Below are 133,473 nucleotides of genomic sequence, written 5' to 3'. Positions count from 1 at the left end.
ATTTATTTCAGGCGTAAGTGGTTTCAACATTTTACCTAGTTAATTTCTTTTTTCGTCACTGCAGCCTTTCATCTATAACCATTAAAAAAACTACTTGAAATGTTGAATTTTTTTTTTTTTTTTTTTGAGATATCACTTTTGTTTCCCTAGCTTTGATTGTTATTCTTGTAGCGAAAATGCATTAAAACAAAGTAAAACTTGATATTTATTAAAATTTAGCTTACAATTTTCAAACTCTAAATAATTTCACGGAACTTTTGGAAGATTTCTGCAAAACCCAGTTTTAATCCCTGCTTTACGAGGTAAGAAAATAAAGTTTGAATCACACGATCGACTAAAACAAGACACTAACGAATGTCTCATAAACTAGTGACACAGTAATGTTGGAACCATTAACAAGACAGTAATGTTGGAACCTCTAACGGTAGAGCACTAGAACAGCCATCGACATGGGCTTCTTATATATCTTGTTGATTTTGCGAAATTTAAAGAATATAACGCTCCCTTTGACTGAGGATTACAATCGGCGTAAATTGTTCGTTAATCATAATAAACCTTTCAGTAGATAGTAGACTGTCTTGTTAAGTATTGAAGGTATTTAATTGAACTACTTTTCTCAATTTATTCTCGAACTCTAGTTGATGCGTCATTACTATCATTGAAATACGTGAATTATTAGAAAAGCATTCTGACTACCAATAATTTTTTTAGAAAAAAGTAATTGAGATTAAAATTATTTCTCAGCCACTGACTTTGACAACACAAGACAAGAATCGATATATATATATATCCTTCCCCGCAGACTAATTAAATAGCCAGTGGAGGGAGGAAGTAAAAGTAAATAAAGCCAAGCATCAATGGTTATTCACATGACATACCCTAAGATTTCCATGAGTTAAATGTAAAGAGATTTAACCATTTCGCTCGTTGCTTGGTCTTCGTTGCCCGGAGCGTTAAACGTCCCTTCCCTGTTAGATTATTTCTCATATTTTTAAAAGTTTCAAGTCATAAATTTATGTTTTCAAAAGTATTTTAACCCATACTTTATTAATTTTGCTAGTCTGATTTCCTCTCGTTGCTTGGTCATCGAAGCCGAATGCCCTTTTCATATTACTTCTCGTGTTTTTAAAAGTTTAATGCCATCATTTTATGTTTTAAAAGCTTAACGACCTACACATTATACATTTTTTTTTTAAGTTAAGGAAAATTAAACTAAGTATATTTCTAGTGCAATTTTTCATAAAAATATGAACAAACAGCATAAGACAATTATTTAACTGCTCGCCATTAAAGGCATCGGATCGAAAGTAGGCGTTACTTTATGTCCAACAAAAATTTTATTTCAAAAACTTTCTGTTTCAAACAATATTGTTGTTTATCAATATTCATAAATAAAGAGAAAAATAGAATGACTTTCAATTAAAATTTTAGTTATTATATTAAGGGTACTTTAAAATAGTTACTGACAAAACGATATTTTCTACCCTTTGTGTAATATTTAGATTACTGCTCTATTGAAAGACTTAGTAATAAAAAAGATATTTATTTTCGAAATAATTTGAAATAGTGTTGACATTTTTTGATTAAATGCAAAAAGAGTAATTATTTATACATTGTTTTCCTTAACAGTTCTCTGCTCTTTTCTACTTTGAAGCCCTACATAATTCACTTTTTTTCCCCGGCAAAACCCAAACTATAGAGATATTGGTTACTGTGAATGTTATAACCTATAAAAGACGATACTTAAAATATTTAATTTAGAAGAATGAAGATATTTTATCGTTTTATCATTAATAACCTTAAATTAGGTTTCGTTTCTGGTACATATAAATGAGTCAGAAATGATTAAAATTAGTCGCATTTTCCTTCGTGGTTTATATACAGGGTGTCTGAAAAGGTCAGATATCTTCAGAGATTCAAATTAGATTAGAAATTTAAAAATAAATGTGTTAAATATCAAAGGACACCTCCACTGCAAAACTAGGGTGAACCTTGAAAGTGTGGGCCACCACACTTTCAATTAATTGGTATTTTTGTCACACTTTGAATTAAATTGTAAAACTTGAAAAGTATGTAAAATTACACCCACTGTTTAAAATAGTCACTACAAGACTATTTTAAAACACTTGGCCACGAAAACACGAGTTGACTCGTGACCGGTCAGCAATGTGTTAGGAAAAACAATTTTAGTAAAATGCATTTTTCATACCTGCCATGCCAACTCTTCCGGATTTCCCGAAAGATTTTATTTTCATATTTAAAGTGGTAGCAATACTCAGGTTATTCCAGTTAACTTTTTGAATTATAATAATAATTATAAATGAGCTTGACCACCACTACATATAAATAATTACAATAAATATATAAAAGCATAATAATATTTGCGGTGAATTTCAACGGGATCAAAATATAAATGTATCTTTGAGCCAGATTGATTTTGTTTATACTTTTGCAACCACGCTGAAAATCCATTCTCGGAAAGAGTGAAAGTTGGCAGGTATGATTTTTTTGGCAGTTAAAGTGAGTACCTTCCCGAATAAGGTTATTTTATTTATTTCTGGTTTGAATGCAAAAAAGTAAGTCTAAGCTCAGTAAGTAAAAGTAAATCATGATCTAAGTTATCTTCTTCCCATGAAAAAAAAAATTCCTTCTTTATTTTCAGAAATGCACTTCAAAAAGAGTAATTTTTTTTTTTTGATAACATGCTACTTCCCTTCTTGAAGATATTGCATTGTATAAATTGGTACAATGCAGTAACTTCAACATGCAATATCTTACCTTCTTGCAAAAGGAAATGTAAAGGTATTGCATCTCCTTTTCTTTCAAAAACTAACTGTTCTGTCTTAGACGTTTCTGACGTTCAAAGAGGTAAAAGGCTTCATGATACGCAACGTGAGCTTAGCTGTTTCCGTTTGGATGTTTATGTTTGCATCATAAGTAAACTGATATCACTAATTCGCAACGAGACATTTTTTTCACTATGTCCACTTGAACCATGGTGGCTCAGGAAATAGGGCACTCACCTCCCCTTTGAGGTGACAAGGGTTCAAATACTTGATACGAATTCCACACCCGACTCGCATCCACCTCAGTGTCAACGTCAGTGTATCGTCAGTGGTAGGCGGGTCATGGGTTAGAGTCCTATAATCATCAAGATAATTGTGGGTAGTTTTAATCTCCATGTGAAGCAAATTCGGGGAAATTCCATCAAAAAGTCCTCCACAAAGGTAAATTTTTTTCAATTCACGATCGCAATGCTTGAATACGCCATCCGGGGAGAAGACCGGCTCCATGTCTTGACCCCTCCTCTACTCAGCTGTAGGAATGTACTATGAAATTTTCCCTTTCTTAATATTTTTTGAATTTAACTGTCAAAAATATATTTTTTTTTTACATTTTCACGATGCTTTCTTATAGAACTATGATGATTGTAGTTCCATACTAGCGATCGAAATGTGTTGCAGGTGGCGTAGAGTAGAACTCACTACCTATGGCAACACTTCGCATGCTTTCCCCCTTAGCGTGTAGAGAGCCCTAGGAGAAGGAAGTACATTAGTTTCTGCCTTAATTTTCAAATAGATTGAAATATTTTAAGTTAGGAAACTCATGTTTTTCTCATGTTTTTAAAGGTTTCAATTCATGTTTTCAAAAGAATTTTATCCCATAAATTATTAATAATTGTTTTCCTCGAGTTTCTTGGGCATTGAAGCCGTAAGCCCTTTTTATATTATTTTTCTTGTTTTTAAAAGTTTAATGTCATGAATTCATGTTTTTGAAAGCCTAACGACTCATACATTATAGATTTTTTTCTTGAAGTTAAGGTAAATTAACCCTTTCGCGCCGACTGTCACAAATACGTGACAGCATAAGACCGTATCAATCAGGGTAAAAATATAAAACTGGTAATCAAAGTATTTCTTTAGCAGTTTATTTGTGGGCGGAGTTATAATTGTTTGATTTATTTAATTCACCATTACTTTGTTCAAAATAAAACTATTTAGTTATACTTTGAATTAACATTGATTATATATATGTTTAAACTAACAATAATTAAAGTAAAAGCAAAGTAAGTCTGTCAAATCAGCAACGACTACATTTAAGTTACCGTTTTTTATTTAATTACAACTTGATTCTGATTTTGCACTAATGCTTTTCTGAATCACCCGTCCCCAAGGGGTTAAATTAAGTGTATGTCTAGTGAAATTTTGCTCAGAAATACAAACAAATAGCATAAGACAATAATCTAACTGTTCGCTATACATCGGATAGAAAGTAGGCGTTACTTTTTGTCAAACAACAACTGAAAGTAAACACTTCGCATGCTTTCCCCCTTAGCGTGTGGAGAGCCCTAGGAGAAGGAAGTACACTAGTTTCTGCCTTAATTTTCAAATAGATTGAAATATTTTAAGTTAGGAAACTATATGGAACTGAAAACTGCATTAAACATAGTTCTAAAAGAAAGCGACATGGAAATTTAAAAAAATATTTTTAACAATTAAGTACGAAAAATATTAACAGGGTTCCCAAGGTACTTGAAAGTCCTTGAGTTTTGTTTAAAAAAATCAGAGCTCTGAAGAGTCCTTGAATTCTGCCATAGGGTACTTGAAAAGTACTTGATTTTTTCGGAATTAAGATATCACTAATCTTTCTTATTAAAAAGCAGTAATAAAATAATAAATAAGTTGAAGCAAAAATTCTGATGTATGCAATTTTCAATGCTTGAAGTGAAAAGAGGTTAATGAAGATGCAAAATGTTTCTCTCCAGATTTTTCACTCCCGTCTATTGTTCATCTCATACATGTTTAGAAAGCTGAAATTTTTAGCAAATTTTGGTTTTAGTAGTCATAGTTTTCGAATTATATAGAGTGTTTCATCGATTTAGAAATATGTTCACTGCGTTTACTTCATTACTACCACAGGTTAATATTGTTATCCTATTTTTTCTTTAAAGGATCATTAATTATTTTTTCTTTTTTATCATTCATGAACAGGTTTTTACATTAAGTTTTTACTGCTAATAAATAAAAGTTAGTTCTCCAAATTTCTTGGATTAGGTATATACATCATGATTCACATAAAACTGATTCTTGATTTAAGGATCGGAATTTACATAAAATGTTCTACGAACTACGACTCAAATGAAAGCAATTATGAAATCACATATCTAATATTGCTTTAAAGTGATTTGCAAATTACTCATCAGAATTCGTTTTAAGGCGTTTTACAAATCACACATGATGATTCACATTCAAGTGATTTATCAATCACACATCATTATTTTAAGTTATTTCTGAATCATAAACCGTGATAAGTATTTAGGTAATTTCAGAATCATGCGTCACAATTCTCATTAGTAATTTACAAATCCCACATTGGGATTTGTAAAAATGATTTAATCACACATAGTTGTTCTAAATTAAACGTTTTTAGAATCTCAAATTGTCTTTTGCCACATAATGATCACTATTTACGTGAAATAATTAGCTAATCATACAGCAGAATTCACATTCAAGTGATTTATGCATCACACATTGTAATTTACGTCTTGTTAATTCCTGTGTTTTTTATCATTTGCTATTCATATTGTCTCGATTTAAGAAACATTCACGGCAACTCAATTTCAATACAAATCGCACATTGTGATAACGTGATTTACGCACTCTTCGAGACTTGCTTCATCTTTCTTTTAATTTTGATTTGTATATTGTTTATCTCGTCATGCTAACCGTGGGCGGTTTTCGTGGTTTGTCTCTGAATGTAATGCAAGTGCGGGTTAGTTCCATCAAAAAGTCCTCCGCGAAGGCATGTGTCTCGCAATACTTGATTCAGGAGTTCCTTTGTCTTTTGGATTGGGTTCAAAATTGCAACGCTACTGAGTTGAACATTTGTAGTTGTAAACTTAAAAAGTTGGGTCGGTTGTTCAACGATGGTTATAACACTATCTCAATTTAAGAAATTTATCAAATGTATAAAAGATTCTTAGTATCATATAAAAATGTAACTTTGTTGTTGCTATCTCAGAGTGACATTTGTAAAGAGTAGGAGTAATTCCTTATTCTACAATTTTAGCTGCTTAATTCGCTACCAATTGAATAAATTTTTGCATAAAAGCGCAGCAGTCTTAGGTTGTATTAAGCCCCGCATTTCCCGTGTTTTCCATTCTAAATATAAAGTAGGCGTTACTTTCTGCGCTGAAACTTATGGGGATAGAAATTAAACACACTCCGGGCTTGTAAATTGAACATTAAACACTTCTATTGCAATGAATGTTCCCAGTTTACGAAGTATTGAAATGAGAGATTATTAGTAGTTATATTGAATCCAACTTTAACAAAATGCCCACGTGGATATTTGATCTTGTAACTCGGTATTAGGCCAAAGGCTGTTGCCGATTCATCTGCTCATGGTGAAAATCGATAATCATTTGTACATTTGCATATTTAGACAAATGAAGTATTTACATTTAAAACTGTCTTTCAACAACAGACACAATATTTGGGCTAATGTTCAACTCCGTAGGCTTGTAATTTTAAACTCTATCCAGAAGAAAATGGAACTCCTGCACCAAATATTAGAAGAAATATGTTTTCGTGGAGAACTTTTTGGTGGAACTGACCCGCATTTGCCTTACATGGAGACGAAAACCTCCCACGGTTAGCCTGTCGGCTAGGGTACCCTAACCCATGATCCGTCTACCCCTGAGGATGTGTTACGTTAACACTGAGGTCGGTGCAAGAGAGGTGCGGAATTCGTATGGACCAGCCATCTCTGGGATTCGAAACCGGTTCACCTTCCTAGAAGGCTTAAATGAAGTATTGATAAATAAAGGCTTTTCCAACAAGGCTGGATAGCCTGGTTGGAAAAGCGTTAGATCCATGTTCAAGAGGTCGTGTATTCAATCCCGGGGTCCGAGACTCCCCGTGTAGTAAATGGTGACGGGTGCATGTTGAATCTGTCGGGTCATTAAGCTCTTCATATTCCCTTAACAAATCAATATCTCTGAGAGTTCTGAATTGGAGATTGACTGTTTTCTTGTACAGTCAAAACTACGATCTGTAGATGAATGAACGTATGAATGCGGACACATAGTAAACGGGTTATGAGGTATGTGTGGCTGAAGTGTTCTTGGCCATAGATAGCACCACGGAAAAACAAGAAGTGCACCCTCTGTATTGAAATTGCTTGGTTTCACCGAGCAGGCTTGCTGATATCGGTAAATGGCGTTCGAAAAAACAACAGATAAATAAAATAATAAAAATAAGCCGCTATGTTTTGTTTAAAATGGGCAATATTAAAATAATGTAAATAGAAATTAAATAAAAAACTGCAATCGATGTCCTTGCTTCACAAACTTCATTCGTAAATTGTGAGGGGGAAAATTGTTTAGTTTTTTTTCGAAATATAACCTTTGTTTCTCTAGCTTTAATTCCTAATTTTATACTTTCGTAACGAAATTGCATTAAAACAAAGTAAATCTTAAAACTTATTAAAATTTAGGTTACAATTTTCGAAAGCATAATAATTTCACGGAACATTTGGAAGACTTCTGCAAAATCTAGTTTAGAAATCCCTGTGCTACAAGGTAAGAAAATAAAAATTGAATCACATGATCGACTAAAACAAGCCACTAAAAAAATGTCTCATAAACTATTGACGTTGTCTCTAGTAAAACAAGACACTAATGTTAGAACCGCTAACTGTAGACCGCTATTGAACAACCATCGGCATTGACTTCATATATATCTTGTTGATTTTTCAAAATTTAAAAAATATATTGCTCCCTTTGACTGAGGATTACTATCGACGTAAGTTGTTCGTCTATCATAATAAAGCTTTGAGTAGATAGTAGACTGTCTTGCCAAGTATTGAAGGTATTCCATTTAACTACTTTTCTCAATTTACTCTTCAATTCTAGCCGATGCGGCACTACTTCCAATAAAATACTTGAATTAATAGAAAAAACATTTTGACTACCATTAATTTTTTTTTAAAAAAAGTAATGAATATTAAAATTATTTCTGTTACTCAAGGCAGCAGGGCAGCATTCTGGGACCGATATTATACATATTATACACTTATGATTTTCCTATAAACAAAGCCGATTATAACAGCATAACAGCCTATTACGCAGACGATACCGGTATTATTATTAAATCCAGAAACCCAAATCATGCTCTTCAAAAACTACAAGACCATATAGACGAAATAGAAGACTGGTGCTTAAAATGGAAAACTGCAGTAAATGCTGGAAAATCACAAATATTAATTATACAAAAAAGAAGAATTAAAATACTTCCACAACTTCAACCAAAAATGTTCAACATACCAATACCAATAGTTAAAAAAGCAAATTATCTTGGCCTTATAATCAATAGCAAACTCACCTGGAATGATCACATCAAAAGCACAATATTAATCCAAAATGCAGCAATAATAGCCATACAACCATTAATATATAATCAGAATATGTCACTTAAACTAAAGAAGCTACTATATACAGCAATGATCCGCCCAATACTTACCTATGCCTCACCTGCCTGGACAACGATACCTCAACATCTACTGAAGAAATTAAACCAATGCCAAAACAAGATCCTTAGAAAAATAACCTGTGCAAGATGGTTCATCCGGAATACCAATATACATGCAGACCTCAAAATACCAACTCTATCACAGCATATATACAAGCTAAACGCAGATTTTTTCGATAAAGCCATAGAATGTAAAACAGCAAATTTTAATGAAATCTTTAAATTTGAAAATTATATCAAAGATAAAAACTACAGACCAATAGCTGCACATTTCACCTCCGACGCCTCATATCATAACTATCAAAACAAATAATTTCATCAACCTTTCTGAAAATAACGTTTACTCATGCTGATACAATTCTGAACAACTCCAAAATCAAACAAACACAGTTTAGAGCAAGCTGCTCAATTTATTTTTGATTCCTTTTTAGTTATTCAAGCAAAGAGCTTGAAACATTCATAAAAGCAACTCCATTGCCTGCTTACCTCATTGCTCAACCAAAACTGTTCAAAAATTCCAGATGAATGGGATAGGGGCCGCTTCGCGGTCCGGGTGCCCAATAAAATCTAAAACTAGGACTAGTTACTCAAGGCATGGATGTTGTAATATATTATTAATCCTTCTCCGCAGACTTATGAAAGAGCCAATGGAGGAGGTAAAAGCGAATAAAGCCAAGCAACAATGGTGATAGCCACATACCTTTTGATATTGATGCCCGAGAATTGGAAATTGAATATATATAAGAATTAACGCATTTTTTCGTTGCTTGGTTGTCGATGCCCCGTTTAGATTATTTCTCATGTTTTTAAAGGTTTCAATTCATGTTTTCAAAAGAATTTTATCCCATAAATTATTAATAATTGTTTTCCTCGAGTTTCTTGGTCATTGAAGCCGTTAACATTCATTCAAAGTCTCGTTTGAGTACCAATCTCAGGGATGCCACAAGCTCCACTTTCTGCATTAATTTTAATACATTACTAGTAACGAATTATACATAGTAAAACTTGAAGAATAAGGATAAATACGCTTACTTTTTTAAAATGTCACAATGGTATAGCTGAAATAATAATAAATTTTATACAATATAACAATATTATCTGAATCAGAATTTTTCAATATTTACTCGCATGAAGGCTTAGTGTCTTTTCCCCCATGCTGAAACGCATGGAGGGATAAGAAAATATTTAAAATTTAACATCTCAGGAACTCTTTTTCTCAAAGTTTGTATTCTGTGATGTAAAGTTATATTCTCTAAATTGTTGCAAAAAAATGTTTACCTTACAAATTAAAACTTATTCGACTATTATTGAAAATAATAATAAAAAATAATAAATATTTAGCTTTACATATATAAATATCTTTGAACAAACGAGTTTTATAATTGCATGCAAAAATTTATATGCGAAATGAGAAATTAACATTAGCGGGTTCAAATTTTGGAGAGCTCTTCTGACCAAATTATTGGGACCTTATTTCCCATGTTGCGGTAACCCCCTGAATTACGGGGGTCAGAAATTTGAATCCGCGGAAAAAGGGATGAGTTTACTCAGAGAAGGTACATTTCTATGTCTGATTTCGTAACATTAAATATCGTCTGCACTTGTTAATTGGCATATTTGAGATCACAACCTCGAGCTGTCCTAGAACGTGAAAATACGATAATTATCCGAAATAGTCTTCCTTTCTTTTCTTTTCTTTTTCTTTTTTTATGCATTGAACACATTTAGACAAAAAAATAAGTAAATAAATAAATTGATAAATGAATTAATAAAGTTATGACCTAAAAATACCACTTTGAAAAGAATGTGTAGCTCTTCAATCGATTTTCGATCGAAAATCTCTGTATCAGTACCAGTATTAAGTAAGCTTAACTGCAAGACCAAGGTAAACTACTTACGTGTTAAATGCATCAAAAATTTATTCCTCTGCTGAGTTATCGTTATTGATATACTTTTCAAATTGATGAGAGCTGGTTTGGAGAAGAAAGTAGGCGTTACTTCTGATAGTATATGCAAGTATAAGATATAATAAAATTTCAACAGATATGACGTTCTAACAATTTTGTAAAACATGCTCCCTGATGCTCGCTTAATTCTTTTATTGATAATTCACTGTTAAATTAGTGAAATAGAGCATGAAAAGGTGTATTTATGAATTAACCATTACGAAAACTTTAAAAAACGAAAACTATTAAAAAATTGAAATTTCTTAACTTAATTTTACCAGTAAAATAAATAAACATTTATTTATATAAAAAATATTTACATTAGTTCTATTTCTGCAACTCCGACACAAGATTAGTAACGCTACGTGTCCTAGGGCTATAACGCAAAGCGTATGTTGCAAAATATTAAAGATTCGCACTGTTACCCGTTGATGCTTAATGTAGTCTATTGGAATCCTTGTAGCATGTTGTAAAGGGGCGAAATTATGAAAATGGTGTCATCAGATGAAACCGTATACGTTAAAGATTCGCCCAGTTCATAAATCGGCGGATTTTGACGTATATTACCAAAGTCATTCCTTGGTAATATTGCTGCTAAATTATTTTAAAAATTGTTTTTAACATTGTTAAATAGATTATAATATATTTGCAATTTTTAACATTGTTTAATTATAATTGCTTAAACATTACATGTAAAGGAAAACAATTTTACCAGTAATCATAATAAACTATATTTGTAATGTTTTGTATTTTTTCGTATTGTTTCGATGTTTGAAATAGGACACATTAATTTTAACGCTCGGGCACTCTACTCTGTAGTTATAGTGCCTGAGTTGCATGTGATAAAGGAACAAAATTATTAGAAAGAGAAAGGTGTCATCACATGAAACCGCATAAGAGTTAAAGATCCGCCCAGTTTATATATTGGTGGCTCAAAAGAATCGTTTTCTTACAAAAACTTATCAAGCATGGAGAGTCACTCTACGATAATACAATGTAAAGGTCAAATGTTTTTTATTTTATTTTAATTCTTGTATTTGAATATGTTATATTGTCACTCATAAAATACCCAATATTTTATTAATAAACAAACCAGGGATGCAAACTGCTTCTCTCTTTGCGAAGTTTTACGAAATTGACAGCACATTAAATAAAAATAATTTAAGAATCATAACGCCCACCCTTTAAGAGGGCAAAGCAGAGATTCCAACTGCTCCGGACACGCCAAAATAATTAAAATAACAATAAAGTAAATTTTGCAAATATCTGACTAAATTTGTTTGTTCTTTAAAAGACATAGCATGACATAAATTTTAAGAAGTGGTGAATTTTTTAGCCTGCGAATTATTTAGAAATAGTGGTGGATAAAAATCAACTAAATTGAATTTATTAGACCAAGAATCACAATTTATAAACTACCACTTTGAAATATATAATTCATGTCCGGAACAAGTTGGCATCTCTGGCAAAGTTGTATTTTATATGATGCTTTGCATTGTCAATATGATTTTTGTGGAAAAAAATACTTAAAAGTAAAAATACTAAACTAAGAATAACATTATTTTCGTTACTAAAAGAAAATACATTTTTACAAACGGGAGCAAGTTGATATCTTTGGGAATAGTAGATTAGTGTAAAAGATGGTGTTTCACTGTAAATGTATTAACTGTAAGTAATCAAAATGTTGTCAATTTAAATCACTCAACAGAGTTCATTATAAACAATTTTAATATTTTATTTTAATCATGATCCGAACATAGCAACAGCTGCTTGATGAATATATTTATACAATCCCAATTATCTTTTCATTGTTCACAATATTTTCCTTAGTGGAGAAATGAATAGAGAGTTTTTTATGCGATGTTCTAATATTTTTAAACCGTTTAAACACAAAAAAATTCAGATTTTTTTTTTCAATTATGTACCACTGGTTAAGTGCAGCCCTATGTCACATTCAATTCCTAACCAGGACTTTTTTTTTAAAAGTTCATTCGAGCGAACATTAAGTGTTACCATTTTTTGTAGTACGTAGGGTGGGTAAAGGAGAAGGTGATAATATATTTCAATTTAAGACACGATATTTTAACGTCATATGTTTTTAAATATTTAGCCAAAAAACTGAACAAAAAATAATTTCGATATACATTTGTATTTATACAAGCCTCACAAACGAAATATGCAATGTCAAATACTTACCAGTTCAAGTTCCCGAGTTTAATTATGCATGAGTGACTAGAAAAAGTCATTTGTAAATGAAAAAGAAAAAAAAACATATTCTGATAATTTTCCATATTTATTTAAATTTCAAGCACAAATCCTTTGTTGTTGTAATGAAAAGGAATTAGTTTCATCAAAAAGGCAATATTTGTAAAGATATTTAAGAAATCTCAATAGAAAAAGTATTTATTTTACATTATTTTCAAATACATTTTATTCTGAAAATTAATCCCTCTAAACATTCTTTTATGACTTAAACAGTATGCGTGAAAATTACACAGTCCCACTGTCTTTTTATCTGTATCACTTGGGTCAAGTTCAGAGCCCTACTTAGCCTAATTGTGGCCCGGGGCAAACACTTCTTTAGGGCCCCCTTCCTGCTTTACTACTTCAGTAATGAAGAACCGGACTTTATGGAGGTATTTAAAATTTTCACCTCATAATACATATATAACAAGAAAATTGACTAATACCTAAAATAACTATAAAGTGCTCCTTTCCCCTAATGGTCAGACGCTATATTGTTCTGTCCATTTTATTGTATTTTTGACAATTCTGTCCATTATGCCGAATGCAGTTCTCTGATTGTAAACTTTGCCATCTAGCTGCGAAAGATTCATGTCCTTGATGACATTAGGGAGGAAGTCAGAAAAAACGTTGCCTCAAAGCCGATCAGAAGCCGGTATTTTTGAAAACATATCGCATTTTGCGATTTGTAAAAATACAGAATTTCGATTGACCGAATTTGTCCATCTTAATTACAAAAATTCAGTCGAATTCCGCCTCTAGAGAGCCATGGATTTGCGAAATATAGATTAATGAAAAAACAAACATAAAACAGACATATTTTCATACCTGCCAACTTTCACTCTTTCCGATAATGGATTTTCAGAGTGGTTGTAAAACAATAAACGAAAAACAGTGTGACTCAAAAATATATTTATATTTTGATCCCGTTGAAAATCGTTTGCGCAAGGATTATTTTGCTTTGATACATATTTATTGTAATTATTTATATGTAGTGGTGGTCAAACTCATTTATAATTATCATTATAATTCAAAAAGTTTATTGGAATAACCTGAGTATTGCTACCACTTTAAATATGAAAATAAAATCTTCCGGAAAATCCGGAAGAGTTGGCAAGTATATAGTTTTCACTGTAGTGATATTTAGTTCTAAAAAATGTTTACTAAGGAAGGAAACGTAAAATTAACTTTCTATTTGATTTGCCCCTTTCCCTCTGATGTGGGGGCCAGGGGCAATCGCCTGTTTGCCCCTGCTTTAGTCAGGTTCTGGTCAAGTGCTTTGATTGTATCTGTTTGAAAAGTGTTTAGAAATTTACGCCTTTATATTTCGTTAAAATTAGGGGGGGGGGTGGAATTTAGTTAACACACCATTTGATATAAAATAACACTGGAGGAGAAAATGCTCTCGCACGAGTCACGAATTAGGTAGGATCAAATATTTGCATAAATGCAATAAATTTGTTCGCGAGTGTAATTATATTTACTTACCTGCCAACTTTTGCGCATTTGGCGTAAAATTTAATTTTTATATTTAAAGTGGTAGTAAATATATACTATTTTCTCTTTTAGGAACTAAATTTTTAAATGATTTTCATCACCACCAAGCATATATATTAATATGTGTTACTTTTATGGTAGGCAGCTTAAGCTTTTACAAATACAACGTATTTTTTTGCTTAAAATTGAAATTTTTAATCCATTTTAATACCACTGGGAAAAATCATAATGGAAGGGATTAAAAGTTGGCATGTATGTATTTATAAACATTAAAAGCATGAGAAAACAATTGTACCAGAAATTAAAACAAAAAATATTTTTTGAGTTTTCTGTTTCTTATATTTAATTTAGTAATTTGTTCGAGACGTAATTTAGCGCTCAGGCATCCTACTCTGTAGTTCCGACGACAGAGTAGAATTTGTAAGAAAGACTGTAGAGATCTGTCTGTATCTTCAATTTTTTTAGGTAGACGGCCATCATCGATCTCTGCTAGATCGCATATAGGTCTAAACAATCTGGAATCGCAAGTTAAGGTTTTAGGTTAAAAAATAAATTAAAAAACTTACGAAGTATTTAAATAAATGAAACAAGAGAAAATAGTTCCACCGCAAATTATTTACTGACATTCTTTGAAATTTAGTAAATATTAGTAGGCGTTATGTTTCATAGTATAATTATTGAGTATTCTAAAAGAGTCAGATCTACTTTTCTTTGTATGTTTACAATTTAGGTGAAATGGACCGAAATAAATAAAAACTCGTTGTGATCATGTCACAGATTTTTCAAGAAATTTTTTTTAGATAAGTTCTCGATGCTAAAGTTAAGCTGCTAAATTATAAGTGAAGTTGCTAAATTATTATATTAAAATTTTTAGATTACAATTTGGGGGCAATTTTGAAATTTGGCTCGAATTTTAAAAATTGCTGAACTAGATATGGTGGTGTGAATATTTAAAATGTCTATATCTTTATCGTATGATCTAATTTCGGTGTGATTATAAAGAAAAAAATTTGAAGACTAATGTTACTAAATTAAAAATGCTAAAGATATTTGTATACGTTTATAAAAAGCTTTATCAAATTTTTAGGAGGAATTTATTTGGTAAATTGCAAAAAAAAATTTATGTAAAGGGACAGCGTTTAATTCTCTAGTCCCCCCCCCCCTTCATAACGTTAAATATAATGCTCTTCAACATCGGAAATATCAAGAGGGTGTTCGTACTGTCTTTAAAAAATTGAAAATTTATTTTCGCAAGAATAATTCCAGATTTTTTTAAAGCACAAAAATGAAGTTTCTTGCCCTGATTTTTTTTCGCGTAATGTTAAATGTATAATTTTTTAACGTACAAAAATGAAGAAGATGTTTGTTCACTTTTGATAAGTAAAAAAAATATATAGAAACTTTTGGCAAAAATATTTAAATTTTTATATAACACAAAAGCAAAGTTTCTTGATCCTGATTATTTTTCACACAATACCTAATGTTATACTGTTCTGCATAAGAGAACTCTAAAGAGTATTTTTTACTCGTCATTTAAAAAACAAAAATGGTTTTTAGACCCGCAAGAAAATAAAAGCAAGGTGAAAAAACTAAGTTATGTAATCGCTTTCACATACAAATAAAAGTAGCTTGTTTTTTGTTTTTTTTCACCGACCTTTAACGGAAAATTTTCCAACTGCTTGTAAGTACTTGTACATTTCGGGGGGCACATTTTCAACACTGTAAATTAATTTGCGAAAAGTATTCAACCCTTTTCTGGCATCAAAAAAACTAGGAGGTTTAGCAATATCTTCTTCAGTTTCACTCAATTCTTCTGTGTCATTTACAACATCAAAAATATCCTTTAATGTAAAATGTAAGCACATCACAAGGTAACATTTCGTCGTTGAGCGATACATATTCTTTAAACGATGCATTGAAATTAAGTTTATATTGGAGCGACTTCCAATCATTATCAAAATTTTCATTTGTTTTTTTAATCTTCATCTGACATTTCACCTTCAGTTTCAAAGTCATACTCTTCAGTTCTATCTGCGTCGGAGAATTCAACTTTTTGAAAGCAATTAACAATTACAGATTGTGTCGTCATTGATTCCCAAGCCGATAAAATAAACTCAATCACTTCTAAAACGTGGACTTTTTTTTTTTTTAGCTCTTCAGCATTTTCAAGTCCTTGCAGCATCCGATTCGCAAGTCGCATTTTATAATGCTGTTCAAACATCTTGATTAGTGTTTGATCAGTCGGTTAAAAAACAGAAGTAGAATTAAGTGGTAAAAACTACATCCTGATGTTAATGCAATTATTATCTTTGGAATGAGCAGCACAGTTGTCTACGAAAATTATGATGCTTCGTTTTTCTTTCGGCATCTTACTTTTCTTTCGTTTTTTTTTTATTTTTTTAAATAGGCTTCAAAAATTGCAATTGTCATCCAGGATTTTTGATTACTGTCATAGTCACAAAGCATTTCGAAAGGATCGAGTTTTTTTTCTTTTTTTTTTTGATTTACCAATAACTAAAATCGGTAATTTTTCTGTACCATTCATACTGAAAACTGGGTGCACCGTTTCTGAGAGAATATAAAATAATTATTCTTCCCCTCTATGGCTCAGTTTCTTTTAGACGAAATAAGCGATTCACCATTACCTCTGAAGCATAGATTGCTATACGCTCTACGACTTTACATTCATTTAAAGTCTCATTTGTGTTGCAATCTCGGATTGTATTATTTTTAATAAATTACTAGTAACGAATAACTCCATAGTTAAACTTGGTGAATAAGGATAAATAAACGTGCTTTTTTAAAGTGACACAATGAGATAGCTGAAATGAAGTTGAACCTGATATATTTTCCGCTAAAAAATACTCATTTATAAAGCGTAACAAATTACTAGCTATTCTGTCATATTATAATAAGACGAAAAATAGTTTTAAAAAAAAGCCATTCATAATCTACCACTAATATTCTAATACTATTGTTTTATATGATATTTAATAAACTGCGAAAGTTATCCCCATGTATTCTTAGCATCGCGTAACGCGTCTTACAACTCTGAAATCACTTAATATATAATTGAAGTCTTTTTTTCGATTTAAGGCTGGGACACACCTGTCATGCAGCGTTCCGATCCGACTACGGTCATACGGCCGGACGACTGTATGAGAGGAGAATAGTCAACGGCCTTGAATGCAGCAAGCCACACCTGTCCGTCACGTGACCTGTTCTACTCCCACCCGTCTCCGATTCGTTGTCCGATCACGCTCAGACAGTGCAGACCATTCGTTTACTTGATGCGGGACGCTTGTCGTTAGCTGTTTTTGTATAGTTTTCTGTGTTCTATGGTTTTCTGACATCGCTTGGCGAAAAATGGCGGCTATAAAACCGGAGGAACTGATCGAAAGTGTAAGAAATTTTCCAGTTTTGTATGATCAAACTCAAGAACAGTATAGAAACTCTGACTACAAGGACATTATCTGGAAAAAAGTTGCGAAGGAATTGAATGTAGAAGGTAAGAACATTTATTATTATTATTATTATATTATTATTTATTATTATTATATTATTATTATCATTATTATTATTATATTATTATTTATTATATCATTTATTATTATTATATTATTAATAATTATACTAGATTATACAAATTTGAAAAAATGCATAGCTTGGAAAACAATAAACTTATAAACTTATGAGGGCCCGACGTTCTTGCCACTCCACACTACCCTCTTCAGAGTTGAAGAATTGTTTAAACTGCTCTCTTACATTAAATGCTTCACGATTTTCCCCTCCTCTGCGACGTGGAAAGTGCTGGAGGCGAGATTTCTCCACTGGAGTTATGTCAGCACCATGAGTTAGTTCAGGCACTTGGTNTACAACTCCAGCCAGTCGAGTTTCCATCGACCATAGACCTCTATCTGTAAAACGCAAAAGGAAGCTTGAAGTGAAACCTCAAGAGTCTCCATCATCTCAGCTAATGGCATACTTATTGGCTGAGAAAGAAGCTGAGAAGAAAAAAGAGTCACGTAAAAATGATGGACAGCACCCTGTTGATGCTTTTTTGGCTGGAATCGCTACAAGTCTGAAATCACTGCATCCAGTTCGTTTTCATTCAGCTAAAGGGAAGATCTTCAATATTGTCCAAGAGTACGAATTACAGCAGCTTCTTGAAAACCAACAAACTGAAATGATTCATACAAACAATGTTTCCTCTGAAACGTCTATTACAATGTCGGAAGAAGAGGGATTGTATGCACATTCAAATAGACCCGCACATTTCTCCAGAAGTATTCAACATACACCAACACATCCCGCTGACACTGAAGAAACTTACTGCACTAACGTAGATTTTTTACAGCTTTAACAACATATTTCATATTTGGACTGTGAAATTGTAATTAAATGATAATACATTTCTTTTGGTAATTTTCTTGTACATGTTATGCCTTTTTAAAATCGAACTAAAGATTTCAAATTTATCTGGAAATATAATTGTCATAAAACAAGGTTTAACTAATATATTCTGAACTTTTCTTAAACTATTTGAAAAAAATAATTTTGACAATTTATTTGACGTAGCAATTTGCATCATGGTTAGGAAAATTATGTTTTATAATCATACATATTATATATGTATATAGGCCTACATTTATAATAGTTATTTATTGTCTTTTTTTATTTGTTTCACAATATATATGTAGGTAGTTAAAATGCTTAATGAAGACTTATGAACAAAGTCTTGTTTCACAACTACAATGCATTATCTAATAAATTATGTCTGATGTTTTTTGACAAGAGACCACAGTGTAAATGAAATGGTATCTTACCTTACAAATACTGCCAAGCGGTGTCTAGGAGTAATCGCTTTTCTAAAATACGTGTTTTGCTTGGTTAAATGTTCTTTGAGTTTAAGTTCCAATTGATTGAAGGTGTGCATAGGCATTCTGAAGTAATGAAAAAATTTCGTCTCGTCGTCCAACAGATGAGGTAAAAGTGTGGTAAACTCCCCTTCTTCGTGTCTTCTTTTCCATGCATCATGTACCCAATATTCACGTTTCCCACTACTCTTTTCATTATTTCGATCTTCTTCGTCCAAACAAATAGCCACAATAGCTAAATCACGATTGTTAAAATGCTTCAACATTATTGCACAGTTCCACGGTTGTTTGCGATCTCGAGTTGAACTAACGTAAAATCGGAAAGAAGCAGGTTGTGAACATGAAACATGTGCTCATTCCTTTCCGATCCCGCACCGGTCACACTTTTTAAAGAAAGTCGGGTATGAGTCGGATCGGAACGCTGCATGACAGGTGTGTCCCAGCCTTTAGTCTGAGAATAAGACGGGTAGATTAAAATTAGTGAACAGCGTGACCAACAGCTACTGAAATTTAAATCAAATCATTTCTTGCCTAATACAGCCGTTTTACCGAAAACTGCTATTGCTATATCAATTTTCTTACGGGCGTAATAACTTTCTTAGCAAATGGGGTTTGGAGATATCCTTTTTATCGAAAGTTTTAAAAAAAGTTTCTTCTAAAGCATAAATTAAAGTATTAAGAAGAAGCAAATCTCTTGGAATTTTGATGCATTTTAAGAGGAAACTGTATATTTTCCTTACATCGTCATGTTAATACTGTTAAAATGTTCGCACTTAAATTAGAAAGTAGGCGTTACTTTATTACCAGTTGCTGCCACTCCTAAAATCTACAATTAAATTATTGAAAAACAAAATCACTATATTCCGTTCAAAATTTCAATGCCACATAGTTGAATATTAGTAGCCGCAGGCCCTAAAAGTCGGGTGGACTGTTAAACGGAAGTAAAGAAAAATGAGCCATGGTGACTCAGGGAATAGAGCGTTCGCCTTCCAAAAAGGAGAACCGCGTTCAAATCGCAGGGATGTCTAATCCATTCGAAATCCGTACCCGAATTTCTCCGACTACAGTGCTGACGTAAAAAATCCTCAGTGATAGTCGGATCATGGGTTAGAAACTCTGAACCATCGGGGTAATCATGGCAAGTTCTCGTCGCTTTTCTCCCTATGTAACGCAAGTGCGGGGAAGTTATATCAGCAAGTCCTCTACGAAGGCAAATTTCTCCCAATACTTGATCCAGAAGTTCAATTGTCTTCAAGATTGAGTTCAAACTTATAAGGCTACATAGTTGAATATTAACAGTTTTAAACTTAACAAATTGCGTCAACTGTTCAACAACGGTCATTCAAATAAATAGAAATGAATTGAGTTTCTATCACTTTTTAAATTTTTTGTCCTCTGTCGCATATCTGAGAGAATATAAAATAATTTTTCTTCCTCTCTAAGACTCATTTTCTTTTAGACGAATTAAACGATTCACCATTACCTCTGAAACATAGATTGCTATAAGCTCTATGAGTTTACATTCATTTAAAGTCTCGTTCCAGTTGCAATCTCAGAGATGCCCCATGCTCCGCTTTCTGCATTATTTTTAATAAATTGCTAATAACTAATTATACATAGTTAAACTTGGAGAATAAGGATAAATAAGCATACTTTTTTTAAAGTGACACAATGTGATAGCTGAAATAAAGTTGAATTTGATATATTTTCCGCTAAAAAATACTCATTTATAAAGCGTAACAAATTACTAGCTATTCTGTCATATTATAATGAAACGAAAAATATTTTTTAAAAAAAGCCATTCTTAATCTACCACTAATATTCTAATACTATTGTTTTTGCGTTATTTAATAAACTGCGATTGATATCCTCATGTATTCTTTTCTTAGCATGTAGTTATGATGCCTGAGTCTGAGTTGCATGTACATGATGTAGTAAAGGAGCGAATTTATGACAATCGCGTCATCAGATGTAACCGCATAATTTAAAGATCCGCCTAGTTAAATTACTAGCGGATTATGACTTATTGTTACTGAAGTCATTACTAAGTAATATTGCGGCTGATTTATATTAACTATTGTCTTTAACATTGGCCTTACTATTTAATTTGATATTGCTTCACAAGAACTGTTTTCCTACGACAAGCTTCTCAAGCAGGGAGTGGCACTGGATTTTAAATAACGATAATACAATGTAAAGATCAAATGTTTTTTATTTTAATTGTTATATTATATTGTCACTCATAAAATATCGAATATTTTCTCAATAAACAACCCAGTGATGCATACTGCTTCTCTTTTAGCCAATGTTTTAAGAAATTGGTATCACATTAAATAGAAATGATTTAAGAATAATTACGCCCACTCTTTAAAAGAGTAGCCACGAAATAAATACTGTAAAGTTGCATTTTTGATCTGATTTTTTGTAGAAAGAATACTCAAAATAAAAAATACTAAACTGAGAATAACATAAATTTCGTTATTACAAGAAAATACATTTTTACAAAATGGAGCAAGTCGACATCTCTGGGAATAGTAGATTAGTGTTAAAGTTAATGTATCAATGTTGTTGCTAATTCTCATCTGGTCTGACGGGGTCAGACCAGATCAATGAATCCGTTGATATAAAGAAAATCCGAAACCAGAATGGGAGAGGAATGAATGTCGTTCCAGTCCAGCCCTAAACAGTTCAAGATGTGCTCAGGTGATGCCTGGTTTTGCTGGCATTTAGGGCAAAGAGGAAAGATCTTTTGATGTGCAGAAAATGTGAGACTTTTCAAGTGTCCACTGGCCAGTCGGGATAAGCAGGTGATGTATCAATGTAAATGTATTAACTGTAAGCAATCAAAATGTTGTCGATTTAAATCATTCAACAGAGTTCATTGAAAACAATTTTATTTTAATCATGATCCGAACATAGCATCAGCTGCTTGTTTTTTTTCCTTGTAAATATGAACCACTTGTTAAGTGGAGCCCTATGTCTCATTGAATTCCAAGCCAGGACATTTTTTTAAATTCCTTCGTGTGAATACTAAGTTTCTTCATTTTTGTAGTAAGTAGGGAATGCAAGGAAGAAGGTGATAATATATTTCAATTTAAGACGCGATATTTTAACGTTATTTGTTTCTAAATATTAAGTCAAATAACTAAACAAAAAATTTTTTTGATATACATCTGTATTTTTCCGAACGAAATTAACATTCAATATACAAACCTCGCAAACGAAATATGCAAGGACAAGTACTTCCAAGTTCAAGTTCCCGAGTTTAATTATGTAGAAAAAAACATGAGTAACCAGAAAAAATCGTTTGTACCAGTAAATGAAAAAGAAAAAAATCCTATTCTGATAATTTTCTATATTTATTTAAATTCCAAGCACAAATCCTTTGTTGTTGTAATTAAAAGGACTTAGTTTCATCAAAAGGCAACATTTTGAAAGATATTTCAGTAACCTCAGAAGAAGAAGAATTTATTTTGTATTTATTTTTAAATATATTTTATTCTGAAAATTTATCCCTCTAAACATTCTTTTATGACGTGAACAGTGTGCGTGAAAATTACACATTTCTATTGTCTTTTTAGAAGTAAATTGCCATCAATCTGTAACACTTTTGCTTGGGTCGGCTGCTTTAATTGTCCCTGTTTGAAAAGGTTGAAAAACTTAAAAATTTATATTTCGCTAAAATTAGGAAAAAAAAATTTGTTTACACGCCGTTTGATACAAGATAACACTGGGGGACACAATCCCCTCACCCGAATTAGGTAAAATCAAAATTGTGCATAAATGCTATAAATTTGTTCCCGAGTGTAATTATTTGTATAAACATTACAAATATAAGAAAACAATTTTACTAGTAATTAAAGCAAAAAATATTTTTCGAGTCTTCTATTTCTCTGTTTCACAGCAGAGATGCCAACTGCTCCGGAGACGCCGAAATAATTAAAAAAAATGGTAAGCAACTTCAAAGAAAATTTTGCGAATATTTGACTATTTTTGCTTGCATTTTAAATGGTATAGCATGACATAAGTACTATAAAGTGTTGAATTATATAAGCCTACAAATTATTTGGAAATAGTGGTGGATAAAAATCCACTAAATTGAATTTATTGAACTAAGAAACACAATTTATAAACTACCACTTTAAAAAATATATTTGCTGTCCGGAGCAAGTTGGCATCTCTGTCAGTAATCAAGTTGTCTATATCTTAAAAATATAAGAAATAGAACTTGTAAGTGAACACAATTCTACCAGTAATTAAAATAAATCATATTTTATGAGTTTTCTGATTCTGAGAAGCTCTTATTCAAACAATTACAAACGGTATTATTTATATATATAGAGCTCGGGCATCCTACTCAGTAGTTATGATGAGATTTGTGTCATCAGATTTAACCGCATAAGGTAAAGATACGCCCAGTTAATATACTGGCGGAGTTAGACGTATTATTACCGAAGTCATTCATTGGTAAAATTGCGACTGAGTAACATTAACCTCTTGGGGACGGGTGATTCAGAAAAGCATTCGTACAAAATCAGAATCAAGTTCTAATTAAGTAAAAGACGGTAACTTAAATGTAGTCGTTTCTGATTTGACAGACTTACTTTGCTTTTACTTCAATTATTGTTTGTTTAGTCATATATATAATCAATGTTAATTCAAAGTATAACTAAATAGTTTTATTTTGAGCAAAGTAATGGTGAGTTAAATAAATCAAACAATTATAACTCCGCCCACAAATAAACTGCTAAAGAATTACTTTAATTACCAGTTTTATCTTTTTACCCTGGTTGATACGGTTTTATGCTGGCACGTATTTGTGACAGTCGGCGCGAAAGGGTTAACTATAGTCTTTAACATTCGCCTTACTTGATATTACTTCACAAGAGCTGTTTTCCTACAAAAATCTTATCAAGCATGGAGAGGTACTCGACGTTATAACGATAATACAATGTAATACGTAAAGGTCAAATGTTTTATTTATTTTAATTCCTGTATTTGAATATGTTATATTGTTACTCATAAAATATCCAATATTTTCTTAATAAACAAACCAGGGAGGCAAACTGCTTCTCTTTGAGCGAATGTTTTAAGAAATTGGTAGCACATTAAATAGAAATAATTTAAGAATAATTACGCCCACTCTTGAAAATAGTAGCCACGAAATAAATACTGTAAAGTTGCATTTTTGATCTGATTTTTTGTAGAAAGAATACTTAAAATAAAAAATACTAAACTAAGAAATACATACATTTCGTAATTACAAGAAAATCCATTTTTACAAAATGGAGCAAGTTGACATCTCTGGGAATAGTGTATTAGTGTAAAAGATAGTGTTTCAATGTAGTATTAACTGTAAAGGAATCAAAATGTTGTCAATTTAAATCATTCAACAGAGTTCAGTGAACACAATTTTAATATTTTACTTTAATCATGATCCAAACATAGCATCAGCTGCTTGATGAATATATTTATGCAATCCCAATTATCTTTTCATTGTTCACGGTATTTTCCTTAATCGAGAAATGAATAGAGTTTCTTATGCAATATCTAATATTTTTAAACCATTTAAGTACAAAAAAGGTCGATTATTTTTCTTGCTAATATGAACCACTTGTTAAGAGGAGTCCTATGTCACATTGAACTCCAAACCAGGACTTTTTTTTAAATTCATTCGTGTGAATACTAAGTGTCTTCATTTTTGTAGTACGTAGGGTATGTAAGGAAGAAGGTGATAATATATTTTAATTTAAGGAGCGATATTTTAACGTTATATGTTTCTAAATATTCAGTCAAATAATTAAACTAAAAATTATTTTGATATACATCTTTATTTTTTCGAACGAAATTAGCGTTCAATATACAAACCTCACAAACGAAATATGTAAGGCCAAGTAATTCCAAGATCAATTACTTCCGAGCATTATTATGTAGAAAGAAACATGAGTAACCAGAAAAAATCATTTGTACCAGTAAATGAAAAAGAAAAATAATCATATTCTGATAGATTTCTATACTTAAATTCCCAGCACAAATCCTTTGCTGTGTTAATTAAAAGGACTTAGTTTCATCAAGAGGCAACCTTTTGAAAGATATTTCAGTAATCAAAAAGAATAATTTATTTTATATATTTTTTTTAAATATATTTTATTCTGAAAACTTGTCCCTCTAAACATTCTTTTATGACGTTAACAACATGGGTGAAAATTACACAGTCCTACTGTCTTTTTAAAAATTGAATTGCCATCAATCTGTAACACTTACTTTTGCTTGAGTCAAGTGCTTTAATTGTTCCTGTTTGAAAGAGGTTCAGAAACTTAAAAATTTTTATTTCGTTAAAATTAGGAGAAAAAAATTAGTTTACACGCCGTTTGATACAAGATAACACTGGGGGACACAATCCCCACCCCTGAATTAGGTAAAATAATAATTGTGCATAAATGCTATAAATTTGTTCCCGAGTGTAATTATTTGTGTAAACATTACAAGTATAAGAAGACAATTTTACCAGTAATTAAAGCAAAAAATATTTTTCGAGTCTTGTATTGCTTCGTATTACAGTAATAAGTTGTCTATATTTTAAAGATATAAGAAATAGAATTTGTATGTGAACACAATTCTACCAGTAATTAAAATAAATCATATTTTATGAGTTTTCTGATTCTAAAGAGATCGTTTACTTCTCTCGTTATCAGTTTTTTAGCGCTCGGACATCCTACTCTGTAGTTACGATGACTGAGTTAATTAGTAGAAATGGATTAGCGATCTCTGCTTGATTAATTTTTACTCACTACTCCAATGTATTCGGAATAGCGTATGATAAGTTTCGCCCACTTAGGGGTCTTGATTGCAATACAGGGTTATTCGTAATTCCCTCCGGGCAGGAACTGGACTATCGCATTGATGTATGCCGTGTGACCAAGGGTTCGCACATAGAACTGTAAGTAAACACTTGAATAGTTTCGGAATAATTTCATATGTTTCTTTTTCTCATATACGTCTTCTTTTTTTTACTATATCGCTTCGAAACCCCGGAGGGAATTATGAATATCCCTGTATATTACCCGGAGGGAATTATGAATATCCCTGTATATTACTCTACGAAAACTGTTTTCTACAATAAAAAAAAATTTATTAAGTATTCATATAAATGAGAGAAAGGAAAAAATTCCTCCATAAATTATTTTCTGACGCTCTTTACATTTTGTTACTTATCAATTATATAATACTTATTCAATTCATTCTTTCTAGGCAGGTTTACTGAAAAGTAGTAATCATAAAAACGATTTATTGTTAATTTTATTAATTATCTAAAGCTGAAAGAGTAAAATTATTGTGGTGTTACTTCCACAGGACATATAAATAAAATCTACAGATGATTCTTCTATTTTACTTTAACATTACTTTTTAAAACAATTAAAGGTAAAGTTAATTTTCTTTGAAGATGGTAAGGTATTAGCTCCAGGTATTCGAGCAACGTGTTCTCTAAAATTTCATCACAAAAAGTGTTAAAATTTTACCATTACAAAAAACTATAATTTTGACCTATTTTCTATGAACACCAAAGCTGTAAATAATATTAATTTCAAATCAATAAAACCCAATTAGAAATATAAATTAACAATTTTATGTTTTTTAGTAAATTATAAAATATTTGTACAGCATTAATTTAAAAAAGTGATAAATCTCTAACAGCTTATCTTCCGTTTCTAATTACTATTACGTAAAGGAGGCTAAATATAATGACTCAAAACTGATTAAATTTTGGTAACAAAAGTCTGAAACAAACTAAAGAATAAGTTGTACTTATATTTTTTGTTAAGAAGTATTTTATAGGTTTTTTTCTTTCATTTGGCCGATTTTCAAAGGCTTCTCTACGTCCCTCATCTGAGAAAGAGAGAATTTTTTTCTTTTGGGGAAGAAAATGAAATCTTCGGGCAATTTTTTAAGAGTTATGTCGTTCTGGTGGAGGAAATAATCAACGTATAGTTTAAAATATTACGACGAATATTTCAAACACTAAAAGTAATTTTTTTTCTTTTGGTAGTAAAACATTTAACGTAACTAAATATAAGCACTTGATATTTTTTTAGCATTAACTCAATTCCCGTATACTCTTATTTTTCTTTGGGGGGGAGACAAGTTTACCTTAACTTTAACTCAAAATTTTTAACAATAAAAAAATTAGAATGAATTTTTTTATTTCGATGTACGCATAAAAATTTAAGTTGACATAGTGAAGCCTGGATTTTAGAATATGTTAAGTTATGACATATTCTATAGTTAGAGTATGTTGAGTGAGACTTTTTCTGCACTTAAATTAGCAGCTAAAAATATCTGACTTACAATTAACACCAAAAAAAAAAAAGTTTATGACAGTAATATAATGGTAGAATGGTCGAAATCACATTAATCTCGGTGCGCTGCCGCGAAGCGGCATTAACCGATTCATCTGTTGTAATAAATCGATGATGAGGAGGAATGCAGATGGGAGGAAGAGGGGGTGCTCAGCAGCAAAAAATCGAGAGGGGGTTCGTGTGACATGGACAATCAAGAAATGTTGAGCGGCATGGGGTATAATTAAATGACAATATAATCATAAACAATATAAAATAAGATAATCATGCAGATTATGATGATCGATATTATTAAGGAAGGTCTGGGTTAAATATAAAATATATATGTATATATATTTACAACGCACGATAAATCAACCCTACTTGAATAAAAGATAAAATAAAATTAAAATAGTTATATTCAATAGGAAAATAATCAATGAGAGAAAATTATGTTGTGAGCTCTGTTGCAGTGGTGACCCAGGCGTCCTGGTTGAATAACCACAAGTCTTAATCATACTATATATTCCTCGGGGACGACCCCTTGGGATACAGTAATACAAAGGTTCAGACATGCCAACTTTTAATCCCATCCATTATCATTTTTCCCAGTGGTATTAAAATGGAATTAAAACTTCAATTTTAAGCAAACAAATACGTTGTTTTTGAAAAAAATTAAGTTGACAACCATGATTCTGCGAATTTTCGATTTCTGCGAAAGAAGTGAACCGGTGACCTGCCAAATCGTGCTGCATCCGTCGGAACAACCAGTAAGCAGAAGGAGCAATACCGAACGAATACAGCAGGTGCGGTAAAATATTCCACATGAGCGTTTCCAAATAATTTTAGTGACATGAGGCCGACTGTTATGATGCAGAAGAAGAACTTTGTCGCATCTTTTGCTCGTATTCCGGCCGTTTTTCTCGTAATGCACGACTCAAACGTCGAAACCATTTCCTACATGATTTATCAGTTGTAGCATTGTCACCATAAACTTCTAGAAGCATTCGATCCGCTTCAGCTGAACAATTAACCTGTTCTGTCCCGAATTTATATATGGAAATTATACAAAAAGTGGTTTAATATATTATCGAAATTAATTGGTTTTTCCACTGTTAAGGCATTCAAAAAGTCTTTGATAAATCAAAAAGTACTTGTTCCTTATAATTCTTAGATCTAACCAGAAATAACTAAATCATTGTGGTATCTGAGAATCTTTTAATTCTCCCAGATAAATGAAAATGCTGAAAAAAGTTTCCCACCACAATGAAAAAAGGAACTGTCCTAAATATATGACGCTGGGCGTTAACTGGTTAAAGCAAAAATAAAAAACCTTCCGCAAATGCTGCTTAGTTATAACAAAATTTGACATATTCAGCAAAATAAAAAAAATAGGGTTTTTGTATGAAACTCAAAGCGATATAAGCTGAATATTATTGACAGATGTCACTATGAAACATTCATAACAGCCAGAGCCACCTTTTGAAAACGTACTGAACTAATTTGTACTTCCAATAAGTCGTATCAAAGTATACATATAACAGAATTCGGTATAAAATAAATGTGAGAAGGAAATGAGACAAGTCGCAATAAATACTAGTGTGACTTAAAGAAGACATGTTTCCCATGAGATTTTCAAATGATCAAAATTACCACAAATTTAAATTTCTAATAAAATCTGCAATCGGTTTCTCACTACAAGCTACAAACTTTATACGATTTACATATATAATCCGAAATAAAAATTTTTTAAATTTACTCGTATGAAGGCTTAGTGTCACCTTCGCCATTCAGCAACTTAGGCAAAGATAAGAAAATATTTAAAATTAAATTTCTCCAGATCTATTCAACCGATTTTACTCCAAGTTCGTATTTTGTCATGTGAAATTATATTCTTTAAAATGGTGCAAAAAATTGTGTACCTTAAAATTCAAACATTTTTCTGCTATTATTGAATGGAATAATAAAAAATAATAGGTATTTAACTTTAAATATATAAATATCCTTGAACAAAAGAATTTTATAATTGCATTCAAAAAATTTTCAATTCGCTTAAAATGTTCTCGGAATGTACGGAAATATGCATAATGTAAAACTAACATTAACGGGTTCAAACTTTTTAGCGCTCTCCTGACCAAACTATCGGGACCATATTTCCCAGGTTGCGATAGCACCTTGTATTGCAAAGGTCAGGAATCCGAATCCCTGGAATAAAGGATATGTTTATTCAGAGAAGGTACGTTTTTATGTTTGATTTCGTAACATGAAATATAGTCTGCACTTATTAATTAGCATATTTGAGATCACCCACTCGAGCTATCCTCGAACGTAAAGGTACGGGGTAGTTCTTTTTTTTTTAAATTTTTTTTTATTTGATGCACTGAACACTTTGACAAAGAAAAATTAAGTAAATAAATCGATAAATAAATGAACAAAGACTAATCTAAAAATACCCCTTTGAAAACTGTGTGTAGCTTTTCAATCAATTTCAGATCTGAAAAACTCTGTACCTCATTCATTCGAGACTCCGTGGAGTAAGGTTCTTTATAACCAAACTCTATCTACAATGTCTACTCAGAGATGCCGCAGCGAAAGGATGGTTTATCAATCCTGCCGTGAGCCCCCCATTGATCTGCAAACTCTAAAGACAAGAGTTTGAAATGATTCTCCAAAAAGAAGTCGATTCAACTCCAGACTTTTATTTTGACTGTTATATCAAAAATTTCAGAGACAGTGCCGAATTGAGTAAGCAGACTTCGATTATTGTACACGTTCCAAATAATACTAATTGCAGTAAAGTACATTGGAAGGCAACCTTTTTTGCTGAGGCTTTTCAAGAAATGAAAGATAAAAGGACTGCTGAAACCACTGAAGTTGATCTTGAATCATCTCCCAAGCCCACTGAAATAACTGCTCCTGAGAAGCTGGAACTCCAGATAGAAGAGGCTCCAGCCCTTGAAATCACACCCTAACAAAACAAAAAAGCACCGAGAGTAAAACTAAAAAGAAGAGAAAGCTCTCTACCTCAGCTTCTGAAGCCCGCCCGGTACTTGCAACACCGATACTTGACCAAAAAGCAACCATGAAAGAGAATTCCACTGCTGCTAAAACTGATACAATCACCAGAAACAGAAAGTTTCTCATTCGTGGACTACCAAATGACTTTGATTCCAAGGAAATCGCTCTAGAAACAGAGAAATTGAACATTGAGACCGTAAAAATCATTCGGTTCAAGAAAAAAGGGGAGGAGCCTATAAGCTCCTCCCATTTTTTCTAGTTGTTACAAAGACAACGAATCACCAGCTAGTATTCACCATCTCACACATCGAGCGATTCCCGGTCAAAGTGGAACATTTCCGCGACGGCCGGGGATCGCTTCAGTGCTTTAGATTCCACGACCACGCTCAGAGATTATGCTCGGCGCCGCCGGGATTCCCGAAGCATGCGAAGGACATTTCTCCTTCGAGTGTAAAAAGGACAAGAATTCACCTCCAAACTGTTGCAACTGCAACAAAGAACACACAGCCGATTTTTCTGGGTGCCACCCCAGAAGAAAATGCCATTAACATAGGAAAAATTCTTCTTCTGTGTCATCTTCACTCAGACTTGTTACCATCATCAAAGAGCTTCAGGAACTCTTAAGGAACGAAGAAGTCATCTCACTTCTAATTATCATCTTAAAGCGACTGTTTACTACCATTTCAGACCAACAAATTCTACTCCTCTCATCTCTCGGAGCTCCCCTCTGAAATCTACATACAACCCATAGAGACGAATGAGCTATTGCCATTAACTTGACTGATGCTCAGATCACGAACTCATATAGATATAGGTAAACTCTGTACCAGTATTAAGTAAGCTTAACTGCAAGACAAAAGTAAACTATACTTGTTAAATGCATCAAACATTTATTTCTCTGCTGAGCCATCACTGGGATGCCACAGGCGACTATTTTTGAAAAAAGTGGTAGAAACTCAATTTTCTTTTATTCATTTATTATCTATTTAATCATTCAATCGTATCAACCACTATGATTTACATTTCCTATTATTCATATACACACATTTTTGTATTTACTTTCAATAATAAACTGAAAGGATTAGCTGGAAAAAGTTGCTAATTTTAATTTCTTTTAATAAAATTTTGAAATTTATCAGTCAGCACTTTTTACAAAAATAGTCGCCTGTGGCATCCCAGCATCATTACTTACTCTTAAAATAAATTAGGGCTGGTTCGGAGATGAAAGTAGGCGTTACTTTTGATAGTATACATAAGTATAAGCTTAAATAAAATTTCAACAGATATGACGTTTTAACAATTTTGCAGAACATGCACCTGGAGCATATTTGTTTCTTTTATTGATAATTCATCTTTAAATTATTTAAATAGGGCATAAATAGATGTATTGCAGAATTAACTGTTACAAAAAAATATTTATTAGAAAATTAAAATTTCTTAACTTAAAACTACCAGTAAAATAAAAAAACATCTTTTAATGTCAAAAATTTTAATTTTCTGTGTAATTTACTTCTTTCATTTCATGCAAGCAATCTCAACACTACGTGCGCTAGGCTTTTGTGTAAAGCCTAACAGCGTATGTAGTCGTAGTGGATCAAAGTTAGAGTATCATTCTCCCCACACCACGTGACCTGCTGAAATTTGGATACTTTAGATTGCATTGAAATAATTCTTCAGCTTACTCAGTTTCAGTCTAGCATTTGCCTTCCTTTTATGGTGATACAAGATAAACTGAAACTGAGAATTTGTCGATCGGTTCAAAACTGATAAAAATCTCTCGGAAGAGAAGGATTCAGACATTCTGCTTCAGATTTTGGAGAAGAGGTAAATTAAATCATTGTCTTAGGTAAAAACAACTATTGTTATTGTATTGTGAAGTATCCTTGGTGGTCTCCAAGTAAGACACATAATAACTAAGGTATAAGTTTAATAAAACAACAAATATAACATAACAATAACATGCTTGCAGCACGTAACAAGGTTAGCGATGAACATCATCAACATTTATCTGGGGCCGTTAGCCGCCTTTTTCCCATTCGTCTTGAATTTTGATCTTTAGGGTGGTTCTTTCTGGTAATTGGAATGCAATTGAAGTAAAAGGAATTCAAATATTTTGAATTTTAGATAAAATTACGTCACTACAAAAATGAGCTGCAATCGCTCTGAGGTTTATGTCTTTTCTTAAGTTTTCAAAAGTAATAATTTCCTTGAATCCGGCGGTGTCACAATTAATGGTTTTTTCAAAAAATCTGATATTTAGCTTTGCAATATGATGATCTCAAAAAATCGATGTTGAGGTCGCGATGTATGTTTTTATTTCTGATAAACCATCTTGCTTTTGTTATTTTCCTGAGGATTTTGTTCTGGCATGTTTTGAGTTTTTTAAGGAGTGATGTGGAGATGTTGCACCAAGCTGGAGATGCATAAGTCAGGATGGGACGGATCATTGAGATGTAGAGTATTCGTTTAAGTCTAAGTTTCATTTTGGGGTTCTGAAGAAGGATTTGTAATCTGTGGCAGGCTGCTTGTGCTTTGTTGAATCTGTGGCAGACTGCTTGAGCTTTGTTGATAACTGTTTTGATGTGATCTTTCCAATTAAATTTACTGTTAATGACCAGACCAAGGTATTTTGCGCTTTTGACTATGGGAATAATTTCATTAAAGAGAACAATTTGATTTTTGGGAAGGATGGTTTTTCTTTTATGCTGAATGAGTAGTAGTTTTGATTTTTGTCCGTTTACTTTGAATTTCCAGTCTAGAAACCATGTTTCGATTTCTTTCAGTTTTCCTTGGAGTTTTTGTAGGGCAATGTTGGGGTTTTTTGACTTCACTACGATTCCAGTGTCATCTGCGAAAAGTGCTGTGATGCTGTTAAAGTCTTGTTTGTCGACAGGAAAGTCGTGAGTTTACCTCATATAGACATAGGTAAACTCTGTACCAGTATTAATTAAGCTTAACTGCAAGACCAAAGTAAACTACTTGTTAAATGCATCAAAAATTTGTTCCTCTGCTGAGCCATCATTACTTACTTTTAAGATAAATTAGGGCTGATACGGAGAAGAAAGTAGGCGTTACTTCTGATAGTATGCACAAGTATAAGCTTAAATAAAATTTCAACAGATATGATGTTTTAACAATTTTGCAGAACACGAACCTTGAGCATATTTGTTTCTTTTATTGATAATTCATCTTTAAATTATTTAAATGGGGCATAAATAGATGTATTGCAGAATTAAATTTTGCAAAAAAATATTTATTAGAAAATTAAAATTTCTTAACTTAAATGTACCAGTCAAATAAAAAAACATCTTTTAATCGGAAAATTTAATTTATTTTGAATAAGCATTTTGTAATTTCATTCTGCCAAACTCAACACTACGTGCGCTGGGCTTTTATGTAAAGCCTAAAAGTGTATGTAGTGGAAAAAAGTTAGAGAATAATTCTCCCTACCCTCGAATCCATTAGCGAACAGCGTGACCGACTGAAATTTGGGTAATTAGATTGCATTGAAATAATTCTTCTTGTTACTCAGTTTCAGTATCTAGCATTCGCTTCCCTCATTTTTTTTCCTTTTATGGTGATACAGGATAAACTAAAACTGAGAATTTGTCGATCGGTTCAACACTGATAAAAATCTCCCGAAAGAGAAGGAGTCAGACATTTTGCTTCAGATTTTGGAGAAGAGGTAAATTAAATCATTGTCTTAGGTAAAAACGACTATTCTTATATCAAGTTCCATACGGGTGTAATGACAAATGGGGTTTTGAAATATCCTTTTTATCATAAGTTTTTTAAAAAATAGTTTCATCTGAAGTATTTTAAAGAAGCAAATCTTTTTGGATTTTGTTAAATTGTAAGAAAATGAAATTTTATATTTTTCGTTTGCAGCGTTACATCGACGTAACAATACTGCTAAAATGTTAGCACTCTATATACATAGAAAGTAGGCGTTACTTAATTCCCAGTTGATGCCTCTGTTATTGTGTAAGAGGGTATTGTTCAACTTTTTCAAACTGCGGCCCGCCAGGTGATCAGTGACCGGAATTCTGGCCCGTGAGCTCTTTGCAGTTGGACAGCCCTGTCTTAAAACATCGTTATCTCTAGCCCCAATATATGTTGGTTGTCCTAAGTAGGTTTGATCTCTTAATTACTTCGCATAATCAAGTTCCTATGGTAATCGTTGCGATTTGATGCTGACCCAGCTTCATATCGATGATGGGCAAACAGCTTGTTTTTACTGGGAAGGAACATAATTCTTCTTGATAGTGTGGTGATTTATAGACCTACCCGCTTCAGATGGATGGGCACAAGCTTGTCGGGGATGTAAAAATGGTCAGCGTGCTAGCTCTCCGCATTCCAGAAAAAATCAAAATCAGGTAGAAAAGATCAGGGAAATAAAACGTTTCAACTTATTACTAGCAATCAAAAATATTTGTAAATCAAATATATGAGTAATAACTGCGAAATAAAAGATTTTCTAAAATTACGTGAAATTTCAGCCTATAAAATTTGCGATTAAATTATAAAATATTTGTTACCATTTTGTAAATATTTCTGAACTGTGAGTAACCTGGTGCGCTATGCTGACGATATAGACATCATAGCGGAGTTTTAACTCCATAACACCCTGGCCCACAATACGCTGTTACAGCAATACATTACTATAATTTTTACTTGATAGAGGCACATGCAACTATATTGGTAACAATACTGCTAATATGTGTCTGCCTGATTGATTTTTTCAGGGATGCTTTGTACTGTGAATTACTTGACAAATTTGTTTACAGAACAAAATGATGAATGAATAAGAAAAGGACTACACTGTAAATTCAAGCCGTATTGTTACAGGATATGAACTCTAGTGGGCAGAGTGAAGGATTGCCTCAGGCTATTAAAAATGAGAAATAATGTTGGAAATAACGGTTGATTAGATAGGAAATGATAAATAAATAAAAAGCCGTGATGGATCAGCGGATAGAGTGCTCGCAATCCAATGAGGTGAACCAGGTGGAAATCCCATTAATTGCAGGTCGATATAAATTCCTCATCTGGCTTGTCCTGATCACAGTTCTAACGTAAAATTTCCTCTGTGGTAGACCGATCATAGGTTAGAGAGACCCATTGACGCCAGGCTAACCATGGAGTTTTTGTGGATTTCCCCTCCATGTAACACAAATTTGGGTTAGTTCCATCAAAAGGAAATCCGCAACGGCAAATATCTCTCTATACTTGATCCAGGAGTTCCCTTGTCTTCTGGATTAGGTTCAAAATTACAATGCTACGTGGTTGAACATTAGTATCCGTAAACCCTAAAAGTCGGGTCAACTGTTCATCGAAAGTTATAAATAAAAATGAGAGGTGATGACTCCAGAAATAGAGTGGTTGCATTCCAAAGAGGTGAAGTGGCTCAAATCCCAGTGTTGCCTGATCCATCCGAAATCCGTACCCCATTTTCCATGTCCAAAGTGCTGATGTAAAAAATCCTCAGTGTTAGTCGGATCATGGGTTTAACTCCTTGCCATCGGGTTAACCGTGGCAGGCTTTCGTGGTTTTCCTCCCTATGTAACACAAATGCGGGGAAGTTATATCAACATGTCCTCTACGAAGGCGAATTTCTCCCAATACTTGATACAAGAGTTCAATTGTCTTCAAGATTGAGTTCAAAATTATAAGGCTACGGGATTGAACATTAACAGTTATAAACTTAATAAATTGGGTCTACTGTTCACAGACGGTTATGAAAATAAATAAAAATTAATTGAGTTTCTACCACTTTTTACATTTTTTGTTCTCTGTCACATCTCTGAGAGAAAATAAAATAATTATTCTTCCTAATTTTCTTCTAGACGAATTAAGCGTTTCACCATTACCTCAGAAGCATAGATTGCTATAAGCTAAGCTCCATGAGTTAACATTCATTTAAAGAGTCTCGTTTGAGTACCAATCTCAGGGATGCCACAAAACTCCACTTTCTGCATTACTTTTAATACATTAAGTAACGAATTATACATAGTTAAACTTGAAGAATAAGGATAAATTCACGTACTTTTTTAACTCTTTCGCACCGGACGGGACATGTGCTGTCCCAGTCCATGGGTGAAAGCCCTTATATAGCAAGACGGAAAAGAGAAAAACCTGGTACGTAAAACATTTCATTCCAGCATTTTTTTTCGAAAAAAATGAAATATCTGTAACTATCAAGATTTCTTTTATAATTCTGGCATATATATAAAACTGCTTCTTTTCCAAGATAAAGTATTTAATTTTGTCATGTATGTCTCTAAGTTTAACTTCAAGATGAATGGGAAAAGGGCCGTAAGGCCTCAGACGCCCAGTTCCACTACAACGAACGAACGAACGAACAAGATAAAGTAGATATTGTTGAAAAATTTAAAAAAAGAATAAGTAAACTCCTCCCCAAAACTAGCTATAACTGAAATGGTTTTACTACCAGCCTTTCATCTTTTCCGTCTCGCTTTCACCCCTGCTGATTTTTCGCCGTATTGAAAGGGTTAAAGTGTCACAATGAGATAGCTGAAATAATAATAAATTTTATACCATATAACAATATTATCTAAATCAGAATTTTTCAAAATTTACTCGTATAAAGGCTTAGTGTCTTTTGATATGGAATGAAAATATATGAATGATTTAAAATTTAATATCTCAGGAACTCTTTTTCTCAAAGTTTGTATTCTGTGATGTAAAATTATATTCTTTAAATTGTTGCAAAAATTTTTTTACCTTACAAATCAAAACTTATTCGACTATTATTGAATATAATAATAAAAAATAATAAATATTTAACTTTAAATATATCAATATCTTTGAACAAACGAATTTTACAATAACAATGCAAAAATTTATATGCAAAATGTGAAATTATCCCTTTTGAAGGCCGTGTTCAGTATACTTACCACCACGTTTTACCACTTTTAATTTAGGTTTCCATTTTTCAATAACTTCAGCTTTCTTGAAGTGAGTTTGAATAAAATTGGAAACCATTTGTCACTTTTAAAAAAACGTATAAAAGTTATAAAATACATAATTCCTTTTGAAGTTTGCACCATTTAAGGAATTTATTTTATAAATAAAGAAAAATAAAAGTCAGTAAGTTCCTAATAGATCATGTTAAATATATTTACCACCAAAAAAATGGCATTTTTATAAACTAAATGAGTTTTTTTTATATCAATTACTGTTCTTAAAACAATTTCAATTCCAAAAATACTTTAATTTACCTTTACTAGAAATAAACGGCCTGTTAAAGTGTTAACATTAGCGGGTTCAAATTTTGGAGAGATCTCCTGACCAAATTATTGGGACCTTATTTCCCATGTTGCGGTAACCCCCTGAATTATGTGAGTCAGAAATTTGAATCCGCGGAAAAAGGTGTGTGAAAGCAGAAAAAGTATATTTCTATGTCTGATTTCGTAACATGAAATATCGTCTGCACTTATTAATTGGCATATTTGAGATCACAACCTCAAGCTATCCTAGAACGTGAAAATACGATTTTCCAGAATAGTCTTCTTTCTTTCCTTATTTTTTTTTTTTTTTTTTTAGATGCATTGAACACATTCAGACAAAAAAATAAGTAAATAAATAAATTGATAAATAAATGAATAAAGTAATGACCTAAAAATACCACTTTGAAAAGAATGTGTAGCTTTTCAATCCATTTCAGATGTGAAATCTCTGCACCAGTAGCAGCATTAAGTAAGCTTAACTGCAAGACCAAGGTAAACTGCATCAAAAATTTGTTCCTCTGCTGAGTTATCATTATTGATATTCTTTTCAAATTGATGAGAGCTGATTTCGAGAAGAAAGTAGGCGTTACTTCTGATAGTATATACAAGTATAAGATATAATAAAATTTTAACAGATAACCATTTTGTAAAACATGCACCCTGATGCTCGCTTAATTCTTTTATTGATAATTCATTGTTAAATCAGTGAAATAGAGCATGAACAGGTGTATTTATGAATTAACCATTAAGAAAACTTAACTATTAAAAATTTGAAATTTCTTAACTTAATTCTACCAGTAAAATAAATAAACATTCATATATATGAAAAAATTATTTTCAACTGCACTTGACTTCTGTCTATACGACACCACAATAAAAACACTACGCTACGTGTGCTGGGCTAACGCAAAGCATATGTAGCAATAAATTAGAGAATCGCGCGCGTTGTAACCTGTTGATGCTATATGCATACCTGCCAATTTTACGCATTTGGCGTAAAATTTTATTCCTATCTTTAAAGTGGTAGTAAAATGTATGCTTTCTATAAATTCCTTCCATTTATAAACTTAATTTAAAATCTTTTTTGACCACCACTATTTTTAAAAAACTTAAGCATATATATTAATATAAAGTACTCTCGTCACTCTACGTTAATAACGGTAATACAATGTAATGGTCAAATGTTTTTTATTCTAATTCTTGTATTTGAATATGTTATATAGTCACCCAATATTTTATTAATAAACAAACCAGGGACGCAAACTGCTTCTCTTTTTGCGAATGTTTTACGAAATTGATAGCACATTAAATAAAAATAATTTAGGAATCATAACGCCCACCCTTTAAAAGGGCAAAGTTACATTTTATATGATGCTTTGCATTGTCAATATGATTTTTGTGGAAAAAAATACTTAAAAGTAAAAATACTAAACTAAGAATATAACATTATTTTCGTTACTAAAAGAAAATACATTTTTACAATCGGGAGCAAGTTGATATCTTTGGGTCACTGTAAATATCACTGTAAATGTATTAACTGTAAGTAATCAAAATGTTGTCAATTTAAATCATTCAACAGAGTTCATTATAAACAATTTTAATATTTTACTTTAAGCATGATCCGAACATAGCATCCACTGCTTGATAAATATATTTATACAATCCCAATTATCTTTTCATTGTTCACAATATTTTCCTTAATGGAGAAATGAATAGAGAGTTTCTTATGCGATATCTAATATTTTTAAACCATTTAAGAACAAAAAAATGCACATTTTTTTCAATTATGAACCACTTGTTGAATGCAGCCCTATGTCACATTCAATTCCAAACCAGAACTTTTTTTTCAAAGTTCATTCGAGCGAATGCTAAGTATTACCATTTTTTGTAGTACGTAGGGTGGGTAAAAAAGAAGGTGATAATATATTTCAGTTTAAGACACGATATTTTAACGTCATATGTTTTTAAATATTTAGCCAAAAAACTGAACAAAAAATAATTTCGATATACATTTGTATTTATACAAATATACAGACCTCACAAACGAAATATGCAAGGTCAAATACTTACGAGTTCAAGTTCCCGATTTTAAATATGTAGAAAGAATCATGAGTGACTAGAAAAAATCATTTGTGTCAGTAAATGAAAAAGAAGAAAAAAACATATTCTGATAATTTTCCATATTTATTTAAATTTCAAACACAAATCCTTTGTTGATGTAATTAAAAGGAATTAGTTTCATCAAAAGGCAATATTTGTAAAGATATTTAAGTAATCTCAATAGAAGAAGAATTTATTTTATATTATTTTCAAATATATTTTATTCTGAAAATTAATCCCTCTAAACATTCTTTTATGACGTGAACAGTATGCACGAAAATTACACAGTCCCACTGTCTTTTTATCTGTAACACTTGCTTTTGCTTGGGTCTAGTTCAGAGCCCTACTTAGCCTAATTGGGGCCGGGGCAAACACTTCTTTAGGGCCCCCTTCCTGCTTTACTACTTCAGTAATGAAAGACCGGACTTCATGGAGGTATTTAAAATTTTCACCTCATAATACATAGATAACAAGAAAATTAACTAATACCTAAAATAACTATAAAGTGTTCTTTTCCCCTAATGGTCAGACGCAATATCGTTCTGTCCATTTAATTGATTTTTTCACAATTCTATGTCCATTATGCCGAATGCAGTTTTCTGACTGTAAACTTTGTCATCTAGCTGCGAAATATTCATGTCCTTGCTGACATTAGGGAGGAATTCAGAAAAAATTTTGCATTTACGATGGCTCACTTAAGCCAGTCAGAAGCCGGTATTTTTGAAAGCATTTGCGATATGTAAAAATACAGGATTTTGATTGACCAAATTTGTCCACCTTAATTACAAAAATTCAGTCGAATTCCCCCTCTAGAGAGCCATGGATTTTCGAAATATAGATTAATGAAAAAACAAACATAAAACAGACATATTTTTCACTGTAGTGATATTTAGTTTTAAAAAATGTTTATTAAGGAAGGAAACGTAAAATTAACTTTCTATTTGATTTGCCCCCTCCCCTCTGATGTGGGGGCCAGGGGCAATCGCCTGTTTGCCACTGCTTTAGTCAGGCTCTGGTCAAGTGCTTTAATTGTATCTGTTTGAAAAATGTTTAGAAATTTACGCCTTTATATTTCGTTAAAATTAGGGGGTGGGGGGGAATTTAGTTAACACACCATTTGATGTAAAATAACACTGGAGGACAAAATCCTCTCACACGAAATAGGCAAGATCAAATATTTGCATATATGCAATAAATTTGTTCTCGAGTGTAATTATATTTATAAACATTAAAAGTATGAGAAAACAATTGTACCAGTAATTAAAACAAAATATATTTTTTGAGTTTTCTATTTCTTATGATTAATTATGTAATTTGTTCGAGCCGTAACTTAGCGCTCAGGCATTCTACTCTGTAGTTCCGATGACTGAGTAGAAATTGTAAGAAAGACGGTAGAGATCTGTCTGTATCTTCAATTTTTTTAGGTAGGCGGCCATCATTGATCTCTGCTAGATCGCATAAAGGTCTAAACAATCTGGAATCGCAAGTTAAGGTTTTAGGTTAAAAAATAAATTAAAAAAACTTTCGAAATATTTAAATAAATGAAACAAGAGAAAATAGTTCCACCGCAAATTATTTACTGACACTCTTTGAAATTTAGTAAATATTAGTAGGCGTTATGTTTCATAGTATAATTATTGAGTATTCTAAAAGAGTCAGAGCTACTTTTCTTTGTATGTTCACAATCTAGGTCAGGGATGGCGAACCAATGGCACGCGTGCCATTTATGCACGTGATACAATATTTTGGGCACGCCACCGATAAATTAAATTGAAATTCACAAAAAGTAAACAAAATAATAAACAATTATTAATAAAGAAATAAACAATTAATGCTAAAAAAACAATTAATAACCATGATAAACAAGCTAACAATAAATAACTAGCAAAAAAAATTTAACAGTCCTGCTTAAACTAACATCTTAATACCTAATATAAGTTATTTGTCATCTAATCCACAACAACAGAAGTCACACTGATGTTACTTTAAGTTGAATTATGCTTATAACTGAGACATTGCAAAAAAAAAATTTTTTTTCAATGTAAATTTAAAAAATATTTGAGTTCATAGTATTTAGTATTATTATTTTCCCAATAATCATGAAGTCAAAATTATTTGACGGCACGTTTATGACCTCATTAAACAATTTTCTAGAAAAAATGGCACGTTGGTGTATAAAGGTTCGCTACCCCTGATCTAGGTGAAATGGACCGAAATAAATAAAAACTCGTTGTGATCATGTGACAGATTTTTCAAGAAATTTTTTTTACATAAGTTCTAGATGAATAGTTGCTAAATTATTATATTAAAATTTTTAGATTACAATTTGGGGGCAATTTTGAAATTTGGCTCGAATTGTGAAAATTGCTGAACTAGATATGGTGGTGTGAATATTAAAAATGTCTATATCTTTATCGTATGATCTAATATTCCTAATTTTGGTGTGATTATAAAAAATAAAAAAAAGTGAAGACTAATGTTACTAAATTAAAAATGCTAAAGATGTATACGTTTATAAAAAGCTCCATCAAATTTTCAGGAGGAATTTATTTGGCAGTTGCACCCTAATTATTTTTCACACAATGCTTAAGGTTATACTGTTCATCATAAAAGTACTCTAAAAAGTATTTTTTACTCGTCATTTAAAAAACAAAAATGGTTTTTAGCCCTTCACGAAAATAAAAACTAGGAGAAAAAACTAAGTTACGTAATCGCTTTCAAATAAAAATAAAAGTAGTTTGTTTTTGTTTTTTTTCTGCTTGTAAGTACTTGAACATTTCGGGGGGGGGGGTACATTTTCAGCACTGTAAATGAATTTTCGAAAAGTATTCAACCCTTTTCTGGCATCAAAAAAAACTGGGAGGTTTAGCAATATCTTCTTCAGTTTCACTCAATTCTTCTGTGTCATTTACAGCATCAAAAATATCCTTTAATGTAAGCACATCACAAGGTAAAATTTCGTCGTCGAGCGATACATATTCTTTAACCGATGCATTGAAACTAAGTTTATATTGGAACGACTTCCAATCATTATCAAAATTTTCATTTGTTTTTTAATCTACATATGACATTTCACATTCACTTTCAGAGTCATACTCTTCAGTTCTATCTCCGTCAGAGAATCCAGCTTTGTGAAAGTAAGGTGAAGGTAAATAATGCGTGTTCTTTGTTACATATATCGGTAATACATGACATGATAAAAACGTTTAACAAAACAACATTTATTGATGATTCACAACAACACAACGAGAAACAACTGCTGGGAGTCCAGAACGAAAAGGACCGTTAAAGTAGATGTACTACCATCTCCATCGGAACTGTCAGAACAACAGCTGTTGAGAGTGGAAGTTATAGTTGGGCTTACTTACAAGGTGCATGCGCTCGCAGCGCCACCTCATTACATGTACTGGGATGAATCACTACAAAAACAATTAACAATTACAGATTGTGTCATTGATTCCCAAGCCGATAAAATAAACTCAATCGCTTCTAAAACGTGGACTTTTTTTTGACTTTTCAGCATTTTCAAGTCCTTGCAGCATCCGATTCGCAAGTCGCACTTTCTAATACTGTTTAAACACCTTGATTAGTGTTTGATCAGTCGGTTAAAGAACAGAAGTAGAATTAAGTGGTAAAAACTACATCCCGATTTTAGCGCAATTATTATCTTTGGAATGAGCAGCACAGTTGTCTACGAAAATTATGATGTTTCGTTTTTCCGCATCGTTTTTCCGTTTCCCATCCCTCGTTTCCGCATCTTACTTTTCTTTTCTTTTTTAAATAGGCTTCAAAAATTGCAATTGTCATCCAGGATTTTTGATTACTGTCATAATCACAAAGCATTTCAAAAGAATCGAGTTTTTTTCTTTTTGATTTACCAATAACTAAAATCGATAATTTTTCTGTACCATTCGTACTGAAAACTGGGTGCACCATCTCTGAGAGAATATAAAATAATTATTCTTCCCCTCTATGGCTCATTTTCTTTTAGACGAATTAAGCGATCTACCATTACCTCTGAAGCATAGATTGCTATACGCTCTATGACTTTACATTCATTTAAAGTCTCATTTGTGTTGCTATCTCGGATTTCATTATTTTTAATAAATTACTAGTAAAGAATAACTCCATAGTTAAACTTGGAGAATAAGGATAAATAAGCGTACTTTTTTTAAAGGGACACAATGAGATAGCTGAAATAAAGTTGAATCTGATATATTTTCCGCTAAAAAATACTTATTTATAAAGCGTAACAAATTACTAGCTATTCTGTCATATTATAATGAGACGAGACGAAAAATATTTTTTAAAAAAAAGCCATTCATAATCTACCACTAAATTGATAGAAATCTGACTTTCTGTGCCTTCTGTGCAAATGAAATTAAATAATACTATATCGCGATGCAAAACTGACGATATATCACGATACATAATTTCTAATATCGCCCAGTCCTAGTCATATTATAATGAGACGAGACGAAAAATATTTTTTAAAAAAAGCCATTCATAATCTACCACTAATATTCTAATACTACTGTTTTTATGATATTTAATAAATTGCGTTAGGTATCCTCATGTATTCTTAGCAACGCGTCCGTTACGCGTCTTACAACTCTGAAATCACTCAATATATATTTCAAGTCTTTTTTTCGATTTATTCTGAGAAAAAGACGAGTAGAATAAAATTAGTGACCAACAGCTACTGATATTTAAATCAAATAATTTCTTGCCTAATACAGCCGTTTCACCGAAAAACTGCTATTGCCATATCAATTTTCTTACGGGCGTAATAACTTTCTTAGCAAATGGGGTTTGGAGATATCCTTTTTATCGAAAGTTTAAAAAAATGTTTCTTCTAAAGCATAAATTAAAGTATTAAGAAGAAGCAAATCTCTTTGAATTTTGCTGCATTTTAAGAGGAAACTGTATATTTTCCTTACATCGTCGTGTTAATACTGTTAAAATGTTCGCACTTAATTAGAAAGTAAGCGTTACTTTATTACCAGTTGCTGCCACTCCTAAAATCTACAATTAAATTATTGAAAAACAAAATCACTATATTCCGTTCAAAATTTCAATGCCACGTAGTTGAATATTAGTAGCCGCAGGCCCTAAAAGTCGGGTGGACTGTTAAACGGAAGTTATAAAATATAATAAAGAAAAATGAGCCATGGTGACTCAGGGAATAGAGCGTTCGCCTTCCAAAAAGGTGAACCGCTTTCAAATCGCAGGGATGTCTGATCCATTCGAAATCCGTACCCGAATTTCTCCGACTACAGTGCTGACGTAATAAATCCTCAGTGATAGTCGGATCATGGGTTAGAAACTCTGTGCCATCGGGGTAATCGTAGCAGGTTTTCGTCGCTTTTCTCCCTGTGTAACGCAAGTGCGGGGAAGTTATATCAGCAAGTCCTCTACGAAGGCAAATTTCTCCCAATACTTGATCCAGAAGTTCAATTGTCTTCAAGATTGAGTTCAAAACTATAAGGCTACATAGTTGAATATCAGCAGTTATAAGCTTAACAAATTGCGTCAACTGTTCAGCAACAGTCATTCAAATAAATAGAAATGAATTGAGTTTCTATCGCTTTTTAAATTTTTTGTCCTCTGTTGCATATTTGAGAGAATATAAAATAATTATTCTTCCTCTCTAAGACTCATTTTCTTTTAGGCGAATTAAACGATTCACCATTACCACTGAAACATAGATTGCTATAAGCTCTATGAGTTTACATTCATTTAAAGTCTCGTTCCTGTTGCAATCTCAGAGATGCCACATGCTCCACTTTCTGCATTATTTTTAATAAATTGCTAATAATGAATTATACATAGTTAAACTTGGAGAATAAGGATAAATAAGCGTACTTTTTTAAAGTGACGCAATGAGATAGCTGAAATAAAGTTGAATCTGATATATTTTCCGCTAAAAAATATTCATTTATAAAGCGTTACAAATCATAATATTTTTAAAAAAAAGCCATTCTTAATCTACCACTAATATTCTAATAATTTTGTTTTTATTATATTTCATAAACTGCGAAAGTTATCCTCAAGTATTCTTAGCAACGCGTCCGTTACGCGTCTTACAACTCTGAAATCACTCAATATATAATTGAAGTCTTTTTTTCGATTTATTCTGAGAAAAAGACGAGTAGATTAAAATTAGAGAAGCGTTCTCCGCAATGTACATTAGCGAACAGCGCGATAAACCTGGGAATCGCTCGGAAGAGAAGTAGTCCAGACGTTATGCTTTAGATTTTGGAGAAGAGGTAAATCAAATCATTGTCTTGCCGGGGACAGCTGTTTTAACGAAAACGGCTATTGCCGTATCAATTTTCTTACGGGCGTAATAACTTTCTCAGCAAATGGGGTTTGGAGATATCCTTTTAATCGAAAGTTTAAAAACAATTCTTCTAAAGCATAAATTAAAGTATTAAGAAGAAGCAAATCTCTTGGAATTTTGTTGCATTTTAAGAAGAGGAAACTGTATATTTTCCTTTGCAGCGTTATATTGTCATATTAATACAGTTAAAATGTTCGCACTTAAATTAGAAAGTAGGCGTTACTTTATCACCAGTTGTTGCCACTCCTAAAATCTACAATTAAATTATTGAGAAACAAAATCACTATATTCCGTTCAAAATTACAATGATACGTATTTGAACATTGGTAGCCGTAAACCCTAAAAATCGGGTGGACTGTTCAACGGAAGGTATAAAATAAAATAAAAAAAAATGAGCCATGATGACGTTTGTCTTCCAAAAAGGTGAACCGGGTTTAAATCACAGGGATGTCTGATCCATTCGAAATCCGTACCCGAATTTCTCCGACTACAGTGCTGACGTAAAAAATCCTCAGTGCTAGTCGGATCATGGGTTTGAAACTCCTTGCCATCGGGTTAACCGTCGCATGTTTTCTTCCCTACGTAACGCAAATGCGGGGAAATTATATCACCAAGTCCTCTACGAAGGCGAATTTTTCCCAATACTTGATACAGGAGTTCAATTGTCTTCAAGATTGAGTTCAAAATTACAAAGCTACAGAGTTGAATATTAACAGTTATAAACTTAACAAATTGGGTCGGCTGTTCAACGACGGTTAGAAAAATAAATAGTAATGAATTGAGTTTCTAACACTTTTTACATTTTTTGTTCTCCTGTTATATCTCTGGGAGAATATTGACTAATTATTCTTCCTCTCTATGTCTGTTTTTGTCTAGATGTGTTAATAGCCAGACTCCGGACGAAAACGCTTCCAACTAACGCGATTCTTCATAAGTGCAAGTTAGTAGAAAGTCCTAAGTGCCCCAACTGCGGATATATAGACACGAACGAACACTACCTCCTGGACTGCTCCTTTTATCAAAATGCTCGTAAAGACATCTATCAATCCTTATCCCTGCAGAGCCCAGCTTTCACTGATCTGGTTAACTTGTCTCTCAACTCCCGGACCAAAATCCAATCCCTCTTAAAATTCTTCCAAGCAACTAACAGATTCTAGCAGTTCGCTCCAACCTTGTGCTATCTACCCAGCCCCCAACCTGAAATAAGCCTTATTTATTGAAACGCAGAGCTATAAGCGATAAGCAGAGAGCTCGCCGCACTTAACTATACTCAATACCCAACAAGATAAACTAACACTGGGAATTCGTCGATCTGTTCAGCACTAATAAAAATCTCTCGAAAGAGAAGGAGTCAGACATTCTGCTTTAGATTTTGGAGAGGAGGTAAATTAAATCATTGTCTTAGGTAAAACTACTATAGCCACATCCTTACGGGCGTCAACTTTCTTGGCAAATGGTGTTTTGAAATATCCTTATTATCAAAAGTTTAAAAAAATGTTTCTTCTAAAGCATAAATTAAAGTATTCATCTTAGCATTTTGTTAAATTTAAGAAAATGAAATTACATATTTTTCGTTTGCAGTGTTACAACATATCAATACTGTTAAACTGTTCTCACTTTAAATTAGAAAGTAGTCGTTACTTTTTTTCCCTAGTCGTTGCCACCCCGTAAATCTACAATTAAATTATTAAAAAACAAAATGACTGTATTCCGTTGCAAGTTAAAAAAAGACCATTGCAGTATAAGTAATCATCCGCGACTGATAGTTCCGTTTGACTTAGCTATCAAATTAGATAATTATGCTGTCAAAACAATATTGAAGCTTTTAAAAATTAAACTCGTCCGTCAGAAATTTTTCTTTTCTTTTTTTACCCATTGGCAAAATGGGTCTTGCTTTGGATTTGATGGCGTCCTCACTTTTCAACTTCAATGATTAAGAGTTAACAGTGCGCATCCGTTGCTATCGACACCTGTTCTGTTTGATATTTTTTTTAGAATTCTTTTTTTCACGTTTAATTTCGTTATGTACTAAGTTGGTGAGTTTATAACTTAACATTTCTTGAGTTGTGAATAAAAGAGAATTTCATTATATGAAAGATATTTTTTTTTTTATTCATTCAATTAAGAATCAGAAATTCTAACCCTACAGTTCAAACTGGATCGTTTTCAATACTGATTCAGGTGAATATCACAAATAAAGAGGGTCCAAACTGATTGACACGATCCCAAAAGTTAGAGTCGAAGCCAGAAAATAACGATGCTAAGGCCTAAACTTACAGAGGCTGAAAGAGCCAAAGAACATAGACGGGAATACCTTAAGAAGCGTTACACCCAAACGGAAAAACGAAAGGATTCCGTTTGTAAATGCAAGCATGAGGCCCGTCCCTCACAAAAATATAAAGTGCTTGAGAGAACTGAACACTTCTGAAGTGCGAATTGTGGCTCTCCGAACACCTTTCATGCAAATACGAGAACTTAGAGTTGATCACTAAGTTAGGGATAAAAGGATCCATTGTCACCGTACCCAGTGACTTGCACAAGACCGTAGAATGTCTTCCACGCAGTATAAATGATTCATTCACTATTCATGTAAAATTGAAAAAAAGCCTAGCTTTCAAATCATATTTCATGTATGAACTTGTGAATCTGAAACGGGTGTATGATGCAACTTACAATCTCCATCAAACATCATTGTACCAATCCGAAAATGTTGATATTGATCTCGATTGGCTGTTCAATGTCTATTCAGTCATCAAAAGAATTTACACAGAATGTGTCTGAGCTGCATTCAAATATGTCTTCGAAATTTTGTACAGAGTAGTTCAGGTTTAACAGTTAAAGATGTCGAAGATAAAAAGACAATAAAGTTGCTTTTCCAAAAAAAAAAAAAAAATTAGACAACTATCATTTTACCAATGGGTAACCTATGATATCCTTGCCGCGATCACAATTTTTATACATAATTTTTCTATAAGCAAAAAGGCCTTGATGCGTCGTTTCAAGATTTGACGATGATGAAAAATATTTTTTTTTCGCGCTTGGCATCCATTTAGCATGCACTTAGATGCAAACTGGCACTCTCCATAGGGATAGTAATTTTTTCTTAACTTATAACAGAGTATTATATAACTATAAATTTACGAACAGCCACGTGCAAGAAGAAGAGAAAAAAAAGTCAAATTTTTCAAAATCTCAAGTTGCATATTTTTTCTGCTAAGCTGTTCGCTCTTAAATTAGAAAGTAGGTGTAAATATCATTTTTTTTACCTTAAAATAAACAGGAATAAAGCTAAAGCAACAAAAATATTTTTTTTAATTTTATGTATGGGATAATCGACTATCAGAAACATAAAAGTTACATTTCTAAATTAAGTCTGTCATCTTAAAATCAAAAATGGTTGTCAAAATTCTCTTTAGCAATCCCATGATCAATAATTCGGCGATTGAAAGAGTAGAAAATAAATAATAACTATGACAATAATATCGTCAATAGATTGCATTTTGCATTCAAAACTGTTTTCTTCAAGCATCCGGTAAGAAGAAATGCTATCCGCTGCTACAACACTTTTCTGAAAATGTAATTTTTAATGTCAATAAAAAATAATTAACAATTAATAAATTTTTATATTATACAAAACCACCTCGTCAACCATCATTTAGAAGAAAAAATTAAGTTTCCTTAATCAGATTTTTCTTTTTTCTGAGTAAAGTCTCCATACGCTTTCCTAAGTAGTCCAATCAGACTAGTGTGAAGGTGAAACAGTTTATGAAAGAGCCATTCAAAAGAAAATCTAGTAATAATAGGGACGTGGTAGAAAATATAAGAATTTGTTTAGTTTATGAATAAGATCTGTTTGTCTTGTTTAGCTCTATATAAGGGACATAAAACTATCTTAACATTAAACTGTAACAGTTAAAAAAATGTGGGATAGCTAGCTAATATTCAGGTCCAATTCATTCCATCGGCAGTGTTAACATTACACACGTTTAATTGCTTAGAACAATTTTCATCTCCTATTATTAATTATTAATATAAAGAACCTTTATTGCAATAAAAAAAAATTCCGACACAATTTTTGAGCAGCAAAGTTTAAAATGGAAAGGTAAGATATAGAAGTTTTGAATATAATATTAAGAAGGGCAATAACTAGCTTGATTTAATTTATTTGGAATTTCACAATAGAGACAAAAAGAGTTCAAACTTAGAAAATGTAAGCTTTTATTTTAAGAAAATATGTACAATAACATAATCCTGCTTCAGTTCAATGACATTAAAATATCAATATAAATATTTTTGATTTAAAAAAAAATACATAGTTCAGCATATTTCATAAAATTTTAAATCATTCATAGATTTCCTCCAAAATTCCAACTACTACGCTTTTTTCAAAATATTTTATTGAATGGCAGACAATTAAAAAATTAAGCTTTCAAAATTTCAGGTAATTTTGTCAACATATTAGACTCAAAGCAAGAGAGCTGTAACGAAGTGGCGTTTCATATAAACTTTTGAAACATTTACATGTAGTGGTATAAAAAATATAAAAATAAATAAACAAAATAACTTTAAATCAAGTTTAAATAAAGTAGAAAAATTTTTCAAAACCTGACAGTAGAAGAAATTTTTCAAAAAAGCGTAGAAAGTTGGCAGTCTTGTAAATTTTTAATAGCATAGCAACCAATATGAAATGATTATAACTATAGGGCAGATTACAAAATAAGAAATTCATGCTAACTACTGAGTAATATCAAAAATATTTTAATTAAGGAGTTTTTGAGGTTTTTATAGTCAATAAAATATAAAACCTATCTTATATTAATAACTGTAACTGTTAACTATAACTGTTAAATTTAAACAGACTATAAAATTTTCCATTTATGATTGAGATTTAACAACTTAGAATATATATATATATATAAGTTCTAAATGAAGAATAAAACAAAGAAAAATTATAGACATATGAAAAAAAGGGGGTGGGAAATAATTAGTAAAAAAATAACAAACAACATTTTATTAAAAAGAAAAAAAATTTAATTGTTAATTAAAAAACCGGAAGAAAAAAAAGATATAATCTTTTCTTCAGCCCACACGATTATATCCGCAAAACAGAGTGCTTTCTGATATTGTATCAATAAAGCCAAAGCAAAATATATTAATACAATAGTGTGAGGAGCACTCAAAAAAANGGCAAGAGATATTGAATTTATTTTAGACAGCTAATACAGTTTTATACTTTATTTTTATTTTTTTAAAATTTTATACTTTTAACTAAGTTAAAAAAGAAATCTTCAAATTTATTAATTTAATTGACACTTAGCTGATTTCATTACTTAGCACTAATATGCCTGAAAATAGTCAAGAAACAAAGTGAGCAAAAAATCTATTTATATATATATATATTTAAGAAGAAAATGTTTCTACTTTACAGAATATTATAAATTAGTTTTTAAATCAAGAAAATTTTTTCCTTAAACTACATAACCAGGAGGAGCTAGAAAAAAAATACAGCAATATTTTTTTTTTATAAAATAAATAAAAAACTGATTTATTAAACTAATTAAATACCAACATATTTAATAAACTGATTTTTTAATAACTGAAAAGATGACAGCTTTTTAGTTATTTACAATTATTTTGAGCAATGGAATTTTATGTGAATCACACTAATTTATAGATATCATATATCAACATAAAATGAAATTTCAAAAAGATGAATTTGTTCTGATTTTAAGAATCAAGAGACAAACGTTTAAATAGTTTTATGACACATACAAGCAATAATGATTTTTTTTTCTTCATAACATTTATTTAATTTTCAGATTTCTTGAAAGCAGTCACAAAGATGCAATAACGCCATTACTTGTATTTTTTTTTTTTTTTTAAATAAAGAAACAGATATTCTAAAACAATGGAGAATCCATAGTAATTTAATAGATTCTAAAATACATTTTAATCTAGTACAAAATTCTAGACTCACAATTGAAAATATTTATAATAGATATATTTTGATTTAATATATAAATATTTAATTTCCCTCTTAATCCTCAATTACAATATACACTAAAAAATAACAGAAGGTATATGAAACTCTGTCAACAGAAAATACTTAATCAAACACAATAGATTTAAAAATTTGAAGACAATGAAAACTATATAGTGAAAAAAAAAATTAGACACTTTCAAAAATTTTTTAGAATTAATATTTTGAATACCTTACAAAAAAATTTTTAATTTTACAACATAGAAATTCCAAATTTTTGGAATATTTCTTAGGTTTTAAATTAACATTTTTTTTTCTAAATTAATACTGACTAAATAACTCCAGGTGATATTGTCAATTTGATTCTATAATTATTTAACAAGATTTGTTGTAATTTTCAACCTTCCTGTAGATAAAATTAAAGTTTTACACAAAAAAAAGTAATAAAATATATTGTCTAAAGTCATTTCATTACAAATATATCATATATATTAGATTTGATTTCCCTAATTTTATTCTAAAGCATTTCTATAGTGAAATCAAACTCCTAAATTAAGAATTGAACTTACAATAAAAATCTATGAAAATTAATTTCATTAGGACACTATTTTAGTGGCCAATTAAATTTATACACTACCAAAACAAATTACAATACAAATAACAACTTATGACTGTAACTTGATAGAGACAAAGTTACAAAAATACTATGCAGTCAAAATGTTTTATCATTGTTGATAAATGATGAGCTTTATGAACAATGCAATACAGTCACAGTTAAACTAGCATTTGATTCTATCTTTTGCTGACACAGTTACTTTTTTCTTCTTCTACATTTCACAAAACTCCAAGGCGATGATTCTAATGACTTGGCCAACGCTTCTCGCCAATAAAGATTAATTACTAATTTGTCTTTGAAAATTTATATATTTCCTAAATTTATACCTAATTATGATGGTGATGATTTAGGATATTCTAATGGAATAGCCCTGGGCGTTGAAGCGTCCAGGACTTGCTTTTTAGCTTCTTCAGTAGTCTGCCATTTTGCTTTGTCTTGATGTTGTTTCAGAGCATTTTCAACAGCTTTCATAACCATGTCTTTAGTTAAAACACCATCATCTGATGCATAAGCAGCAAACTACAAAATGAAAAAAAATTTAAATAAAAAAAAAAAATTTTTACATAAGATAAAATTTTTTAAACTATTTAGAAATTAATTTCTAACTGGCATAAATTACTGATGATCTACAAAAGAATTATACTTCAATTATGGGAATTATATAAGAATTAATACTTCAAATGGAAGATGACCTGCAGGATTTAAATTTATAATAGAGCCAGGGGTCTGTCCAGGCCGAATTTACTACCGTTTAGCGGTACCTTCACAAATTCAACTTTAGGAAAAACGATAGTTTCACAAACTCAACTTTAGGAAAAACGGTAGTTTCACAAAATACTTTTTCTTCAAATTTTATTTTTTTATCCCTTAAAAAACAATAAATCCATATTTTTACCATATTTTTGTGTCGATTTTTTAATTTTTCACAAATAATGTTAAATTTTCACAAAATAGGTACCTCTTAGAAGAGCCTAGACAGACCCCTGAGAGCATTTGAGAACTCAGTGCTTTATGTTTTTAGTTCTTTTTTAAAATCTTTTAGAGAATTTTTCCTAGGGATTTCTGTTCTCAAAATATTAAATCGCAAAGGAAAAGTAGTGATTTTTTTTTAATCCTTTACTTTCAAAAAATTGTTCCAACCAGTTTTCCAGGATGCTGACAAGACATAAAATCCAATAGGAATGAAATAATATTGAAATGGAAAAGAAATACCAATTTGTACATATTTTGCAACATTAATGCTTAATTAAAAAAAAATTATAAATACTGGAAAATCACGCCTGATTTCAATGATTCATTATGAAATGTAGCAAAATAAAAATAAAAAAATTTAAATTATCTTAATTAACAGATTGCAATGAACTTACTTAAATGAATATTGTAATCATTAAATTATCATATCGTAACCCATTCAAGGTGCGAAGCCAAATCTTTCAACAAAAAATAAGCACTTTTTAAGCACTATATACATTAACAAAATGCAAAATAATTTTCAGATTTTACAAGATCATGATAAAATAACTAGTTCGTAACAAAGAATTCTTTTCTTGATTACATTAGTCATTATAAAACGATCGAAGTAACTTTTGATTCGATATCAGAGGGTGGAAAATGAAGCCTGAAATTGAGAATATCTTGCAAAATGCAGCAGAGTTGCACGCGAGAGTGCTAGAATCTCACCGAACCCAGCTCAGTAGACACACGTGCGAGCTCGCAAGTATTTTTTTTAAACATGTAAAATGATTGGCGCTTTCATACGCTATGAACCGATAGGACACCAAAATAGATTGTGGTTGAATGAATTGTGAAAACGTTGAATAGAACAATGTGAAAAGCATGCTTTTGCATAATATGAGGCGGAATTTGACACTGTAAAGAAAATATATCATTTTCGAAAAGGGAAAATTAAGCACTTTTTAAAAGCACTAAATAAAAAAAGCACCTTTAAGGACTTTTAAAAACGATAATTGAAAATAAGTACCTTTAAGCATTTTTCACGAACGCTATGCACCATGCAATTAGATGTGGTTAGGCCAAATAATATTCTTTTAATTTTTATTTATTGCATTTAATAATGTTCATACTAAAAATAAAATAATTTGTATTGAGACACGAATTAGTATTAATTTTATGGCTTGTTCCCAAAACAGAGCTTAAGTAGACATACAGTCGCATTCACCTCCCAGACCTTACAATTCTTCAAATGCGAATTGAAAAAACTATGCTATTTTGAACTATTATAAAAATAAGCTTTTGTTCGTCATAAATAAAATTAACAACTGGTAATTAACAAATTAACTCATTATTTTGCCCTTTGCAAACCAATACTACATTACATTGGTAACTAATACAATTAGCAATGCTTAATGCAATTTAACTATTTGAATTATACACTAAATTTATGTAAATAAATTGCATATGCTGTTCATACATTATACAGTACAGCGTACTTTAAATGAATAACACTCTCAATCATTAAATTAAAGTATATTACTTCTTGTACACAGTTATTAGGCATAACAAAGGATGACGTTGGGAGAGTGTAGAGTTGGTCACTAGTGGTATTTTAATGTAATTTCACACAAAACTACTAAATATAATTTAGCTACATAAATGCTGCACTTAAATTATATTTCGAGTTACGTAACTTTGTTTCACAGGTTGCCACTCAAATCTGGAAAAACAATTCCCTGTGTTTTTCCTGTACATATTATACACAATATATTAAGGGGAAAAAGCAATTACTGTGCTCTTGTTAACTATATTTATTAGTTATAATTGCTGAGTAAACAGCTGAACATACTTAAATAATTACAGTAAATGAAACATTAGTAAAACAGAAACATACTTAAATAGTTACAGTAAATGAAACAGTTTAGTAAAACAGAAATATTATGGTTAAATATTCCATAGATTACGCTTTGAGTGGTAACCATTTTTTAAAAGACCGAAATAAGAAACAAAATTCTCTGTACTTTCCCAGTTTGTAGGGAAAAAACCAAAATTCCCTGCATTTTCCCTGTTATTTTATGTGATTTTTAAATTCCCTGTATTTTCCAGGTTTTCCCTGTGGAGTGGCAACCCTGTTTCAACATAAACAAAATGAAAATTCAAAAGAATTTCGCACATCAACATATTTCAGAAGTTTAAAAAAAAAATTCCGCATTCAGTTGTACAGTAGAGAACCGATTATCCGTAGCGATCTGGACCATCGCTATTCCGTATAACTGATTTTTCCAGTTTTCTCAATCGCTACAAAAAGTCGTTTTTTTATTGTTAAACCCAACAATAAAAAAAAAAGTATTTGGAAATAATCTTAAAAAGAAGAAAAAACGATGAAGTATTACACTAATGATTATTTCCAAAATGATGGTAAGGTAAACATCTTTCAAAAAAGAAAGAAAAATCACAAATTCTTATGAAAAAAAAAACAATTTTTTAAAAAAAATGGCAAGAAAATTTATCGAATTTCGTTCCGGTTTTCTGATTTCCGGATAACGGGTTCTGTACTGTATAACTTTATTGTACTTTGATCATACTAGAATAATTGAGAGCCTACAAAAGAGATATTCACCACAAGAAAATAAGATGATGTAAAGTCAAAATAAATCAATGAATTCATAACAATAACCTTACAAATATGCAAACATTATAAAGGTTAACAATAATTATAGGCTGTAAGAGTAAATTAAAAAAGAAAAAAAAACAAGTTTACCTGCCACGCTGATGCCAATTTGACTATTTCACGACCAGAGAAACCTTCTGTTACTGTAGCAATTTGTGAACAAACTGAACTGTAGTCAAATTGATCTAATTTGAAACGTCTAAAAAAATTTATAAATTAAAACATAATATACTTAAAAAAAGAGGACATTATGAACTGTTTATAACAAAATAAAACAACATACCTTTTTCCTTCAGTAGCAGGCATAAGGACAAATTTATCAAAATATAAACGTATCATACGTTCTCTTTCAGCTAAACCAGGCAATTTGAACTCCACAATGTCATCCATTCGATCATCCATAGCCCAATCTAGCTGTTCTGGTGTGTTACTAGCCAAGCACAACATAAACCTAAAGCATAAAGTTGTATTACCTCACAAATGAAAGCATCAATGCTAAAGAACATAAATCTGATATGTGAAAAAGAGTGAACTCATAACTATGGACAGATCATTGGTTTAGCAGTCTAACTAAGACCTACAAGATGGGTAAAATTAAAACTGGCCCATAAAATAACTTATCTTGACACAGAGTGTACTATACATAAATACAAACTTGCCCTTTTTAATATAGCATGGGTGAAACAACCACTATAAACACAACGCTAAAATAAAACAAGTATTTTGTCCAGAAGATAGTCTGCCTTATGATAGTTTGTGTGACATGCAGTCTCAAGGATCCACGTGAGATTTGTCCGGATAGTGAGATTCTGCTATACGACACTTTAGACATATCATGGTTCATATATATTGACATGGATGAATTTCTCTTCCAGAGACCTTTTCTGCATGAAATTTAGGTTCATAATATTTTAACAAACCCTATAAAATATATACAGGTGTCATTTTTCAACCATGAAATTTGTATATTTATGTTTGTTGTGCTACTTAATCAAGTCGTAATTAAAAATTTTAAAGTTTATTTTCAAATTATGTGCGATATTCCCATATTTTTTTTTTAATTATTATTTAGCTTTTACTCAGCTGTTGAAGTTTGAATAAAAATTATAAGCAATATCTATTAATTTAACCTTAAATACAGTCGGTCTATAGCAAGGGAAAGAACTTCCCTTGCCATTCGCCCGGAGCAGTGGTTATGGTCAATATTTAAGACAGTTTTTGGCTTAAATATTGTGTCGGTGAGACAAAGGAAATCTGGGAAGAGAGAAGCTCTTTAAAACGAGCTATTTCTTGTTTCTATAGCAGATGGCCTTAGACTTAGTGGCAAGGGGAATTCTCTCAATAGACAAACTGTGCATGAGAATGTTTACACAGAATGTATGCCTCAACTGCCATCAGTACATATTTTTAGAATCCATATTAAAAAAAATGAATACACTTTTAGGGTTGAAATTAATATTTAAGGAAGAGAAAGGGACAAAATATTACTAAAATATGTTAATTCACTAGCAAGGAAGGTTGGATAAAACTAGTCAGATAACCTGATAAGACTTTTCCCTAATAATTGCTACAAAACTTCTCTCTGTTACTGCCAGAAATCAAATAAGTATTGATGGTTTTTTCCCTTGCCCTTTTCAGCAGTGGTTCGTTAGATTTTGATAGTTTCTGTTGTTATATTAATTTGCACCACCTAAACTGCCAACTTATTTTTCAGTCTGGTTAATAGAATTTATTTTTTAAAATTATAATTTGAATTGCATCTTTTTCCCCTCCTTGCTTAAATATTAATTTGTGACCCTTGTTTACCTAATTTTTTTTATTTATTTCTTATAAGAATTCTAAAAATATACATTGATAATGTTGATTACCTATACATACAATTTCCTATACATAAGCCAAAGACAAGAATAGATTAGAAAATATTGCTACCTATCGGACTGTTCTCCAGTTTGGTACAGAAAAGTGTTTAATGATGCTCTGACATTTTCACTCAAATGTTCCTATCAAGCAAACAAAATCAGTTAGAACAGAATTCACAACAAAACATAAATTGTGTCACTAAAAATTATCTTATGGTTACACTTTGAAAAAAAAATTACTTATTTTCTTAGCTCCTTTATTTTGGAAAAAATATTCTTTACCCAGTACAACACAACACAATTCCCAAAATAATAATAAATAAAAGAATGACAATCTATAAACAGTGTGTTTACCAGGTACCAGGGGAAAAAAATTCAACTTTAATAACTTTTTTATTTTTATTTTAGTTTAAAATAGATATAATACAATCTATGCAAATGGTATTGAATGCAGTTTAAATTCATGTGATTAGTAAAATATAAAAAATAGATATTTTTCAATGAACCATTAACCACATAAACTGCAGTTTTAATGTGGGAAATTGGTGACGTGCTTTTCTGAATAATTATACATTATTCAGATAGACATATAGAATAATCATGTGTCCAAATATTTTCAAGTGTTGTTATTTTTCCTTTCTCTAAGTAATTTTATAATCAGCACATGGTAATTTCTCAGTAAAAATTCAATTCAAAGAAGAGATTTAGAATATTATCTAACAGTTTTATATTTTTATTGCTTCTTATATTCTTTTAGAATAAATTCTAAAAAAAATCCATACAAATATAATTATTTACAAAAAAATACATTATATAGCTCATTATTGCAAATTTACGCTTTTACATTTTGTTTTTACAGCTGGAAAAAAAATTTTCCGATTTTTCAATATCTTTCAGCTACAATTTTATAATTTTTTAATAAGGGTTTGGAGAAATATACCATTAAGTTCAATTTAAATTAATATTTATTCTTTTATTGCCTTTCAAATTAGTTTGTTCATCAGTCCCTTTCTGCTCATTCAAAAAATTTGAAAAAGTTTATTTTTTATTTAAGACATTTTTTTACTGAGTTTTGATTCTTTTTTCTGCACTTAAAAACTAGATTTCTATTCTTTTCCTAATTTAAACTAAATTTCCCTTTTTTTCAAATTAGCCTGAAAAATTCCCATTTTTTTGCAAGAAACTCCACCCATCAACCCTTAAAATAAAATCTTTAATTGTGAATATTTGGCCAAAATATTTTTTTAAAAAATCATTTTTCAATCATATGTAAAATTTCTGATGCCCTTAGTTCAAGACGATTTAATCGCTTCTAATTCATAACCCTAATGCTAGTTTTTTCACCTAGTCTCACGCATTTCCTTTTTTCTTCGATTTCAGATATTTCTAATATGTTCTAAGGTTTCACGAATTTGAATAATCAGTCCTTGATGATTTTGACTACATGCTTTCTAATATTTTGAAGATTTTAATATGATGTTATTCTGACAAGAATTTTGAACTTGATATAGCACTAGTGACCATTTTATTTTAAATCCATGCTATTTTCAGGTCTTTTTTTTAAACTCCTTCTGCATTTTTTTTAAAAAAAGTGTTATTTTTACAATAATATTGTGACAATACGAAAAGAAATTATGAGTAATTAATTTTTAAACAGTTTGATCCGCCACGATTACATCGCAAATTCTGTCGATTTTTAATGATTTTTGGCTACTGTATATTGACTTCCAATTTTTTTAATACAGTGTCATTACGCCAATATAATTTGGAGTTTTATTTAACACTCTTTTTTGCCACACTCGGATAACAACAATTTCGTTTAAAATACATGTCAATGGGTTATTTCCACAGGGTTTAATTTTTGATGTAATTATGACCTGTAAATTAACTTTTTTTTATATGCTTGGTCGCAATGACTTCATCATCAGTTTGAGTCATTTGCTGATCATTTTTTGACTGGTTACATATCGTCTTTTTTAACCATTTTCCTTCTTTTTTTAAATTTTTTTAAAAAAACAAGAAATTTTGATATTTTTAACATAAGCACATTTTAAATTTGAGTCATCACTTTTTAACGAGCTCGCAAAAATTTTATCGTACAACAACAATTTCACTGCACTTTCAGGCCATTTTCTGTAGTTACTGTTTTTTACCCATTTCCAGTCTTTTAAATCCCAACGTTTTTAATACCATATTGTTACAACAAGCGAATTTTGAAGTTGAGGTATCCAGGGTTCATGCTCTACTATAAAAATAAAATTCAAGTACTTTTCAAGGACTTCTTATAAAATTCTCAAGGACTTAAATTTTAGTTAAAGATAGACTGAAATTTAACATTTTAAACTAAAATGTTTTGATGATAAATGTTAGTCGATAATAGCAGTACTGAAAAATAAGACTTCCATTGCTCTCTCTTGATTTCGGAAAGTGATCTAAGTATATATATAAAAAAAAACAACAACAACAAAAAAAAAACAAGGGTGATTGGCATCAAGTCGAGAATAAAATTCAAGATGCATAAAAACGTCAGGTTTGAATTTTGCATTAAGGCTTATTTTAAGCTAGGTATACAAAGTCTGAATAAGCAAAGATTCGGGCAGAAGACGGGGTAGGGGGGAATGTTCTATATAACACTGTGATATCAATTAGATATTTAAAAACAACTCTGCCGGGAGACTTTTATTTAATATTTAAAGTGGCAGAAGCATTTAGACAGTGAAATTTAAATTGTTCTTAAATATAATTCTGAAATTTCGACCACTTTTCTATTTAAGAAAATTAATCAATTATTGGATGTTGCGGCTTGATTATCATTTTAAATTTATTACCAGTCAACCATTTTAAATCGAAACAGTTGCCAACTTTCACCTCAATACCTTCTGATAGATTCTTAGTAACAATTTTGGTCACTGACTTTTTTAATTAACCACTCATACTTGAATTAACTTTTTTTCAGTAGCATCGATCATACGCATGACATGGTCACGTGAATATGAATTGCAACTAGTAGTTTTCAAATCGAGTATAAATAAGAAAATCGATGTTTGATATCGCAAAATGCGTGAATACGAATAGCGACATTGGATTTTAAACTCGAGGGAAAACTATTTGCGCTAAAAAAACGCTTAAATACAAATCGCGATATTAGATTTTTAAATTGCTTTAATGGGAATTTCGAGTACGATTTTTGAATCACGCGAAAATGAATTGCAACACTAGGCATTAAAGTGGACAAAAATAAAAAAAGCTGAACTTTTACAACGCAGGTCACTAGGAGGAGTGCTCTATATGATACTGAGATTTATAAAAGCAACTTTTAACTATGCTGGGAGATTTTTATTCAATATTTAAAGTGGCGACAGTTAACTTTAAATTTTTCTTAAATATAATTTTAAAATTTTGACCACTAATATATTAAAAAAAATTAAGCAATTATTGGAAGGCGCGACTATTAAATTACTTACTAATGAAAAATATATCACATCTTTACAGTATCTAATTCAAGAGAAAGCTTACTTCTACTTCTTTCAATAATCGCGATATTGGGTTTTAAAATCATGAGAATATGAATCTTGATATTGGATTACAAAATCTCATGAATATGAATCGCGATACTGGATTTTAAAATCTCGTGAATATGAATCACGATATTAGATTTTAAAATCGCGTGAATATGAATCGCGATTTTGGATTTTAAAAACACGAAAATACAAATAACGATATTGGATTTTAAAATCGCGTTTTTGAATTTTAAAATCGCGTGAATATGAATCGCGATTTTGGATTTATAAAATCCCGTGATTATGAATCACGCTGTTGAATTTTAAAGACACGAAAATACAAATTGCGATATGGAATTTTTAAGTCGTGTAAATAAGAATCACGATGCATAATTTTTAGATCACGTGAATACGAATCGCAGTGAGTAATTTTTAAATAGCGTACAAATACGAAAAACGATATCTGATATTACAACTGCGTGATAACGAATCGCAAAATTGGATTTAAAAATGCGTGAATACGAATCGCGACGTTGGATTTTAAACTCACGAGAATACAAATCGCGATATTGGGTTTTAAAAACGCTTAAATATGAATCGCGATATTGGATTTTGAAATTGAGTGAATAGGAATTGCTAGTACGATTTTTAAATCGCGTAAAAAAATTGCAACACGTAAGTTTTAAATCAGTTAAATACAAAAATCGATGATTGATATTAAAATCGTTTGATTAAAAATAGCGAGATTTTAGCAAATTCCGGTGCAGTTCCTAATATTTAAAATTCCAAAAATCAGCCAAATATCGGCGCTCGTAACGAAACGCTTAGACTCCTTTCCACTCTATAGCAGAAGTCGTGGTAATCCGACTATCGTTCGGGCGGCTTGGGTTTCTCCAATAGGACTTCCCAAAAATTTTAGTTTTTGGAACATAGTCGGAAATTTTCAAAATTGGGGAAAAAAAGCGGATTTCCGCTTTTTCGTGGAAGTCTTTCATCCCTGCAACACATAATTTTTAAATAAGTCTAATACGAAGATCTATGATTGATATCAAAATCGCCTGAATAAGAATCGAGATTTTGTCAGAATCTGGCGCAGTTCCCAATATTTAAAATTCCTAAAATCAGCCAAACGTACATAAAATCCTAAAATCAAACAGTACGTGTCATCATCTGAAAGACGGGGAAGTCATTCTCTCGCACTTACGCGCGTCATAAAGTTAAACATAGAAATACTGGAAGTTTTCTATGATCCTATCCCGAGTTTTCGATATTTTTCAAGGTCATTTCGAAATTTTCAAGGATTTAATATCATTTTCAAGTACTTCTAGGGGCCCTTAAAAATCAAAATGAAATTCCAAGTACTTTTCAAGGCTTTATCAAGATCGCGGAAACCCTGGGTATCTCTTTTAACCAATCGGTTCATAACGACACCATCATAAATCCATACTGTTTTTAATATCTTATTTTTCAGTAGTTATTTACCACTTTTCAACCATTTTCATGTGATTTTTCAAATTTAAATAATATTAAAACAATGTTATAATGACACACAAATTTAGAATTTGAGTTGTTGCAACGGCAAGTGCTCACGAAGAAAAAATTTCATGAATCCGTTTAAAAAATCATGATTTTTTCAGGACATCCATGACCTTTTTTCAAATTGGTGAATTTTTCATGAGTGGCATATATCCTAATGAAATCAAAGCAAAAGAGTAAATTTCTTTAACAAATTAATGAAAACTATAAATCAAAAATTACTTAAAGTCATAAAAAAAAGTTATGAGGAACTGGCTATTTTGTATTTACTAGCATAATAGTCATAACATGCAAGGACAGTAATACTAAATAAAATAAATAGAGAACTTCAAACTTATTTCATTATAAAATCAAACAAAATAAAAATTCTATTGTAAAACTAAGATTTGCATCTTTGAAATATCAGGAAACAAATCTAAAGACCCTGGAATTCATCAATAAAAATTTCGTCTAGAAACAAATTGGCTAAAAAAATTTTAAAATTTTCTTAAAAGAAAAGGAAAAAAAAGTATATTTATTTGGAAGAAAATTAAATATTTTAAATACTTACGGAACTTCTTTTTCGGAGGAATGCTTCAGCTTCATCAACAAACAAAAGTAATCTTTGAAAGATAAAACAGCATATAAGTACGCTTAAATTAAAATTCAATTCAACAATCATAATGATTCCCAATTTCAGGTTCAATCAAAATTTTCAAGTAATATCTGCAAATTTCCAATTTTTGAACAGCGAAACAATCAATACCTGTTCTTCAATTAAGAATCATACTATTAAATTTATTTTTATACTATTTCTTCTGTGAGGGAAACCCCACCATATGTTTCATATTTCAATTATTAAAGTAGTAAATCGATGAAATAAATAACAGATAGGACATACAATTTATAGACATTTGTATGTTAAAATACTAATAAAACATAAGTCTTGTAATAACTGAACAGAAATTTAAATTCATCAGATGCTGTGCTAAAATTCGATAATTTATGGCAAAACAGATGAATCCATCATTGTTTACATAAATCTATTATTTGAACAATTTTTAATTTTCATGAATAGATAATTTTTTTCTTCAAATATAGTGAAATAACTTTTCAGTTGAGTTTCCCATTAAGCCTGAATTCATGCTCGTAATAACAAAGTTATGTGTTAACTTTTTTTTACATTAACCAAGCTTTTAAAAATGTCTTCGTTAAACCTAGGATCTCATTAAATCATGGATCACAATAAGCAATTTGGATTGAGAATTATATAGGATTCATTAACTGTATATTGTACTTTCAGTGTTTTGCATAAAGGTATGGTACGAATTGTTAGAAACTAAGGTAAACAACGTTTAAGAGGACAAAAAATATTTATAAATGCAGACAGCTGTTTCGGATGCTCAAAGGGAAACCTTCATCAGTGCAACAGTTGCCCTTTGAGCATCCGAAACAACTGTCTGCATTTATAAATATTTTTTGTGCTCTTAAACGTTGCTTACCTTAGTTTGTATTTTAGCACAAAGGTCGCCCAATTGTGTATTTACGAATTGTTAAGACTTAAATAAATTTCTCTATTCATGTAATTATAGGCTTTTAAAAGTGAAAGCTAAATTTAAAGAAAGAAAAAATTAAATACACATATTAATCACTTGTCAGGGGTGATTGGATTGTAACACAAAGTGAAAAACCTTGAAAATTTTATGTACAAAAAATTTATATCACGATACCAATTTATAAACTATAGATGCTTATTATAGTTTTTTAATCTAAGTTTATAACTTAATTACCTAAGAATGATTATAACTTAATTATCTATTTAAATCACATGAATATGATTCACGATATTAGATTTTGACAATGGGAAAATACAAATCACCATATTAGAATTTAAGAGCATGAATATACGAATCTAGATACATGATTTTCGGATAAGAATCTCAATGTGAAAGAACTAAAATCGATGTTTTAAAAACATGTGAATACGAATAGAAACATTCGATTTTAAGCTCGCATGAATACAAATAGCAATATTGATTTTGCAAACGCAAGTAAATACAAATCACGAAATTGGAAATACGATTCAGAATGTGTAACTTTTAAATCAGGTTAATTTGAATACTGATGTTTGATATTAATATCTTGTAAATATGAATCACAATATTTGAGGATTCCGTTATAGTTTCAAATATTAAAAATTTTAAAAGTCCAACAATCCTAAAAAAAAAAGAGGGAAAAAAATTTTGCGGAAGAATAATAATAATGAAAATGTCTCTCTAACGCGATTTAGCGAAAGTTTCGAAATTTATATTCCAGATTTTGAAACTTTTGCTGGATTCTAAGTTTTGACTTGCAGAAGTCCATGAATCAATGGTCTTAAATAACGCTTAATTATAAAAAATTTGTGGAAAAATCACATGCCATGCGCCTCGTTTTTAGGCCTACAATGATGATACAAGAAACTCGGAATTCCGAGGTGCACATGGAGTGCAATCACCCATGACTTGTGCAATGCTCATGGATGTTTTTGATCATCTAGAAATTTTTTTTAAAATACATTATGCCTTTTTAATTCTTAAATATATATAGATAGATAGACAGATAGAAAATCTCCCCTCTAGTGTTTAAGAACTGTCAAGCAAATAATAGTGTAAGGCAATTACCCCTTCCGAGAACTATTTGCCCAGTCAAAGACTTTATTTATAGCTGTTACACCTTCTTCTCTCATTGCTACAACATCTCCACCAGTCATTATTGCATAGTTCATTCCACAATGCTGAGCTAATCTCTGGAATTAAAAGAAAGAAAAATAATACTAAAAGAAATTCTAAAATCACTGATTCATCAACATTAAAAATGTAAAACTTAAGATTTCTCTGCCAAATAGGAAACTTCATTTAATTAATTCTAAGATTTATAATTAATAAATTATAAGAGGAAAATGTCTGGAATTTTTTTTTTCTCCAATACAAAATACTTTCTTTTCTTCATAATTGCCAATTTATGAAAGATTTAAAAAATGAAATTTAANTCAACATTAAAAATGTAAAACTTAAGATTTCTCTGCCAAATAGGAAACTTCATTTAATTAATTCTAAGATTTATAATTAATAAATTATAAGAGGAAAATGTCTGGAATTTTTTTTTCTCCAATACAAAATACTTTTTCTTCTTCATAATTGCCAATTTATGAAAGATTTAAAAAATGAAAGAAAAAAAAATTGGAGAAAAATATCACACAATAATATTTTCTAATTCTTTAAAAAAACTTTATAAAATTAAAAAAATTTATGTAATGAAGAATTTAGAATGCTGATAGCTGAACAGAAGAATTATGAATAAAAATGTATTCATAATTCTCTTTAATTTTTATTTTTTTGTGTGTGTGTGTGGATATTTTCAGATATTTACATAACAGTAAAAAAGGTAAGTTTCATTTGGAAATAATGATTAAAATAGGAAAATGAAATTGAAGTTTAAAATTATAGTAATTGCGGGAAGAGGTGCAAAACCCAGTTGGGGATTTTTATCCATTTTTTCCTTAATTAACATGTTAATAGTTATCAGCAATAGTTTGTTTGAACTAAATTTATGAGGTTTCATATTTATGTAGAAACTAATGCAATTTTATCATTACTAACTAAGAAATTATTGAAAAGAGTATTAAAAATAAAGGTAAAATTGATAGAAAAAATTGTGATGTCTGACAACACACAAGCAACACATACATAATGAATAAGAGCAATTATTTTTATTTTTTTTTAAAAGTCAGTTGTAACATATTGCCATTTGTTAAAATTAAGCTGTGTTCAGGGATGAGTTTGGTAAAAATAAAAATATAAAATCAAAAATATTATGCGCAAAACACTTTTTAAATAATCAAAAATGCCTGATAATAATTAAATAATAATTTTTAAATATAATTTTAATAATTTTTAAATAATTAAAAATATTCTTAGAATATTATCAATGTTACAATAAAAATATCAATGTGTGATTTTTTTCTTTCCCTTTTAAATATGATTCTTGATGTGAGACTTTAAAAATGTGTAAATAAGAATCTTTATGTGAAATTTTTAAATCGTTTGAATATGAATTGAGATGTGTAATTTTACATTAAGTGAATATGAATCTTGATCTGAGATTTTTAAATCATATTCATAAAAATCCCAAAATGAGGTTTTTAATTCATGTGAATATGAATAGCGATGTTTGATTTTAAACTGCGTGAATACAGATCCCAATATTTTTATATCCTTGTATATGATTCCCGATGTGTGATTTTAATCATGTAAGCATAATTTTAAATTGTGTGTTTAGGTAAACAGGAAAAAAGGCGAAAAAAAAACCCATGTCTCGAAATTCCAAAATGCGGAACTTAACGCACAATTTTTCCTTTTATTCTATTGTAAAATGCAGAAAAAAAATCATCTCTGTATGTTCCTTTCGTGCAAAAATACTTACTTTAACGAATAAAGTTTTTCCTGTTCCGGGTGGACCAAAGAGCAATAGATTCTTATACATTCCTTTGTTTTTTCTTGTGTTACTTGTAGCAATAGTTATCTGACTGAGTCTTTCTTCCAAGGCAGGCTAGAAACACATGCAAAATGCTATTTAATTTGATTAGTATAAATTATTAATAATAAATTATAGAATCTATTTTTTACATAAAAGTAAGCATATTTAAAGATATAAAAATTATCAATTCATTTAACACTAGTGGTTCGGAAATATTTCAAGTTGCTTCCCAAGTATAATTTTAGCAATTAAATACATTAATTATAATTTTATAATAAATTACAACTAAATAAATTTTAAGACACAAGTGACAAAATAAGCAATTAATAACTTTGATCTCAATATACACGACGTTAGGACCAGTAAGCAATGCTGATATGGCAACATTGGTCTGTTAAGGGTTTAATATGAAAGCTAGAGACGTTTTGTAATAATATGAAAGAATTTTAGAGAAATATGTAAATGAATTTTAAAAAGTTGTCCTTCCATTTTGTTAAGAAATAGGAATTAATTAATTTTAACTCAAATGTTCACAATTTTACAAAAATCAGGGGGTCAACTTATACACTTGCAGTAAAGTCGAAGATTCATTTATCATGCGATATTGATGCATTATAAGAAATGAATTAAAAAGGAACAACTCTGTATCTATTTATTTTTTTCGAAAACTATTTTTAATTTGTTCCATACAATTAACTTTGCTTTTCTTGCATCAAAATTTCTTTACATATAAACTTTTTTTCAATAAAACACTTTAAATCATCTTTAGAAAAAAAAATTAGGGATAAGAAAAGATACTTTTTTTGAGAGTATATTAAAAACAATAAATGTAATATGAAAACTTTTGAAACATACCGCAAAGCAACAACTTAGAGCTTTCAGAACATCATCAACATTGGATACGATAACATTAGCAGTGTCATACAAAAAATCATCTTTACCCCCATTGAAAAAATTCAAAATTCTACACTTCGCAAAATATTTTACATTTGATTTCACATTTTGCTGTGAGTCTCTGTATCATTAGACACATGACATCTAAAGGAGCAGCACAGAAATTTTTTGTTATTGAGAAATGTTTTTATCTCAAAAATTTTTTTTAAACTTAAAAATTTTGTTTCACACTTTTTAATTTTTAGAAAGAGAATATTAAGGATCGACAAGAGAAAGAGAATTAGGGGAGAGAGAGAAACTTCCCTCTTTGAAATGTGCTGTTTCTTGTTTCCATAGCAACAGACAGTCCAAGACTTAGTGACCAGGGGAGTTCTTTCAACAGACAAACTATACCTTACCTTCATTTTGATATATTTTCTCTTTTATAATTACTATTATGTAATCAAATTTCAAAAAAATTTAAACAATTCACGTTATTGGAAAACAAACCTAGTCATTTTTAATATATTGTGGAATGTTCTCATGCTATAATAGTTTATCATCTACTTACACTAAGGATGACACCTTGCAAAACATCTTTAGGCTTATTTGAAAGACGCTTCGTTGTCTTCACAGGATGTTTTAAAGCTTCTAGTAAACTAAAGCGTGAAGTCTCTTGTACTAAAGATGGTTTTCCAAGATGTGCTTCAATGTATTTGGCTGCAATACCGGTTCCTCGCTTCACTGAATAATAACCTAAAACCAACAATGTGGCACCAGCAACCTAAAAAGAATTACCAAAAACTTAAAAGACTTGCATCATTTTACTTTTAACACTCATAAAATGAATCGGGAATGATAGCAAATTTCCCAATTAGGAACAAATTTGTTACGCCACCAGTTTTTTGGGGACTTTTGTTTCTTCGTCGAATTTTGTGATAGCTGAAAATAATCTGGATTAAGATATAACACAATTATGACGGTGATGCTAATGGACTTACAGGATAATCAAATAGAATAAATGACGCCCACAAGATAGTAGTGGATGTGTATATTTAATGTTGTGATTAGGAATGTTTTCTGTTTGCATAGATGGGAGATTACAGTAATGATGTGTTCAAAAATTGTATTTGTCGATATAAAAATTTCGACAGGAATTTTATAATTACATTTTGGTTTTTGGATTGAATTTTTATTTTTTGCAGAATTAATATTTTGTTGGGAGTAATTGGGTTTTATAAAGAGATTTTTAGCTCAAGTTGTTTCTTAATTTCAGTTTGTATATTGGTTTTGATTTTTTTAAGGTCGTTATTGACTGCATAGGCAATGATTAGAAGTTCAATAAAGATGGAGTAGATTAAAAAGTTTTTGTAAGAATAAGAGGGATAAATTTAATGTTTTTGTTAAAATTAAGGTTAGTGGAAATAGGGCGATTTTTCCAATATTTTTTGAGAAGTTTGAAAGTTTAAATTATGATGTCTATTTTTTAGTTAATTTTGTGTGATATTGAAAATTTTTGATTGCTATTATCAATGATAATGTTGTTGCTTAGAAGATTTTTAAAAAAGATTTGTGAAAGTGGAATACTCTTTACCTTCAAGTGAGTTCTTATATATTTTCTGGTGAGCAGTAACATAATTGTTGCCTATGATTCAATATATATCTGCAGTACTTTTCATTTTGTGTAAAGAATATGACTGAAAAAGAGGTTAAATTTTAATTTAATAATTACTTATTTTTTAAGGTTAAGTGCCACAGCCTGATATACTCAACACTGATGTTTTTTTAAGCTAAAGTACCAGTGTCCATTATACATTTGCTCTGTATACCCTACACTAGACCTGAAAATAATCATTCACCACCCGCCATGAGGCAAGTCAACAAAAAATGGCAACTTTCAAATAAACATGCAGTTACTTTTTCAAGTTTTTTTCTTCTCTTTTTTGAAAATTCTTTAATGATAAAAACATCAATTCAGAAAGATAACATAGTTTTCATTTAGATGACCAATACCTACATTTAAAATTTTTGATCCTTCAGAATCATGTGGGAAGAAAGTTTCTTAGCAATTCACATGTTTGAAAGTCATAATGTATACATTAAGTGTAATTTGCCCTCCAAAAAATATTTTTAAATAAAGTTCGTTACAATCAGTAGGTTGAACAAAACAANAATTTTTTTTAATTTCCTCCACATTAATTAAGATATTTTTATTTTCTTTCATTTTCAAAAAACAGAATGCTATTATCTTGAAAATTGACGATTTTATGTAAGGCTGAACTGTCCATAGAATAACATGGGGGTTGCTTTTCTCCCGATCGAGCGAGCGAACGGCCTTAAGTGTAATTTGCCGCCCAAAAAATATTTTTAAATAAAGTTCGTTACAATCAGTAGGTTGAACAAAGCAAAAACTTCGCCATATAATTAGAATATTTTTATTGTTGAATTTTTTATAGCCATACATAACATGAATTTATTTTTCTAAAAATATATTTCAAACCAAGTAAAAAAAAAAGTTTGCAAAAAGTGTTTACTAATATAAAAGGACCTATCAATCTCACTACTAATACCGACTCATTACGACTCGATCTCACTACTCACCAACTAATTAGGCTTGAAGAAAAAGTGGTTGCTAAGTTATCAGAGTCTGCTGACTACTAACTGAAAATTTAAATTTTCAGGTCTACCTTACACAGATGTTTTTTAAGGTTAAGTTCATTGCATGGCACGTCCCACACTATTGCTTAAAATTTATTATAATACAAGTGAACTTTGAATTTCACAGTGTGTGTTCACACACATTTGATTTCCTTCAGGCACAGGGTGCATAATGAAACAGTTGCCGGGGGGCTAAAATTTCTTATAGCTCTACAACTATATGCATGTTTTGGACTAAAAATGAATCCTGAATTTGATTACAATATTTAATTCTGTTTTAGGCATGTGACTAAATCAGCGTCAATAAAAATGTGCCACATGTGGTTTGCAATTAACAAATCAGTTCTGAAGAAATAAGGTACTTCAAACAGTTTTGTACGATTTGCGGATGGTTTAAAGTCGAAGACATTGAACTTTTTTTTTCAATTTTTGATTAGTTAGTTAAGTCTTAGAATGAAATTCTGTGGAAAAATGATACACCTGCCTAATAAATGTAAAAAAAAAAAAAATCTACTTATAAGCAGTACCTTAAACAGAAAATAATCCTATTGATTAAAAAAAAACACTATGAAATAAAGAATAACACTTACTGATGTTGTAACTTTACTCCAATCACTGAGAAATGCATTGAATCCAACACCCAAAATAGATCCAGCTGTTCTAGAAAAGAATAATTTATGACAAATGTGTGTCACCAAAACTGATTAAAGAGCAAAATTAGTGGTTGCCACTTTTCACTGAGAAGAAAAATTTAAAAAGAATTTAAAAAATTTTTTTAAAGAATTAATCACGCAAAGTCAAATAACAATTAGATATAGTTCAAAAAACTTATGTGACAATCAAATTTTAAGATGAAAAATTTATTTCTGTAAAGAATGAGATGTATTTTTTAACAATTTTAAATTCATTCCATATTAAAATTATATTGAAAATACAATTTACAACAGTGACAAATTATTTAGCTTTAACAAATTCCAAGTTTTTAAAAAGGGATGCCATGTAAAAGAGGAAAAAAGGCCTGTTGGCCAGTTTTTTTACCTCTAGTGACCAGTGTACTGTAAAGAAAACAAAGTGTGTAAAAATGGTAGTTACTTGAGTGATTCGAGGACAGTTGTACGACTTTCTGAAGCTTTCACTCTTATTCGTTCCAAGTAAAGATCTTGGTTTTCACGTTCAATTTTTCCTTTTGCTCTCATTTCAGCCTCTATTCTTTTCATTTCACTTTTATGTCTCACATCCATTTCTTTCTCTAGGGTAGCTAAAAAATTAATAGAACTCTTAACAGATATGCTAAATGAAACGACAGGGAAATAGCAAAATTGAATTATTTTACTTTTTAGATTAATGCAGTAAGGCACAATCAGTAAACATTGATGGAGAGGCTACAAAAGCATAACTAAGACATTTAAAAAAAAATAAAAAATCAAGAAAATTAAAAATGGAGTTGGTCACAATAGGGATGGCAAGTTTTTTCAGAAGTGGACAAAATAGAAATAAAAAAAGGTAAAATGAGCATTTCAGGGTGCATAGCCAAATTATTCAACAATAAATAAGCACCTTTTAAGCACTTTAAAATATCATAATTAGGCAGGGTGGGAAAGTTTCTGACAATTGACGGTTTTAACCAGTCGTGTCAAAAAAACAATTTTTTGACAATTGTCAAAATTTTTGTAAATCGAATGGCGTTTTCATACGCTACGGACTGACAATGCGCCGAAATAGATTGGGGTTGAATTAATTGAGAAAACATTGAATAGAACAATATGAACAGTAATTCGTAGCGAAAATCAACATGGTAAAGGAAAAATCTCAATTTGGAAAAGGGAAATTTAAGCACTATTTAAAATCGCCCAATGAAAAAAGCACCTTTAAGGGCTTTTAAAAAACGAAAATCAAAAATAAGCACCTTTAAGCATTTTTTAAAAATGCTATGCACCATGGCATTTGAAGAATTGCAAGCATAATTAATAGTGATGTTCCCCAAATTAAACAATGACTTACGCAAAATAAGTATTTTAGTAAAATAAAATATTGAGTAATAAATAAATATTAAGTAAATAATAAATATTAAGTACAATAAAAGCAAGAAAAAAACATTTTGAACTATAAATTATACCAACCTCTTCGCATAGCTTCTTGTTTTGCCAGAGACTCCTCCTGTTTTCTGAGATTTTCGTCATTCGCTTTTTGCTTTTAAAATGAAAAAAATAATAAGTGTATTACTTCAAAACCAAAAGACAGACAAAATAAAAAAGGTTAGTAATATTTATTTTGATAAGATATTTTTTAAGTACAGCAGGGTTCCCACCTAATCTCAGAAAAAAAAATCCCGACTTTTTCAGGTACTTTAGAAAAATTTAATAAATGCAAATCCAGACCATATTTTTTCTATATCATGCAATTTTTCATTAGAAAACTTTTGCATATATATATGTATGAATAATCATGGTAAATTTTGGTATCTGATATAAAAAAGCAGGCTTGTGGTTTTCATAATTTTACTCAATGCAAAAAAAATTGGTTTTTCAAAAATACTCACCTGAAAAAGAACTTGAAAAAACTCAGGCTTGTTTTTTTTTTAATTCTATTTTATTAGTAACAAATCAATATTAGTCATTAAGTTTCTCTTTATGATAGAATAGAATATGAACTACATAGATTGAAACATTCATAATTTCCATCACTTCTACATTCTATCATGCTTAAATTTTTAATCAGCTTTTCCAAATATTTTCTTTTGCAATTTCTAATTTTAGAATCAAAATCGCTAAGGTATACTCACAAAATTTTGAGATACTAATTTCAAATTATAATTGATACTATCATTATAACAAGATGCAATATATAATACTTTTAGAATGAGAATTCAATGAAGTTACAAATCTATTTATATATAATTTAAAATACCATTTTTCGTGATTTGAAACTTTTGTTACGCACGATTTCAAATGAATTTTTATGAAAAAAAATACCTAAATTAACACAAATTAATAATGCTTATTAGTTTCTCAAGCCTTACTCTAATTAACTTCGAAAAAGCCAAAATATCTGGGGAAAAAAGTTCAATCTTATAAAAAAAAAATTTTAAAAAGATTTTTTTAACCCTAAGCATGGTAAAATTGGAACCAATTAGAGTAAAAATCGTATTTCTGACTTAAGCTTTTGCAAAGGAGTTCATAGTCTTAGTTGAAGTGTAAAAATTAAACATAAATTCTTTTTCTCTTATGTAGAGAGTATATGAGAAATAATATGAGAAATATGATTAATAAATAACATAATATGTAATAATTATGAAATCGTAAATAAATATGAGAAATTTTACCTGCTGTGTCAATTGATCTTCATATCGTTTTCTAGATAATTGATCTTGGTATTGTGCTCTCTATAAAAAATATATATACGTATATATCAAGTAAACACAGCTCAAATAAAAAATAATAATAATTGAATCAAAATTAGCATGTCCTAAATTGCAATGATTTTATTTTTCCAAGTTTGATATCAAAAAGGACTTGAATTTATAATTCAGTGATTATAATAGTGGCGATCAATGAAATTAATTTATTCGTGTATAATCTATTAAGTGTAAAGACAAACTAAGATATAATTTTTTTTATATTAAATATGAAATGAAGAATAAATTGATATCAGAAAACAAAACAATTATTCTTAATTACAAAAAAAGTCTTACAGAAAAAGTCTTCCTCCATTATTTATAAATACAAACTACATAATAAAGGTTTTAAAAGAACTCTTATTTAAATAGACAAACTTAATAAGCCTGATAGAAATATATTTATTAAACAGCAACTTATTTTGTGTAGAGCTAAAAAATATTTTTAATTTAAAAGTTTAACAAAACTTTTAATCAAATAATCTTTCTTCTGTTGTTTAGGAATCAAATAATAATTTACTAGCATTTTCCACTCATTATTTCTAATTATGAAATCCGTAATCTTCAATAAAATAAATATTTAAAAAGACTACACATTCTTAATTAAGAATATATTAATAAATTATACTGCTTAAGTAGCATTTTTAACTCAAATCAATGGTTTAAAAAAAATCAGGTGATTTAAAACAATTTTTAAAAAAAGGAGTTACTTTAAATCAATTATTTTAAAAAAAATCACATGATTTAAATCTTCCCAATCCTGGACTTAATTATTTATAATATTGATAAAAATAATTTTTAAATAAAATATCATGACATCACACGGAAATTATCAACAGCATAGTTTGAATAGCTAGTGGTTATACATTTATTTAAATAGTTTAAAACTTAAAACGATTTGAACTTGTAATACAAGGCTCATCTCACAGATCTGATATTTCAGCAAATATTACCATTTTTCTAATTATTAGGTATAGAGATCAAAGAAAATAAACATAAAAGTAAAGCATTAAAAGAATTTAACAACAGAAAAAAAAATTGAGCTAAATTATGTTTAATACCGCTTGATTGTGCTTAGTTTCTTCTGCGATAGTTTTTCTCCTTTCTTCTTGTTGAACACGAATTTGTTCAGATTTAGAGTTTTCAATCAGAGCTTCATATTCCTTAATTTTTGTCTGCTTTTCTAACTGCAAATTCACTTCCTGCATCTTTGCTAAGTCTAAATACTGCTTTGCATTAGCTAGATGAAGAGAATAAATTAAAAATTAAGATAGAAAATTTGATTACATAATAACAAAGTTGATAAAGATTTTTAAAAAAACTACTAATAAGCATATTTTTAAAACTTTTACTTATATTTTTAAAACTTTTACAGATTTACTTAGCTAAATAATGATCCCCTAATTTTTTATTTGCGAAAAAAAAAAGAAAAAAACTTTAGATATGACCAGGGATACTAGAAGTACACAATAAAGGGGTGATTGTGAGCCCAAGTCAAAATTCCGGAAAATTTCTTGTGTTCAAAAAAAATAAAATAAATAAAAAAAAACAGTTTCAATTGAAAAATTAGAAAAAAATTTAAACAAGGTTTTTTTCCCTTTTCCTCATTATTTCTTAGTTTACCTAAAATATATTTAAAATTTTACNATTTATACATACCTATGATGACCTGGAGAAGAAATTAAAATTTACAAATATGTCTTTCTTTTTTGAGTTTATAATTATAACAACTATTTACTGATAAAAAATGAATATTAATCATGAATATCAGCTTATAAAGTATATCTCTGGCTCTCCCTTACAAACAAATAAAATAAACTGTGTTTTTAAGTTCCACCTTTGAAAATTTGATTTCCGGAAACTTCTGTGATCAATGATTTTTTTAAACATCTGGACCTTTGATCTCCGGAAACTTCCGGATCACTGTTAGCAAAAATTCTGGATATCCAGATTTTTTCCGGAGCACAATCAGCCCATGCATTAAACATTTTGATTTTTAACGAGTACAACTACCAGCAATCAAGTAATTATCGGAGAGAATTCATACAAAATTTTAATAAAACTCAAAATATTGCAAGAAGTCCTAAATTAAAAAAAAAAATTTGATTGCAATTTGCTGTTTAGTTTTTATAAATTCTTTAGATTATGATGATTATTTTCTTTTTAAAATAAGCATTTGAAGTTATATTCATTTTCATTTAAAGACACTTTGTTTTCTAAAGCTGAGTTTCTTAAGCACATATATTAAGTAGCGCCTGGAAAAAAATAAATCTCACTAACAAGTTGTAACATTTCGAGTATTTGTACTTTTAATATTGCATGGGTCTTTGTGACACAGAGTAAAAAAAATAAAAACGAAAATTTGCAAAAACTCAAGGTCAAAATATCAATTTATATACCATACAGAGTTCTTACTAGGAACGCAAAAGGGTAGAGTGCTTCACCACAGAAAAGGGCACTTCGAGTTTTAAAAGGGCACTCACTTAACACCGAAAAAAGTTATAAAAACGTGTAATATCATGTGAATTTGATAATCAAAAATTTTTAAGTTACTGTCTCATACTATTTAATACATGCATATTTGAAAAAGTAATTTCCACTCATTCTCTAAATGAAAGATTCCTCTTTTTCTATTGCCTTCAGGGTTCTAATCAAAAACTTGTTTTGCTATGAATTTTATCAGGTTATTGTGGAATATGATTAATCCACTTCCATTTTTTTAATCTATAGATCTATCCATTTTTGTTTTGCTTTTCTAAGGATTTCTGCATGACAAATTTTATGGAGCCAATTAGTACACAGCATTCTTCATAAACAGTTGTTAATAAATACTTGAAGTTTTTTCATGTTATATTTCGACTGCAGTGCAATGTTACAGATCCATAAAGTTGCACAGATTTATACAATATACATGTTTAATATAATTTTATGAACTAATAAAGAACATCACACCTGTGAGAAAAAAGCTTAACACTAGTTTAAGAAGAAAAAAAAAATTAGTTCATAGAAAGATACAGGGATGAGATTAGCCAAAAGGCAAAAAAGCTGAATTTCCACAATAGTAAATTTTACGCAAGCGCAACCCTTTAATAATAAATTTCAGACAGTTTAAGGTGATAAATAATGTGTTGACATAATATTGGTACTAATCTATTATTATATAAATGATTACATTGANATGTTTGATATTAAAATCGTGTGAATGAGATCGAGATATTAGCAGATTCTAGGCTTGGGACCTCTAAAAGGCTTGTCAGAAGCAGCGTCACTTGAACTACAAAAATCTGATCCATCTGGAGGGCGGGTAAAAAATTCCGAAAATCTTATTTGCTGTGAGTAAACGGAGAGAAAACAGCTAAAATAAGTAAAAATGAAAAAGGTTTGGTAGCTATGCAGTTTGAATTTTCTGTTTCTCTTTGAAAATCGGTAAATTTTCTGAAAAAGCGGAATACTTATAAAAAAAAATGAAATTTTTAGAAAAATCTGAATTTTTGAGAAAAAAGCTGAAATTCAAGTGATAAAAGTGAAAAAAGCGGAAATCCGCTAAAAAGCGGAAAAATCTCATCCCTGAAGATAACAATACTGAATTTTAAAATTGCACAATTACGAATCCCAATATTGGATTTTAAAAAAGCATAAATACAAATCGCAATATTGGATATTTAAATTGCATGAATACGAATTACACTAATGGATATTTCAAGAGCGTGGATACTAATCGTAATGTGCAATTTTTAGATTAGAACGACATGAAAACCTATGTTTCATATTTATATCACATCAATATGAATCACAATAATAAATTTTGGTGCAGCTTCAAATATTCAAAATGGAAAAATTTAGCTAATTCAAAATAATCAAATAGGCAAATTTTCCCCAATTGGTAGTAAATTCACATAAATGTAAAAGTATCGTTGACAAGATTTTTGCAGAAGATTCAAAATTTAAACTTTAGATTGCAAAAATCTGTGAACATTTTGTCAGATAAGCTTTTGAATTGCAGAATTCTGCAAACTAATATTCTTGAGATAAGCAGAACTATGTCAAAATTGTGGCAAAATCATGTGCCCTAGCCTTCTCTTAGTTTTGGGGCGGGAAGGATACGAAAAATCTTAAATACGATCACTCCAGATATTTTTCCTACAATGGATTTGTCAAAACTTAATACTTCTTATGATTAATAAACATAAGCTAAAAGCATAGTAATGATGAAAAAACTAGAAAAAAAGCTTAAGAAATTATGAAGCTATCAATAATAGTTTATAATAATACTATATTATTATAAACTAACAAAATATAGTGCATATTAGTAAAAATTATAAAAATATATAACATATATATATGTGTGTGTGTACATATACATATATATATATAAGCATATTTAAGTTAGTGTTAATGAAAAATCAACAGTATTCTTAAATAATATTTATAAGTCTAATTTTTTTCTGTAGGGTTAGCAATTTTAATTTAACTTTTTAAATATAAAGACATTATATAGATATTTAAATACATAGCTGTTATTTAAATATATAGATATTTCAAGTTTTTTTTCTAGTCTGTTCAACTTAGCCTTTAATTATTAAAGTTTGCTTGTGTATTGTTAATCACATACACCAACAATGGCCCTGAAGAATTAAAAAAAAAACATTGTAAAAAGTACCAGAAAATGGGATTCACATAATAAATTCACCTAATAGTGCGGTTATTATTAAAGATAATCAGATAACAAATCATCAGAGATATGTGGGCTATTGCCAATTATTCCCTTCAGAGATGTTTTTTAAAGGTTAAGGTGAATTGTCCAGGATTCCCTATGCCCAACATCGAATCCAGATAAATATAAACATATTAAATAAATTAATATCAAATCGGATATAATAAATAATCTGAACATTCACAACACCAACAATGTGATTGGTTGACTTTCATGGGTGAATGTCTGTTTTCACCATCATCTGTCTAAGATTTCTTCAAACAATATTAGAACGATTATTTTAACGACGAAAAATATGATATTCTAAATATAGTACGAAAAATGCAACAATAGCTTAAATTTCATCAGAAATAGATTGGAAGAAAAAAAGAATAATGTTGTATAAAAGACTAGGAATTGGTTTCAATCATATCTTTATTTTTAAGGGAAATAAAACATACGAGATTGTTCCAATTCTTTAGCAGCTTTCGCTGCTCTTTCCAAAGCTGAAGAATCAAATCTATAAGACATAGATTTCCTATCATCATTGGAGCCTGAGTTTGATCCTCCATCGCCGGTCCCTTGATTTTCTGGCGGAGATCCACTACCACTGGAAACATTCATAGAACTGAAATCAGGAACAGGATCCCTCTTAACTCCAAACAACCAGCTCATATTCAGTCTTTTAAATGGAAAGTGGAATTTAAATGGAAGCTGGAAACAGAAATTTACTGCTACTTAGCTTCAGTTCAATATGCACGTGTGTTGTTGCCGGTGAAGGATGTTGCAATAAACAAATTAACATGATGCCACAGTTCAAATCGTAAAAAGTAAAACAAAAAACTGATCATATTCAAGTCTACTTTTGCGTCATCTAGCGGAAAATTGATGTAAAAACCTTAGGAAGTCGATTGATCCAAATTTCAAGTCAAGAATAATAACGATTTTGATTATTAAATTAATGAAAATTTGAAATGAAAGAACCATATGTGCAGTGGCGTACCTAGGGTATGGCAACTACAGCGAATACCGTGGATACATTATTTGAAAAAGGCTTCAATATCGATCAATATCAATGTTTTTTTATTTAAGAATCTTGAAAAAAAATGCTTCTTCAAAGCTGATACAGATTTTTTTTTAAAAAAGAAACATTTAGCACTTAAGAGTATGACTAGAATGCAGAGAAAAAATTTCAAATGATGTCCAAATAAATCTTTATTTTGTTACCCACAAGCAGAGACAAGAAAAATAATTTATCCCTTCTCTTCATATCACATTACAAGGATGTAGTCATTCTAAGGGGGTAATTACTTGTCAAGGCAATGGATGGAACCTTTTCAAGCACATATATAGCGCTTTGGTAATGACCAGAGGACAAAAAAATTCAAAAACCAAGGGGTTCATGTGCCCTAGTCCAACCTAGAATAATTATTCTGCAGTAAAATGCTTGTTCATTTTCATTTTTATTGACTGTTTATTTTTATCAGCTGCTCAACGACTATTATAAAATAAAAATAAAAAGGAAATATATGTCATAGTATAAAAAATAAATATATATTTATACATTACATTTATATCACCTATATATCACTGCCATAAACATATGTTTGTAGTAAAAAATTATGCTTGGAAAAATTTTTATACTGTTTTCAAAAGGGTTCTAAAAATGTCCTTTATTTATATATAATATTTGCTTCGTATAATCAAAGTAAAATGACAACAAAATAAAATTATAGCATAAGGCTATGATATGTAGTTTATAACCAACCATGACAACAGTTTAGTTTCTCAGAAAAAGAAGTAACATTAAAGAGACAATAACAGTAATTTTTTTCATTAAATAGTTATCTTCATTTTCAGAATATTAAAACAAACAATAAGCATCCTATGTATAGAAAAATTAGAGCTTGTTTAATCATGAAGCATATGCATTCTTATAATGTATTATCATGAAGATACAAAAAGCCTTCTTTTCCCCAAATATTTAAATGATTTATATTTATCTTTTTTCTTAAAAACAACTTTCAAAACTAATTAAATTTAATTAGTTTTCAAAAGTTAATTTTTTTAAAAAGAAATTGTTATGCGGGGGAAGGGTCTAAATTCATATAGTTCGTATACGGAATTTTAAACCGAGTTTTAAAAAAGTCGTATATTAAAAGCTTGATTTTTCAAGATCAATTTCGCTCAAATTTTGTATTTTGCTATATTAAATTACCTTCTTTAATAACGATGTAAAAAATTGTATGCCCTACAATTCAAATTTACTCCAACTATCAAAACATAAAATAATAAAAAATAAAAATTTATCAAAAGTAATTTTTAGCACGTAATTATCGGTGAGAAAACAACCTTTATAAGTGTGTGACAAAAATTTCAATTTGCTCAAGTGTTCTCGAGCTATGGCGAAGTATGCAAAATTATCATTAAGTTGTTCAAACTTTGAATAGCTCTCCTCTCCAAATAATGGGGACTATATATCTCATATTGCGACTGCCCCCTAAATTTTGGGATTTTGAAATCCAAATCCGTCGAATGAATGGCATTTTTTTTTAAATATATTTCAGTGTCTGATTTCGTAACTTAATATCATTTACACTAATTATTTAGCATATCTGAGGTCAACCCTCCGGAACCAAGACTCAATCATTAATCAACATTCGCTATTCATAATGGTGCAAACCAAATGACCAAAGACTTAGATATTTCAGCTAATATCAAAAATCACCAGTATTGATTTGATATTAGTATGTTATACATCTTTTTTAAATCATCTCTACTAGTACCAACCGCAAGCTAGCTATCATTTCTAAAGGAAATCCAATTGCAAATCACGTAACCTTGGGCTATTGATGACTTATATTTCATTAGTTTTTTAAGTTTTAACGCTATTAATTAGACTTAGACTGAGTTCGTTTACGGTGTCCCTGCCCACGAAGCGGACACTTCACTCCTATCTGAGATGATGCCCGTGGGCACCTGGAATAATGTCTTTATGAAGAAAAAAAATTTAAAGAAGGCTTGGATGAGTAGTTGGCTTGGTGGATAGAAGTGATGTCACAATGGCTTGTTTTCTGGTAGGATGGAACGGAGAAGCTGAACCAGCTCCTCGTTTTGTAGAAATTCTTGCATCTCTCGGAAGATATGCAGAAATCTGGTAGCAGTATCGGTAGCGCTCCTGAGCTGTCTCTTCGTCTGAGGTGGTTTCCGTCTTGGTCTAGCAACACAGCCCGTAAAATAGGCTGGATGCTTTCCATTGCAATTTATGCAGGTGGCAGGAAGGCTTCTTGGCTTGGTGCACTCCCAGAAAGCATGTAACCTTACGACAACCTTGTGTTTTAACTTTATTTTTATTGTCACGAAAAGGTTTGCAGTAAAAACCTTTTTTCAATGACGTAAAAATATTGCAATTTCCAACCTTTCCTCCTTAAAGGAAAACTAAATGATTCTTAAATCTTTTTTAAAAAATATTGTTATTTAGGTCAGAAAACAAGCAAATTGTAAACCTTATTTTTTGTATTTTTGTTGGCTGTCATGATTAGGTTAGCAGAAATATTAAGCGAAAACCTTTTTCAAAGGAGACGAAATAAAGCAAATATGAACCTTTTCAGCAAAAATATTAATAAATAATAAGAAAATATTTTGCAAAGGACCTCATTTAAGGGAAAGCAAATAAACGAACATAAGACTATGTTTTTGGATTGTTTTTTAAGGTCAGCGAAAGTGCAATACGAAAACTTTCTTTTAAAGGTTTCTCGACACAAGTATAAGTAATAGTTCTTTTTTAGAAACTTTTCATTCGAACAATCTCATTAAGAAATAAATAAAATTTAAAAAAATTTGGATCTGGAGTTTAAAATTGACTCTTCAATATTTTTTTACAAATTTCACTTTTTTCTCGAATTTGGCTTTAGGGGTCCTATGCGTTGCCGTTCCTTTAAAATGTGCGACCTTCTCTCTTTCATTTTACCTTACTGCAAACCTAATTAGGGTATAGCAATAAAATATCCAAGCGAAGAGTGTGTATGCACCTGTATACATATAATATACGCATGCTTTTCTGTACGTACAATATACGTTTGAGTCTATGTACGTACATACAATTCATGAGTATATGCATAAAATTTCATTCTATATACGCAAGTACGCACACAAAAATTTCCTCTTATTTTTCAGAGAAAGGAGCATATCTGAAGAGGAAATAATTTATTTTAATGAAGATTGTTTCGCTAATTCCTTCACGTTAAATATGTTGTGTATTCACTGGTGGTTATTATACCTACAATATCATTTGTTTATGTATTGACGAAATAGTTGATTTAATTATGGTATATCTGTTTTGTATTATTCACTAATGGTTATTATACAGATAATATTTTTATGTATTAACAAAATACTTAATATAATTAAGGCATATCTGATTTGTACTAATGCACTAACTGTTATGATAATCATAATATTTATTTGTTGTTGTGTGTTAAAAAAGTATGTTTGGAATTTCTACATTCATTAAACGATTTTTTTAAAAAATATTTTGTTATCATTAAGTTTTTTACATTTATCAAGTCATACATATTAAGGTCTTCGGATCATCCTCCGGGGTGTTTCCCAGACCGTCGCCAATAGCCCATTGTGCAGCTCTAGTGCGACGTAAATTAACAACAACAACATACATATTAAGTAAGAGATAAATAATCAGCTGCATTTTATTTATTTTGTCAAAAGAAGATATTTTATGTTAATTTTCTTTGATATACAAAAAACTAAACGTTTTCGCACTCATCAAAACTTCTCACACCGCATAATTTTCCGAATAAGAAAGAAGAAAATACGCAAACCCTCTTTAAGTATTACATATGTTCTATTTGTTTTGTGTTTTCATAAATCAAATCGTTGAATAAAAAAAATTTTACATTAAACGATATTTTAACTTGTAAATCTCTAAGTTCTTACAGCAAAGTAAGTCAGACTGATAAAAAATGACTATTTCCCCCAAAATAATCAAGCAAAATTAATGGAAACGAGAATTTTCCTTGGACTGAGAAGGTATAAGAAGTAAACTTTAAAATTTAAAACGAATAATGAAACGCGCCGTCATACAATCCTGGGGGAGATGATATCACGTTCAGGATGACGTTTTAGCTGACGTACACTAGCAATAGTATTAAATTACATTGTCAATGAAAATCTCATGACAAGGTAGATTTTAGCTGAGCATACGAAACGCTGCAAACGGAAACCTTATAATTATGTAGATTTAGGATGATTTTTATCTTAGAACAAGCGTTATTCAAGGTTTCTTTTTCTCTTGAAAACCCTAAGACAACCTCGTTTTAAGGTTGTTAAGTAGAAGGTTGTTTTCCGAGGTTTTGGATTAGGGCAGTGGTCGGCAACCTGTGGCTCGCGAGCCACATGTGGCTCTTTTGATGCAAAGTTGCGGCTCACCAGTTCCATACGAAAAAATTAATAAATTGTTACCAAAGCCCTTAAAAATAAGAAAAAATATTTTTAAGTACCTAATTTCTCAAGAGCTTTCTATTCTTATAATCGTTAATTACAAACCGCTACCCTCAGGCCTGTCGTTAAGCCCGGTTAGAGGGGTGTCTCATTCCGACTCGATTCCGAGTATTCACCCGGAAAAGTGGCAAGTCTGTTGTCTGTTTGAGCATGCCGTTACCGACACCATGAAAAGGCACAAAAAAAGGATGATGCCTGCGACTCTGATCTTGTGAAACAGCAGACAAAACCCCGGAAATTTCTGTCAACTTGAAAAATCCAGGGTGTTTTAAAAGTATTTATCTAGAAATGCCTTTTTCTCACGTTTTCTCTTGCTCTTTCTAAGAATAAAGACAATATCTTTGTCCATGTCGTTAAGAAAGGGAAGGAAAGGGCTCAATGCACATACAGCTGTGGTTTTCTCTATATGACTGTCCAGTTTCTTTTCACTCACCTCCCCAGTTACTTCACTGACCTGTCTTTAACTGTCCAGTACCAGTTTACAAGTACTTAGTTACTCAAAGCATATCTTATAAATTAATATTATTATTGAATGTAAGTATAAATTTTTTATGAATATTTACTATTTGCAGTCTTATTGTTTAAATATTAAGGTAAAATTAAATTTCATTAAATATGTTGTTATTTTCTTATTAAATTAATTCCTCAATTATTGCTTCAAAATTTAGGTATAAGACTTTTTTCAAAAAAGAAAAAAAATATTTTTTTTAAAAATATATATGGGTAAAAATTGATTTTTATGAAGTAGATAAAAAATTTTTAATCTCTTTTCCACTGTAAAATGATTAAAAGAAAGAAAAAAGAGCAATTAAAATTTTTTTACGTTATTTATATTCATTAGTAGGAGCTTGAGATGGAAACAGATAAATCACATTTGAATTCTAAATATAGGAATTTTTTTTCCTTTTTTTAAATAGTTATTTACTAAGCTTTTTAATTTTGTGTTTAAAATAGTAATTTATTTTTAAATTTAATTTTTTCAGTTGAGATTATTTTTCACAGATCTTATTTAATTTAAATTTCAAAAATCAAATTCTATATTTGTTCGTAGCATTTGTTTTTATAATAAGTTCAAACTGCAATCCGTTATGAACAAAACTATACTAATGCTTATTTTATTAAAAATGTAATGTGTTTAAAAATAGAAAAGCTTCAGTTTTTTTTTCAATAATAATTTTTTTTTTTCATCTTTTTTGTTACTATGTTGATGTATTTCGTATGTATTTAATGTTTTTTATTTATATTTTAGATTTAAGTTAACAATTTTCCATTTGTTTAAGTTAATTATTAGTAAAAAGAAACTTAATATTTTTGTAATTATGTAAAAACTCAATTCACAGTTTTGTATTAAAAGGCACGATAATTAACAAAATAAATAATTAACAAAATTGTACTTTAACTGCCTTAACCAGAAAAAAAATTTTTTTTTGCGATTTAAGGGTATTTTTTTTTATATTTTAAAAAAAGACTTAAACATTCTTCGGTAAAGCATTATTTACAAATCATCAAATTTTACAAATATTTATTTATGATTTATCATGCTGCAATGTTTGAATACATAGTTAAATTTTTTTTAAAGTTTTATTTATTATTTATATAGTATTATTTTTATATAAAGAAATATTCGGATAAAAAATTTAGCATTTTACAAATTTAAGGCAAGAATGCGTGAAAAAATTTATCTGTGCTTCCAAAACTAGTTCATCCCCCCCCCAGGAAAAAAAGAACTATTTCTGTATCCCCATTCAAGATTTTAGTCACAGCTCTTATATTAATAACAATGTAAATTATAAAATGAATAATAAAAATAAATAAAATTATTAAATGAAAATGAAAAATAAAATTTTAGTAATAAATAAGCATTAAAAATAATTACTCGCAAATCAAATTACTAAAATTTAATAAATACGCATATAATATTTGAAATACATCAAAAAGAATCCTACTTAGATTAAGAGTTTTAAAAAAATGCACGAGTCATAATTGATGTCTGATAATTTTTCAGTTTAATGTTTCAGTTTAATGAATAAATACTAATTTAATTTTCATCTACATTTTTTAAAGCCTTTGATGTGTATCACATGTTATTATCATGTAAAACATGATGTTATGAAAAGACCACCCTTAATATAAATTTTTATAAACCTTGTCAAAAATAAAGATAAAAATCTACTTCAGCGGATGTAGTAAATTAAAATTTAAAAGGGAAAAAACAAGCATATAAATTTAAAAAATATCTAATGCAATATATTGATATAATCTTTATAATAATAGTAATAATAACAGGCCTGTTTAATTGCCAGGTGAATGTTGAAGTTTTTAATTTATAAAGTTATTTAATTTGGTAAAAAATCGCTAATCGCCTTTTTACACTCGCCTTCCTCAACAGTGATTTGTTTGTTTTCGATTGTTAAAATTCTAACGTGTGACCTCTATCCGTTCGTTTTCGCGTTCACTTGAAACAAAATTTCTTTAAATGCATATTAAGAGCGGTCACTCCGAATTACCTGCATATTATTAAATTTAGCAATCAAATACATTAATGTTGTAATTTTGCGTATAAAAGATATTTAAAATAATAGAAGATCGTTACTTTCAGTGACTTTTATTAAATTAATTTTTTAAAAAAATGTTAAATTATTTGAGTTGGAAAGCTTGAGGCTCTATAAATGTTTACAATAAATAGAAAATAAATAGAAATAGAAATTACAATAAATAGAAAAAGTACGTGACCATCGTTTCTAGTTCATCATAAGTCGATTTAACGTTTGCCTTGAAAAAAAATGCAAAATTTATTTAAATGTTTAATAATTAAGTGCTTAAAAATTGTTTTTAACAATAACAAGAATAGACGGTACATATTTCTTAAAAAAGGAAAATTGTGAAAAAATTCTGATATAATATAAATGAATATTATTACGGAATTGCTATGAAAAATTAAAAAGAATTATTATAAAATCTGTCTGATAAGATTGTGTTTCGTTGCACATTTAATAAAAAAAAATCGCGTTTTCTGTTGAAAATTTGACAAGAATTAGTAAGAAAATTTGCAATTTTCATCGAATTTTAATGACCCAAATATTCTTATCCCCCCCCCCAAAAAAAGAAATAAGTTAAAAAAATTAAAAATTAAATAAAAGCTAAATTTTAAAAAAATTATTAGCGTATTTTAAAAATAAAGAATAAATATTATTCTGTATTCAAAACCGTTTTTTTTAATTAAAAATAATCTATAGATAAAAAAATATTATAGTATTAAATCAAAAATTTTCAGTGGCTCTTTAAAAGCGGGAAATTTTGTAAAATTGTTACTTTTGGCTCTTTCATTTCAAAAGGTTGCCGACCCCTGGATTAGGGTAATGTGCGTAGAATAGAGCAGATTGTCGCAGATCTCGTTTTAAGGTTAGAAGGTTTACGCGTAAACCGTCTAAAAATCCTTTTTAAGTTTCATGAAAAGGTTTTTGTTGGGTGAAAAAAACCTTATATTGCTATCTGGGAATTAAGCTATTTTTTTTCTTCTTCAAAATCTGAGAAGCAAGTTTTAGAAGTCACTGATTGAAAATTAGGTAATGAAGGAAAGTAACGCCCACTTTTTACTCAAAGCATGAGAAAGTTAAGGATGGATTTAACATACATTTATAAATAAATGACGGATTTAACATACATTTATAAATAAATTCAACGAAATCTAAAACATAAAATTTAAAACTAAAGAATTAGACGTTTTAGGAAAAGTGATAAATCTTTTGACTCATGGCAAAAAGAATATTTTAGAAATTTCGTATTCTTAAAGCTGCGACAGTCAAAACCATAAATATCATAAGCAACACAATTTGGGGTTTAGCGTGTTTGTGTTTTGTACCTGAGAAGTTATGTGTTTTTTTTTCTTCAATGAGGAGCATATATCCGTTGTAGTAGGGGGAAATTTATTTAGATCTCCTTCGAAATCTTATTTTATGAGCTCGAACTAGAGTTGATGTAGAAACTAACTTGCTAGCTAGTTAACTTTTGTTCACTTTCCTGAGTTCCTAAGATGATGATTGATTGAAGTATCTTTCACTACCTAAGTTGCTATGGAGTTAATTGTTTGAACTATCTTTCACTACCTGAATTCCCACGGAGATAATTGTCTGAAGTATCATTCACTACCTGGAATTCCCATGCGGATAATTGTTTGAAGTATCATTCACTACCTGGAATTCCCACGCAGATAATTGTTTGAAGTATCATCCACTACCTGGAATTCCGATGATAATTGCTTGAACTATCATTCACTACCTGGAATTCCCACGGAAATAATTGTTTGAACTATCTTTCACTTTCTAAATTCCCACAGAGATAATTGTTTAAACCATCTTTCACTTCCAGAATTCCCACAGAGATAATTGTTCGAACTATCTTTCACTGCCTGAATTCCCATGGAGACGATTGTTTGAAACATCATTCACTACCTGGAAATCCCAGGGTGATGATTGTTTGAACTATCTAACATCTTCAGACCTGATGTGTCATGACCTGGAAAATGTTTTAAACTGGTAGCTAAATTTTTAAAAGTATACATAACTGACAAAATATTTTGATTTCGTTTTATCTTTTTGGTGTATAAACTTTACGACTGATTTTACAAAAGGAACTGAAAGTTAACTTTATTTAATTTTAAGCAATCTTGAAGAAAAAAATTCACCACTTTTTTCAGATTGCGTATGCCGTATATTTGGTGATGTATCCTAACCTAATGGATTCCTTGGGTTGGGTCTAAAGAGGACATTTTTAAGTTGTGTTCTTCATTTATAAATATACTTATTTTACGTTAAAACAAGCCGTTAGCCCATTAAGCGCCAAATACGTGTGAAGTTTTCGATAAATTTCAGACTGGTAACTGAATTATTTCATTTTTGAAATTTATCTTAGAGAAAGAAGACAATCGTATTTATCATTATTTATTGATAATATATTTACATATTGAACTGAAATTAGATCATTGTGATTATATAAAACTAAAGTTGGAGCCGATGATAGAAAATGTATTAGTCTAAATATAAAGTCCTACTTTTCCCAAAAAGTGCTTTTTACGCCAAAATTAAATATTGCATTTTATCAACATGAATTATCTTGCATAAGTTATACAGGTGTTCAAACGAATCCGTAGCAATTAAGAACTGGTATCAATTTTTAAAAGAGCCAAAGGCTTTTTACTACTATTTGCTATCACATTAGAATAAAAAATTTGAATCTTGAGTCATAAAATCTAGATGTATTTACAATAGTGAAATATCCTATAGTTAGTCTCATGATATAATACAATATTTCATCTTTATATGACAACTACTTTTCGAATTTTTCCATGTGCATGCGTAAATATATTATAACTTAAAAAATCGAACTAAAATTTATTTAAATAATTGAGCGGAAAAAAAACCCCATAATTCATAATAAAAGTACCTTTTTGAAAAAAAGCATAATTTTGATGCACTTTTAAGTTTGCATACATTACTATCAAATCACTTTTTAAACATTTGTAAATTATGCATTTGAAATATTCATTAAAAAAAAAAATATTATAGCTGATATTACAACACATTTGACAAAAACGGACTACACTAGAACTCTCCCTTTAAAACATATAATAATTGTTTAAATAATGCTGTCTATTCCATAGTTATTTATGAATGAAGACATTTAAGTGAAATTCCAATTATATAGTACTAGCATAACAATTCAGATACATCACATTTTAAATTTAAGGAAATAACGGTATGACGCATAATTTGAGATTCAAGGCAAAATATCAGATATTGATCAGTTGTGGTGTGTCAGCATATGGGTAAATTAATTTCAAACCACATAACTGCTGACCTGAGACCAAACCAAAATTAAAAAGTTTTGGAGAGACAAAAATGGATTCTTTTATTTTATGAAAAATCTGAATCTGGAAAAAAACGATTTTTTTCTATTCTTACTTGAGAGAACATTTTCACAGGTTGCATCGCTGCCCAGAATGATTTTAACACCGAAGCTATTACCTTTCCTGCAACTAATTACACCATATTGCATCAATGCAATCAACAAAATTAAAAGAACTACTATTCTGATATGTCTTCACACCGTTCGGTTAATACAGAAAGATTAAGTGGAAATAATTTGGTGAGCTAATTTGGTGGTAATGAGATAGAACCAAAAAGCGTAATAATTGCTCAATCTATTGGCATAGTTTTGGAGAAAACCTATACCAAGAAAGTTAATAGTGATAAAAGATTACAAAAAGATAGTTTAATTCCAATAACATGAATCATCTTGATGTTTTATGACATCAAGGCAATGCACTATGCAGAGATTGGAAAGTTCTGCTGGAGGGTGGTTTAGCTTAACAAATTAAAACGCTAAACACTTACCATGATAAACATTTTAATGATAAATATCCCTCAGTCAAGGCTGCTAACTTTCTCTTCTGTAAAAATTCATTCTAGTTGTAGCTATGTCTGTTTTAATTTATTATTCATTTAAACTTATTTTTCACACCACTACAAATAAATAACTTAAAAGTTCATATTATACAACGCCACATTAATCCAGCTCTTTCGTGGTGAGACTTTTAAATTGTTGGAGAAATTACCGAAAGTTGATATTTAAATGTCTACCACCCCGTCACTTATTACACCCCGTCTGCAGGCCTGCACAGTGAATAAATAACATTAAAAACATCAAAAGGTAACTCAAACTAACTTGATTAAAACAAGACTAAGCAACCTAATTAGCAAAACAGCATTGAGGTAAGAATGAGTTATGTTTAAACTCACTTTAATATTGATGCCAACAGAGTTAAACAAAAAGTAACTTATTGTGATTATCTCAGATTTTAAAAATTTATGAAAAAACTACTCTCTAGGGGTAGAGAGATCACACGTTAACCTTAACAAGAAAAATAAATCGAAAGAATGTTAATAAACATTTATTGATCAGCGTAAGGCGTGACAGCTCAATAAAAATGCATAAATTACTTCAGAAATTTGGTAAATTTTTTAAAATTAAAAATTATCACCTATTAAAAACTAATAATTCTTCCAGATATTTTGAATACTTTCTTCTTTAATGACTTCAACCCTTTTTTGTGACAAGGAGAAGTTTTCCCTCTACGTAATTCCTCTAAGATCAGAACAAAAGTGATAAACAATAATTATTGCGAAATGTCCCACTTTCCTTTCTTCTCATCCGTCTATTTCTTTGCATTCTCGTACTTCAAATCGCCCATATGGAGGTTTTTATTACATCTTCTCAAAGCTGCTATTATGTTGCTAGTAGGAGAATTGTGAAAGTAACCCCAGTGTGTATCTCATCGGCTACAGCCAAGGACAGCTTTTGAGTAATGTTAGATTCTACTAGGACTAGTCAATTGTTTTGAAAAGCTGGTATAACTATAAGCTGATACAGACTCAAAGATTCAACTTCTCTTAAATTCTTGATTAGTATTCACAGCTCACTAGATCAGTACGGACTGGGAACTGCTGTTCCAAGTTAACTGACCTGGCAGTAGAATTTACAGAGTGAATCTGAAGCACTATCTTCATGAATTCAAAAAAATTAAACAAATATACAGTCAAGTCTATGCAAATAAAAGAAAGAAAACTCTTCACCTTCTATTCATAACAGTATTCTTTAAATACAAGTTTCCAATTTATATTAAAAACAAACTTAGCTTAGTTTTAAAAAGCTTCAGAAATACTTTCTTTTTGTTTGCTTTCTTCCTAAAAATAAACCTTAGATGAAACACAATAGATAGCATAAATAAAAATTGCAGTTGGGAAAAAAAAATTCCAGCCACTGAATTGCAAGTCAAAATAGTCAATTATTTACAACAAGACATTTTAGCTTAAAATTAAATTTATTACAAAGATATGTGATACAATTACAAGCATATAACTAGATTATAATGTAATAAAGAGTAAAATATGTGAATACATATTATAATGTGCATTTGATTTGCAGTACATAATTTCCTTTCACTTTGAAATAGGATGGATTCAACAAAGTTAGTGTGTTAGAAAAATTTATCATTCGTAAATTTGCAGTAAATCTATTACTTTAAAAGAAATAAAAGCTGTTAAATTTATACATAATGGCACATACAGCAAATTTATTTAGCAACAATATCACAATATTTAAGTAATTTATTTACAATGATGAAAAAGAAAATCCCCTTCTACAGCAAATAGGAAAATGAACTCTAATACATTGTTGTTGCTCAGCAAATTTGCAACAATGAAACAATCCTAAAAGTTCATGTCCCCTGTTAGAGAGTGCACATTCAGTGAAGTTAATGTGCAATTAATCAGTTTTAGCACCAGCAAGCACCTTACCTGCAGCTGAAAAAAATTTTAATCAGCATTATGAAAAATTGTAATATCAATACAGATATAATACTAATGCGCCTTTAAATTTTTTAAATAATTTATGAATTTAATCTTACCTGAAGCTAAAAAAATTTTAATCTGCATTATTAAAAATTGTAATAACATCAATACATGTATAATACTAATGCCCCTTTAAACTTTTTAAATGGTTTATGAATTTAATAGCAAAATAGATTTGGTGAATTTGAAAAATAAATATAGAGTAGAACCTATATTTATTTTTCAAATCTGTCCTTTTTAGCAGGACACTTCTTTGCGAACAAGATACACGACTATAAATGCGAGACTAAATTTAACAATACTGACTTGAAAATGTGAAAAGAAAGAGGCAATGAACTTTGTTGGCAGTGGTTACAGTTCCATTTCATTGTCTGTAGTACTTTCGTAGCTTATGAAAACCAAATCGCAAAACTCTATATTATCTTCCTCATTAGCATCAGGAGTTACTATTTTTCTTTTCAAAACAATTTTTTTTTCTCTAGATGTCAGTAAAATTTTTGAACGATAGATGTGGAAATTTTCAAAACTATCTAGACTGGTATGTGGTATGCTATTCTTATGTTATTAACATTATAAGAAAAGCATTTTTGACAGGATCATTAAAAAAAGAAGGATGCGATGGATTGAGGTATAACAGCATATATTAGGGATGAGAGTAGTCAGAAAGCAAAAAAAAAAAGAATATATATATATATATATATATATAAATACTATTCTTCATCTACAGAAATCCATGTTTTCCACTTTGAACCGAAAGTTATTGTGAACGTTATATCACAAATGTAATATTTTTTCCTTTTAATGTTCCTTTAGCTAGATGGAAGGATATATTTTTGATAAAAAAATATTTTTAGACACAAAACTTTACAAAGTAATTCTATATGACATAAAAAAAATTAAGATCGTAAGACATTCTCATCGTTGCCATTGCATTCTTATTGGCCAGAAAAATCATATGATAAGATGCTGAATAAATTAAAAACAAAGATCCAGAAATCTACGGCTGACATCATTTTAAATTAAATTATGATTTTTACTAACAAATTAGTTATTTATTNTCTGAGTCATGAAAATACGAGCTACCCAGCAGGTGGGTAAAAATGCAGAAAATATTTTCTGTGCGTAAAAGTGACTTAAATAGCTAATATTGAGCAAGGGCTGGCAACTAAGTAGTTTGAATTTTCTGTTTACCTTTGAAAATCTAAAATAAATATAATTATTTTATTTCAACAGCTGAATTTTCAGAAAAACCGGAATGTTCATAAAAGACTTTTTTTTGTTAGAGAATCAGAGTTTTTGATAAAAAGGCTGAAACTCGAGAGATAAAAGCAGAAATCCATGAAAAGTGGAAAAATCTATCTCATTCCTGATATATATATATATATGAAATATAGTATTCAACGTAGAATACCCTGAATATGTTTATTTTTATTAGATAAATTTTACACTGAACTTGCAAAACAGCTTATTTCTTAAGGAAGTAAATAGAGTCCCAAACTAATTTGTTAGCTATAGGTAACTAATTTTAACACTGCTTTTTCCTCTAATAGACTAAAAGCAATCTGTGACAATACATTACATAGCTTTGGAAAACGTGAAAATAGTAAATTATTTACCATCTTTGGCTAATCCTGCAACACCAGAGGCAGCTTTATTAAGAGTATCATCAATAGCACCCTTATGCTTCATAAACACAGGTCTGATGAATCGATGATACAAGAATTGAGAACCATTGTTTGAGATGGGAGCAAAGCACCAAACTAAAAACAAACACTACAAAAGAAAAAATAATATAAGTCACACTATATAAGCAATAAATTCTCAATATTGATTTTAAAATAAAGAATAAATGCAGAAAATTAAAAGCTAAATCAAGACCGCAAACTTTTTAATACCTTCCTAAAAAAAAGCCATCTTAAAATAAATTCAGTTTATCCCAAAAAGAAGTGTATGAAAGTTAATTTACTAATTAAAGAAATTGTATTTTAAAACTTTCAATACAATTTAGAATAACACCACCCTCTAGTTGAAAATTTTACTTTTTTATTCAAGATGAAGTTTTGAACTCAGAAAAAGTACCTCACGTTGATCAGCAAGCAAGTTATTTGCTGAATGTTACACAGTTGATTTATGAGATAGACATCTTAACAGAAGTAGAAACAGGGATCTGTCTAAGTTTTTCTGAGAAGTACCTATTTTGTGAAAATTTAGGCATAATCTGTGAAAAATTAAAAATTATATTAAAAAATCAACACAAAAACATAGTAAAAATATAGATTTATCGTTTCTTAAGGATACAAAAATAAAATTTTAAGAAAAAGTATTTCGTGAAACTACCGTTTTTCCTAAAATTGAATTTGTGAAGGCACCGCTTACTTACTTACTTATCCTCTACGTGCCTTGGGCACTTAAGGCCTCCAGCATATCCCTCCAACGCCTCCTGTCTTTAGCAATAGATCTTGCTTCCTCCCAGCCAGATATTCCACATTCTTTTAATTCGCCGCTAAACGGTAGTAAATTCGGCCTGGACAGACCACTGAGAAATTTTTAAAAATTAGTTACTGGTCCAAAAGCACAAGCGCCTAAAAAGTATACCATACTTATAATATACGTTGATTGCTGATTTTGGAGATCACCGATAATTTTAGAGTGAAATTTTAGTACACAGTCCTGGACAACTGATAATTTCAAGCCCATTATGCTAGAAAACGATCAACACATCTTTCAGGAGTATTTGGTACAACAGGGTTAATTTTTGATCACTCTTAATATCTTAAGCATGAAAATTGTCAAAATCATCATTCAGTGAGTGATCAGTCACATGAATTAAATTACCTTCAAAAGCCAGTAAAATGGAACAAAATCCAAAATGATTTCAGAGAAGAACTCTAACAAGGAAAAGGCAGCAAATGTAACCCAATAAGTCAACCATCGTGTGTCGTCTTCTTTGTTGCTGGATTCTATAGCGTGCATCCTGAAAATTATAAAAAACAGAACAGTCAATATTAGATGATATAATTTTTTCCTGAACAATAAAAATGCAATACATTTATTAATTATAAAATCATCAATAAATTTATTAAAGTGCTTAAATAAAGTTGCTAAAGTAAAGTTTATTAAAGTGCTAAAATAATTTTTGTATCATTTTTAATAATTAAACAAATAATGTGCATAAAAAATAGAGTCTAACTAATTACAACGGAGTAACTGAAAATAGGTTCCGCAAAAATTCAATATCTATATATACACACAGTGAAACTCACATTTTACATTGAACTAGAGTTAAAATATGCATGAATTGGTAAAATCAGGGTAAAAAACATAAGATTATTATTCAAAAATTGCCATTTACAGGTTGAAGTATCAGAAAAACATGTAAACTAACTTTTCCTCATTTTTTGTTACAAGACAATTTCCACAATACCTCTCTCAATTAGTGATGTAACGAATAGTGATGGGGCCGAATATTCGGTGGCCGAATACTTACTTTTTAAAAATTTCTCTTTTGATTGTAATTAAAGTAATTTTCAAATTTTAAATTAAAAATGAAATAAATATTAACAAAATTGCTTTTTTAATCTTTGTATATTTAAAAAAATTTTAAATTGATTTATTTTTTGTAATAATTTAAATATCTTGATGCCAATAACAAGACAATATGGCTTTTATAAATCTAAATAATTAATAATAGCATATTTTAGTTATAGTTATACTTGTAATTTATATGCTATTTTATTTAAGATAAAAACTCATTACTTACTACTGTTAAAATGTAATCTTAACTTTCTTTTTTGTCAGAAAAATTATTATAACACAGAAAATTAAGAACTTTTTAAAAAGTTTCACTTTTGAAATTTTAATTATGTAATTAAATAATTCTCAAATTTTAAATTAAAAATGAAATAAATATTCAAAAAATTGCTTTTTTAAACTTTCTATATTTTAAAAAAAATTTAACAACTTGATGTATTTTTTGTAATATTTTAAATATCTTGATGCCAACAATAAGGCTTTCACAAATCTAAATAATTAATAATAGCAGCATAATTAATAATAGCATATACTTCATTATTCGGCTAGGCCGAATATTCGGCAAAAGGGCCGAATACCGAATAGTGGCCGAATATTCGTTACATCCCTACTCTCAATTGCTATTTTTTACAAACTTGCTTTTTGGTGTACAGTGAGCAAAAAAGGACCACCCTGAATAACTTTTGATGCAATGATTGGATCACTGCGTTGTTCTGGGAACTCAATCATAATGGCTTGGAGGGGGGGAAAGAAATATGCTTGGAGGGACAAGAAATATGTTAATTAATAAGCGCATGCGATATTTTAAGTTACGAAATCAGACATAATTGTACTTTCTCTGAATAAACATACCTTTTCCAAAAATGAATTCGGATTCCTGACACCCCAATATATAGGGGATAGGCGATAATCTGGGAAATATGGTCCCAATAGTTTGACCAGAAGAGCGCACAAAAGACCACCAATTGTGAATTTTACTTTTTGCATATTTTGCAACTCAAGAACTTTTTATGCGACTTAAAAAAAAAAAAAATAATAAATTCACACACAATCAGAACTTTAGTTTACCCAAATATAACTCCATGCAAAAAGTAACATGCAGTAAACATTTGTCATGATTCTATCGTAATTTCACGATTATTAAAATTGCATCGCATATTTACTGTGTCTGATTTTGGTCTTTTAGGAAGTTATTCATAATTTTGTTGGCTTTTCAAACGGTCTTTTAAATTCTGATATATTTAATATCATGCTATCGCAATGTTCGAAATTCAAATTTGATTTATCACCTCTTACTGCGTTCGATTCGTATTGATTCGATCAAAACTTCTCATCTTTTTCCTCAGTTATTCATCATTCTATCGGCCCTTTTCCCATGGTTTTACAAATTCGATATTTTAATAAGATATTTCAGTTATCATTATTTAATGTGCTTGATTCATGAAGATTTCATCGTAACTTCACATTGTTTAATGATAATATTTCCGAAAGCTGTCATTTTTTTCTGTTCACAAGCATTTACAAATTTGATATTTTTAATACAATGTTGTCACCACATGCAAATTTCGAATTTGTGTAATCACTATTTGATAGGTTCGATTTGTGACGATTCTATCACAATTCCATGCCATTTTTTTTAGGTTTTTCGGCAGTTACTTTTTATTTCAGCAGTTGCTTATACTATTTTATTGGTCCTATTCACATGATTCTCCCAATTCTGATATTTTTAAAGGATGCGCAAGACGTTTGATTCAAGGTGATTCATGGGTGCAAGTTGGAAAAAAGGTCAAGACTGAAAATTTTTTGACTGAAATACCTAACATACACAATACCCCCTCGGCATATGCAAAATATCTAAGAAAGCTTTACCATAATACATCAAGTTTAAATACTGTACAAAAAATATTTATTCATCTCTCTTTTGATAAAATAACAACAGGACATAAGAAAGTAGACCAATAACGTAGACCTAAAAAATATTTTTAAGTAGTAGAGAGTAGACCTAGAAAATATTTTTAAAGACAGAAAAAAAAAAATTCCGATTCCCGTCTTCGGGTCAGTCTTGTTCAAGATTTCTAAAATTTCAAGATTTCTAATTTTGAGAATTTTTTTTTCAAAAATCTAGAATTATGCTCATTTTAAAACTAATTCATAAAATTTGTGAATTCAACCAAGGAGTTATTTTTAATTTAATTTTTATCTTTAAAAAAAAAAAGGTCCAGAATAATGCTTACAAAACTTGTGTGACTTTATTCAATGTTCCTTAATTTTCTTCCAAAAAATTACAAGCAAGTAAAATATTTCTGATTTGTTCAAAATATAATAACTTATAAAATATTAATAGATATTTAACAAATCTGCGCATTTAAAATATTTAATGGATAAAAATTAATATTTAGTTTCTGCTTTCAAATTATAGTTAAAACAACTGACATGACACATTCAGAAAGAGATAAAATACACCAAAAAACAGCTTATACTTACGAAACATAAGCTGGGTATGCAAATCCTATTGCATTACAGATTAATTCTGCACCATGGCCTAAAATCATGTACAAGGCCCATATTGCTATAAGACCTAAAACAGAATAAATGTAGCATCAGTGCTCCAGTTGTTAAATATTAACAAAATTGGTAGCTTGAAAGGTCATAAAATTTCTTAATTGATTAGAACATATTAGGAAACACTAACATTTTCCATAAATGGTCCTCGAAATTTTTTTTTAGACAAGACAAACCTTAAAAACTGGGGTTTTACCCAGTTTTTAAGGTTTGTCTTGTCTAAAAAAAATTACTGTCAGAAATCTTTATACATTAAAATATATATACATTAAAACTTTTTAAAAAGTTAAATGAATAAAAAGTTTTTTTTATTATATATTTAAAACATTAAACATATGAATTGATTAAAATATATACAAATATACTACATACTTATAATAACATATATTTTTTAAAAATTGAATTCTTACACTGCATAAAATCCAAATTAAAACATTGTTTAACAGAATTGTCTAAAAAAAGCAAGCGTCTTAAAATAGCAAAGATCCTAAGAAATCATATTCCTTTAGTATCATTCATTTCTATTAGTTCATAATAGGAATCCTATTAGTATTTTTTTTAAAGACAGGGAAATTTAGCTGGTGGCCATTTTTTCTTTCTCTAGAAACCACTTTTTTTACTTAGAAGTAAATTTTTAAAAAATTATTAAAATATTTTACTTAAAAACATTTTATATTAAAAAAATTAAAATTAGTTTAAAAAATTTGTCAATATAAAAAATATTATATATAATTAAAATTATAAAATTTCGTTAAGAAAAAATGATAATTTAAAAAAAGAAAGGTTTGATTTTAAACTTGTTTTTCTCTCATTCAATTTTAAACTTCTGTATCAGAATGAAATACAATAACTCGAAAATTAAGTGTCTTAAACATAAAATCAGAGAACATTAAGGTCAGAATTTTTGCAACTGCTGCTCTCAGCTTCATTTACCTCTGTATTATTCCATTGTTCATTATTTCTTTATCTTTTGCATTCATTTATCTTTTTAATTAATTTTTTTCAGATCAATTTCATATTTCAATCATTGCCATGTTTTTTTTTTCTTTTCAATTCTATTGCTAAACTTTTCTTTGAAAATATTACTTTCATGAGTTTACCATTTCCGTCATTCCCTTTCACACTTACTCTTCGAGAAGATTATTTTAATTAATAATTAGTTCTACTTTACTCCCTCCATAAAAAGAGACAAAAAAGTCAGAAAATATATTTAAAAATAATAAATCAATGAAACACTTTCATTTAAATAGGTGGAGAAAAAAAAGTTATGATTGAAACTTAATGTGCATAAATTTAGTTAAAATTTAAAGATTCCAAACATGTAGTTAGAAAAGAATTTACAGAAGTTATTTAAAATAAACTTTCTTATAGGGGTGCATTTCAAGAAACTAAGGAGTGTTGAGGATAGGGTGTCGAATGCTAAAAAGAGGAAGTTTTGAGTGAGTGGCAAATTATGGTAATTTTTTGGTGGTCACTTTATTTCATTTAGACTGCTGTTAGCGACTGCTAACCATGCCTTCTTACATCTGAACTTTTGTTAGATAAATATCTGGATTTCTTAAAAGGTATTACTTTGAATGTATGTTAAAATATTTAACATTAAATACTACATAACATGTCAAGCAAAATATAATTTAATACTGCAGTTCCAGACAACAGTTTTATCCATGATTTAAACTGTCAAAACTTACTGCAAATTAATAACTCCTCAGAACAAAAATGATAGAAATCGGCTGAAATTTTTTTTTTAAAAATTATGTTTATATAACTAACGGACTATTTAGGAATTAATTTTTAATAACTACATGCAAAATATTGCTTGAATATAGTCTGATTACAGAAAACTTTCCCAAAAAATAGCTTCTGTTCTCAATCAAAATAATTCAATAATAATTTATATAATAATTCAAATTTTTTTATATTTTGAATTAATATGTCAACAGTTAAAAATTTTAAACTTCCGAAGTAGAAAAAAAAACAGTAATAACAAATAAAGTTTATAAAAAGAATTAAAATGAAACAGTTGTATCTTTGGAAATAAGTTTTAATGCATATTTTCACATCCTAGATGCACAATTTTAGCATTACTTCAGCACTATTTCAGAGAAGAAACTAATTAATTAATAACTATAATATTAGAATAATTAATAACTATAATATTAAATAAGCTTTAACTTAAGTCATTTTATTTTAAAACTGAACAAGTGAAAGAAAACAAAAACTTCAAATCAGGAAAAAGCATTAATAAATTGGGTTTCTTATAATATTTGAACTAAATTTTTACATTGAACAGCAAGTTAATTTTTATTACCTGATGATGAAAGGTTATAGTTTCATTCTTAAAGTAGAGATAATTTACTGTATTTTATTACCCAGTCATAACATTATAGATCAGTTAATATATCCTATTTTTGACCAAACTTTGCTAACCATTTTGCTTAAATTTATTATCTATAAAAATTTATCAAACAGCAGAATTATTAATTATTTTTGAAATATTTTCATATTATTTAATTTTAAATAGCACCAATTTATTCTAAAGATCCAGTAAGTTTTAAAAATTTACGGGATTTCACCCCAGCTATTGTCCTCGTGGCAGAAACACGGCGACACAGCGACATTGTCACAGAAAGGGACTGAGTTCTTGCAGAAAGATTTTTTTATTTGGGAAATAAAATTTTTTGGTTTGGAAAAAACCAAAGGTTCTCAAAAAAGATTCTGCAGAAACAGAAACTGTTTTACAAAAAAATAATTTTGACAGAAACAGAAAATTTCTGCAGAAGCAATAATGGTTCTGCAAAATTATTTTCTTACAGAATTGTTTTTAAATAATTGTTTTTCTAGCGTACCGTGGAAGGGGAAAGCACTCGTGATCCTCCGTTAATCTCCCTAGTCCGTGTCCAACACAAACAGTAACTGGATATAAAAGGGGAGAAATTTTTTCCCCTTTATTAAGCTATTTTTGGGACTTTTGCCAACTTCGGCCTTTATCGCTGGCGCAGAAATTTGATTTGTGTTTTCTTGTGAGAACAGAGTGTTTTATATTTTTTGCGCCAATATGGAAAATTTCATGCATAAAAAGATTCTCTTTTTAAAAAAAATAATGTCTAGCGAAAAAGGTTATTTGTTGCTCTTGTGAAGCAACAATAATAAAAAAATATAAAAAATTAAAACTTATTTTTCAAGGCGGCATTCCGAAGAAGAAATAAGATGTAAGTTGACAATATCTAGCGATGTCAGATTTTTTTTCTGGAAAGTGACAGGAAAAGAGGTAAGAAGCTTTCTACGCTACTAATATTGGGAAAAGAAAAAAGAAAGATATTCTAGATTCGAACCAAATATTCCTACTAGTAGCAATGTCGATAGTATGGATGAAACGGATGATAAAATACCTATATCTTTTGAATTAAGTCGTCGATATAAAAAAACACTCGCAATATAACGATAAATGAAATAAAGCCTAAGATCTCATTATCTACAATTTTTTGGCATGCAAATGAAAACCAGATTGGTGGAAAATATTTACTGGCGAAACACTTTCAAATAGGTTTCCATATGCATGCGAAAAAATCGCATCTAATAAGTATGGCTCTAATAACAATGTTTCAGCACTTATGAAGACTATTTCGTTTCGAGATGTTGAATAGTCTCGAGCGTATTATGTCGGAAACCGCGCCTGCGTACTTCGTGTGGAATCAATGCTATATATTTACACAATACAGTGAGACTTCTATTACAAATCCCACACGCTGTGTATTTTTTTCTTTTTGAACTTAATCTGATCACAAAAAAAGTTTTATTTACCTTTTTTTTTATAAAATTTTTTCAATAAGTCAGTACAAAATTAATCGAATATAATTGTTTTCATATAGAAATAGATTGCTTTAATTTTTTTGCTTTTAGAATTCGGTTATAGTCAATATTATTTTATCATTTTGACTACTCAACTTCAATATTAATTTTTTCACCTGATTTGTTTCTGTACCTGATATAATTACTATAATGAAACATTAAATCATACTGTTTTAAACTGATACTTCAAATTCAGTTATGTTGTTTTATAAATTTAATCTTTTTGTCCATTCTTAGCTATTTTTATAAGTTCTATCTTATTTCAGGTTCTTGGTAATATTTATTTATGCTCTAGTAAGCATTTTTGCCTGCAGATCTATACATTTATAATTTTTCTTTATTATCGAAGATTATGTAAATTTTAACTTATTAAGAAATTTAAACTTATATTATGAAATGAAGAAAAAATAATCTACACAGTTTAATCTATGCATGTAGGCTTTTTTATAACATGAAGTGCATCTATTATTATAAATTCATTACACATATATTTATAATGATAAAAATATCTTGCAGAAAGTTATTGGTTCTAGTCAGGTTTGTCGCAGAAAGCCAGAAAAAATTCTGCCACAGGGCTATTGTGAAAATCGGTCATTTCATCTTTTATTTAAATCAATGAAATAAAGAAATAATTAAGTATTTAAGTGCATTAAATAAAGTTGAAAATATTTTCAGGTTTCAAAGGAAAGAAAAAAAAATTGGGAGAAATCTACATTTCTTTACATTTACCAGACTACTTTAAAAAAATTAAAAAAATGCTTTAAGTGCAAGAAATGCTAATTTTATTGCAAAAGAATAATAAAATGTACTATTTTAAATTACTTTGAAAGAGCAAAAAGTTTTAAGAGTTTCCAATATAATTTTATAAAAAAACTGATAACAGTTACTAATTAATACCTAGAAAACTTTCATAGTGCTTTTACATTAAAAAAATAACTAGTATCAATTAGTTAATATTGCTTTATACCAATACATAATTAAAATATGTAAGTTAGGACTTGTGTTAGGAATGTGCTACTTAAAATTTTTATACAAAAGTAATTTTAGTAAATGATCCTTAAGTTTAAGGGCACTGTTTGCAAGTGGGACAATGAGTGATATGTCACCCTCTAAAATGAAAGAACTCTAAAAGTCCTTGTCAATATTTCAGAAGATTGAAGTAAATTTTCTTGAATCTACTTCAATTAATATAAATTAAAGAAATAAAAGATATTTTTCTATATGTATTTAATAACAGATAAGAAATTTTTTTTCTGCATTAAATTAAAAGTATTACATATGTGTGTTTTAATTCACTCCGCCTTAAAAATTTAACCCTGGCGATGCTTATGTCTCAATTCATTGCTTTAAAATACTATGATTCCATTACTGGATTGGAGCTGACCATTTCGAAAATCTCATGAAAGAAACAAATCAATAATTATAAAAATAAATATGTGTCCATTTTAAAATTGTAATGTTAATAATAAATATACCGTGTTTAATAATTATAAATAAACAAATATGTTTCACTGATTTTTCTAAAAATAAATGTTCTTTTCTAAAAATAAATGATTTTTCTAAAAAAAATTCTTAATAATGGAATTACTGAATTTTCTTAGGAAGTTGAAACAATGTATCCTATATGCCTGAGCCTTAAATATATAATTAGTAAATATGCCCTAAATTATAAGAGTTACCACATTCTGGAACTAACTAACTATCTTCACTAGCATTAGTATTTTAAACAAAAAGATGCTTTATCAAGAACCAAAATCTTTCAATTCTATTTTTATAAATCTCAGAATCTTGTATTCTTAGAAAATTAGATGCCTTAAATTAAACACACAAAAATCAAAACAAAGACCTAAAAAGAAATCAAGAAAATTAAAAGAAAAAAAAAATTTTTTATCAGAAAATTTAGGAATATCAAAACTACTATGAATCCTACCTTTTGTATTTCTTCATATAAAATTAGAAAAAATATTATCATTATGCTAACCAACAAATTAATATTACATAAAATAATATAATGACGCTTTAAGATGATAATGTTGTACACTTAAAATGTGATTTCTTACAATTTCTGTTCAAAGTTAATAAAAATGTAACAATTTTTAATGGTATTCAAAATTAATTTTGTCCCAAAGGCTTGTAAACCAATAAATTAAATTCTAAAAAAACACATTTAAGAAGCTTTAAAGTGTTAGTGTGAGTATTAATTGCCATGATACACATTTTAAAGTGACACAACTTTGTAAAAAACATAACCAGCCAAATAAGTACCCTAGACAATAATTTTTCGCACTATACTGAATTTTAAACCAAATACTAGGATAAAAAAGATAATGGTTTAAGTAAAATGAATTTGTAATTTTGTTTTTTATTTCATTCAACAATTTCAAACGACTATGAAAACATTTTTGTATCGCCAAAGACAATATTATAATGTCAAATATAAGTATTACATATAAAATAATCATGCATAGACTAATATATAATATGATAGCTTAGTCGCGTTAAATTGCTACATGCTAATTGACGAAAATTTAAAATGTCAGAAATAGTATTTAACTAAAGGATATGATATCAGACAATTATGCTTTCCTAAATTTCTAACACACATGAAGTTATAAGAAGTAAAAGTAAGGGTTACTCAATTACAAACAAACAAATTTTCTAAGGCTAGTTATGAAATTAATCTTAACTTACCAAGAGCTAGGTAAACACGTTTAACTCCGGTAGCTTGCTCAGCTTTTTCAAAATATTCGTTAACCTTGCAATTTTTTTCGTGCAATTTCTTGTCTAAGATTTCTAAATAACCGGCGAATAAAGCAGACATTTTCAAACACTATAAATTTAATTACCTCAATCGATTTGAATTAATAAATGTATTTACACAGAAACAACTATTTAAATTCACAGTGTATCAACGGACAAATCACATGAAAGCAACAAATAAAATTAAAAGAGGGGGTAGACAGTTTTTTAGAGACGAGTTGAGATGATACGTAGTTAAACAATGATGATTTGATGACACGTGATATTGAAAATGGCTTTGTATATAGCATTAATTAAGTTATTTATTTATTTAATTAACTGACGGGAGTGCGTCGATTCAAAAGACAAATTAACCTATTTTTCAGCATACTTATGCCGGCCTGGAATAGATTCTACTATTACGGAATGAATTTTAGAAGTTATGCAGAGATTAGACACATTCACACTGCATGCGAAAAAAATTGCATATGCGATTTCGTGATGCTAAAGAGAACCTGAAATTGGCGAGTTTTCCGCAAATAAATATATTACTATATATTATAATATGATCCACTTTCTCAATTCCCAAGTGGCATCCAATGTGAACAGTCCCGCAGTGAGGGCAAGAATGCCCTCACTGCGGGACTCATTGGGGCAAGAATGATACTGATTGTGTACTTTAGAGGGAAGGAATATTTTTCGGTATTTTTGGAGAATCGAAGTTAACTGTAAAAATAACTGTAGTAGCTTAACAAAAGTGTAACAAAAACATGCCCTGAAGAGGGATCCAAATTGGAATGTTTAGATTTTACTCCAATGAACCTAGCAGATAGGCTCGGGCAGTTCAATTTAGATGGCTCTTAGCTTGTTTCGAGATACAGGCTGAACTGGGAAAATCTACATGGGATGAAAAGCAGCATAAAATGTCAGATGTTTAGACAAAATATTTATAGATTACAGCCTCTATTGACACTTCTATCTATGACATAATTGGTTCTTTTTTAAATGTAATTTAAACACCTGTTAAATGAACACACTTTTTAAATGAACGCTTAAAACACTGGCGATGGCTTTTTATTACTTTTTAATGTAGTAAGAAGAGAGGAATTACAGCTCGCTAAAAACCAAAAATTTTGTTGTTTTAGGGGCATGTCAGATAAACCAGAGATTCATTCAGTTTATTGAACTCAAAAGTAAAACAGTAATTATGTAAATTCATAATTACATAAATGTTCACAAATCTATTCCTTTTCCACATCACAGAAGGAAAAAAACTAAAGCACTTAAATTAATGCAATTAATTTTGATGATCCTCAAAATCATTTTAAATGATATGCTAAATAATTCGAAGATTATTACTTTGCAAAATAAAGAATACCATTTCTTAGTTGTAGAAAAAATTGATCAAATACCCATTTTTTAAGAAAACAAACACTTTATAATATTCAAATATATATTTAAAACTCATAAAATTTTCCTGAGTTTTAAGTCCAGCTACTTTGTTTGATGGAAAATGAATACATGAGAAGTCATTTCTAATTGAAATTCGCGTTACTTACAACGTTCCAATTTTATTGTTTAGATCAGCATACAATTATGCAATATTGTTTATAATAACATATATTACTTATTCTACAATACATATTAGAAATTTATATTTATATTATTAATGCAGAGAAAGAAAAAAATACATTCATTTCCAAAATATGTACAATATTAATAAACTATCTGAAGGATACAAGTATAAAATTCTAAATAAATACGAAAATTATTTCAAAATACGGTGTTATTTTCTCTACAAAATATTCCCGATTTCCTTTTTATAAATGTAAAGAAAATTTTTATTTTAAAATTGATCTTCCTCTTTAGTATTTTAAAGCCCTAAAATTTCTTAGTAACCCTTATCATTCTTCAACCGGTCCAAATTGGAACCGGTTCAACCGGTTCCAATTTTTTGAAAAAATCATATTTTTATTTTTCAAAATATTATCTACGAGCGAAATGTTTATTGAAAAAAGTGAAAAAAGTCATGGCCCGAGTTTATACACACTAAGAAGTATAGTTTGTTTAAAGTAAGAACTCCCCTAGCCATTCGTCTGGACCCGTGGCGATGACTATGGTAACGAGGTATAACTATTTCAAGTAGGGGTGTGGGGTCAATTTGTTTAGGACAGGTTTAGGCTCGGGTCAGTGAGAAAAAGGAAATCTTTTTCTTCGGTCTACTGTGTAAGCCCTTCAGTGAAGAGAAGCTACCCTCCCTGAAATGAGCTATTCTTGTTTCCATAGCAGCAGACGGCCTCAGACTTTGTGGCGGGGAGAGTTCTTACCGTAGACAAACTATACGTATACTCACTAATAGGAGATGTAATATGAGAGCTCCGAATCAAGATTAGGTCCGTGTCATCTTACATCACTGAAGTCATCGCGTGATCATGTTTATATAATCATGGTACTAAAGGGTATAGTAATGTAATAAATGTGCATTTGGTCATTTAAAATTTCAGTGTCCATAATGGTTTATTAAAAGTAGTGGTTAATGGGTTAAAAAAAAAATCTGCTACTTCGTATAATTTATTTTTTATGTTCTTAAAGATCTTTTTTATACTAAAAAAATTTACATCGAAAATTTCGCAATGCGAATGAGTTACATATTTATACAGTGTATACTGTGAACTAATATCTGTACAGCAATTAGAATATTCATAAACAGTATCTAGAAAGCCTAAATTGTTTCGAAACAAGAGAAGATTATTCAGTTTGTTCACTCCGCATAATAAAAGCAAAATGACACACGAACAGCTGAATAAAATCAAGAAATTTGCGACGTACGCCATAGGTATAAACAGCGGTTCTTTAAGGTATCCGTCTACGTTCGGCACGGAATTTTTAAAAAAAATTAAAAACTCTAATTTTAAATGTTGTGTTTGGTGTATTGTAGATAAAAAACAGTGAAATCAATAACAATCAATCATTATTTATTTAAACTTTTGAAAAATGGTAATATTTTATCAAAAATTTTGGATTTTAATACGAAAACGGCTAATGCTCTACACAAAAAAGTTATTAACATATCCCTTTTATTTTTTTATTACAAGTACTTGATACCTTTAAGAGTGTTATGAACTAAAAACTAAGAATTATTTAAATAATTACACATAAAATAGTTTTATTCATTGAAATTACATAAAAATGTTTAAAAAAATTACTATCTACCAGCACTTAAAGTGGACATAAAATTAAAAATAAAATAGCTGGAACAAAGTTTGTAGTTCATTACACTCTATACATTATAGCGAACAATTGTGCCTAATATTTTAAAGATATCTCTTTTACATTGTGAATTATCACAAAAGTCGTAGGGTAAAATGAGCTAAAAACTACTTTCTCAGAAACGACAGTTAANAAAATCAAGAAATTTGCGACGTACGCCGTAGGTATAAACAGCGGTTCTTTAAAACTAAATTTGCGCAGCAAAAAATGGTAATAATTCTGTTATATTACGAAATGGGATGTATCATTATTATTATTTATTTATTTTTTTACAAGAAGATAGTTTATAAATAAATAAAAAAATAGAGATTTCATAAAGATAAATAATAAATTTTACTTTTCAATCCTCGTATCAAGTGTGTCATGTTGAATTTTAGATTGCTGTCGTTTCACTTAATAGTAATACTATTAATAATAGAGTTATTTTGTTATTGCATTACAGCGTTTTTAGAATTATCGATACTCATAAAATGAAAAGAGAGTAATAAAATATATATAATTAAATTTTGCAGAGTAGTTTCATGCACATTGTTTTAGTTTTATTTCGCAGACAGACAAAAAAAAAATAATAATACAATTTTTATAAGTAATTAATAATAGTTTATTTTCAATTTGCTCATTACGAATGAGACATATTAATCTTATTCACAATAATACATGACTATTTATATAATAATAATTAATAAGAATTTTATTATTATTTCTTTATATAATAATTCATAACAACCCTTTTCGGCAAGAAAGTATGTGGAGAAAAAAAAAAGCAGTGAAATCAAAATTTTTTCAATAACCAGGATTTGAGGATTAAATGCGTTTCTATTCAGTTTTAAAAAGATGGTCGCTATGTATATATTCAGTTTCTAAAAATTGGTTCGCTATTGATTTAGTTCATAAAAAAAGAGTCTCTATAGATTCGTTCTTTGAAAGGAAGGAAAAAAAAAATGATTCGTGATAGATTTGATTTCTAATTTAGTTTTTAAGTTAGTTTTTAATAGATTCAGGCTCTAATTAGTTGATCTCAATACATTTGTTGGTAGAATGTGGATCGCTAAAATTCGGCTTCTAAGAAAAAGGTTCTCGATAAAATTTGACACCTAATCTGTTGATCGCTATAGATTTAGTTCCTAAAAAGCGAGTTACTATTGATTCGGTCCCTAAAAATTGATAGAATCAAAATAAAAACTGATAAGTAGTTGGTCTTTATAGATTCGATTATTAGAAAACAGGTTACTATAATTCAAATTCAAAAACATGGGTCTCGTTGAAGATTCAGCTCCTAAAAAAATTAGGTCGCTATAGATTTGGTCCCTAAAAAGTGATAGAGTATAAAAAAAGAATTTTTTAAAAAAAGTGATAAGTAGTGGGTCTCTATAGATTCGATTGTTAGAAAACGGGTCGCTATAATTCGGATTCTCATTTTTTTTTTTTTTTTTTTTTTTAAATAACGGTAGGCACTGAACTTTTGCTCATCTCCTTAGAAGATGCCGGAAGTGTTGCTCATTTATCGTTACCCTGTGGGCACCTGTGAACCAAAGTCACGGAGGCGAGCAACAGTACCCACGCCACACTGCCACAAATAACCGTTCATAGGGTGCGCCGCATTCATACATTCACACATCAGAAGACAACACACAGAGAGAGAAACATCCATGCCTAGAGCGGGATTCGAACCCGCAGCCATTGGCTTCGCAGTCAGGCACGCTAACCACTCGGCCGGCTAATTCGGACTCTAAGAAGATGGGTCTCGATAAAATTTGGTTCAAATCTGTTAATCGCTATAGGTTCAGTTCCTAAAAAGCGGGTCGCTATAAATTTGGTCCCTAAAAAGTGATTTACTACAGCTTAGCGCTTTAAAATGTAAATCGCAATTGACAGTGGTCACGGCGTCCTTTAATAGTTGTTGCCAATTTGCTTTAATCTAACTAACAAAAGTTTTACTTTAATTTAAGGCTAGCAAAATTCTTAAGTCTTATGTTGTTTTTTTTTCTTTTTCTATTTTGTAAGTAATGCTTTTGTCAGTTTTAGAATTAAATACTACTTAAATTTCAAAAGGTAATTAGAATATCTTAATTTATCAATTAAAAAAAATGAGCAGAAATTTTAAAGGTCTTCTACCACTATTTTCTTTTTAATAGGACGTTGCGAGCATTGCTTTAGAATCTGTTTCGAATAAGTGCGTAGCAACGTTTAATAGTTTGCAAACGTTTCACTTATCAGTTTTTATATTATTATCTGATTATTATCAAACCTGGATCATTAAAGTCAAATCTTTAAGTTTAGAATGCTTGTTCTGACAAGTTTGAAAACTTATTTACAGACTTTATACGTACTACGTAAAATAATTCAGTTAAATTTAGTATACTCTTATATACTTAAAGACTGTATATTTATTTTACAGACTTCATGCAATCTGAAATAATTAAGTTTTGGAATTTGAGAGGAATTTCGCATATTTCTATTTATACTTATTGCTTGTATGATTATTTACAGACTTTAAACAACACGAAATATTTTGCTTTTAGAATTTGAGAGGAACTTCTTATATATATATTTATAATATTCGCATACTCATGGTTTCTATACTTGATCACAGACTACATTTCATCTAAAATATTTCCCTTTTGGAGTTGGAGAGGAATTTAATGTATCTACATTTAAACTTAGACTGAAAAAAAAAAGATTTCTTAAAATTGAACGAAAATGTGTCAAAAGTTCTGCAAGAGATACAATCAGATTTGAAACCCCCATGTACTCCTTATTGAGCATGGTGACATGCTCAAAACAACATATACTCATTGAGCAAAATGTACAGTTTCAGAAAGTACCATGGGGTCGTTGGCGAGTGGGACTGTGGGAATGCATCCCCCTCAATAACTATAAATCTTTAAAAATCACCCTCAATATTTCAAACGAATAAAGAAAACTTTTATGAGTCATCATCTATTTAAATTCATCAAAGTATTAAAAACGGGAAAGAGATAAAAAATAATGAATCTTTTTGCAGATTTATGAATCATTATTTTTTATGTGTAAAATTATTGAGACTAATTGACAACCATTGTCTAGACTAGACTATTCACTAAAATTGAGATTATGTATTTCAATTTCGTCCCCCCCTCCCAAAAAAAAAAATGCTTCTCCTCTGAGTCCCATGACATAACACATTATACACTCATTTTGAGTAATATGTTGTTTATAGGAGAATGAGCATAATCTAAAAATATGAGTATATGTTATTTTGAGCATGCCATTACTTTTAAAATTGAGTACATGGGGTTTCTTAAGTTCGACTATATTTGTATAGCAATTTTGACATATTTTTGCACTATTTTGAGAAACCTTTTTTTTATTGACAGTACATAGTCCGCATTTTTATTTACAGGCTTATTATTTAAGTTTTGTAATTTGAATGGAGTTTTGTTTATTTATACTGCATATTTATTTTAAAAGCTTCGTGGAATCCAAAATATTTCAGATTCGGATTAGAATTTTGTAATTTTATATTTATATTTACAGTCTTGTTTACAGATTTCCTATTACATAAAATATTTCAGTCTTTATTTCCGTTTCAAAATATATTTCAGTTCTCAGCGCAAAATAAAGCAAACATCGCTAGTTATTACATTTTTTTTATTTTCTTGAATAGGTTCGTTCAAAATAGATAAAGGCATACCGCAGTTATTTGATTTGGTGTGATGCGTTACTTTTAGAAACGGTAACTTTGAAACTTTAATATCAGAAATAAACTTTGGAAGCAGAGATTAGTAGCGATTTATTTTTAAATTCGATAACTGAGTTCAAATAACCACACGAGTTCATATATGTTATCTCTTTTGATTCAAAAAAAGAAAAAGAAGAGAAAAGAATATTCCAAGCTAAAATCTGTGTCATGAGTGACGTGGACAAAAAAGATACAACTTGGAATTTCAGTCTGATATAATAATAATAATGACGGGCAAAATATTATCTCAAACAATACATATTTCCTGCTATTTATATCGGTTACTGACATATTTAAGATTGTTACGACTGATTTAAAAATTTAGGGGGATAGATAATTATATATATATATATATCTTTAAAATTTGGTGAATAATTGGTGACAGCACTTCTCAGTAATTCTTTGAGATGCTGGTTAGTTAATACTGATCGGTGTTTGGATTTCACGAATTTTAAAGTGGAGTAAAATGATTCACATAAGTACGTTGTTTCGAATACTGAAATAATTCGACGAGCAGCCTTTTTTAATGCAGGATACTTCGATTCTGGTACAAATTTTCAAAATTCTGCAATCTTCGACGACTTATATTTTAATTGTAGAGCTTGACCCTCTTGCATCTCTATTAATTCTAATTCTCCAGATGCTTTTTGTGTCATAATTATATTGGAAATGGAAAACTCACCTTGAATTGAACAACGTTGCACTTAGTCTTTCATATTTGTTCTCGGTAATTAAAAAGACATTTTGAAACACATACGGAAGGATAATAATTTTTTAAAATATAATAGCACCAAAAATTAAAAGGAAACTCAGGTACATTTATCGAGAGCCACAAATAATCCTTCAAAGAGCCGACTCATGTGGCTCGCGAGCAGCAGGTTGGCCACCCCTGCTCTATGTTATTCGCATCCTTCAAAAAACTTGTGTAACAAAAATGTTTTTGACTTTTTTTTTAAAGGATACTGGGCGAACCACTCTTAATAATTGTCAGGGTTCGTATCACCCAATCCTTAAGAAAGTCAAAAGTTGATGTCGTAATTTAAAAAGTTACAAATTTCTTTTAAATAACTAAATCTCTGAAATTACGAATTTCAAAACTTTCGATTCACAATAAAATATTTATAAAACTACGAAATAATATTTGGGCATGTTTAACTTTACGGTGATGACAAATTTATTAAAATGTCTTTTATTTTTTGGAATTTTGTGTTTTTTAACGACTGCACAAATCCTGACTGAATATTAATGGGTTAATTATAAATTCCAAAAAGATAAATAATATCGAATTTGTTTGAAAATATACACACTTGAATAAAAATTTAATTTGTACACACTTGACACACAATTCAACAATTCAAGTAATACACACTTGAATAAAAATTTAATTTGTAATTTTCAAATAAATTTTTTAACATCTGCGTTACTTTTGGAACTATGGAAATAAAAGGAACGTATTTGTAAAAAAAGAAATTCTTTATCTAAACGCATTCGGTGCAAAAGCTTTATCAAAAAAGCATAAACTGGTGTCTGATTTCATCTTGATGAATTGCTCCAGTGACCCTGACCTTATAAACCCTGAAGATTGATGAGATAAAACTAAACACTTTAATAGCATAACAGGTAAAGGTAATACAAATTATTTGAATCACCTCTTCCTTAAATGAAAATGACGATGCTATTTGTTGATAAGAAACTTTCATGATTTAATATTACAGAGTATATTAGTGTATTATATACATTGCAATATTTAGTTTATTATGTATATATATATAAAACTTATTTACAGNTGTATATATAGCATTAATATAACTGAGCAACAACAAAATTGTCATAAGAATTAGAATAAAATACTTGTCTGAATGAAAATAATATTGTCAGAATAAAAATAAAATTGATTAATGAAATAAAATTCTATTCAACCCGAATAATTAAGATGATATTGTATATGGAATTTATATTCAACTGTTATATGAATTAAAAATAAGGGGTTAAAGATGTTTAAATAAATAAATTATCTTGAAGCATAATATTTTTTGTCTAAATTTAAGTAAATTACCATATAAAATAAAGTAAAATTGTTAAATTACTTAAATCTTAATAAAATTGTTCAATTAATTAAAATAGACGAAGCGCACTTCATTTGCCTTAATTGCATACGACAACAATTAACTGAAATAAAATTGCTATCCGAAAAAAAACTATTTAGGTAATTAATCCTGTTTAATGATTTTAAATGAAACTTTTATATCTATTAAAAATAAAGAGTTGAAGATATTTAAATAAGTAAATTATCTTTAAAGAAAACATATTTTGTCTGTATTTAAACAAAATTGTAAGATAAATCAAAATAAAATTGTTAAATGAATTAAAACGAAATTATATCTGAAAAATTGTTTAAAAACTTAAAATAAAATTGCTATCGGAAAAAAATAAAATTATTTAAACTTGTTTAATGAATTAAAAATAAAGTATTAGAGATATTAAAATAAGAAAATTATCTTGAAAGATAACAAAGTTTGTCTAAATTTAAATAAAATTTCTATATAAATTAAAAGAAAATTTTTAAATGAATTAAAATGAAAATATATCTTAATGAAATTCTTATGATATAAGAAGTAAAGTTCTTATCTGAATAAAAATAAAATTGTTAATGAAATAAAAAATTATTTATGTAAAATAATGTTGTTATATTATTATGTTTTATTGTATTGATCGTTTTGAACATGCTCAGAGCATTTGTAAAGCATAAAAGCTAGATAATTTTTTTCTTACCAATACATTTATTAAAGTAATCTAAATAATTCAAGGATTGTATTTAATTCTAGTATTATAGGAATAATACTTTCGCAAAAAAAATTTTCTTCGTCTTTTTTTTTTATATTCCGGGTTGAAATTTACAGTCTTGGAAAAGCAAACTTAAGAAGAAAAAAAAGAAAGAAAGAAAAACATACATCCATACAAGCTGTTTTAGAATCATTCGAAAAACGTGAAACAAGCACATTGCAGAGATAAAATTTCGACTAAAACAATATTTCGAATTATTTAATTTTTATTTAACATACTTTAACCTAAATTGCAGTTTTTGCAAAACGAGGAATATTTTGAAAAAGCTTAAAATTACTTCTGCTGCAGCCAAGTAAAGAATTAAATTTGCATTAGAATCATTAAGAAAAAAAAAAAAAAAAAAAAAAANAAAAAAAAAAAAAAAAAAAAAAAAAAAAAAAACGCAGTGAAACAAAGATTATACGATATTATACTTCTCGGGCTAAAAACGTGATATGACCCTATTAACATGCATGCATTCATAGATTTTTTAAAATTATTTTTTTATCAACTAACCCTACAGATTTTTTAATTAGAGGTAACAATCTTAAATATGTCAATAACCGATACTAAAAGCAGGAAATATGAATTATTTGAGATAATATTTCTGCCCGTCATTGCCTATGTATTAAAATATATTGCTGTTAAATAACAAATGTGTGAAAATGCAGCGGAACACTTAAAATATATTTTTACATTCATAAGATTTTTTTGAGTAACATAATTTTAGGTAAAGAAGGAAAAAAATAACTACTGCACAGTTAGTTGAATACTGCAATAAATCTATTCAGATATTCTAATCATGTTAGAATAGAATGTAGTAAAGAGAAAAGCAAATTGCGTAATTTAGATAATGCTTGAAGTTTTTGGTCATTTTAATTTCTTTAAAAATCATTTTTATAACCAAATTCTGGTTATTGTAGCTGTAACAATATTAAAAACATAACATTGTTGTATTGTTCTAATAAATAAAAACTATTTATAGAGCCATTAACAGTAGGAAAACATGTCTAAAAAGAACTGATTGTATTATTTTTGAAACTACTAATGGACATAATTTCACCAATATTTTTTTGTTTTATCCTTATCATCTCCATAAGTAAATTGAAAAAAAGATTTCTTAAAAAAAAAGATACCCTAAAAAACCTGCTCTAAAAAAGATTCCTTATGATTAACCTTCATTTAATATGAGAGACATTAACCATAAAAATCTATGACAGTGAAAGATGAAAAGATTCTAACAACCATATCCATTTTAACTTTTATTTGCGAATATGAAAATAAAATTTCCTTCATTACATGCGTACCTATGGTGTAGTGGTTATCACATCCGCCTAACACGCGGAAGGTCCCAGGTTCGAAACCTGGTAGGTACAGAAAGCATGAATGCGCAATGTTTTTTTGCAGTTTAATCCTATTAATTTAATTTATTTTTCTCTTATATTTTTTCTATTTTTCACAAACAATCCAAGATTTTCTTTAATCACTAACATACTTAAAATTTTAATCCGAAAATAATTTGTTAAAATTCCTTAATTCAAAAATTGCTCATTATTAACAAGTTGTTTGTTATTTCAGTTAAAATTTGATTTAACAAAAAACTAATGAGTTATATTAAAGACTAAGTTTGCAATTACTTGTTCGATACTTAAAAGTTTCATTTTGTTTATAACTATTGAACAATATTTAACGATTCAATAACGAAGTTAAGACTCTATTATAAAGCAACGACTAACTTAAAAATGAATGGGGCGAAAAATGAGAAAGTGGTGGTAAATTAAAAATAATTATGGATCGCGTATAACTACCACATTTCGTTTTTATACAATTTTGTCAAGATAATTTGAAACCATAATCATGCATTTCCTTTCAATGTAATTAATTATATATTAATCATTTAATATTATTGTTTTTTGGTCTATATATACTAATTTCGGAGCGTCTTCAGTTCGTCTTAAAATGATAATGGTATTTTTAAAGATAAATATAAAATATTACTAAGAGTTCATAAAATTTGACAGTCATGAACAAGTATATAAATATTTTTAAAAAAATTACGAATTTTAAATATTATTTGCCACTTTTTATTTTAGAAGCTTTGATTAGATTTCACTTTTTTTCCCCATAGACTTAAAATAAAAATTTTTATGAAACGGTAATTGACGATAATGTTGCTTTGCTGATTCAACATCATTAGCATACAATATTTAACAATTAAATAAATAATACAATGAAAGAAAATAAATTATTAAACTTAATGCAATACTCCAAAATAAATTATTAAGCTTTATCCAATAAATCAGAATAATTAAATTTAACAAAGTAAATCAGAATAAATAATTAAACGTAATGAAATAGAACAGAGAAAATTATTAAACTTAATGCATTAAATCAGAATAAATTATTAAACTTGATGCAATAAATCGAAATACATTATTAAACATAATGCAATAAATAAGAATAATAATTATTAAAGTTAATGCAATAAATCAGGATAAATTATTAAACTTAATGCAGTAGAACAGAATAAATAATTAAATTTAATGCTTTAATTCAGAATAAGTTATTTAACACAATGTGATAAATCCGAGTAAATTATTAAACTTAATGCTATAAATCAGAATACATTATTAAACATAATCCAATGTATCCAAATAAGAATTCTTATTAAACTTAATGCAATAAATCAGAATAAATTATTATTAAACTTAATGCAATAAATCAGAATAAATTATCATTAAACTTAATGCAATAAATCAGAATAAATAATTATTAAACTTAATACACTAAATCAAAATACATTATTAAGCATAATGAAATAAATCCGAATAATAAATATTATTAAACTTAATAAAACCAATCAGAATAAATTATTAAACTTAATGCAATAAATCAGAGTAAATTGTTTGGTCAATAAATTTTAGTACCAGCAGCCAGTAATAAAATTTACAAGCTTCTATCCCCTCAGCTTTCATCGCTTTTAGGGGGAAAAAATTCTAGTGGTAACTAAGTATATATCTAATTCTATCATTCTTTGTTTTATACATTTGATTGATAGTTCTTTTCCGCACCACTACAAGTAAATAATTCCAAAGGTGCCACGCTGTTTCTGCTCTTCCGTGGTGTGAATTTTAAGATGTTGCCTAAAATCACCGAAAATACTGAAAACATTAGTTTTTAATTGCCTACTACTCTATAAAAAGCTTTGTGATAAGCTTAGTAGTTGGCAGCCATGTTCTAGTATGCTAGTTCTAGTATGTCTTAGATACTGGGAACCGTCAAGCGGCTTTCATTCGATCGATCATTACCTTTTAAAATATGAAGTGACCTATTACAACTTTCTTGTCATAAAAAATAGTTCATATTTATAATATGTATACCTATTTTTAAGTGTACTATATACCTAAGTTCCAGTATTACGACTAGATAATACTTTATACTTAATTTCTTTTAAAAAAAATTTTAAGCAATTTTAAAACCCGATGAAATTACTAATGAAAACATTTAGAAAAATTTAAAAATTCAATATTCATTTAGTTATTCGGTTGTCTTTATGAAATTATAAAATTAAGAAGTAAAATGCCAATAAAAAAAGAAATGGCAATATTTATTTTAAAAAATATTGTAATTTTAAATAACGATATATTGAATGGAAATTAATTATAGAATTATCGAGTTTCCCATCGAGCTTTTCAAATCATCAAATAATTAAATTCTTTAATATGTTTCCCTACTAACCATTTTTATCATTTATAGCAGTTCTGTTAAGTTTTCATTTCAACGGAAACCATAATTTATTTTATAAATTTCAGTCTTATACATTCGTCCAAAGATTAAATTCATTACTAGATTATTCAGAAACGTGAATTCAACTGTCGGACATAAAACATAATTTAAGATATAATGGTATAACGAAGAAAAAATTTCCTTCCTCTTATTTTTTTTATATTTTATAAACGTCATTGAACAGCTGACCCAATTTTTTGGATTTACGACTACTAATGTTCAACTCCGTAGCCTTGTAATTTTGTACCCAATCCAGAAGACAAAGAAACTCCTGGACCAAGTATTGGGAGAAATTTTACAATTGCGGAGGACTTTTTGATGGAATTAACCCGCATTTGCGTTACATGGAGAGGAAAAACACGAAAACGGCAATCCTGACGGATCCGTCTACCACTAAGGATATTTTACGTCAACACTGTGGTCGGTGTGAGCCGGGTGTGGAATTCGTATCGACCTGCCATTGCTGGGATTTGAACCCGGTGCACCTCATTGGGAGGGGGAACGATCCCCCTGAGTCATCATGGCTCCATTCCTTTTATTTATTTATCCCTATATTTTTTTTAATCTCCCTATATTTTTTAAACTTTATTTACAAAATCAGAGTTCCGCCCAAAGAAGATCGACCATTTGGGGTTCCATAGCTGAAAAAAATTGGAACCGCTGTTCTGAAGAATCCTTTTCGAAGAACTTTAGACACAAATAGGTTAATTCTTGATAATTTAAACATAATTCGTTCTTGCTCTAACAATAAAGGGAAAAAAAGATAGCAATAAAACATTCACGTTGCTTTTTTTTTCTTTTCAATATTTTTTTACCTTAAAAAGATTAAAACATATACGAGACATTGTAAATGACAGAAATAACCATGAATTTAGAGTAAATGAGGAAACTTTAAACTGAATTGTCTAAGGAAACTTCGAATGAAAAAGAACGTATCTCCTAAATAAGACGGAAATGACGAATAATAATATCGTAAAAAGGAACCATTAAGCACCTCTACACTATTTTCTCCGCAGGCCAATCATTTCCTTGAATATGAACGTTCTTTTGTTGATTCAATTATTAGTTGCTAGAAGAAATTACGAAATGCTGTCGAACTCGACCTTGAAACAGTCAGAACACTGTTTATTCAGTTACGGTAAAGGTTAAATGGGTATTTCAACATTTATTTTGAATTTAATTATACATTTTTTTAAATTAAAAGTTTATTTTCCGTATTTATTCTAAAAAGTACCGAAGAATTCTAATAATCCGAATTAGTTGTGGCCAATGATCGAATTACGAAAAAATTAGATTATATGAAATTCTGATTTAAATAGAAAAAGGCTTCGCTATAAATGCAAGAATTTTTTTTCTCATTTAAATCAACAACAGAATTACATACAAAATTTAAATTTAACTTTTAATCCGGATTTAATTTCAAGGAATTCTGATCACTCGAACAAGTTGTGAATACTGACTGTTGGAATAATGAAAATTTGGATTATACGAAATTCTGATATGAATAGAAATAAATTCTCCTCTCTTAAGAGCAAACAACAATAATATGGATAACATATTAGTATATATATTCAACTTTTATTCTGAGTTTAATTAATATTTCCTTAATTAAATGTATATTTTTCCGAATTTATCTTAAAAATACTATAGAATTCTGATAATCGGAACTAGTTGTGACCAATGCCAGTTCGAATTACGAAAATTTGGTTTACATAAAATTCTAATAAAAATAGAAAAAGGTATCACCATAAATAGAAATTATTCTTCCTCTTTTATATAAATAAACAACAAAAATACTTATAAAATATAAATTCAACTTTTATATTGGATTTAAATACAATTTTGTTAATTAAATGCAAATTTTATTAGTATTTATCTTAAAAATGCAGTGGAATTCTGATAACTTGAGCTAATTGTGAACATTGACTGTTAGAATAACGAAAATTTGGATTACATGAAATTCTAATATGAATAGAAATGGAGATCGTTATAAATGCAATCACTTTCTCCTCTCGTCTACGCAAATAACAAAAATACGTCTAAACACAAATTTAATAACAATTTTCTGAATTAAGCTAACCTTTTTCTTAGTTGCCAACTTTGGCAAGTACACCGAAGATGAATTTCTCAAGTAATAGTGATCTAGATAATTGAAACAGAAATGTAGACCGATGTATTTTTTATGTTATGTCAGAGCTTAAACCCAAGTCCGAGTCATAGTCGTACATAGTAATAGTCGTAAAATTTCTCAAGGCTTTTTACCTTTATATGGTGATTTATTGGAACTTGTCATATCTTCATCATGATTTGTGATGAAAAAGAAAAATGAATGATACTATGCTCATGATAAGTTTAACTACCATTTATTTCCGTTTAGAAAAAAAAAGTAATAGTAGAAATAATTCTTTTTTTTTTTTTTTTAAATGTCTCTGCAATTTTTACTTTTCAAAAAAAGTGCCTTTAAAAAGAGTGGGTAGAGAAAGGGAATTAAAACAGTTGCATTAAATTATTTATTACGAAAAAAAAGAAATACGCTAAAATAAAATTTTGATTTTTCTTTATTTCTTTGTTTGTAAGTTAAATAACTTACAAACAAAGAAATAAAGAAAAATTAAAAAGTTCATTAATTATGAAAATTACTTGACTTAATAAAGATTAGTCTTATTTGAGGTCACCGCATCGAGCCATTGAGATTGAGTCCTAGAACGTGAAAATCCGACCAAAAGTTATTCGGAATATTCCTTTTTCGTTGTTTCTTTTTAATGTATAAACACAGATAAACAAGTAAACGCTTCCTATAACTGAAAGCCTCCACACGGTTTTTTATAGGTAGTCTGATCAGACCACTGTGAAGGATANTGAAAATCCGACCAAAAGTTATTCGGAACATTCCTTTCTCGTTGTTTCATTTTAATGTATAAACACAGATAAACAAGCCTCCACACCGTTTTTTATAGGTAGTCCGATCAGACCACTGCGAAGGATATCCACTTTCCGAACGAGTCATTTAAAACAAAATCTAGTTTAAATAAGAAAGTGGTAGCAAATATATGACTAAAAATTTTTTTTATTTATGAATATTATTGGTTTGCCTTATTCACTTGTCAACCACTACAGATTCAATTCTCAAATATATAAGATAAATTTCTCTCAATTACTTTTATAAAAGATTTTGGGTTCCTGCGCACAACTGGTTCACTTATAAAATAGTCTGCGCGGACTACTTATAAAAGACCGGGTGGAGGCTTTTTGATGTTGGAGGTGATGCATACCTGCCAACTTTCACTCTTCCTGAGAATTGATTTTCAGAGTGGTTGTAAAGCAATAAAAGAAAAGCAATCTGATTCACAAATATATTTATATTTTGATCCCGTTGAAATTCGCTTGCGCAAGGATTATTATGCTTTAATATATTTATTGTAATTATTAATATGTAGCGGTGGTCAAACTCATTCATAATTATCATTATAATTCAAAAAGTTAATTTGAATAACCTGAGTATTGCTACCACTTTAAATATGAAAATAAAATCTTCCGGAAAATCCGGAAGAGTTGGCAGGTATGCATATGGCCTGCACTTTTATAAGTAATAGTGGACAAGTTACGCTAAATTTATTATTTTTTTTTAATATTAAGACATTAATTTTGCTACCGTCTGAAAAGAAGATTTCTGAAACTACGGAAATTCCGTAGCAGTTGGAGTGTATGGATGGCACCGTATGCTTAGATAAATTAAGTGGCTTGGTCTATTTTCAAATTCACATTTGGTTAGAAGCGTGTAAACTAGAGTTGGGTACTGTTTCGGTGGATTGAATCACAATTCGATTCATTAGCTTACAACTCATTCGAATCAGTTGATTTTGTCAGAATAGATTTAAATTATAATGAACTACTGTTTCTTAAATTTCAATGACTAACTTTTGTTTCATAGTGATGCTAGGTTATATATAGTTAAAAATCTCATGCGAAACCTGAAAGTTTTTTACGCACTCATTAATAAGGAATTAAGATCTTCCTTACAAGGAATTCGATAAATTCATATGTAGAAAAAAAATAGTAACTTATTAGAATCAGTTCTTGGTATTAACAATTGATTCGAAATCACCTTGGTGAACTGATTCGATTCATCTTGATGATTCATTTTGACAATTTCTAGTTTAAACCCGTTAAAACTATGATTAATAACTAGTTAAACTAGCTAAAACTATACTTACAGAGCAGAAGCAAAATTTCAAATTGAAAATGAAACTGTGTCGATACTCCTATTTGAATTGATTCCTATTTGAATTGAGACTTTATAGTCTATTATTTCAATTGAAATCTAATTGATTTACTTTAAGAACAATTTAAAGCAACTATTGATATTCGATGAGTTTTGACTTAAGTCGGTCATCGAACTTTTTTTTAAAAAGAAAAATTAAAAAATAACTTATTAACTTTTGATTGTATTTTTAACGAGTACTTACATTAGCCTCACCTTCAATGTGCTTATTTGATAGCGCAGAGGCATCATCTCCTTCATCAAAAAGCTTCCACAAGGTTTCTATAAGTAGTGTGCGCAGATTATTTAAAAAGCTAACCAGTTGCGCGCATGAACCCAATTTCTATTTTAGAAGTAATTAAGAAAAATGTATCTTATATATATGAGAATTGAATCTGTAGTGATTGACAGGTAAATAAGACAAACCAATCATATTCATAAATTTTAAAAAAATTTTGAAATATATTTGCTACCACTTTCTTATTTTTACTAGATTATTTATTAAATGGCTGTTTCTTAAACAACTAGTTTGCTTACTGCTCATATCAAACTATCTGTTAGAAACCTTGTAGGTTTCTGTTCAAACTACGAAATTAGAAACTACCTTTCTCTAAGAAACATATCTTTTTTTCGACGGATTTGGATTCTTGAGCATAAAAATGCGAAAGCTGAAATCTGGAAAATATTGTTTCGAATAATGTGGTCAGGGAAGCGGCCTAAAGTCTGGATCTCTAAATGTTAATTTTACTTTTAGCGCATTTCGCAATAATTCGAGAACTTTATAATTAAATTAAAGCATGTTTGCACACAATAATATAATTCGTTTTTCCTAAAATAATTCCATACAAAGAAAAACTTTTCAATTATTATTCTATTTAATAATAGTCGAAAAAATTTTGAATCGTAAACTATACAAATTTTTACATTATTTTAATGAATTTAATTTTGTATGGCAAATCACAAAATTTGAGCACAGCCGGTTCAATAGTTCTAGAAAAATTGAATTTTAAAAAATTTAGGCATTTAATATTCCATTTTTCAGAAATTATAGTTTTCATTTAGTAGAATAATTTCTGAATCATCAAATTTTGATGAAGACGACCATTTAAATTTGATTTCACAAGAACTATTGCGGCTACCCTCCCCCCTCCATATTTTGAGGGTTAGGAATTCAAATATGTCAAAAGAAAGGCATGTTTCAGAGAAAGAGTGTTTTTGTTTATGAATTCTTAATTTAAAATATCGTCTGCACTAATTAGAATATATAAGGTTAGCCCCTCAATCCATGAGACTGAGTCGTGAGTATTTGGTCATTAGACCAAAAGTTATTCAGGGTTTTCCGTTGTTACTTTTTTATTTATTTATTTTCCAGAGTTAGTTATAATTTTTGAAAATAAATCTTGGGAAAAATGGTTTTAAATTGAAATAGACACAGCGAAAAAGTCTGTCTTGTTTATATTAATTACTTTTTAAGAATATTTCTTCTAGTGGTAGCTAAGTTTACGTTTTAATCCTTGTTTTGTAGATGGGAAAGTTATTTTCTATGTCACACAAATGATTCAAAACTTCAGATGTAATTGGTTCCAGCTCTTTCGTAGTGATGCTGTCAAAATGATGGCAAAAACCGTAGGAGTTTTTCGTGGTTTTCCTCTCCACGTAACGCAAATGCGGATTAATTCCTTAAAAAAGTGTTCCACGAAGACAAATTTCTCCAAATATTTGATCCAGGAGTTCTCTAGTCTTCTGGATTGGGTTCAAAATTACGAGGCTACGGAGTTGAACTTTGGTAGTCGTAAACTTAAAATTGGGTTGATTGTTCAACAACGGTTATAAAAAAGAAAAAATAAAGTTCATAGGAACCTTGTAATATATATTAAAGAAAAGAAGAAAAAAACGGGCCTTTTTTAAAAAATTACTGCAGCACAAATATTCAGGTATTAATAAACTATGAAAGGAAGGATGTTGCTAATATTATTTTGAAAGAAGGAAAATGAGGGATTCCAATTTGTAATCTTGTCGCTCTTCGGTCACTGCTCTTGGCTTCCTTCAACTTCACCTGCTAGAAGAATCTCTGACGTCAAACTCTTTTCACCTCGTGATTCTTGAGTATGATTTTTTTATTTTTAATTTCGTATTCATCAGACGATAAAATAAAATATGTAATTATAGAACTTGTTCTATTATGATTCTACCTGAAAAAAAGAGTATAAATGAAGTACACGTTTCAGATGAATGAAAGCAACTAAAAGTTGCGACTGCTTTTCTTTTTTAACATAGTTTTTTTTCTCTCTCTCTCTCTCTCTTTTCCTTTTTTTTAAAAAATTCTGTTTCAACATTTATAATTTATTTAAAACGAGAAATACTCTCGAACTCCCCTAAACTGTCATTCATTTTCAAATTTTAAACATAACAAAATCGTAAAAAAAAAAAAAAATAATGAAATAAAAAACTGTTAAAAAAGCACATATACATTATGTTAAAATAATTTACAATAAGATATTGCCCGCTGTAACATTATTTTCAGTTCACAGTTCAATACAGAAAAATGGCGAGGAAAAATTTTGCGGTGAAACATGAAAATGGCGATGAAAACAAACAATACTGTACGCATTGTACTGTACAAGGAGGAGGATGACTGGATCATTATGTTCGTTGTGCAGTCAATGCAGAAAAATGGCACAGAAAAACATTACAAATGGGTGGTAAGAGCAAAAAACAACACATTACTGTACACATGACTGCCTTGCGCAATGCAAAAGATGCTCCAAATGAGGCATTACAACTTATAGACTATTTAAACTAATTTAATATAATATATCAGTGACTTATAATAATGCTTCATTGGAACATTATATTTAATGCACTGTTCAATGTTGAAAAATAGCAAAGGAAAACATTATAAATGGGCAGCAAGAACATCAAAAAACACTTACTGTACAAATGACTGAACCGTGCAATGAGGAAGATGCACCATTAACAAAAAACAGTAATACTTATAGACTATTTAATATAATATATCAGTGACTTATAATAATGCTACATTGAAGCATCATACTCAATACACAGTTCAATGTAGAAAAATGGCAAAGAAAAACATTATAGATGGGCGGTAAAAACATGAAAAAACACATTACTGTACACATGATTGCACTGTGCAGCGAAGAAGCTTCTCCAGATGTAGCCTTACAACTTGTAGACTAATTTAAATATTTTAATATAAAATATTTTTCACTTTTAATGAGTCATATTGGAAACTGGAGAAGTAAAACATTGCAAATAAGAGGGGGGAAATATGAATTTATACATTAATGTGTACATGATTATACTGTGCCATGAAGAAGCTGCTCCAGTGTAGCATTAAAACTGATATACTATTTTAATCTACATACATTTGTGATTTTTAATCATGCTACATTGGAACATTGTCTTCAATGTAGAGAAAATGGCGTGATAAAGCATTAAAGATCTGTAAGAATATGAAAGTAAGCATTGCTGTGTACACAATAGAGATGAAACTGAAGATGATGTTCCAGTGCAGCAGTTGAATTGCTTTAATTACTATAATATATTTGTGATTTTTCATATTATATTACGCTTTCTGCCTTCTTAATCTAATAAAATGGCTTGTGGAAATGTTTGCTTTAAAAAGTGGCTGGAGCTAGAGATCTTTCATTTTTTACGAGATTTTCATTTTATTTTTCATTGAAGATTTTTTACTATTTCATTTTTCAGTTATTTAAAATTCGGTTCCTCAGGAACTCTCTCCACCGATTTCGTTCGAATTTTGTGTTTTTCATTGTAAAATTACATTCTTTCAAATGTGTTAAAACTTGTGTTCTTAACAGTTAGGTTTTTTTTCGATGATTATTAAATAACATTATAATAAATAATTATTAAAAATAATTTCTCTTATCTTTGGATGAACGAGTTTCATAAATGTATGAAATTTCTTTTTTATTCGCTTAAAAGATTTCTCGAGATATAGCGAAATACGCAGAAAGTAAAATTAACATTAATGGGTAATTAGCCCGACCAAACTATTAGGACCATATTTCTGAGATTGCTGCTACTCCCTATATTTTTGGGTCCAGAAGTCANGGGGGGGGGGGGGGTAATGTAATAATTCGGAAAAAGTGCGTTTTTGAGTGTAATTTCATAACTTAAAATATCACCTGCACGATCCTCTTTGAACCATTAAGGTTGAGCTCTAGTACGTAAATATCCGAACATTAGATCGAACGCTATTCAGGGCGATTCGTTTATTTGTTTATTTTTGGAACTTTTTCTAGGTCTTTTCCCTCGCCATTTTTGATTTAAAATTTTTAATTTGTGCTTTCTCGATATTTTTTTGTACTTAGCAGACTTTTGATGATATGGTATAAATAGACAGCCCAATACCTCTAAAAAAAAAAGAAAATAAAGGGGTCACTTTATTAGATTAGGCGAAATATTGCTAGACAATTTTTAGAACTTCTATGAATTTTTCCTCAAAGATTTAGAGCAATAAAATGATGCGATTTCTGGTTTTGAGTAAATTATTTAAAACTGCATGTTTATACGTTTTTAAATATTTTGAACTCGAATCATATACAAGTTAGAATCGATGAGAACCTAATTCGATGAGGCAAAAATTTTTATTTTGCATTAATTGCATAAAAATAAAGATATTTGTGAAACATCTCAAAACTAATAACTTTAACCATTTAAATATCTCTCAAAAATTGTTGATAGTAGAATTGTGTTGGTATGATTTTGAAAGAAAAAAAATTAATGGAGGATCTGTAATGGAGGATACTGCGCGTTTTATATTTCAAATTCATATTGGATGAGGGCTTAATAGTTCACATCTATCGAAAGATAGTGCCAAAAAGAGTAAATAACCTATTTATTTTTTTTAATTAAATGAAAAGGATAAAAAGCATATGGATGGGTGACTGAATGTAAACAATAATAAGCTTCCTAAACCTGGAAGAAATTTAGAAAACTTGCGGTGTATCCTTCCGCTTGTGTTATACTTACGAGGCGACGGGTGAACAGACTTAATATTCTAGGTAGTTAATATATTATTATTTCTGTTCTAATTTTCGCGAAATTTTACCACTCATAAGAGTTTTCTTTAATTTATTGATTTCTTCTGTGGTCATGAGCCTAAAGCAAATTTTAGAAAATTAATATCACAATATAAATAAAGTATAAGGTGTACCATGTTTTGTGTGCCCTCCTTTATTTGGCTATATTAGTGCAAAATATCACCGTTTGTGTTTTTTGAAGTAGCATCAATACTTCATATTACGCTTCCGGAGTCTTCCGAATTTATTTGTTATTTGATTCGTTGAAAATTAAATTGAAAGAATGTGTTATATGATAAACACTACAAGTATAATATTATTGGATGGCGTGCTAGGACGTAAAAATCAATTGGAAGAATTAACCCGGAACGAAGAACTTAAATTCATAGCGCCAAATGTGCTTAACTTTACGCGATCGACCAGCAATTTAGAGTCAGCACCTCTTACATCAGAAAGCCTCCAAACAGTTTCTTATAGGTAGTCTGCGCAGACTATTTAAAAAGTGAACCTCCACTCCTTCATCATGTAAAAGAGCCCGTAGGAGCCTGTTGTACTGTCGTTATGCAAGAAATACTAGAGAAGTAGCAGAAGCCATGGTAGACGCAAGTTTATACTCTGTGTCTGGCTAAGTAAAATTGAGATGGTAAATTGATATAAAATGATGACTGAGTAGCAGGACAAGTTAAGTAAATATCTAGGGGTGGATACACCCGAGTCGGCGATCACATGAAGGTCCTTTCTCCTCTCTGGGGGTATCCATTGTAATAATAATGGGGGGGGGGGGTTTTTTTTTNTATTAATAATGGGGGGGGGGATTTATTTATTTATAATGCTTTGAGAGGATGCAATCTGATAATAAAAGCGAAGTAATAGGATTGTACTGCATGTCTGCATCATATCTGGAAGTATTGTAAAGAGCTTTTTTCTTTATTTGAAACAAATTGGGTGCCTGGGCCGCGCAGCGGCCCCTAACCCATACATCATGAAATATTTACAATGAGTTAAAACATTTTGAGTTATGCTACAATAAGGTGACATGAAGAGGAAAAAAAAAATTAAAAAATATATAAAAAGAGAAATTACAGGCATTGTTTTTGTTTTTACATAGTTGAATATTACTTTTATGATTATTTATATTGGTTATCACATTTTTATTTTGTAATATTTGAAGTATTTATTGGTTTTTAAAGATCTATTGAAAGTTCAAAGTTCTTGATACTGTATTTTCAGGAGGCACTGGATGATAGCCGGCAGGATGTAGGAAGTCAGGATGCAGTGAGGGGTAGTTGATTTTCTTGATGATTGATGATTTAATGCATTATGGCTGTTTCGGAAGATATTTTATAAAAGTGATGTCAGTTTGGGGTCGAACTTAGGACCTTAGTGGTTGTAGGCGGGTGTGCTATTCATGAGGCTATGGCTGTTGGCTTTTATTTACGTTGATAATGATGATATGAGGCGTCGGATGTGTGGAAGGCTGCTATTGGTCGGAGATGACTGTCTTTTTTGTAGTTTTCAAATGAGAGGATCTGGTTGAAATTTGCTGCTTGACATTTTTCTGCTTTGAGGTAGAAATAGGCATTTAATTTATGGATGAATTCAGACAGGAGAGGAATTTTGAGATCTTTGTGGATATTTCTGTTTCTAATGAACCAACGTGTGATTTTTCTGAGGATTTTATTTTGACATTGATTTAATTTTTCCATTAGATGGTCAGGTATTGTGGCCCAGGCTGGTGAGGCATAGGTTAAGATTGGACGGATCATGCTAGTATAAAGGAGTTTTCGAATTTGCAAGGAGATGTTAGGATTTTGTAACAGTGGTTGAATGATATTTGTTGCTGCTGTTGCTTTATCTATGATATGTTTGATGTGGTTTGACCAGGAGAGTTTGCTATTTATTTTTAGACTGAGATATGTGGCTTGCTTCACTATTGGTATGGGTGTATTGAAAAATTTTGGTAAGCAGTTTGGTAGGATTTGTATTCTTCTTTTTTGGATGATTAGGATTTGAGATTTATCTGCGTTGATTGCTGTTCGCGCACCAGTTTTCTACTTCCTGTAGTTGTTCCTGTAATTTTAAGAGGGCATAGTTGGGATTTCTTGATTTGATAATGATTCCGGTGTCGTCTGCATAGAAGGATGTGATGCTATTGTAATCATCTTTGTTTATAGGGAAGTCATGTGTATATAGGATATAGAGAATCGGACCCAGTATGCTACCCTGAGGGACTCCCGCTGAGATATTTCTTTTGTTGATTTTAGGTTTTGTAGGCTGACTTGAAAGGTTCTATTGGTGAGGAAGCAGGAAAGTAATTTGATGATTCCGGGTGGGAAGTTGAGCTGCATTAATTTATATACTACGCCAGTATGCCAGACCTCGTCAAAAGCTTTTGAAATATCTATCATGAGGAATATTATAATTTCTTTGTTTATTAGTGCTCTGCCTGTATAATCAATAATTCGGAGTTCACCTGAAAAGTCTCACATTTTCTGCAAATCAAAAGATCTTTCCTCTTTGCCCTAAATGCCAACAAAACCAGGCATCACCAGAGCACATCTTGATCTGTTTAGGGCTGGACTGGAACGATATTCATTCCTCTCCCATTCTGGTTTCGGATTTTCTCAGTGTTAACGGATTCATTGATCTGGTCTGACCCCGTCAGACCAGATGGGAATTAGCAACAACAACATAATTCGGAGTAGTTGTTTGGTTGTGTCTAATTTTTCCGGGAATCCATATTGTTCGTCTGGTAGTACTGTTAAGAGAGGTTTTATTCTATTGTAGATAACTTTTTCAAATATTTCACCGATTATGTTTAGGAGACTTATTGGTCGGTAGCTCTCAGGGCAGCTTGGGTTTTTGTTTTTCTTTAGGACTGTTGCGTTTTTCCATATGGTGGGAAAATAGTTGAGTGTGAGACAGCTGTTTATGATATATGTGATTTTGCTGATATAGTTGGGTGGAAGTAGTTTTATCATTATATTTGTTATTCCATCTTCTCCTGGTGCTTTTTTATTTTTTAGTTTTCTGATTATATTGTAGATTTCGTTATTTTCTGTTGGTTCATTAGATTCGGTTGTTGGATGTTCTTCTTGGAATTTATTTACTGCTTCAACTATTATGTTGTGGTGATTCATATCTGAGTTTGTGTTTGGTGAGAATTGGTTCTGTAGTGAGTTGGCGAAGATTTCTGCTTTTTCCTTTACATCATAAATGAGATTGGTTGGTCCTTTGATGGGTCTATTGATTTGCGGTTCAGTCCTGAATGATTTTGCAATTTTCCATATTGTGTTGCCCGTAGTACATAGAGAGGCGAGTTTGTTTTTCCATAGTTGGTTTTTGTGTTTTTTGCTGAGTTTTTTTATTTGTTTGTTTAGTTGTTTCATTTCATGCTGGTATTCGGGGTCGGCTGTTCTTTGATATGCTTTTCTGAGTCGGATCCCTCTTCTGATAATATTCTTTATTTCTGGTGGAAGTTTGTAGTGATGGGCTATTTTATTGATTTCTTTGGTTGCTGTTTTATATGCTTCTATAATTTCTTGCTGCAGTTGTTGGATATATTTTTCTATTGTGAACTCGTCTTCTAGGTTTGGTGGGTTGTTGTTTGCAGTCAGTATGTTTTGATATTGATTCCAGTCTGTTTTTAGTTTCGGTTTTTCAAGGTGCTGAGTTGGTATTCCGACTATGATTTGTACAGGCAGGTGGTCTGAGGATAGCTGGTTGTGTGTGCAGGCAGTTATTGGAACTTGTATATTGGTTATGGCAAAGTCTAGTATATCGCAGTTATGATTAGGTGCTGTTGAAATATATGTAGGGGTGGTTGGTGCAATGACTGTTAGATTATTTTTTACAACTTGTTTTCTCAGATGGATTCCTGTATGATTGGTGTTTTTGCATCCCCATATTGTATGCTTGCTATTGAAGTCGCCAGCTACTACTGTGGGTATATTTGAAGGAAAGAGTAGTTTCATATCTTGGTCTGTAAGCCTGTTTTTTGGAGAATTGTAGATGCCTGTGATTTTGATGTTTTGGTTTTGGTGGTTTAACCTTTTCACGTGGGTGCAAAAATAAGAAATATAGAACCTCTGGTGGGCTCTTTCTGAGACAGGGGGATGAATTCAAGAAAGGGCACCGCTAATCCCTGAAACAAGTCAAGTGATGGGTGTTAAACATCCCCGAGAGTTTTATTCTCCCTCTGTTATTCTAAACGCCAGTTGCACCACCGCAGTTCGGGATAATAGAAATACCACTGGAGGAGGATTTCCATTTTTTTTTACTACTGAAAAAGCGCGGGAAAACTTATTCGGTGGTTTTATACGATTCAGTGTAAAAAACTACATTCCGAATGTCACATGTTGACTATTTATGGTGTTTTACAATATATATATATATATATATATGTAGCAATATTGGAAAGCACTATTTTTTGCGGATATAATCGTGTGAGCAGATGAAAAGATTATTTTTTGTTATCTTTTCTCAGTTTTTATGTTATTTTTGTTTTTATTATTACTTTTCTTCCTCTTTTTTACCCTTTTTTCATTGTTCTGTAATTTTT

The 133,473-nt window shown here is 29.7% G+C and overlaps 2 protein-coding genes and 1 non-coding gene across 5 annotated transcripts; 1 reads left to right on the top strand and 2 right to left on the bottom strand.

Moving 5' to 3' along the window:
• Positions 1-51,468: 51,468 nt before the first annotated feature.
• On the bottom strand, positions 51,469-80,216 carry LOC107450685 (ATPase family AAA domain containing bor). 2 transcript variants are annotated; one of them, XM_071185909.1, is made up of 15 exons: positions 79,835-80,216; positions 75,742-75,920; positions 74,609-74,668; positions 73,407-73,476; positions 72,379-72,544; positions 71,877-71,946; positions 69,200-69,412; positions 67,702-67,827; positions 65,901-66,025; positions 63,809-63,860; positions 58,293-58,363; positions 56,647-56,814; positions 56,454-56,562; positions 53,065-53,257; positions 51,469-51,487 (listed from the first exon to the last, which is right to left on the bottom strand). In XM_071185909.1, the coding sequence occupies exons 1-14, from the start codon at positions 80,046-80,048 to the stop codon at positions 53,069-53,071; spliced, it is 1,812 nt and encodes a 603-aa protein (XP_071042010.1). In that variant the 5' UTR covers positions 80,049-80,216; the 3' UTR covers positions 51,469-51,487; positions 53,065-53,068. The 2 variants fall into 2 exon arrangements, with proteins under 2 accessions (XP_071042010.1, XP_015922025.1); XM_016066539.3 differs by lacking the exon at positions 51,469-51,487 and having other exon boundaries at positions 51,927-53,257.
• Positions 80,217-92,750: 12,534 nt separating this feature from the next.
• LOC107450684 (Receptor expression enhancing protein B) lies at positions 92,751-109,632 on the bottom strand. 2 transcript variants are annotated; one of them, XM_071185579.1, is made up of 5 exons: positions 109,590-109,632; positions 99,314-99,407; positions 96,134-96,272; positions 94,915-95,071; positions 92,751-93,250 (listed from the first exon to the last, which is right to left on the bottom strand). In XM_071185579.1, the coding sequence occupies exons 1-5, from the start codon at positions 109,615-109,617 to the stop codon at positions 93,213-93,215; spliced, it is 456 nt and encodes a 151-aa protein (XP_071041680.1). In that variant the 5' UTR covers positions 109,618-109,632; the 3' UTR covers positions 92,751-93,212. The 2 variants fall into 2 exon arrangements, with proteins under 2 accessions (XP_071041680.1, XP_015922024.1); XM_016066538.4 differs by lacking the exon at positions 109,590-109,632 and adding an exon at positions 105,935-106,561.
• A 7,467-nt stretch (positions 109,633-117,099) lies between these two features.
• On the top strand, positions 117,100-117,172 carry TRNAV-AAC (transfer RNA valine (anticodon AAC)). Its single transcript has one exon. It is a non-coding gene; the product is annotated as a tRNA-Val (tRNA).
• The last annotated feature ends 16,301 nt before the right edge of the window (positions 117,173-133,473 follow it).

Source organism: Parasteatoda tepidariorum, chromosome 9 (assembly GCF_043381705.1).
Source record: "Parasteatoda tepidariorum isolate YZ-2023 chromosome 9, CAS_Ptep_4.0, whole genome shotgun sequence".
NCBI lineage: Eukaryota > Metazoa > Arthropoda > Arachnida > Araneae > Theridiidae > Parasteatoda > Parasteatoda tepidariorum.
The sequence above is the reverse complement of the archived record's forward strand: the minus strand, read 5'-3'. Positions and strand labels throughout refer to the sequence as shown.

Excerpts from the sequence above, each read along its gene's own strand:
- LOC107450684 (XM_016066538.4), bottom strand. The coding sequence starts at position 106,064 with ATGTCTGCTTTATTCGCCGGTTATTTAGAAATCTTAGACAAGAAATTG. Across the intron at positions 99,408-105,934 it reads ACGTGTTTACCTAGCTCTTG|GTCTTATAGCAATATGGGCC; the intron begins GTAAGTTAAGAT and ends ATTCTGTTTTAG. Across the intron at positions 96,273-99,313 it reads GCATACCCAGCTTATGTTTC|GATGCACGCTATAGAATCCA; the intron begins GTAAGTATAAGC and ends TATAATTTTCAG.
- LOC107450685 (XM_071185909.1), bottom strand. The coding sequence starts at position 80,048 with ATGAGCTGGTTGTTTGGAGTTAAGAGGGATCCTGTTCCTGATTTCAGT. Across the intron at positions 63,861-65,900 it reads GCAAATAGTTCTCGGAAGGG|ATTACTTTTGTTTGTTGATG; the intron begins GTAATTGCCTTA and ends TATCTTTCAAAG. Across the intron at positions 58,364-63,808 it reads TCCTCCGAAAAAGAAGTTCC|GAACATTTGAGTGAAAATGT; the intron begins GTAAGTATTTAA and ends TTTGCTTGATAG.